This window comes from Chlorocebus sabaeus, chromosome 19, assembly GCF_047675955.1.
Source record: "Chlorocebus sabaeus isolate Y175 chromosome 19, mChlSab1.0.hap1, whole genome shotgun sequence".
In the NCBI taxonomy this organism is placed as follows: Eukaryota; Metazoa; Chordata; class Mammalia; order Primates; family Cercopithecidae; genus Chlorocebus; species Chlorocebus sabaeus.
The window spans coordinates 13,749,376-13,866,183 of NC_132922.1; the positions used below are offsets into that span (position 1 = coordinate 13,749,376).

Here is a 116,808-nt window from a genome sequence, read left to right on the forward strand (position 1 = left end):
CAGTATCAGTCCTCGCGGCTCTCCAGGGCTCCTTACCCTGACCTCCTCCCTGGGTTTTCGGCCCCAGCCTCCTCCTCTCCCCTCCACCTCCACAGGGCAGCCTGAATGTGCTTTCCAAAACCCAAATATGGCCATGCTCCTCCTCGGTTCAAAACCTTGCACGGGCCCCACTGCCCTCAGCCCCATTTCTCAGCCCGGTACTTGCACCTCTGGTGTCGTGTGGGGACAGCCCCTTCTGCGGTCCTCCTACCATCCTCCTGAGCCACTCGGAGCTCCCTCACACCCGCTCTGTTGCATGCGCTATTCCCTGGGCCTGCTGTGCTCTCCCCCTTATCTGGGTGACAAACTTCCCTGACCCCTCAAATGCCGGTTTTGCTTCCCCTGGAGGGAAGCACTGCCTCCCTTAATCTGCCAGAAACTTCTAGCATCAGTGCTGGAGGGAGAAGCTGTCAGGGACCCAGGGTGCCTGGAGAAAGAGGCCCTGTTACTCTTCCCTTGGGATCTCTGAGACCTCAGAGTGCTTGGCTGCTGCATCCTTAATGCTGGGGCCCAAGTATGGGCGCACATGCCCCCACATCTTCCCACAGTGGCTTCACAGACCCACAAGAGAAGCTGCTGGAGAGTAAACCTGGAGTCCGAGGCCCAGGCAGCAGTCCCCTCCTAGTGGTGGGCCCTGATGCTGCCAGGCCTGGGACCTCCCACTCCCCCTCCACCGGAGGGTCTCCTCTGCAGCTCAGGGGCTGGCACACTGGCCTTCAGAAGGGCAGCTTCACAGGGCAGGGCCTCATCATCTTTTCACTGCCCCAGGCACAGTGCCCAGTGCCCCATGGTATACCCCGGATGAATGAATTAATTACCTGGCACCACCTCGTCTGGGCTCCCTGCACATGACAGTCACACAGAGAGGCAGAGTCCCATGCCCATTAGGTCTGGCATGCCCCCTACTGCAAGGGGCTCACCCCCCACCTTGCAGCCCTCCCCCTCTCACACAACTGGCCCCTTCCTTCTCGTGCCCCCCACCACGACCCCTCCACTTATCTTTCCTCTGCCTCAGGCAGATCACATTGCAATGGCCCAGACAACCTTCTATCCCAGCAGGACAGTGACCCAGTCCCAGCTAACTCTGACCTGGCAGCCCCAGCCCTCAAGCACCTGCACTTGTAGGCCCTGCTCACAACTGATTGGGCACCTGACCACACGCCCCCACAGGCTGACCAGCAGCCTATGAGGGGGCTTGGCACCAAGCTCTGTCCAATCAGGTAGCCCCGGCCTGAACTAGCCAATCAGATCATCTCTGTCTCGGGCGTTTGAACTCAGGGAGGGAGGCCCCTGGGTGCAGGTGCTTGTGGACAAGGCTCCCTGGAAAAGGCAGACAAGCGTTGAGCCACTAAGCAGAGGACCTTGGGCTCCCAGTACAAAAATACTTAACTGCCGAGAGGGCTGCCGACCATTTGGTCAGGATTCCTGTTGCCTTTATATCCAAAATAAACTGTTCTTGGGGTTGTCTGAGTCTTGGGTCTGTGCCTTGAAAAGAGCTTAATTATGGGACAGTCTCACCTCCTGCCATAGGGTCCTGAATGTTTCAGACCCCAAGGGGCTCCACACCTTTGCTGTGTGTTCTGTGCCAGCATGGCCTGGGCATCATCTCTTATCATCTGGAAACAACCTTGGAAGCAGGTGCTTTATTCCCCATTTTGCCAATTAGGAAACAGGCCCAGGGAGGTGGAGAAACACAGCTGATGGTTGGTAGCACCAGGATTCAAACTCAGGTACATACTAAACCTCTCTGCAAGTCAGTTTCCTTATCCCCCCAAATGGAAATTGTATTTGCCTGCTCCTCTTTGGGAGGCTCCCACTTCTTGGGAGGGTTATATTTTTTTAAGTCTGAATCATTTGTGATATATGTATGTGTACATCCATATCTTTCAATGGTCTGTGTGTACCATCTTTGTGATTATTTTCTTAATATTTTTTCTTTAAGTCAATTCATTTTTGTTGAAATACATTTATTTAAAGAAGAATCATGTTACTCTGTAAATGAAAAAAAGATTTTCGCTATAAATAAAAGGTAACTGTACAAAATAAGTACAATGCAGCAAAATAGTGTTGATATTCATTGCCTGCGGTAAACCTGTTGTCTCTTAAAGGAGAAATGAGAAACTGTTGGGGAGCTGTTAAAGACATCCCAGGGCCAAATGCAAACTTCCTCCTTGAGAGAAAGGAAAAGGATTATAAAGGGAATATCTTCTTCACTAATAGGAGTCAGGACTGTCTCTCATATTCTGTGTCCAGGTATCAGCTCATACCCCACAAGTCTATACCTGGGGAAGTATTGCACTTGATGACGGATCCCTCTCTCTCTCTCTCTCTCTCCCTCTGTCCCTCCAGATAGATAGATAGATGATAGATAGTGTCCTGATAAAAGTTGGACCAGACCATGGATGGCAATTCCTGGCATTCATAAATCCACACTCATGGCAGACATTGCTAATCAATTGCACCCATGCACGGCAGACATTTCTAATTGACCACAGCCCTCCTCTTGCAGAGCCTGGGGGCAGCTTCAGATTCTGCAATGCTGTGCTATAGGCAGGCCCCAGGTGGTCACAGCTGATAACTGATGACTTCTCTGGACCATATAATTCCTCAGGTTCCTAACACAAAAGGAGCTCTTATGTTTCCCAACTCCGATTTCCCAGGCAGGGAAAACTGAAGCTGAGAGGATGGAGACTGGAAAGCTGAGAGGGAGCTGTGAGAGGCAAGCCCAGGGAGTCCAGGTGTCCCCACCATGTCTGGTGAGAGACTTGAGCTGGCAGAGAGCAGAGTCAGGGTCACCTTATGCCAGGTGCAGATGGAGGGATGGGCCAGCGGTCACTGTGTTTCATGCTCAGTGTGCATCCGAGTGTGGATTTTGGGAGAGGAGACAAAGAGGAAGCAGCTGGTGGCAGGGGTGGTGGTCAGATTGCAGGAGGGGCCTGGGTCAGATTCAAGAGACAGGAGCGGCACCAGCTGGGGACCAGGCAGCCGCTGGGGCCCTGGAGAACCATCAGGTGTGGAGCGGGAAGCAGGAGGCAGCCAGGAGCCAGGGCAGATTTGGTGGGTAAGAGAAAAAGGAGGAGAGGTGGGGGGGGGGGTGCCTTTCAGCCTCTCATGTTTCCTCTTTGTTGAACTAGATTTGTTCCTTTGCTTCCCCCATTCCCCCAATTCCCATCTCTCCTTCGAAGCAACTTCCAGTGCCTGCATTTCCGAAGTAAGTTATGGTGGAAAGTGTAGGCCCAGATCTAGGAAGAATCACCCACCACTGTCCTCCTCATTACTGACAGCTGAAATAAAAAGACCAAGGAGGACAGTAGGAAGGGGCAAGAGAACCAATACTTCCACTCTACACATTGTGCCAGCATGGCCTGGGCGTCGTCTCTCATCATCCCGAAACAACCTTGAGAAGCAGGTACTTTATTCCCCATTTTGCCGATTAGGAAACAGGCCCAGGGAGGTGGAGAAACGGAGCTGATGGTTGGTAGCACCAGGATTCAAACTCAGGTACATCTGACTCCAGAGCTTTCGGCCCTTAGCATCTAGAAGGCTACATAGGGGATAATTATACTGATGGGAAAATACCTACTAAAATTTCATTCTCAGCTTCCTGGCCGTCAACTTAGAGGGGAAAAAGATGTCACGATCCATGACTGTGATTGTGGGAGAAAAAGCAAAGCCCTCTGATAGCTTGGCAGGTCGATGGGGCAGAACAGTGGCCAGGAGAGGAGGCTGAGGGCGATGGTTTTTGGTGAGGCCGAGGTGGTCTTACCCCCTCCTCCTCCTCCGTAACTGGGCCCCTCTTGCTGCCTCCACACTCCAAGCTGGTCCAGTGTCCCTCTGGGCCAGCATTTCACTGGTTGCTCCCACCCCCACCCTGGTGACCCCTGTACCACAGACCTGAAACCATCACTCGTATTCCTGCTCAGCCTCCTCCTCGGTCTCCCTGTCCCCACGGCCGCCTGCCCCTCTGATGCTTCCACCTCTGAGCCCTGCCAGGCTGATCTGGCTAAGGGTCGTATCTGGCCACACCTCATCCTTGCTAAACCTCCACTGTCATTTTCAGGATAATGGCTGAGGCCCTTAATGTGATCCTCCATGACCTGGGGGACTCTGGGGAGGTCCCACCGGCTCTTATGCCTCAGTTGCCCTATCTATGAATTGGGCAGGCAGATTGGATGATTTCTAAGTGCTCTCCTAGCCCTGCCATTCTGTGGTTCCAGGTGCCACGTGGAATATGGCTTGAGGCCTGGACTACATGTATTTCACGTCAGGTGTTGGTGGTGGGGATGAGAGTAGGGACTGCAACTGACTCATTTGCCTGGCACCAGCTGATCCTGAGTTTGAAGTAGCCCTGCCACCCAAACAATCTGCCCTCAGGTTCCTATGCATCCCTCAGAACCCCACTCAAGCATCTCTGCTTCTGGCAGGCCCTCTGATTTGCCCCCAAGTAGAGTAGATTACTTCCTCCTCCTGTCCCCGTCCTGAGCTACCTCTGTTATAACCAGCTGTTGTGCCGTGAGTCAGACCCTGGGCTAGATTCTAGGGATCTAAGGGTGATACTAATAGCTTTGGAAGAACATCAGATAGAGCCCCGTTAGCTCAAGCCTTTAGTCAGAAAAGCCAGGCACAAGAACAGTCTGAAAGGACCTTCTAATTGGGGAAGGATGGTGGAATGTTGGGTTACGCTTTAGCAAGGCGGCTCAGCTGGTACTCAGCTAGTTTGGGATATAGTTGATTGAGGATGGTGTTTGGAAGAGAGAGGAATTGTTCTTGCAGATTAGCAGCCACGATTTAACAATTTGGGCTTTATCAACAGGCAGTGGGGGGTGGACAGCTTTGGGGTCAAGGATCTGTGAGAGCCATTGTGGAATGTTCTCGGTCCTTCAAAGTCTGCAGGTATTGCGTACTTAGATGCGTCAGACTCTGTTCTAAGCACATTGATCCTTCCACTCGCTAGAAGGATCCTTAACTCACTGGATCCTTAACTCACTGGATCCTTAAACAAATGCCATGAGGAAGGTACTATTCTTAGTCCATTTTCTAGCTGAGCCTATGGCTCAGAGTGGTCAAGTGACTTGCCCACGATCACACAGCTAGAATGCAGTGGAGCAAGGAGTTGAACCCAGGCAATATTTAGTACCCACATGGCACAGCTCCTTACAGCTCCAAAGTGTGTGAACCCCTGGTATCTCATACAATCACACAGTGACCTAACAAGACAGGAATGACAGAGGTTCTGAGTCCTGTTCCTCAGTTGAGGCCCGGAGGCCCTGAGGGGATGGTGGTGCCATGTCCCGGGCCACACAGTGCATTCGGTAGTGGGGGAGGGAGTGTTGATTAAATGTGAGCTCACCACCAGCACCTGTGACAGGCCTGGGACATCCCCTAGGCTGACTTGCTTAGAGACATTTTCCACCACCAGGGCTATGACACACTTGAGGCTCCCATCACAGAGCCTGGCAGAAAGTGAGGCAGGAAGCGCTGAGTGGTGAGAGACGCAGGTCGGGTAGTGGAGGGGGAGTGCCCGGTCTATGATTCCAGGAAGCCAGGATGCAGAGGGAGGGAGGAGCGGAGCTGGCAGACGATGTCTCATCTCCCATTCCTCTACGTGCCTGGCCTCATACCGGGTACTGGCCACAGAGAGGAGGCCGGCTACTGCTCGGTCCACAAAGAGTCTCCAGCCTTGTCCCGGAGGGAGTGACTCTGGAGGACACACACGAGTAGACCAGCTGATCACAGCCCTCCCTCGGTGTGGAGGAATTGTGGAATGCTGTGTGGGGCTTTAGCAAGACAGGCTGAGCCAGAGTTCAGCTGGTTTTGGATAGCTGGTTGAGGATCATTCTTAAAAGAGGAAGGAAGTGTTCATTCATTCATTTATTCATTCAACAGACATGTAGGAGGGCCTAGTATGTGCAAGCCATGGTGTTGGAGATCCAGCAGTGAACAAAGCCCCCTTCGTTCTACCCTTTCAGATTTGGTGGCCGCTTTGGGTCAGTGTGGTGTAGTGGTGATAGCCCTAACTCTGGGGCCCCACAGCCTGGGTTAAGTACTGGCCCTGCTGCCTATCAGCTGTGACTTTGGACAAATACCTAAGCTTCTCTGGGCCTCAGTTTTCTCATCTGTAAAAGGGGACAATACCAGGACTGTCGTGAGGATGAAAGAAATAATTGAACATGGCAGGGTGTGGTGGCTCGCACCCGTAATCCGGCACTTAGGGAGGTCCAGGTGGGAGGATCCCTTGAACCCAGGAGTTCAAGACCAGGCTGGCCAACATGGTGAGACCCTGTGTTGACAAAAACCATACACAAAAAATTAGCCAGGCATGGTGGTGCACACCTGTAGTCCCAGCTGCTAGGGAGGCTGAGGTGGGAAGATCCCTTGAGCATGGGAGATTGAGGCTGCAGAGAGCAGTGATTGTGCCACTGTACTCCAGCCTAGGCAACAGAGTGAGACCCTGTTACAAAAAAAGAAGTAAGTGAATGTAAAGTACTTAGGAGAGAAGAGCTAGCCATGGGAGAGACAGACAGGCACAGGGATGTGACCAGGCAGCCCAGGGACCACAGATGTGGAAGCTGCTGACTTGCTGGCTGGCCTTTTGGATACTCTGTTGCTGTGTCGGTGATGGCTGTTTGGGGCAGGGGATGAGCTAGCTGGACACCTGCAGGCTGGGTGTCTCTTGATACCTCCCTGCCCTTTCCAACCTCCTATCCCTGACAACTCATCTCCCTCAAGTACCTGGGTAGATCATGGGGGATGATGGTTTGGGATAAGGCCCAAATCTATGATGACAAGATTCTAGGAGGTATGACAAACACTGAAGGAAACCTATGAGGTCTTCCTACCTCTCAAATCCAGCCATGCTAGCTGCCACCAGCCTAGTTCAGGGCCAAGGACATTGTGTCCCTCCCAATTCTGTACCACTTGGCCCCTTTGAGCCTCAGTCTCTTCATCTAAAACAGGATGAAGTGAAATTTCAAAGGCCGGGTGTGGTAGCTCACTCCTGTAATCCCAGCACTTTGGGAGGCCGAGGCAGGTGGATCACCTGAGGTCAGGGGTTTGAGACCGGCCTGACCAACATGGTGAAACCCTGTCTCTACTAAAAATACAAAAAAATTAGCTGGGTGTGGTGGCCTGCACCTGTAGCCCCATCTACTTGGGAAGCTGAGATAGGAGAATTGCTTGAACCTGGGAAGCAGAGGCTGTAGTGACCTGGGCAACAGAGTGAGACTCTGTCTCAAAAAGAAAAGAAAAAAAAAAAAAAGAAATGAAATTTCAATGTTTGGTAGCCTACCTTGTGCCCAGCAACTACTACTCATTCATTCTAATCTATTTATTGAGCTTCTACTATGTGTACTGTACTGTTCAAATTGGACATTTCAGTCTGAGAGAGCTGGGATTGCTTGGAATGGCTTGATGGGCAATCCCAGTGTTTGGGTGGGTGGCGGGCTGTTCCCGGCCAACGGTTCAGTGATTCTTGTAACAGTGGGTGTAGGAGAGCACCTGTTACAGTGTCAGTCCGAGCAATCAGCCAGGAACAGTACATGTTGGCGAGAGAATTCTATTGCTTGTAATTTATGCAAATATGAAACTAACAATGAAACCTTTGCTGCTGGGATCCCAAACTCAGATGCTGACAGGGGCTGGGGTTTGGGTAGATATTAGCCGCAGTGATGAAATGCTGACAGTGTACACCCAGTAGATGCGGGCCCCGTTCTGAGTTCGTCACACAGATTCTCTCCATCTTCACAACACTTAGGTTTATTGTCTCATTTGCTATATGAGGAAATGAAGGCCCAGTAAAATCAAATACCTTGTAGCTCAAGGGCCTGTGGCTAATAATTGGTGGAGCCAGGACTCAAATCCAGATTCCTGACTCTAGTATCTGTTTTTAACCCATGCAGTGTGATACAATAGGGAGTGGTGGGGTCTGTGTCAAACCAAAATTGCTCCAGGGCAGCCACAGCTGATTGTTGCCATGCTGGGGGTTGGCTAGACTGTCTGCTTTTTTTTTTTTTTTTTTTTTTTTGAGACAGAGTTTCACTCTTGTTGCCCAGGCTGGAGTGCAATGGCGTGATCTCAGCTCACCGCAACCTCCGCCTCCCGGGTTCAAGCGATTCTCCTGTCTCAACCTCCCAAGTAGCTAAAAATACAGGCGCACACCACCAAGCCTGGCTAATTTTGTATTTTCGGTAGAGACGGGGTTTATTCATGTTAGTCAGGCTGGTCTCGAACTCCCAACCTCAGGTGATCCGCCCACCTCCGCCTCCCAAAGTGCTGGGATTACAGGCCTGAGCCACCGCGCCCGGCCTGATCTTCTATATTTTTAAGAGAAGCTGAAAATTCAGTTTTTCCTGCAAAGTGTCCTTATTTTTAAATATTGGCCACTCATCTTTTAAAAACAGAAAATGGACAAGTCAAGCAAAATGTGTCTGCACAGTAGAGAGGGAGGGAGAAAGGAAAACCATCCTGCGGGATTTGTTGTAAAGGTCACTTCTTCCCGACCCCGGCTGTGCTGGCTGCTCCGTGCCCCCATCCCCTTCTCTCTGAGCTCAGCGGCAACTCTCTCCAGGTCACGATCCTCAGTGACCCATCCACTGTTGAATCCCAGCACCTGCCACAGGATGTTTGTTGAATGGATGTGTAGGTTGGTAAATGGGCAAAGGGGAGGAAGGAAAAAGGAAAAGGAGAAAGGAAGGAAGGAAAGGTGGGAGGGGCAGTTACACAGAGGCTCTGACAACCTGGAATGACCGAGGTTCTGAGAAACCAACGCGGAGGGAAGAAGGGACAGAGCTGACAGCTATCAGGAGCTCTCTCGGGCCCACCAAGTCAACAGCTGTCTGATGACACAGATGACCAAGGAGAATAGAGGCACTCGGGGAACGTGAGTGAGTGCTGGGGTCTTCCCATGAAAGGGCAGCAGGAAACAGCCTCCTTGGGGAAGTCTGGGTGCCTATGACTTTGGACAGGGCCCCCCTTCAAGGGCAAGAGCTAGTCCCACAGACTGGACGGTCTTTAGAGGAGGCTCTGCCTGCAACGTTTTGAGCCAAAAAAAAAAAAAAAAAAAAAAAAAAAAATTGAAAATTGCCATTTTGTGTTCTTTGGAAATTTTTGTTAACTCTCTGCCTAAAGTCTTACGTATATGGAAATAAGTAATATTGTTCATTTTAGTTTTTGGAATTCATTTTTGGACAGTATACTGGGAAGAGTACAGGCTGGGAATCAGGTCACCTGGGTTCCAGTCCCAACCCTGCCTCAGCATTATTGTGCAACCTTGGGTAGTCTCCACCCACTCTCTGGGTCTGGCTCCCTAAAATGGTTTGGCTGTGTCCACACCCAAATCTCGTTTCAAATTGTAGCTTCCATCATTCCCACGTGTAGCGGGAAGGACCAGGTGGAAGGTAATTGAATCATGGGGGCAGGTTTTTCCTGTGCTGTTCTCGTGATAGTGAGTAAGTCTCATGAGATCTGATGGTTTTATAAAGGGCAGTTTCCCTGCACACACTCTTGCTTGCCACCATGTAAGATGTGCCTTTATTCCTCCTTTGCCTTCTGCCATGATTGCGAGGCCTCCACAGCCATGTGGAACTGTGAGGCCATTAAACTTCTTTTTCTTTATGAATTACCCAGTCTTGGGTATTTTTTCATAACAGCATGAAAATGAACTAATACAGCCCCCCTGTCTGTTCTGGGAGCCCCACCTACTACAATCCCACAGTGGAGGAGAAGGTCAGGCTGAGTGATGCATGCAGAGTTTCCATTCTGTGTCCCCAAGATGGCTTGAAGCAGCCCCTCCCAAACCCCAAACCCCTTATCAGCATCTGTACCCTGACCGCCCATCTGGGAAAGAAGCAACCGGCCTGCCAGGGCCTGGTGGTGAGTTTGTCCCAGCGGCATCTTCAGACAGAGGCCAGAGACCAGTACCCAGGGCAGAGATAGAGGGTGAGGGCTCAGGAGTGGTGGTGTGGGCAGTGGGGAGGAACACAGAGACAGGAGAAAGTGTCACTGGGAAGGACAACTGGCTCTGAAGCCAGAGGGTCCTGGGCTTGAATCCAGCTCCTAGCACTTCCTGACTGTGTGACCTCGAGCAAATCACTGCTCAGAACCTCCACTTTCTCACCTCTAAAATGGGGTGAAGTGACCATTTTTCTTATTGGAGATCAGGCCTATCCTGGGTCTGGTTAGCTGTATTGTAAGCCATAGAGCATTCTAAGCCTTAAAAGCCCTAAATCCCTGTACAGATGGAGGAAGACAAGCCACGGAGCTGGGGACTCCTGAGAGGTCTCACACCTGTCGGTGACAGGCCATTCTGGTGGATGCTTATTCCTCTAAGCACATAGGAGCATCTCCATGTACTTCTGAGGGTCCTGTCCTCCACCGGGTGCTGTGACATGGGAAACCGGGGACAGGAAGCACCATAGCCAAGTGCCTGCCAAGCGCCTGTCCCACTGGCTGTCTCCCTAGGCTTGGCAGCTTTCTTCAAGGGCAGCAACTGAGATTTGTTCTATTTCTTTTACATCCTTGTTCTTGTTCTTTCTTTTTTCTTTTCTTTTCTTTCTTTTTTTTTTTTTTTTTTTTTTTTTTTTTGGAGATAGAGTCTTGCTCTGTCACCCAGGCTGGAGTGCAGTGGTGGATCTTGGCTCACCACAACCTCTGCCTTCCAGGTTCAAGCGATTCTCCTGCCTCTGCCTCCTGAGTAGCTGGGACTATAGGCGCCACCATGCCTGGCTAATTTTTTTGTATGTTTAGTAGAGATGGAGTTTCACTGTGTTAGCCAAGATGGTCTTGATCTCCTGACCTCATAATCTACCTGCCTCGGCCTCCCAAAGTGCTGGGATTACAGGCATGAGCCACCATGCCTGGTCCCCTTCTCTTTTTATTCTTGTCTGAAATCAAAGTTTTGGCTGGCTCATTCCCTCCCTGAAGGCTCTAGAAAAAAATTCTTCCTTGCTGCTTCCTAAACTCCTCAAATTTTTATTTATTTAGAGACAGGGTCTTGCCCAGGTTGGAGTGCAGTGGCAGGAGCATGGCTCACTGCAGCCTCAACTTCCTAGGCTCAAGTGATCCTCTCCCCTCAGCCTCCCAAGTAGCTGGGACTACAGGTACATGCTGCCACACTTGGCTAATGTTTGTATTTTTGTAGAGACTGGGTCTTCCTCCCACCTTGGCCTCCTAAAGTGCTGGGGTTACAGGCATGAGCCACCTTGCCCAGACTCCTTATCCTTTTTATGTTATTTTTCTTGTTCTCTTTTGTGGCTGTGTTGAGGCTCAACACCAGATCAATGAATGAACAAGGGAATTGCTGTAGGGACACCGTGCATTGGAAACAGATGGGAAAGGTGGCCTCTGGGGACCCTCCCTGGGTGGCCTCAGAAAAGTCTCATCTATTGAGCAGTTCAGGCTTTAGAGGCCTGTGGGAGGTGGAAGGAAGCAGGTCATAATTGTGATTTTGGGGGAGGAGAGTAAGGATGGTGGTAGCTCAGGTGTAGAGAGAGGACACGCTTCAGAAGTGACTTGAGGACTCAGGGTCACGTAGAACCTTTGGGACAGTTGTCCACAGCATTGTCAACAGCCAGTCTACCCCTGCCTGCCTCACCCTGCTTAGTAAGGGCTGGATCGTGTCAGCCCAAAAGATAAATTGAAGGCCTAACCCCTTTACCCATGAGTGTGACCTTATTTGGAAATAGGATCTTTGCAGATGTGAAGAAGATGAGGTCCTTAGGATGGACCCTAATCCAGCATGGCTGGTGTCCTTTTAAGCAGAGGAGAAGAGGCACGGAGACACACACAGGGAGAAAGCCATGAGATGGCAGAGGCAGAGTTTGGAGTGATGCTGTCACAAGCCAAGGCACACCAGGGATCGCCAGCAACCACCAAAGCCAGGAAGATGCAAGAAAGATCCTCCCTTGGAGACTTCAGGGAGGGCATGTGGCCCTGCTGCCGCCTTGAGTTTGGACTGCCTGCCTCCAGAACTGGGAGAGAATAAGTGTCTGGTTTTTGTTGTTGTTGTTGTTGTTGTTGTTGTTGTTGTTTTTGAGATGGAGTCTCACTCTGTCACCCGGGCTGGAGTGCAGTGGCTTGATCTCAGCTCACTGCAACCTCCACCTCCCAGGTTAAAGCGATTCTCCTACCTCAGCCTCCCAAGTAGCTGGGATTACAGGTGCCTGCCACTATGCCCAGCTAATTTTTTGTATTTTTAGTAGAGATGGGGTTTCACCATGTTGGCCAGCCTGGTCTCGAACTCCTGACCTCGTGATTTGCCCGCCTTGGCCTTCCAAAGTGCTGGGATTACAGGCGTGAGCCACCGTGCCCAGCCGTGCGTGTTGTTTTGAGCCACCCTATTGGTGGCAGTTTGTTTTGGCAGCCCTGGGAAGCTCATACCCTACCCTGGAGCCCAGAAACGCCCCATGCTTCCAGCCACCGTCTAGACAGCGTCTGGCTGGGGCACACAGAGCCCGCCCCTCACCTCCTCACCACAGACCTTGGGCCTCCCCTGCGGGTTTCAGAGAGAGGTTCAGCTCAGCAAAGAGTGGAGAAGGTGGTAAGGTATTTCCCACAGAAGCCTCCTTGAGCTCTGAGACGTGGCTAGCCCACAGGACAGGAGGATGAGGAGAGGGTGACCCTCCTACTATCTGATCCCTTCCTCCCACCCAGAATAGTACCGTTAGTTCTTGTACTAGGACTGAACAGTGTCCCCTCAAAATTCATGCCTACACATAACCTGTGAATGTGACCTTATTTGGAAATAGGGTCTTTGCAGATGTAAGCAAGTTAAAATGGGGTCCTGCTGGTTTCGGGTGGGGTGAAAATCCATGATGACTGATGTCTTTGTAAAGTGTGTGCAACTGAACACCGAGACACACACACAAGGAAGAAGCTCGTGTTACGATCGAGGCTGAGATTGGAGCGTTACACCTCCAAGCCAGGAAACACCAAGAATTGCCAGAGGACCAAAAGCTAGGAAGAGACAAGGAAGGATTTTTTTTTTTTTTCCCTAGAGCCTCTGGCGAGGGAATGAGCCTACCAATACTTTGATTTCAGACATCTGGCCTCAGAGCTGTGAAGGAACAAATTCCTGTAGTTTTAAGTCACCCAGTTTGAGGTCATCTGTTAAGGCAGCCCCTGGAAACAGTGACACCCCTCCATCAAAGAGACCAGGCTAGAGTCCATGTTCCACCTCCAGTGGGCTGTGGGACCCGGGGCAGGTCAACTTCTCCTCTCAGATCCTCAGTCTCCTCTTCTGCTAAGTGGAGACGCATATTCCCACTCTGAAGTCTAGCTAGATTTGTGGCATCTGTGATCAACTGTGTGGAGGGCCCAGCTGCCAAAATCCTTATTCTGTTATCATCAAAGGAGTTAACAGTCATTTGTTCACTCAACAAATGTTTATTCCTCCTGTGTGCCAGGCACTGTTCTAGGCTAAGCGTGTTGAGGGAGCGGGACCGACAAGTTGTAGACTGAGAAATCTTCATGGAAGTCACAGTGAAAAGGGGGTGGGGAGAACAGGGAAAGAAACAAGTAGACCCCAAACTGGAAAATTTCGCAGAACAAGTGCTGTGACTCAGCGGTTTGTACATGAGAGCTAGGTTGTTGTGTTCTTGCTTCTAGGGCTTTCTCTGAGTTCAGACAAGGTTACCCCCAAGCCTGCTCTGCTGGAGCGTCCACTCCATGGCTTAAGGCATCACATTGCCTGAAGGCTCCTGATAAAAATACAGATATCTTGGCTCTTCAGTCTCTTCAATTGACAATGAGTGAGTGCCTGCTGTGTGCAGGAGCCTGGGAGGAAGCTGGTCACAGGAACAGGCTTTGCACAGCATTTACCCAGTATCAGTGCAATGGGCATCATATTCGGTGGCTAAGGCTGCCTTCACAAGATACCACACCCGGGGGGCTTGAACAACGGAAATGTTCTGGGGGCTGGAGTCCAAGATCTGGGTGTCGGCAGGCTTGGTTCCTTCTGAAGGTGTGAGGAAGAGTGTTCTGGGCCTCTCTCTTGGTGTCTGGTGTCTTTCTGGCAATCACCGGGGTTCTTTGACATGTAGAAGCATCGCCACGCTCAGCTCTGCCTTTACCTTCACGGCATTCTCTCTGCATGCGTGTGTCTCTGTCTCTAAATTTCCGCTTTGGATAAGGACACCAATCATATGGACAAGGAGCCCACCAAATTTTTTTTTTTTTTTTTTTTTTTTTATCTACAACAGTCCTGCTTTATCACCCACAGTCCATAGGCCATGAGGTGGTAGCTTGGGGACGTCTTATGGATCATCAACAGGTGGAGGGACTGGGACTTCGGCCAGGTCTGCCCACTCTCCAGCACCCAGCTGGATCTTGGTCACCTGAATGTGGTGGGCACACCGAGGCCGGCTCTGCCCTGTCCTGCTGGTGCAGGTCTATGCTCCTCGCCGTCCAGCCCCCACCATGCCCAGCCTCCAAGCCTCCCCTCATCCCCTCACCAGCCCTCCCGGAGGCTTCTCTGTCCTTGGGGATCAAAGAGGTTGAGGCCCAGTGTTAGTTAGGAATGCAGATTCCCAGAGCAACAAGGCTTCCGTGCCATCTGTGTGAACGTGTCTCTTTGCTAAGAGAACAAGAGTGTCCCTTGTTGACAGAGGAAATCCCTGAGTCATTGGCAGGCTGTCCCCCACCTCCACGGCTCTCTGGGACCCTTGTCGGTGCTTTTCTCTTCTCTTCTTTCCTTTCCTTTTCTTTTCTCTTTCTTTTCAAGACAAGGTCTTGTGCTGTCACCCAGGCTGGAGTGCAGCAGCACAGTCATGGCTCACTGCAGGCTCCAACTCCAGGATTCAAGTGATCCTCCCACCTCAGCCTCCCTAGTAGCTGGATCTGCAGGTGTGTACCACCACACCCAGCTAATTAACATTTACGTTTTTTTGTACAGACAGGGTCTCACTATGTTGACTAGGCTGGTCTCAAACTCCTGGGCTGAAGGGATCCTCCCGCCTTGGCGTCACAAAGTACTGGGATTATAGGTGTGGGGGTAAGCCACCGCTTACGTGCTTTCAAACACCTCTCTCAGCATTTTGCTTCTGCCTGCTTAGTGCCAGCCCCTCCCCCCAGGCCATGTCGGATCGATGGCCAGGTGGCCGCCAAGTCTAGAGGACACTGATTGCGCAAGGTCTGCTTTTCAGACTGTCAGGCTAGCAGCCTGCCTGGGCTGGAGGCCTGGGCCTCTTGACCTCCCAAAGGACAGGATGGGGTACAGAGGCTGGGCTCGGGGTGTCTTCACCCCCTATACACACACACTATCCCTGCTCTGTCCCAAGCACCTGTCCCTCGGGAAGTCTGCAAGGTGGGGGCCAGGGCCTGGGAAGAGGGGAGGTTGTGGGGAGGAGGGAGAGTTGCTGGGGCCGGGACGAGGGACAGTGGGCAGGGCTATGGTGTTCGGTCTCAGGGTCAGGGTTAGGCCCATGGGCAGGGGCCAGGGCTCTGGGGAGGATTATGGAGCAGGAGAAGGTGAGGGAAGATGCCCCCTAACCCAGAATCCTAACCAGCCCCACAGTGCTCCCTCCTGCCCTGGCTCAGTCCTGGCCCTGCCTGGAAATGATGCCGTACTGAGCTCATGCCCAGCCCCCAGGGGCACGGGCACGGGCCTTCACACCTCAGGACACATGGGTGCCCCCATGCACATGTCAGGGAGGTCCCTGCCTACTGCCACAGGCCCCCTTAGGGAGCATATGCCAGAGAGCATGGGACATCTATGTGCTCGAGACATGCGTGAGGGGCCACACACGTAGGCACCACACACACGCAACCTGTCTTTGCCTGGACTTCAGTGCACAAGCAGACCTGGCCCTGACACACCAGTGTGTCACCATGAGAAGAGGAGAACCCCTCTCTGGGAGCCCCCCACAGTTCTGGGCCTTTGCACATGTTGTTTCTCATTCATCAAGAAGGGGCGATTTTTTTTCATTCAACAGATGGAAGAACCACAGCTTAGAAGTCAGGGAATCTGCCTAGGTTCCTGCAACTTAAAGGGGGCCAGGTAGGGCTGAAAACCTGCGGTCATGGCAAAACCTGGGCACAGGGCCGTGTGCCACCCCAGCCAATCCATAAGCATCTCACACTTCACACCCGCTGCACATGCCACACACATGCCTCACACTCCACACACATGCCTCACACTCCACACACACCTCACACTCCACACACAATTCACACTCCACACACATGCCTCACGCTCCACACACACCTCACGCTCCACACACATGCCTCACGCTCCACACACGCCTCACACTCCACACACAAATCACACTCCACACACATGCCTCACGCTCCACACACACCTCACACTCCATACATGCCTCACACTCCACACACGCCTCACAGTCCACACATGCCTCACACTCCACACACAATTCACACTCCACACACACCTCACACTCCACACACAATTCACACTCCACACACACCTCACACTCCACACACACCTCACACTCCACACACATGCCTCACACTCCACACACATGCCTCACACTTCACACATATGCCTCACACTCCACACATGCCTCACACTCTGCACACATACCTCACACTCCACACACATGCCTCACACTCCACACACGCCTCACACTCCACACACATGCCTTACACTCCACACATGCCTCACACTCCACACATGCCTCACACTCCACACACGCCTCACACTCCACACACATGCCTCACACTCCACACATGCCTCACACTCCACACACAATTCACACTCCACACACACCTCACACTCCACACACACCTCACGCTCCACACACACCTCACACTCCACACACAACTCACACTCCACACACATGCCTCACGCTCCACACACACCTCACGCTCCACACACATGCCTCACACTTCACACATATGCCTCACACTCCACACACACCTCACACTCCACACACACCTCACACTCCACACACATGCCTCACATTCCACACACAAATCACACTCCACACACACCTCAAACTCCACACACGCCTCACACTCCACACACACCTCACACTCCAAACACATGGCTCACACTCCACACCTCACACTCCACACACATGCCTCACAATCCACACACACCTTATACTCCACACACACCTGACACTACACACACACCTGACACTACACACACACCTCACACTCCACACACACCTTACACTCCACACACACCTCACACTACACACACACCTGACACTCCACACACACCTCAAACTCCACACACACGCCTCACACTAAATACACCACCTCATGCTAAATACATGCCTCACACTCCACACACATGCTTCACACTAAACGCACACCTCACACTCCACACACACACCTCACACTAAACACATGCCTCAGACTCCACACAAACCTCACACTCCACACACACCTCACACTCCACATGTCTTACTCTCCACACACACACCTCACACTCCACACACGTGTCACACTCCACACACACCTCACACTAAACACATGCCTCACACTCCGCACACACCTCACACTCCACACATGCCTTACTCTCCACACACATACCTCACACTCCACACATGTGTCACACTCCACACACACCTCACACTAAACACACGCCTCACACTGCACACACACACCTCACACTCCACACACATGCCTCACACTCCACACACACACCTCATACTCCACACATGCCTCACACTCCACACACATGCCTCACACTCCACACACGCCTCACACTAAACACATACCTCACACTCCACATACACCTCAAACTCCACACACACCTCACACTCCACACACACCTCACACTCCACACATTCCTTACACTCCACACACTTGACACTCCACACACATGCCTCACACTACACACAGACCTCACATTCCACATTCCACACATGCTTCACTTCACACACACCTCACATTCCACATTCCACACATGCTTCACACTCCATACACACTTCATACTCCATAAACCTCACACTCCACAACATGCCTTATACTCCACACACACACTCCTCACACTCCACACACACACCCAACATTCCACATTCCACACATGCTTCATACTCCATACATGTTTCAAGCTACATACATGCTTCACACTCCATACACACTTCACACCCCACACACACTTCACACTCCACACATGCTTCACACTACACACACCACACTTCATACACACCTCACACTATACACACATCTCATACTAAACACATATCCCTCATACTCCACACATGCCTCACACTACACACACACCTCACACAACACATACACACCTCACACTATGCACATACCTCACACTAAACACATGCCTCATACTCCACACACACTGTGAGCATGTACACACACACATACACACACCTGCACACACCTCTCATGCTCCACACACACCTCGCACCATACATACCTCATAGACACACACACCTTACACTGCACATTCCCAGCACCCACACTGCACACACATACACAGTCCACAAACCCCCTACCCCACACCATACACACCTCATAGACACACCCCTCACACAAATCTTATACTCCACTCACAATCCCTACTCTCCACACACACGCGCACACACACACTCATATACACATTCTACACATACAAATTCCAGACTCTCTGTCTCACACACACACTCTGGGACCCATATACCCACAGCACACAGCATCTCAGGTGTGCACCCCGCATTCTGGCCTCAGGATGTACACTCACTGATAGTCAGCCTTGTCTGAGACAGACGCCTGCCAGCCTGCACGCACCCTAGAAAGCCCTGGCTCCCAGCCAGCACTTTGGCACACATATGGCTCAAAGCCATCTCCACAGCAACGCTGTTCCATAGAACAACAATGCAGGTCACACTTGTGAGTTAACCTCTCTAATAGCCACATGCAACAAGGGGTGTGGTGGCCCACGCCTGTAATCCCAGCTACTCGGGAGGCCGAAGCAGGAGGATCATGTGAGCCCAGAAGCTCCAGACCAGCCTGGCAACCCAATAAGACCCTGTCTCTGAAAAAGAAAAACAGTGAAGAGAGGCAGATGAAAATTGATTTTAATAATACATTTTATTTATCCCATGATCGCCAAAGTGTTCTTTCAATATGCAATCAATACAAAAATTGTTACCGTGTTGGTTGACATCCTGTTTGAACTTGGCCTTGGAAACCTCGTGTGCGTCTTCCCCATGCAGCTTTTCTCAGTTCAGACTGGCTCAGGAGCCGCGGGTGACCAGTGGCTACCGTCATGGACAGCACAGGGCTACGGAACCAGGTAGGAATTCATGCTGTGTGTGGTGGTAATCACGCCTGTAATCCTAGCATTTTGGAAGGCTGAGGTGGGTGGGATCACCTGAGGTCATGAGTTCGAGACCAGGCTGGTCAACATGGTGAAACCCCGTCTCTACTAAAAATATAAAATTTAGCCAGGCATGGTGGTGGGCACCTGTAATTCCAGTTACTTGGGAGACTGAGGCAGGAGAATTGCTTGAACCTGGGGAAGTGGAGGTTGCAGTGAGCTGAAATCGTACCACTGCACTCTAGCCTGGTTAACAGAGTGAGACTCTATCCCCCACCCCCGCAAAAAAAAAAAAAAAAAAAAAAAAGAACAAGGTAAGAATTCAAATAAACAGAAAATAGCATCAAACCCCACCCCTGCCTCTCCTTTCTCCTCTCCAGTCCCCAGAGTACATGGGCCCAGCCTCCTTTACTCTCTCTCAGGCCTGTAGCTCCTTTAGTCTCTCCCGTCCAGGTAAGCACCTGGCCTCACCTGTGTGAGCCCCTGCACTCACCTGCACTGGGCTCTGTATAGTCCCCAGTCCTTGACCGCCCCTACCTCATGCTCTTGGGGACCAGGGGCTGTAACCAGGCAGGCATGTCACCAGGCAACAGGCCTCGGGGGAGAGCTCAGATCTCCCGCACCTGCCTGCCAGCCTCTGGGGTGCCCATGGGCGGGGGGATGGGGCAGGCCGGCCCTGCCTTCTCCTGCCTCCTGCCTGTTTACCTGTCCTCAGTCACAGTGCCGTCCTGGGCCCAGCAGGAGGAGCCCCATGGAGCCTGAGGCCACAGGCCACAGGGGACAAGGGCCAGACACCCTGGCCATGGCTCTAGGCCATTGATCCAGGCCGGGCTGGCCCGGTGGGGGTAGGGAGGCCTTGGCCTGGACAAACAAAGGCTCCTGAGGCCTGCGTGCAGGCCCAGCACCTATCCGCCACTCCCAAAGGTAAGCGGGGGCCTCCAGAACAGGGGACCAGGATCTATAAATGACTTACTGACAGTGTCCACCCTAAGAGCTGGGCCTGGCTCCCTGGGGCCTGAGTCACCTACCCTGCTCCAAGGCCAGGCCTGCAGGGCCTCATCGGCCAGAGGGTGATCAGTAAGCAGAAGGTGAGGGGCCCACAGAGCTGGGGAGGGGAGGGACCATGCAGGGTGACACTGGGTGTGTGGACAGGCACAGCATCAGTGCTGGGTGGTTGGTGGCCTGGGATTCAGGTGGCAGGGACAGGAGGAAGGCAGAGGCCACCCTACCCCTGCCTTGCAGGACTGGACGTGCTGCCCCCTCCATACCTGGTACCCCACCTGGGCCTTCTGGTGTAGGAGACAGGCCCAGAGCCCCACATTGCACCTGTGTACTGACTTAAGCACGGGACCCTGGGCTCGAAGGCTCAGAGTTGGCGTGTATGTGGGTGTGTGTTTGTGTGTGTGTGTTTGTGTGTGTGTGTGTAGGAAGGGCGTGCATCTGTGATTTTTTGTGTCATGAATAGATGTACATATATCCCTCGCGTGTCTCCACCTGTGTGCATCTGTGGGTCTGTGAATGTGTTTATATGTGTGGAAGGGAGCCCCGCCCAGTCCCCCACACTCTCAGGTCTCTAGGGCCTAATGACTTCACTGAAAGATGCACCTATGACCCTAGCCCAGAGTCCCCGCTCTGCTCTGCTCTGCCCTGGCGAAGGGACCTCGGGTAAGTCATGTTACTACTCTCTACCTCAGTTTCCCCAGCCATTAAACAGAGTCAGCAAAGCACGCACCCCAGGCTGTTGGAGGCTGCAGTGGAGTTCGCAGCGCCACCCAGCGCAGGGCTGGCACATGGTAGGAGTTCACACGCAGTGGTTGAATACAGATCTGCACTGCCGGGGAGTGGCGGCCCCGCCCCAAGGAGCTCAGCCTCTAGCCGGCAGACTCGAGACCCGCCAATGGCCAGAAGGGCAGGAGGGAGTGAAGAGCAGGTGCCAGGGTGGGGTCCAGCTGCTCAGAGCTGCGGGACTGCTTCAGGCCCCTGTGGCAATTGGAGCACAGTCCCCACTTCCAGGAGGTCAATGTGAGGGGCAGAGAGCGTGCCCATAGGTGAACCGCACATAGAGGCGCAGCTGCTCCTTCTAGGGCACTCTGGGAGAGCTGCAAAGAGGTGAGGTCTGAGTGGAGGTGACAGAGGCTGCATAACAGCTGGCCAGGCTGGGAGGTGGGGGCCCAGGCAGAAGGAAGTGTGGGGATGCCTGGCCGTGAACAAGCACTGACAGGGCTCAAGGTCCAGGAGGGCTCTTGGTGCTGGCTGGCTGCTCTTAATCCGTAAATGTTTGCTACCATCCCATTGTTAAAATTTCTTACCAAGGGAAGGAAGCCCAGTGTCCCCGGGGTGCGACGGGGAGAAGAGAGGGTGAGAAAAAAGGAGGCAGAGAAGGTGGCCAGCCCACATAGGCACACAGCACCTTGGAGTTCCGTGGGGAGGAAGGAGCTGGGACCTTGTCATTCATTTGTTCAACAATTACTGAGTGTCCACTGAGTACCAGACTCGGCTCTCACGCAGCTTACAGACAGGGAGGAGACAGATAAACGACATATTTGCATATCAGGCAATTTAGGCCTCAGTCATTGCTATAAAGAAAAAAGCAGGAGAGACAGGGGAGTGCCCAGGGAAGGCCTCTCTGGAAAGGTGACATCTGACACCTTGGAGCAGATAAAGGAGGGAGCCGTGAGGCAAGCAGAAAGGAAAGCATCCCAGGCTCAGCAAGGAGCAAACTCCCATTGAGCGAAGAGGACGGGAAAACCTAGCCCCTGGGCCTTTTGGGACTGAGTTCTAGTTGGATAGAAGCCGTGGGAGGCTCGTGGACAGGGCACATAGTGACAACACGCAGTGTTTTTTTGTATTTTTAGTAGAGACGGGATTTCACCTTGTTAGCCAGGATGGTCTCGATCTCCTGACCTGGTGATCCGCCCGCCTCGGCCTCCCAAAGCGCTAGGATTACAAGCTTGAGCCACCGCGCCCGGCCTGGGTGGGAAGTTATGATGAGCCTGGGGGAGTTAATTTCCCACTACCACCATTTGGACCATGGCTTGGGTTTTTACAGAGGGTTTCCTGAAAATGAGCCCCTCTGTGCTGCTCAAGTCCTCCCAGATGGATGCGAGGGGTATTGAGAAGGGGGCAAAATCTGCATAGAGGAGGAGGTGTGGGTTGGAGGATGAGAGGGGAGGGGAGGCCCACGAAGCACTTCACCCTGAACTGCCCCTCTTCGGGGCTCCTCTAATGGACCCATGACCTTCTCTGAGCCTCAGTTTCCCTCTCTTTACACTGATTATCTGAGAGGTAGTAGGGCACCAGGGATACTATGAACATTTGAGAAAGTGGGCAGGGCTCTCCCACCCATTGCTGAACATTTACCATTTACCATTCCCTGGCCTTGGCCCCATAAAACCCAGTAGGGCCCATCCCACATGTGGGAATATCCTAGCTTAGGGTATGGAGGGGGGTGCCATGCCCAATGAGGGTCCCCTGCAGTCCCTCCCTTCCTTGTGTCTGATGGGGACCGCTCAACAGAGTCACTGTGGCTGGACACCAAAGACCCTTAGCTGGGAAGGATGCCAAGGGGAGCTGCAGGGAGCTGGGAAGCTGGGAGAAGGGCCAGGACCCTTCATATCCACCTGGGAGGATTTTGAGCATCACTAAAGAGCCGCATTTTTGGAAACCCTCTTTGTAAAACCCCAAGACACAGCCCAAAGGGAGCCCCCGCCTGCATCTGGGGTGCATTTATTTTTTTAATGGTTTTTTTTTTTTTTTTTTTTTAGCAGAGTCTTGCTCTGTCACCCAGGCTGGAGTACAATGGCATGATCTTGGCTCACTGCAACCTCCCTTGCCCAGGTTCAAGTGATTCTCCTGCCTCAGCCTCCTGAGTAGCTGGGATTACAGGTGCCCACCACCACGCCTGGCTAATTTTTGTATTTTTCATAGTGACACGGTTTCACCATATTGGCCAGGCTGATCTGGAACTCCTGACCTCAGGTGATCCACCCACCTCAGCCTCCCAAAGTGTTGGGATTACAGGCGTGAGCCACCGCGCCCGGCCCTGGGGTGCATTTTAAAGCTACTCAGTATTTGTGGATATAGTAAGAGGAGATGAACTTCCCAGTAGTGTGGAGCCCTTGCTCTCCTGGTGGGCGGGTCAAAGGCTTTCTCTGTACTGTCGGGAAACCTGCCTGAAAGGCCACATACATTGGGATATTTGCTTCAAAGCCTCTCAAAATAGAGTTGGAACCCTGGAACATGGAGAGGGGTGACATTCAGTTGCTATTTAATCATGATTTGTTAATCAACAGCTCATTTATGGGAGGCATCTTAGATTAGTGGAAAAAGCAGGGAGTCAGACATCCAGACTCAACCTCCGCTTTCCTGCTGTGTGACCTTGGGCAAGTGGCTTAGCCTCTCTGGGCTTCATGGTTTTTTTAAAATCTGTAAAATGCATCTGGGACTGAATGCCAGGTATTCAAATCACATTGGAAAAATGGGGCTAGGAAAAGCCCTAGACTGCGTTATTGCTAGAACACTCTGGGTCTCAGTTTCCTCATCTGTTCAATGGGTGCAGAACTGGAGGTTTAAGTGAGATAATGCAGGTGGTGTGGGCTTGAAGAAGAAAACATGGGACAATGGTTCCACATCCCTGGGTGACGTGAAGATTAAGTGTGAAATGTCTCATGAGGGCACGAAATGAATATTAGTTTTTGTTCTCTTCCTCTGCTGTGAGAGTTTGAGAGTAGAAAGGTGAGAGAGACAGTACTCTGTGAAGGAAGGCAGGTCCCTGGCCCAGCACAGTGCCAGCTCAGGGGATTCTGGGGCAGGGGCTAAGTGCATGGGCTGTGTGGGCATGGTGGGAAGCTCTGCGAACCAGAACCAGGAGCAAGAAACAGCATTCCTTGTGTGGAAGGGAAATGAGGGCAAAAGGTCCGATGCCTACAGAAGTCTACACCCCATGTACTTCAGTTCTGTCTGTGCGTGCAGCCTCTAGGGAGGTGGGTGTTCAGGCACTGAGACCTCCGTCTGTCCTCCGACCATAGGGAAGCCAGCGGGAAGCAAAGGTGGGGTTCTTGAGCCACACCCAGTCCAGCTCTGGTGCCTGCCCTCTGGGGTGAGCGGCCTTGAGATGCACTTCGCTCCTCTGTGAACTGTCTCGGCACCCACTTCCGGCCACTGCCGCCTGATGTTGTTACTCTTCCACTCCAAAAGGCAGGGAAGTCCTGCTTCTGTACCCCACCAGTGCTCAGCAGAGGCTCCCTTGCAAATGCGAGGCTGATTCCAACTTCGGTCTGTTTCTCTGGCAGGATGCCCGTGGCCAAGGCCCCCCAGGTGGCTGGCGGGCAGGGGGACGGAGGTGATGGCGAGGAAGCGGAGCCAGAGGGGATGTTCAAGGCCCGTGAGGACTCCAAGAGAAAAGCCCGGGGCTACCTCCGCCTGGCGCCCCTGTGGCTGACCCTGGTTGTGCTGACTTCGGTGGGGGTGCTACTCTGGTATTTCCTAGGTAACATCATGGGACCCCCTGGGAGAGGCACCTGGGGAGGACTTAGTAGCAGGCACAGCAGGACAGAACTGGGTTCCAGGCTCAGCCATGCTTAGCATGTTGCTGTGTGACCTTGGGCAAGTCACTTCTCCTCTCTGGGTCTCCCTCCCTGTCCTGTCAGCTGGAGATGCTGTCAGACCCTGGCTCTAGGTCCTATGGCTCAGGCCTGCTTCTCGCTTGGGCAAAGTGCCCCAAGGCTCCCTGCCAGGTGGGGAAAGTGGGCTCTCCTAGCACTCAGTTCTTGTGAACCAACCATCCCCCAGAGCATAAACATTGCCTTCCCTTGCCTACAGTCCTCCTGGGTTGCCCCTGAGGCTTGGAGCCAACCCAGGCCTGAAGAAGGAGGCCCAGAGGCACTCATGGTGCCTGGTACCAATTAGTGCCTCTGCTCACTTGAGCCCAGCCTGGGTTCTCCTCTAGGGTGGGGACCACAGTTCTATCCCCTCTGGGTCTCCAGGGTCCAGCATGAATGGGGGATGGAGCAGGCAGCTGGAGAGCAGCTAGCCTTGGGGGCCTCTCCCATGTCCTTAATTATGGCCGGCCCCTCCCTGATCTCACAGCCCTCAGTCAGTGCCCTGGTGCTTGGGGAGCAAGTGGCCTGTGCTCTGGGCCCATTCATCCAGGCTTCCATTCATTCATTCATTGAATAAATGCTCTTGAGCATCTATTATCTTTCTCTAAGATTGATGGAGTCTATCCTCTTCCTTCTGCCTTTGACAGTGGGAAGTAATGGAGAAACCAAACTAGACTGTGCCTATACACTGTACACTGTAGAAGACCCAGTCATTCATTCATTTATTCAGTGCCAAGCACCTCCTGTGTGCCAGATACTGGGGTCAGCCCCTGTCCTTGTGATTTAGCCAAGGCGTCAGACCTGACACGCTCAAGAACAGCATGTGCTGGGACAGAGAAAGCTGAGGGCTGGGAGGCCACGGCAGGGACAGTCCAGCTGCCTGCGTGATCAGAGGCATCCCATTAAACACCCTGCAAAGGTTAGCTAGTGCTTTTACTGGCCGAATCTCCTGGTGGAATTCCAGGCCTGTTGAAAGCAACCTGGGGACCAACCTTGCAGCAGTGGAGAGAAATCCACGTAGGCCTAGATCCAAGGGGGTCAGGGTTGGTGGTGTCTGGAACCAGCCTCTGGGAGTGACGCTGTTGGGAACCCCAGGTCTGACATGGGCCTGCTTGCAATGACTTACAGTGATTCTACCCAGAGTTGAGCAACGCGGGCAGTAGACGCTGTGTACATTTCACCACCGGCAAGAAGCCAGGGCCCCAGATAGCACAGGGCTGTGGGGGCCTCCTCAGGTATCGGGCTAATGAGTCTTAAGGGTAAACCATGGGGCACTGGGCTGGAGGGGCAGGAACTCACCTGCCAATTATTTCTCTTTGCAGAGGAGTTTAATTCCCCCTGATTATGCTCCTGGGGTAAATCATCCCCACCCCAGGAAAGGTGCTCCATGGGGCTGAGGACCCAAGGGGTGAGTGCTCCCAAGCCTCGGCTGGGAGTAGCCAACTCCCCCACAGAGGGATTAAGGGTTGGAGGAGGCACTTTGGGAGCTGTTTGAAAGACTCCTCCCACCTGGACCAGGCTGTGCTCCTGAGACTGGGTGCTGGGCAAGGAGGTGGATCAGAGACATGCCCTGCCCTGTCTGGAAGAGGAGGTACACAAGTGGCCGGTGACACTGGTGCATAGGCCCCAAGCGAGGAGGGCAGCCTGGCCCGAGGAGAGGGTGGGGCCGGCTTCCCAAGGAGGATGGTAGCAGAGCCCTTAACACTACCAACCATATTTCCTGGGTCCTTTTCCTTTCCTGCTCTCCCAGGCAGGAGTTTTATATGTTCTCAAGCCCCCAGCACCCGCCTGCCCCTGTCTCTTGCTTCAGTGAGAAAACAGAATGGCTCAGAAGAGAAGCCCCACACATGTCAGCCCACCTGCCCTCCCAGGGGCATCACGTGCACTCCTCCGGAGCCCCCGACCCCGCCCCCTCTGCGCACACAATGCCCGGCACCAGCAAGGATGCCCTCTCTCCCCCAGCAGCAGCGTCTGTCAGTGTCCCTTGGGGTGCCTCCCCCATTTCTCTGCTCCTTGAAGGAGCTGTTAGTCCACACACCGAGTCTCTCTGTGCCCTTTCCAACCTGGTTCCCCCTGCCCCCCAACTCCAACGACCATGGTCAAGTTCACCAGGTTGCTAAATCCAATGTCCAGTTCTCGGTCTTCATTGCACTTGACCCGGGGACTCACTCCCACCTCCAGAAGCCCTTTCCTCTCTTGACTTTGGGCCGCCACTGGGTCCTTTCTGCTCAGCGGGTTGCTTTTTCTGTGTCCCTGCTGATGGGGGGCCCCTCCTTTCTCTCTCCACCACTTCTTTCGTGATCTCATCTGCTACCCTTAGCTTCGAGGGTCCTTTATACCCTGATGACACCCACATTTGCATTTCTAGCCTGGGCCTCTCCCTTGAGCTTGACTCTAGAGCTGCCCGTGCTCTTCCTCTCATATGTCTAAGGAGCATCTCAGACCCCAGGCGTTCAGACCGTGAGGTCTCTGCATAATTTCCCCCAGACCTGCACCTCCCACATCCCAGTCCAAGTCCACTTCTTTCTGGCACCTTCCCCTTTCTCCTCTCTTTCTTTTCCACCCCAGCCCCAATTTGCCAGCAAACCTGGCCATCTCTGACTCCAAAATACATCAAAAACGGCTGAAGCCAATCGCTTCCCACCCTCTCCTCTGCCGCAGCCGGGGCCAGGCTCTGTCCCCTTGGACATCTCTGCCCTGGAGCCCTGCAGGTGTGTCCTTGATGCTCTCCCTGCCTCTGCCCTGCCTTCTTAGAGCCTTTTGCAACATAACAGCAGAGGGACCATTTGAAGAAGCAAACCAAATCCTCTAATTTCACTGCTTAAAATCTCACGTGGGGCCAGGCACGTGGCTCACGCCCGTAATCCCAGCACTTTGGGAGGCCGAGGTGGATGGATCACCTGAGGTCGGGAGTTCGAGACCAGCCTGACCAACAGGGAGAAACCCTGTCTCTACTAAAAATGCAAAATTAACAGGGTGTGGTGGCACATGCCTGTAATCCCAGCTACGCGAGAGGCTGAGGCAGGAGAATCGCTTGAACCCGGGAGGCAGAGGTTGTGGTGAGCCAACATCGCACCATTGCACTCCAGCCTGGGCAACAAGAGCAAAACTCCGTCTCAAAAACAAACAAAACAAAACAAAACCAAAACAAAACACCTCCCATTCGTCCCATCTTACCCAGGGTGAAAGCCCGAGTCCTCCCAGGCCTGACAAGCCCTACCCGGCCTCTCCCCTTCCCAATCTCATCCCCTCCTGCTGTCCCCTTCCCAATCTCATCCCCTCCTGCTGTCCCCTTCCCAATCTCATCCCCTCCTGCTGTCCCCTTCCCAATCTCATCCCCTCCTGCTGTCCCCTTCCCAATCTCATCCCCTCCTGCTGTCCCCTTCCCAATCTCATCCCCTCCTGCTGTCCCCTTCCCAATCTCATCCCCTCCTGCTGTCCCCTTCCCAATCTCATCCCCTCCTGCTGTCCCCTTCCCAATCTCAAACCCTCCTGCTGTCCCCTTCCCAATCTCATCCCCTCCTGCTGTCCCCTTCCCAATCTCATCCCCTCCTGCTGTCCCCTTCCCAATCTCATCCCCTCCTGCTGTCCCCTTCCCAATCTCAAACCCTCCTGCTGTCCCCTTCCCAATCTCATACCCTCCTGCTGTCCCCTTCCCAATCTCATACCCTCCTGCTGTCCCCTTCCCAATCTCATACCCTCCTGCTGTCCCGTTGCTCACTCTTTGCTGCTCCTGAACCACACCAGGCCTTTGCACTTGCCCCTGCCTGTGACACTCTTTCCACAGATGTACATCACCTTCTTCCCTGACCTCCATACTGCAGCCTGGCCCATGCCCTGGTTTCCACCGCACTGACCACCTCTAACCTGTTATACGCTATGTGTGGTTTACTGTCTGATTCCTTGCTAGTCTGCAAGCTATTAAGGGCAGTTTTTTCTTGATTGTTCTGTTCGTTGTTTTGCTCATATAGTCCCAAGTGCTTTGGCTCAGTTCCTACACATAGCAGGCTCTCAGGAAGTATTTGTTCAGTGGATAAATAGGGGTGTAAACCAGGGCTATGAGTCTACCCTCTTCACTTCAGCCAAAATAGTCTTTGCAAAACAGAAGTATGATGACATCATTCCTGATTTTAAACCTTTCACAGTTTCCCTTGTTCTTCGGTTAAAGACCCAGTGGGCCCTGCCCTGTGGAGGCCCCAGCTCCTTGCCACCCCTCCCCATCCCTGATTGCTCCAGTCAAACAGGCTTTTAGCCCGGGTCCTCACCATAATCCCTGTGCCACCAGCCCTGCGCCCCATGCTGCTCCCTCTGCTTGAAGGTACTTCTCTTCCTCTTCTCTTACCAATTTACGGTTTCCCCATCCCTACATACCAGCTGGAGGGTCACTCCACTCTGGCCCAGGCTGAGTGTCGTCGTCGTGTCCCCTCAACAGCACCGAGTGGCACTGCTCCCTGATGGCACTGTTCACAGATGGGTGCCGCGTGCTGTGTGTTTGCCAGCGCCACGCCTTTCTTATCCACCACTGTCAGCTTCACCAGCGGAGACACATCTGTCTTGGTTAACTAGCGCACCCCATGTAGTCAGCGCTTAGCATACACCTGTGGGATCCCTGGATGACCTCACGAGTGGAAGGATGCCTAGTGGTGCTGACCCACAGCCTTGGCCTCCTGGGCCTATGTAGATTTCCTGGCCTTCCTGTCGTTGGTGTCCTGGACTGCTCGCTGTGTCACCCTCTCCCTGGGAACCTGTAGGACACCACCCATCTGGGAGCCTCTCACCTCCCTGGCACCGTGCAGCCAGTTTGTCATCCAATAAACTTTGGATGACCATGATGACAATGGCAGTAACAAAGATGATGATGATGACGATGATGGTGCTGTGGAGACCCAAGACACTGAGGCTGAGCGGAGGGTGTGGGTGGCAGGAGAAGGCATGGAAGAGACAGGAACCTTTCCCATCCGCTTCCTCCATTAACCCTGCTGGTTCCTTCCTGGGCAGGGTACAAGGCGGAGGTGACGGTCAGCCAGGTGTACTCAGGCAGCCTGCGTGTGCTCAATCGCCACTTCTCCCAGGATCTTACCCGCCGGGAATCCAGTGCCTTCCGCAGTGAAACCGCCAAAGCCCAGAAGATGGTAGGAAAGGATTTGGGGGATGAGAGGGAGGGAATGTGGGGGTGAAAAGAGAGGGGTGGGGTCTGATCACATGGAGCCAGTTGGTCATCCATCTGGAGCACTCATGGGGACCACAGCCCTGCTCCAGGCACCATGGAAGCAGATGAGGTTGAGGGTGATGGGAAAGTTAGCGGACGCTTGAGTCAATCACACTCGGATTAGATCCTGATCCTGCCTCTTACCAGGGGTGGAGCATGACCTTGGGAAAGCTGCCGCAGTGCAGCTGACACTGTCAAGGGCCCAATCCTGCCCCTCCGTTACTGCCCCTCCGTTACAGGACGGGGCCCGCTCCTGCCCCTCCGTTACTGCCCCTCCGTTACAGGACGGGGCCCGCTCCTGCCCCTCCGTTACAGGATGTGGCCTGCTCCTGTCCCTCCGTTACAGGACGTGGTCCGCTCCTGCCCCTCCGTTACTGCCCCTCCGTTACAGGACGTGGCCCGCTCCTGCCCCTCCGTTACAGGACGGTGGCTCACTGCACAGAGGCTGATCTACTGCCTGCCACTCTCAGGCTGCAGGATCAGTGCCCAGCAAGGCAGGCCAGAAGTGCCAGGGAGTTATTCCCAGGAACACCCCTGAGCCATGAGCGCTGGAGTGGGTGGATCAATACCACAGCTTCTTCGGCCCTGGCTGGGGGAACGGTTCAGAGAGTGTTCCAGGCTGCCTCCCAGAGATGCCCTGCTGGGCTAAGCTCAGATGCTCTCAGCTCTACACTGCACATTCATGGCCCCGTGTTGGTTACCCACTTTCCAGTCTCTCCCTCCCAACTACTGTTTCCCGGAATCACCTCCAAATAAACCACTTGCCCCACCTTGTCAATGGAGGGTCTGCTTCTGAGGGACCCAGCCTGAGGCTGCTGTTTCCTCCTCCGTGAAGTGGGAGTGATAACAACAGGACCCGGCTGCAGATTTGTTGTGGGTTGCAGTGAAGTTGAGATAACACGAACACTATTCCCACGCTGCGCAAATGCTTGAGAGCCTGTAATCCTGCCAGCAGCGCTGTAGTTGGAGATGTACAAAAAATCCAGCCAGCTGTGCTACCCATCAGAGCTGCTGGCTTGTCCCAGGCCATGGGAGGAGGTGCAGAGGGGACCCAGGAGCTGAGTGGGGTTTTTCAGAGTTGAGGAGTGACTTTTGGCAAGGCGCAGAGGGGTCATCGGCAGTGCGGGTGGAGGTGAGAGCCAGGTATAGGGGAAAGGGAAAGAAGGGGACGGGGTGTGAGGTTCATGCATGCCCCGGCCTGGCCACTCAGCACTGTGTGACTGTGATCAAGCCTGTCCACCTTGGAGGCTCCTGCATGGAGCGGGGCTGCCGGGAGGAGCAAAGGGCACCCTGAAGTAGGAAGTGGCCCTCCTTGCAGAGGGTCCCAGGAGCTCCTGTCTTCCCTTCTTACAGCTCAAGGAGCTCATCGCCAGCACCCGCCTGGGAACTTATTACAACTCCAGCTCCGTCTATTCCTTTGGGTGAGTTGTCCTTGCCCCTGACAAGCTCCTGCAAGAAGCTGAGATACAAAGAGTGGGAGGGGACTCCGTAGGCTTCTGATGCAATGCCTTCATGTTTCAAATGGGAAAACTAAGGCACGGAGAGGGAACTCGGCTCCCTTCACTGGGCTCATCTGTAGAATGGAAACGTGGGTGTGATAGGTTTGCACCAGGCAATGACTGTGATGGCTGATCAAGGGCTTGACACCATCAGGCGAGGCCATGTTGGAGGGCGATGGGGTTACGAGCATTGGCTCCAGGGCCTGCCTGCCCTGTTCGCATCTGGTTCTGCTACTTCCCTTGCAACATAGTCTATGAAGCACAAGTTCACCTCTCGTGCCTCAGTTTTCTCATTCGTAAAATACGGATGATGAGAGTGCCTCCTTCAGAGGTTGCTAGGAGGCTTCTGTGTGAAGACGGACAGCAATGGCTGGGGTGCGGAAAGTGCTCAACGTGCATGAGCAGGGGCGGGGCGGGGGCCAGACCTCAGAATCCTTCCCTGGCCCCTCTCATTTCTTCCTGCCTTAGGGAGGGACCGCTCACCTGCTTCTTCTGGTTCATTCTCCAAATCCCCGAGCACCGCCGGCCGATGCTGAGCCCCGAGGTGGTGCAGGCACTGCTGGTAGAGGAGCTGCTGTCCACAGTCAACAGCTCGGCTGCCGTTCCCTACAGGGCCGAGTACGAAGTGGACCCTGAGGGCCTAGTGATCCTAGGTCGGTACTGGGAGCGGAAACGTGGGGTCGGCCTCATGAGGTTGGGAGAAACAAGCTGTGGTGTGGCCTGGGGAGGCTGCCTGCCGGGGCTGGGGTGCCCCTCAGGGTGGGCCCCCCAGGAGGGCCCCCCAGGTGAGGTAGCAGATCCATTGCATTCAAGGAGCCAGGAAGGAAGGGTGGGGTGGGGGTGCTTAGGGTAAATCTCAGACAAGGCTGGCTCCAAGAGTCTCCTCTAATTTTATTTTCATTGTATTTTCTTTTATTTATTTTGTCCTTGTTTATTTGTTTGTTCATTTCCTTTTATCAGAAGCCAGTGTGAAAGACATAGCCGCACTGAATTCCACGCTGGGTACGCTACTTTTTTCCCCTCCCCACTTCCCTTTTGAGTTGGTGTTTGTCTTAACTTTGTTGTATGTCAGGGGGACACATGGCCTCTGTCGTGGGTGCAGGGAGCCCTGGCCCAGAGTCACCCAGGGGATGCCATGGTGGACTCAGTGATGGGTCCCCAGCAAGTCTTGGAGCCTGTAGGGGGAGAAGAGGTGGCTTTGTGCACGCGTGTATTTTGTGTGTCTTGTAGACGGGTGTGCATGCGTTCCTGTGTGGGTGTGAGGATGAGTCAGATTTAGTGGTCCACAAACGTGACTCTCCTTCTCTATCATTGACTTCAACCTGCCCACAAGCCATTTTTCCACTGATGGTAGAAAATCACCTTGCCAATTCACAGTGTGTCAGGTCTTTTGGAGGTAGCGGTGCCATTGCATTCAAAAACACTCCTTCCACCTTTTCCTTTCCTTCCCAGTCAGGCTCGTCAGCCCTCCCTCCCTACCTAGTGCCATATTGCTAGAGTCACCTTGTGTTCCTCCAAGTGGACCCACAATCTTTCAGCTGGCCAGCAGAGTCACCGCGCTGCACAAGGCAGGAGGTGCTGTCCAAGTTGTAGTTTGTGTGAGTTGTGCAGTGCACCAACTGGGCTGCTGGACTGTATGGCCCCTAAATTCTCAGATTCCTCCTACAGTATCTAGCATTGTCACCCAGAGCCAAGGTGGGGGTGAGCGTCTCAACCCCTTCTCAGGGAGGGAGGCAGAGTTTAAATCCTTGTTATACTTTTCCTTAACTTCCCCTCTTCCCATCCTGCTGGTCAAATGTTTGCTTCTTTGTTGGATGGAGGTGATGAGCTCAAAGTACAGTTTTCAAAGAGGTGAAATCATGATTCTCATACAAAGATAGAGTGACCACGTGTCAAATATGTATTCAGCTGATTAACGGGGGAACCAGAGGAATGGTAAAGAATGCAAGAAACTGATCAATCTGTCTATCTATCTATATCTATCTATCTATCTATCTATCTATCTATCTATCTATCTTTCTATCTGTCTATCATCCCTCTCTTGATATCTGTCTGTCTACAGTTGTTCTGTAATTATCTGTGCTCTGTGGGTGTTCATTTCATGAGTGAATGATTTAACAAATGAATGAAAGCATGAATGAGGAGACTGGTTCAGTGCGCGTCCAGAGCAGAGTCTCAGGGAGCAGCGGTAACAACTTAAATCCTTGAAGTGGTCTTTCTGAGCACTTCCTTTATGCCAGGTCCCATTCCTGCTCTGAGGACACCAGGACGACCGTGTCCTCACCCCTGCCCTTGGAGGATCTTCAAGCCCCATGAGGGAGACAGACACATAAACAGATTCTCATAACATCAAGTGCCAGTGTGAAAATAGAGGCCCCAGAGGCAGTGGAGAGAGGGAATTTTTTGTTCCAAAGCAGAGGAGGGGTAAATCAAGAGCCTCACACAGAGTCTCAGATCTACAGGAGAAGGGGTGCTCCTGACTGGGGGATCCTGGAAGACTTCATGGAGGGGGCATCAGATTTGCACATGGGCCGGGTGTGGTGGCACACGCCTGTAATCCCGGCACTTTGGGAGCAGATCACCTGAGGTCAAGAGTTCAAGGCCAGCCTGGCCAACATGACAAAATCCCGTCTCTACTAAAAATACAAAACTAGCTGGGCGTGGTGGCCCATGCCTGTAATCCCAGGTACTTGGGAGGCTGAGGCAGGAGAATGTCTTGAACCCAGGAAGTGTAGGTTGCAGTGAGCTGAGATTACACCATTGCACTCCAGCCTGGGCGACAAGAGCAAACCCCATTAAAAAAAAAAAAAAAAAAATTAGCCGGGCATGGTGGTGTGCACCTGCAGTCCTAGCTACTCGGGGGTGGAGGAGGGGAGGCTAAGGTGGGAGGATCACCCGAGCTCAGGAGGTTGAGGCTGCAGTGAGCTGTTGTGATCGCATCACTGCACTCCAGCCTGGGTGACAGGCTGTCTCAACAATAAAATAAAATAATTTTTAAAAGAAAAAGAAATTCGGGCGTGGGAGTAGGCAGGGACTTGTCAGGGTGAGAAGGAGAAAGGGCTCCCTGGGCAGAGAGAATGGCAGGGGCAAAGGCCAGGGGAGAGCAACACCAAGGCATGTTCAGTTACTTCCTCCCAGCCCCGAGAGGTGCCAGGCTCCCTGAAGGTGCTTCTGATTAACAAGAGGTTAGCACACACCTCTCCACCTAATTCACCTCAAAAAAAAAAAAAAAAAAAAAAAGTAATTATTAAAGTGGCAAGAGCAAAGAATCTGCTTAGAGCAAGATTTAAAGAACACAAAACCCTAGGAAGAGTCAGGCATCTTTCCCCAGCTGCTGGTGGAGGCTCTGTCCCTTCCCTAGGCAGAGACTGTTGGTCTCTCCCTGGGGAGCTCAGCTCCCCACTGCAGTCAGCACGGCCAGGGGTCAGGGAGAAGGGGCTGAGCCACAGGCGGCAGCATCAGAGCAAAGTGTATACACCTTCATTCCTTTCCTGGTCCTCAGCACTGCCCGGAGGAGGTCGTAGGACAGGGATTATTATCACATCCATTTGACAGAACTTGGAATGTCTAAGCCACTGGCCGAGGCTCAGTTAACTACCCAGAGGTAGTGAACATCTACCTCTACAGAGTCCGAGGTTGATAATCTACAATCAATAGTAAGTCAGAGTTATTATTCCTGAGAGCCTCCGGGGGACTTGATCAGACGATGCTTGGGGACAGAGACTGGCTCACTACAGCCTGGACACCGAATCTGGTCCACTGCTGCCTGACCAAGAATGACATCATCACACAGCTGATAAGTGTTGGTGCTAGGTGGGGAGGGTAGTGCCCCTCCCTCCTTCTCTCCAGTTTCCTCCCCCTCCCCCCTCCCCCGGGGGCCCAGCAGATGGCTAGCCTAGGGAGCTGCCCTCAGTCTGACCAAGCTGACAGGGGGAACTTTGCTTGTCGGTGGCCTTCCAAATAAGACGATTTAAAGCAGAGAAAATAGACTGAAAACTCAGGTTTTATAATTTCATGTCACCAGGCTGCCTCCCACATCCAGGTTCATTCCTAAATCCCCACTGGCTCCTGGAAGAACACCAGGATTCTGGTGAGGTTTAAATGAGATACTGGATGCTCCATGGGAGAGAATATATTCACTGCCAGACCCTGGTGCCTAGATGGAACACACAGTAGGTGCACAGTCACTGTTTTGAATGAATGAATGAATGATGCAGGTGGTACTGTTTTGTAAGGTCTAGCCGCGCATCAGAGCTTATGGATTAGATGGAAGAGCAGAGGCTCACTGGTGTGTGGGGTAGGGGTGTAGGGTGTAATGGTGAAGGAGTTGTGAAGCGAGGCAGCCGTGAGACGGGCTAGGTCTGAGCCTCAGGCGGGGCCAGCGGCAGGATGACAAGTCACAGGCCTTTCTTCCCAGCCCTACCTGCTCCGTCTCTGTCACACCCACCTGAGGAACAGGCAAGGTCTTTACTGAGCCCCTACTGTGCAAGGCGCCATGCTGGGCACTCAAACGTGCGTCATGCCACAACCTGCTGGCGACCCTGCAAGGGTGGTGTTATTGTCCCATTCTACAGATGAGGAAACCAAGGCCCAGGAAAGATTTAGGTGATGACTGGCCAAACCCAGATGTGTCTGGCCCAGGTCTGTGCAATGGGCACAATCATTGAAAGTATCTCTTAGAGCTATTGTGGGCATTCAGTGAGACACTGAGGGAAGGCATTCCGCTCGGTTTCTGGCCTGTAGCAAATGCTTGATAAGCACCTGTTTTATTCTGACAACTTCACCATCATTAGCTCAAAGCTCACGTCCTCCCCTCAAGGCAGCCTCCCAGACTCCTCCTTGGGGCAGTCCCTTCTCTCTACCGGAAGTGAAGCCCTCATCCCCTCTCCTCATTGCATGTGGCCTCGCTGTTCTCCACGGTGTTGCTTGCAGCAGCCAGAGGAGTGTGTGGTCCAAGCCAGCCCATGTCCAGCCTTGCTCAACCTTCTGTGGCTCCCTATGGCTGCAGGAGAAAGCAGCGTCGGTCCTGGGAGTGGCCTGGTCCGGGCCTCCCTGCCTTCAGCTTGTCCTCTAGACACATGTGCCCTGTGTGTACTTTTCTCAAAGCTGCCTGGCTCGTCCCAGCCTCTTTGCTCACGCGGGGACCCCCCAAGACGCCCCCAGCCCATAGGCTGGGTTTGGAACCATCACCTCCTGAGCTATTCTTGCCTGTTCTGTATCTGTTTGTCCCCGCTGCCATCCATGTCCCCAGGCAGCGACTGTATCTTTACCTGGGCACTGAGAAAGCATGAAGCTCAGTGGGTGTCCATTCCATGAGTGAATGACTGAACCAATGAACAAATGTGTGAATGAGGATACTGGCAGGGAAAGAGAAGGATCGGGTAGAGCGTGTCTGGCTGTCCCCACCTGGCTCCCCTGCCCAGCCCATCCTGCCTCGGGGAGGACCTTGAGGAACCTGGCTCCCCAGGGTCCCCTCCTTCTGGGTCACAGGAATCAGGGGCTGTGCCCCTCTTCCCGCTCCAGGTTGTTACCGCTACAGCTACGTGGGCCAGGGTCAGGTTCTCCGGCTGAAGGGACCCGACCACCTGGCCTCCAGCTGCCTGTGGCACCTGCAGGGCCCCGAAGACCTCATGCTCAAACTTCGGCTGGAGTGGACGCTGGCTGAGTGCCGGGACCGACTGGCCATGTATGACGTGGCTGGGCCCCTGGAGAAGAGGCTCATCACCTCGTGAGTCCCTGGGAAGGAGGGCGGGAGGGAGGGCTGGAAAGGGAAATGGCTGATGGGGGGTTAAAAGTCACACACAGCATTCTTAGACAAGTGGGGGTAAGACCCTGGGTCTGGGTATCTGGGAGACAGGACGGCTAGCCTAGAGGGGATAGGGGAGAGGAGGCTGGAGATGGTTGTGTACTGGAGGCGCTTGCCCTCCCCGAGCCTCGGTTTTCCCATTTGTAACAAAGCTGTTGTTCTAGATGACCCCTAAAGTCAGCTCTGGGAGGCACTGTGGCTTGTTGGGATGTTTCAGAGTCTGGCTGCAGCCTGGACTTTCAACCTCTGGGCTCATTCCTAAATCCTGACTGCTTCCTGGCAGAACACCCACCCTCCCTGCTTCCCAGGCTGCTGGTGGGGTTTAAATGAGACACTAGATTTTCAATGGGAGGGGATATCTTCACTGCCGGGCCCTGATGCCTAGATCAAACGCACAGTTGGTGTGCAGTATCTGTTTTGAGTGAACCAATGAATGATGTAAGTGGTACTGCTTTGCAAGCTCTAGCAATGCATTAGAGCTCATGGATTAAATGTAAGAGCAGAGAGGTTTACTGGTGTGTGGGGTGGGCGTGTGGGGGTGTGATGGGGAACCCCCTGCCTCCTAGCTGTGTGCCCTAAGTTACTTTGCCTCTCAGAACCTTCTTACCTTGCATCTTGCAGGATCATTGGAGGATTTAAATCAGACTATCTGTACCATGACCCTTACACATAGTGAGTGCCCAGTAAATGCTAGCCATTATTGTTATCATTATATATAGTCTAACGGGGACTAGGCCACAAAAGGCATGGAGTACCAGGAGCCATTTGGACTTTGATAAGTGGGGAGCTATTGAAAGTTCTGAGATCTGCGGCATGTGCGTGAGCTGAGTTCCTGGAGGGCTCTGGGAAGCACAGAAAAGCCAGACACCATCTGACTTCCAGGTCCAAAAAGGGTGGGGACACTTAGGGGCTTCCCCTGGGGCTTCTCCAGGTGCCCCTCAGCTTCGGAGGGGATCTGACTGCCAGGCTCAACTCTGTTCCTACTCACTGCGGCTCCTGGTGGCTCCCTCATCCCAGACCCTTGGAGAAGCTCTAAAATGACAGGTTAGACAACATTTGGGGTTCTCAAGCTCGTACCCCAGAAACCTGCTAGGGAATGGGAGTGAGGGGGCCTTTGGTGGTGACAGGAAGACAGAGCAGGTGGCCCCTTGCCCAGGTTCAACCATGTGCTTTGTTTCTGCGTTCCATGTTTCATTGACAAGGGCTCTGCTGCTAGGTAAATAAAATAAAAAGCAAAAGCCCCCATTAAAGGTGACCTCCAGGTCTCTTCCACCCTGATATCGTATCTCCCACCTCCCAGGGAAGATGAGCCAGTAAGGCCAAAAAGGACATGGCTGTGTGGGAGGGTAGGGGGGGCAGCGGCCTGGCTGGGGAGACTAGAGCACTGCAGGAAGACCAAGCTGGAATGGTAGGAAGAAGGGACGAGGGCCTGGGGGGCAAGAGGGGTGGTGCCTGCTACTGGAGGCCACCTCCCTCCTCTGGCGAGAGGCCAGGGGAACTGCCCCATCTCCGGACTCTGGGCACCAAGACCTTCCCAGGGAGACCCCCTGGGCTTATGCACACCACGCCTTCAACCGGCTGCAGGCTGCTCGGATACCACGTGTAGTGATTTTGAGGCTGTGCTTGGAGGAGCTCAGGTACTCGCTTGCCAAGGTGCCCGAAATCCCTCCAGCGGCACCCCTTCTTCCTGTCAAGGCCCAGGTGCCCACGCACAGTCGGCAGGCAGGGAGGCTATTGGGTTACCCACTCAGGGGCAGACAGGGCTGTTAGTTTCTTATAAATTGGCCCATCAGATGTGCTGGGACTCCAGAGGGTGTTGTCATTGACACTGGGAAGTTTGGTGGAGGTTGGTGAGAGGGTGAAGGGGCGCTGGGGAACCCCTGTCTGAGACAGGAAGACCAGGGGCCTCTGTGTATGTGGGAGGGTACCAGCCATCACAGGCAATGCCTAGCGCAGGCCTGTCTCTGCCATGGACTGCCAGTGAAGCCTCAGTTTCCCCATCTGGGAATCAAGAAGCTGACTTCAACAGTGTCACTAGAGTCTTTTCCGGGCTGACATTCCAGACTTCTAAAAGTCCAGAAGTCTAAGATACGGTTATTTGTTCCGAGTCCCCCAGGCACCAAGCTCTGGGCAGATTTCTGGGGCACCCTGGGGGTCACCAGACCACACCTGCCTTCTCCCTGTCGAATCCTTGAACACGGCCAGGAGTTGCAGTGCAGGCAGCCAGAAGGGGTGCTCCCTGCAGATGCCAGTCTAGTCTTCTTGCCAGGGATGCCAGGGGCCACAGGTGATTCTGTAGCAGGGTGGAGGAGGCTGGGGAGGGAGCATGAGACTTGAGCCAGCCATCATCATTGAACTGTAAGCTCCAGAAGTCTGGGGAACCTCCGGGCCTCTCTCACCCGAGGAGCTGGCCTGGTCCTTGGAGGGCCTTCGGTCTCCTCTGGGGCCAGGGAGACACAGACTCCCCATGGACACACAGCGGTCTCTAGTAGCAGACCTGGGTCCAGAACCCAGATGTCCAGACTCTCATCCACCACCCCAGAGCAGCTGCCTGCCACCCTCCCTGCCACTCCCCTCCCAGACCCCGGTCCAGCCTTGCCGCTTTTCTGTTCTGCCAGGGTGTACGGCTGCAGCCGCCAGGAGCCTGTGGTGGAGGTCCTGGCATCGGGGGCCATCATGGCGGTGGTCTGGAAGAAGGGCCTGCACAGCTACTACGACCCCTTTATGCTCTCCGTGCAGCCGGTGGTCTTCCAGGGTGAGGGGTGAGGGGACTCTGGGGCAGGGGAGGGGTGGTGGTAGAACCCCAGGGCCCTCCACCGGGCTCACTGCTCACCTTTTTGCCCAAATTGGGGACGGGATGGAGAGGGAAGGTTCTGGAAGCTCCTGCTGCTCTCCACTCCCCACCCCGGCCCCACTCTTCCTTCCACCATTTGCACTTCCACCCTGCTCTGCCCCTTGACCCTCCTACCCGTTCGCAGTCTCTGTCTTCCCGGCATCGCTCCCTCACTTCTCTCCTCTTTCCCTCTCCATCCTTCTTCCTCCTTTTCTCTTTTCTGTGCTGACTGCCTCTCCTCCCTCCTCACCCTCCTGGACCTGTGTCCCCTCCCCTCTGCCCCTCCCTGCCCTCTTCCCTCAGCACCCACCAGTGGCTGGGCCTGGAACACCGGTCTGTTTGCAGCAGGACTCAGAACTTCTTGGATTCTGCCCTAGACAGTCCGCTTACGGCCAAGAGGGCACAGGGAGCTTGGGGAGGCGTGATGGCAGCACAGCCAGGCCAGGGCCACCGGTGTGACAGGTCCCCCACTGCCCTCCCAGCCCCCACCCTCCTCCTGCTTCACGACCTCCCTCCTTGCCCCCTTCCTAGGAAGGGCACGTCCCACTCTGCACTGGACAGCTGTCCTGGGCCGGGGCCAGCCGTACCTCTGGGCAGGAAGCTCAAACTTTGCCATTTCTGGAGCTTGGGAGGGGAAGATGGCAGACAGGAGGCCACAGAGTCTTGGCAGCTGCTTCTCCCCCGTCTGCTCCCTCCCACTCAGGGTCCCCGCCCTCTTCTGGGTTTATCCCTAAACTCTCTGGCAGGGACCAGGGTCCCCAGCTGGCCAAGCTGGAGCTCTGAACGGGTAGCAGAGCTGTTCTCTTGGGAGTCTGACACAGGCTCAAGGCAGGAGGGAACGAACGGCTTTGGGGGCCCTGGCCCCATGGAGAGATGGCCGGGGCAGCTGAGCGTGCTCCTGTCCTGACCCCTGGACCCCTCAGCTTCTCGCTGTGTAGCCTCAACCAAGCCACTCCTTTTCTCCAAACCTCATCTTGGAAAAGGGGAACAGCTCTCTCTCTCCCAGCTGCCACCGTGAGGCCTGCGCAGGTGTGAATGCATTTTGTAAACTGGCGAGTGCTGTCCCACGAATGTCAATAACTAACACGGATCGAACACTTACTACATGCCAGGCTGTTTGAATGTTTTATGTCTTTTTAATCTTCTTTACTACCCTATGAGGTGTGTGCTATTATTGTCCCCATTTTACAGATGAGGAAACTGAGACCCAGGTTCACACAGTTACGCTTAACCACAGCACTTTGCTGGCAGAGGTGGTAGGGGTGGTGGGGTTACAAGCTGCGCTCGCCTGCTGGGAGGTGCAGCCAGGGGACCCCGTGTAACGGCTGCTCTCCTGGTCCAGCCTGCGAGGTGAACCTGACGCTGGATGACAGGCTGGACTCCCAGGGCGTCCTCAGCACCCCGTACTTCCCCAGCTACTACTCGCCCCGAACCCACTGCTCCTGGCACCTCACGGTGAGACCCCATCCTGCCTGCCCACCTGTCCTCTACCCCAAGCACAGCACCGGTCCCTGGTAACCCGGGATGAGAGCGGGACACAAGCGCCCACAGGCTGAGCCCTGGGTACCAATCCTGCTAGGGTGGAGAGGGGTATGGGTGAGGTCTCCCTCTGTGGATCACAGCAATGCCTGTTTGTTGAATGACTGACAGACTTTAGCCCCACCTGGGATTCTGTGTCTCCTTCTCTTTGTTGTTAGGGAGGTGGGTTCACCAACCTGGCCACACCCCATGGGCCACCTGATGGCCCGCTCCTCCCTCCCAGGTGCCCTCTCTGGACTACGGCTTGGCCCTCTGGTTTGACGCCTATGCACTGCGGAGGCAGAAGTATGATTTGCCGTGCACCCAGGGCCAGTGGACAATCCAGAACAGGAGGTACTACTTCCTCTCCTCCCTCCAGCTTCCTTTCCTCCCCCAACTCCTCCCCCCCCTACAGGTGATCCCCTCATTGGAAGCCCAAGTCCCCAGCCTCAGAGGGGCAGCAGGGGGAGCCAGCAGAGGCTGGGGCTGGTGTTGGGCCTGTTGTCCTCGTCCCAGCCCCCGCTCTGGCCCCAGCTTCCCCTCTAGCTACCCCAGCAGTCTCAGACACTCTTGGTCATCAGACACCTTGGATGTTGGTTCTAATTACAGCAAAATAGTCTCATCTCCTGGGGTGCTGTAACCCCCTCTGGCACGCTCAATCCTTCAATAAAATCATTCCAGAGCCAAAGGACTCACGGGCACTTCAGTGCCTTCCCCCTAAACCCAAGGTGTACAATCCAAGGGGCCTCTCCCTTATTATGATCCCCTGCTGCACAGCCAGGTCCAATCCCATTGCACAGGGTAACATGGAAATCACAGATGCCCTGGATCCCCCGAATCCCCAACAGGGCACTTGCCCTCTTCCCTGCTCTTGCTCTTGCCCCCTCTGGTAACTAAGTTTCTGACAAAGAAGTGAGTCCTTCCAGGGATGTGAGCAAGAGACAGCAGAGTTAGGCTAAGCGACCACCGTCACCAGGGTCACTATGGCATGAGGCCAATAAGTGCCCCCTGGGCCTGGCCACCAGGAGGCCATGGGTGGTGCCAGCAGCTTCAGAGGCTTGGGGGGCAGGGAGGCAGGGAAAGAGAGACAGGGTATATGGACAGGTTTTCATTTGTCTGGGAAGAAAAGAGAACGAGGCAATTCAAGGAAGGGGCATTTAAGACAGGAGAGGTTCCGTATCTCAAATGTGTGGATCATCCCAGCATCCCCAGAGGGAGAGAGGAAGGCTCAGGTGCAGGTAATATTGTTTAGAGGGTGGAGGGTGGGCAAGAGGAGAGGGAGGCCCTCCCACGGCTCCATTGTTGGGGAGCAGAGGTTTGGGGAGAGAGAAGAGGAATATTGAAGCAGCGATGGCAGAGCCAGGGAGACCCTTCCCCTGGGAATCCAGGGTGAAAACGGTCATCACGTCAGCGTCAGGAAGGAGGAGACTACCCCTCATCACAGACTCTGGGCTCTGCCCTCCCTTCCAACCCCAGAATTCTGGGGGCCTAATGGGTTGAGAGTCTAGTACGCAAGATTCATCATTTCTTGGTTTTACAGAGTTTGAATATCCAAGATGCCAGTCTTGGAAGATGCCAAAATTGGAAGGCTCTGGGGCTCTAGAATTCTTGGATTTCTGGGGTCTGTGTTCCCATTCACCAACACTTGTGATTTGCTTGTTGGCTGATCCTATTCAAAAGGATCATCCAGACAAAAGGTGACAGAGAATGACAAGGTTTGCTTGACTCCCTTTTTGCAATTTATCTGGGACTAGGATTAAAGGAAAGGAGAAGAATTACCCGTGGTATGATTTAGGATTGTGCTGTTGGGGTTGACATGGGGAGTGACTTTGGGCCTGTGCTGCTGGGGGTGACATGGGGTGTGACTTCAGGCCTGTGCTGTTGGGGGTGACATGGTGAAGCAGTGGCTTCAGGGCTTTGCATTTGGTGATGATATGCTGATGGAGTGTGACATCAGGCCTGTGCTGCTGGGGTGACATGTTGGTTCGGTGACATCAGGCTTGTGCTGTCTGGAGAGAAGGCATCTGTAGCATGATGGGGGCACCTCTGGGAATGGCTGCTCTGACCCTCATGGAGCTCCCTTGGGGCTGCCTTGCTGCTCACTTAGGCTGAGGATGGCTGGCCTCACCCCCACTCACAGGAACCCGCAGGGTGACCCTGAGATGGATTCATGATTCACCATTCTGCGAATGATGAGAACATGTTTTCCTGCCTCCCTCCCTACCCCAGAGCTGAACTTTATGTCTCAGGGAGGCTCAGAAAGGAGAAGGAACAGTCTTGGGTCTGACACCCCCATCTCATCCCTCACCCCCATGGCAATTCCATTTGCCAGAGGTGGGGCCCCAGCATTCAGGGGTTGTGGGGAGTTCAGTGGCCTGGAGTTAGGGGCTAAGACAGGTGTTCAGTGCATTGGCCCAACAACCTGTGTGGTCATCGGCACCGTTCCCATTTCCCAGAGAAGAAAATTAAGGCTCAGCAGGATTAGGTGACACGCAGATGGGTCCACAGTTGGGGTCTCTCCCATACCCCACCAGCCACAAACAGCAGGCCAAAGGATGCTCCACCCCATGCTGTCTGGGGGAGGGCCCTCCTCCCTCCCTGATGCAGTCGGGCAAGGGTCTGGGTACTGGGGAGACAGGGACTTTGTGAGCTACCCTTGGGTAATGACAGAGAGAGTGTGGAACACGGATGGGAGAATCTTTTCCCTAATCCAAAGGAATGATGCCTCAGTGGTGAATTTGAGGCACTAGGACAGCTTCCAATGGGGTGGAGGGATCTCCCCAGAGTCTCTGAGCACCATTGAGCTATAGAACGTGTGGGCTGGACTGGTCCTAGCACCCAACCTACGGTACAGGTGGGGAAACTGGGATCAGCGATGGTTAAAAGGACTTGGCCTTTTGTCCCTGTCTTTTCTGCCTTTCAGTGGTGGAGATGGACTTCAGGGTGTAGCTAAGCGGTGGCTGGGTGGTGAAGATGAGGCCTGGCAGCTCCCCGTGCCCCCATAGCTCCCCTCTCTCTGTCCAGGCCTCCCTTGCCACATGGGGCTGGAAGTGCTCAGCGGGATCTGGCGTCAGGGTTTGCATGGATCTCTAGATGCACTCCCTTCCTTGTCTGTGAAACAAGGGGTTCAGGCCAGCCCCAACCTTTGATTACTTACCCATCAGGGAGATGCTGTCTCCCATACAAGTTGCGTTTATGAATTCCTGGCCAAAGGCCATTCCAAGTCAGGCTGGTGAGGTGGAAAGCGCTTTAGTGTCGAAACCAGACAGGCCAGGGCTCAGCACCTGTCTCCTCTGCTTCCTACCTGGGCGAGGACTTAGATCTCCCAGCCTCAGGTAACTCATCTGAAAAAAGGTCGTGAAAGAGACCCCCGCCCTGGGAAGACTAAGTGAGACAGTGCATGGAGAACACTGCACATGCGGGCGTGGGTCAAGTGCAGCGACCCTGCGTTCCTCACTAGCTGTCACTCCGCTCTGGGCAGGCACAAGCTGAGGGATTTACGGTGCTGGCTCTTTCAGCCTCAACAACCCAGCGAGGAATCACGTGCCTGTACAGACTTCATAGACCAGTGAGACACCCAAGACAGAGACACGAAGTAATTTGCACAAAGTCACCCAGCTCGTTGAGCCAGAGCTAAGGCCAGGCAGCCTGATCCGGAGTGCACGTGGGTGCACAGATGCATGTCTGTGTGCGTGCGTCCATGCATGTCTGTGCACGTGTGTGTGCATGTGTGTGTGGTCCATGTGTGCGATTCTTCCCTCTGGGCCTCTAGTGGCCCATGCCAGCTGGTGACTCCCTCAGCCAAGGCATCCTCAGCCAACCCACTGGCATCCGGGTGGGGGCATGGACGGTTTCTGTGGCTGTCCCACCAGCTGCAGAGTGGCCTGGGAAGTCCCAGCCCTTTCTTCTCAGACTTTGATTAAGGGTCCAGGATCCCCAGGGGCAGACTCTTGTCCCCTCCCCACAGACTCCTCCTGTGTGAATGACTGTGGAAGGGAAGGCAGAGGTGGCACCTGTGAACCATCTGCTCTGGGACACCGTGCCCTCTAGTTATGATCATGGGCGATAGTGATCATCCCATGTAGATGCTGAGAAATTCTTAGAATGAGCGATGTTGGAAATCTGGTTGTGTGGGTGGCAAAGACATGAGAGGTCTAGGGAAGAGCAGATTTTCAGACAAGGCACTTTAGGGAGGGGGAGGTACAGTCCTTCGGCCCAGAATGCCCATTGATGGAGAGGGTGTGTCAGGGGAGAGGGTATCTTAACCCTCAAGTGCCAGCGTAGTGATGAGGAAAGGCTGGCCTGGGCCCCCCACGGGCTGAGCATCCTTAGGCACCTCACCTGACTCCTTTGAGCCTGTGGTGCCTCCTTTACCCCGACCTACCTGCTGTCTACCTGGCTTCTCCTGGTGCCCACTTGAGCCCAGCTGAGGCCTCATGCCCTTGAGAGGCCTGAGGGTGGTAGAGGGACTTGGCCTGTGAGATCTGACCACGGCTGCTCCGTTTCGCAGAAGCAACTCTCACGGGCTGCCACCAAAGCACAGGCTTCCCCCTTTCTGGGAACCTGCCTCCCGCCAGCTTCCTCTCCTGTGACATCACTTCTCTTGTGATCCGCCCCACCATTTCCACTCACTCCCAGCCAGTGGGGACAGGCAGAATCATGGGTTCCCTAGGCCAGCTGAAGCCACCCCTGACCCGGCCTGGCCTGGCTATGGGGTGGCCCTTGTGTTCTCTGGAGCCCTGGTGGCCAGTACAGCCGGCAGCCACAGGCGCTCAGTGGGAATTTCAGTGTGGCTGACCTGAGCTGGGCTGGCCATGCAGGAGAGCGCCAGCTGCTTCCTCCATGAGCTCACGACCTGACGTCAGCAGGTGCTTCAAAGAAGTCATTTCCTATGCATGCCTTAAACCATGCCACAAGAGAGATATGATCACCCGTTTTACAAATGTGAAAACTAAAGCTTGCTGAGGGTGACCCAAGGTCACACAGCTTGTTCCTGGGGCAAAGTCAGGCTGTCAATTCAGCTCTGCAGCCCCAGGTCCAGAGCTCCAGCCATGCTGGGCGCTGCTCTCCTCCCCTCTTCAGCATTTGCCTTCTGTGACCCTCCTTCTCCTTTAACCTGTTTGTAGGTAAGGGCATGGTAGTGTGCACTCATCCACCCATGTACCTTTCCTTCCTTCTTCCTTCTTGTGTTCTCCCCACCCTTTCATCCATCCACCCATCCATGCATTTATCCCTCCAGGCAGCACTTCCTGACAGGTCCCTTCCTGAAAGGATACCTCCTGGATGAGGCAAGAAGGAAATATTCCCCATATCCAATGAGGTGAGGAAGCAAGGCAGGCCACACGGTGCAAAAATGTGCCTTCAGACACTCAGTACTTTGTAGCCGAGATGAATTGGCAGGCATCGCAGCAGTCAGGCTTCTGGTGCTTCTTGGAGAGGGCTAGAGGGGAGCACTTGATGGACAGGAGGCACTGGAGAGCCAGAGAATGTGCACCCTCTCCCAGAAAGCTCTGCAGCAGAAACAGAAAACTCAGATGGGCCAAGGGGCCAGGCCAGGGCTAGAGCCTGTGACGGGGGGTATGGTATTCCAGTGGTGTTTTCCAGGCTCTTTTCTTTCTTTCCTTCCTTCTTTCCTTCCTTCCTTCCTTCCTTCCTTCCTTCCTTCCTTCCTTCCTTCCTTCCTTCCTTCCTTCCTTCTTTCTTCTTTCTTTTCTTTCTTTCTTTCTTTCTTTCTTTCTTTCTTTCTTTCTTTCTTTCTTTCTTTCTTTCTTTTTCTTTCTTTCTTTCTTTTCTTTCTTTCTTTCTTTCCTTCTTTCTCTTCTTCTTCTTTCTCTTCTTCTTCCTCCTTCTCCTCCTCCTTCTCCTCCTCCTCCTTCTTCCTCTTTCTTCTTCCTTCTTCTCCCTTCCTCTTCTTCTCTTTCTCCTCCTCCTCCTCTTCTTCTTTTTCTTCTTCCTCTGATTCTCCTTATCCTCCTCCTTCTCCTTTCTTCCTCTTCATCTTTCCTCCTCCTCCTTCTTCTTCCTCTTCTTCTTCCTCCTCTTCCTCTTCCACTTCCTCTTCTCCTTCTCCTTCTCCTTCTAGAGGAGCAAGAATCTGGATTATTATGTGAAATTAGCTTGCGACTCAATGAAGCAATTTCTACACGCTGCATAAACACATTGTCTTGATGCTGAGTGACTCCCCCTGGGCCACTAGATTTCAGCCCCTGCTTTGAATTCCTCTCTGGTGCTTTCTAAGCAGAGGTTCGTCCTAGGGGTCCACCACCTCTACCCCTGCTCCAGGCCTCCAGAGTGAGAACAAAATACCGCCCAGGCAGAGAGTTTCCCGGGTACGCGTTGAAGCTTTGGGGAAAGGTTGCTGCCAGCTACAGGCTGGTTCTAGGACTCTCCCTGGAGGTTAATAGAGAGAACTTCCTGTAGCAGGCACAGGTGCCTTTGCCTTACAGCCCCTGCCCAAGGCTTGGGTGACACTGAAGCCCTCTACGCAGTTGCTTCTAGGGTGAAACGTTCCACTCCCCTCCAACCCCGGCTTGGGTTCCTTCTCTCTCTCTCCACAATCTCCCTGTGACTGTGGGAGGGAGGCCCATGGGATGTGCTTGACTCCTCATTCCCCGGACCAGTCCTTCCCAACCCCTAGCTCCCCTGTCTACTTCCTGAGGTCCTTCTGTGAGGAAAACAATCCATGATAACTTTATAAATAGACATCAAAACCAGGGTTTCCTGGGTTTTACAAGGGCAAGAGGGCCGGGTTTGCTCAGGGGCGCCCCCTGGCGGTGTCTCGTCCCCCACCGGCCCTGCTGGGCTGGGGGAGCCATGGTGGGAGGCGGCGGCTCCCAACCTGCTCTGTCTCAGGACCCAGTTACTCTCTGCAAAATGACTGAGCACCCTAAAGAGCTGTTGCTTATACAGTTTATAGATCTATACCTGCAGCATTAGAAATTGGAACAAAATTTTAAAATGTTTATTAATTCCTTTAATGTAATTGTCAGCCCATTACACATTTGAATATAAATAATATTCTATGCGAATTAGTTGCATTCTCCAAAAGTAAAAACATTTAGTGACAAGAGTCCTGTCCTTTTACATTTTTGTACATTTATTTAACAACTGGCTTCACAGACCACAGGCGGGACCTTCGAATCTGCCTCCGAGTTCCATCAGTCCCGATGTCACGCATCACGTGGTCTCTGGAAAACTCGTCTGTCACCTTATGAGAGAATGAGGGCAAAAAAGGCAAATGACATCTGAGTGTTACTAAAAAAAATGACTTTTGGACCCCAGGGGGTCCCCTGACTGTGCTCTGAGAACTGCTGGTTGGTGTAAGGGTAAGATCGTGATCACTGTGGCCAGATAGACTTATGGGGGTGCCAGAGTCTAGGCCAGGTCTGTGGAGGACATGGGGGATGTAGGGGGCTCAGACTTCAGAGCTACTGTTGCAGTGGGAATCAGGATCCCTCCCGCCAAGCAAGCTAGGTGAGCTCTTCTGGGCCCTGAGGCCAGATTCTGACGACACCTTGGCTCCTGCGCTCATGAGCCTTATCTGTAAAATGGGATGAGAGCAATTCCTCCCTCCCTGGGCAGAGGTACTGCTTGAACCTCAGAATCCCCGTGCAACGAGGCCTTGTGATACCATAGCCGATGAGGCTCAGCCCCAGCCACATACCTTGAGATGTTAAAACAGCCTCAAAGCTCATCTTCAGCTGTTCAGTGGCCAGTGAATTGATTAACCTATTGAACGGTTAAGTGCTTACCACGTTCTAGAAGTTCTGGGGAAGTGCCTGGCCCGTGGGAATCATGGCTGGCTCCGAGGGGTTTGGATTTGCTGTGGGGTATCTCCATCGGCCCTCAGGGGTATTCCTGATGCTCTCTGGATTTCCTTCTGCTTTCTCTGCCAGGGGCATTTTCAGCTCTCCCTGCAGATTTTCAACCTGCGCCCTGGGTGTGTTTTCCCCATCTGCAAAGCGCTCTGATTTGCTCTGTGGAGGGCATTTCTGTGAGCTGATGAGCTGTCCCTGTCTGTTCTGCAAGCGTGTCCCACCTGGGATGGAAAGGAACCCCCCGGCTGCCGTGGAGGGAGGGTTCCACTGTTCTCGGGGAGTGGTTACACCCGCTCTGTGAAGGCACACCGCTGCCCACTTACTCTGGGGGACGAGGTGCGCCGGACTCTCTGCAGGAGGAGCCTCTGGGCCTATGACCTAGAGATGGGAGGGCTCCTACCTGTTCTCTGGTAGGAGAGAAAGACTCAGCCTCTCTGGAGGTTCCCCCACCTGCTCTGTTTAAACAAGTGTATCTTCTCGGTGGCGGCGTGGCAGGGGAGCAGGGGCGGTGTTGTCCAGCAGGGATGTGAGGGTGCTCCCACAGCTGGGGGTGGTCCCACCCCGTGAGGCCATGCACGGAGAAGGTGCTGCCCATCAGCACTAAGTTACTGGTCATGGGAGAAGGACTGGTCCTTCCCTCAAACCCACAGTGTCGCAAGGAGGCAGGAGGGTTGGTGCCTCAATGGGGAGCACTGCTGCCCCCTCGTCCCACACCAACCTCAAGGCGAATGGCCTTGCACATCTGTGGACAGTGGGCCAGTCAAGGGCTTTTGCCTCGACTGACACACTGAAGCCTTTTGTCAGATTCAAGGTCAACAGAAATAATTTTTCCTTCCTTCCTTCCTCCCTCCCTCCCTCTCTCTCTCTCTCTCTCTCTCTCTCCCCTTTCTTTTTTAGATGTAGTTTCGTGCCCTTATTGCCCAGGCTGGAGTGCAATGGTGCAATCTCGGCTCACCGAAACCTCTACCTCCTGGGTTCAAGAGATTTTCCTGCCTCAGCCTCCGGAGTAGCTGGGATTACAGGCATGCGCCACCACACCCGGTTAATTTTGTATTTTTAGTAGCGATGGGGTTTCTCCATGTTGGTCAGGCTGGTCTCGAACTCCTGACCTCAGGTGATCCACCCACCTCGGCCTCTCAAAATGCTGGGATTACAGGTGTGAGCCACTGCTCCTGGTCAATTTTTCTTGTTTTATAAGGGAGGAAAGTGAGGCTCAAAGAAGGACCCTGACTTGCTAGAACCTCACAGTTCACAGGTGACTGTGACTAGAATTGAGTTTTATCTGGCAGGCAATGGGAAGCCATTGAAGAATTTTGAGCAGGGGAGTGACATAGCCAGGCTACTTTCTAGAAGATGACTCTGGGGGTGAACAGTCACCCAAGTGAGAAATCAGGGCAGAGCAGGCGCAGTGGGGGTACAGCTCCCCCTGCCCCTCTGGCTGCCCTGTCCTTGCTCTGTGCATGGGACCCAGGAGACCAGCCAGTGCAGCCCTGAGTTGGGAAATCTCTGATTTCCCCCAGGCTGTGTGGCCTGCGCATCCTGCAGCCTTACGCCGAGAGGATCCCCGTGGTGGCCACGGCTGGCATCACCATCAATTTCACCTCCCAGATCTCCCTCACAGGGCCTGGTGTGCGGGTGCACTACGGCTTGTACAACCAGTCGGACCGTGAGTATGGGCAGCCGGGGGAACCCCCTGCAGTGACTCCCTGCCTCTTGGTCATCCCTGGAACCACCAAGGGGGCTGTAGGCAGCTGCTTATGAGGCTGAACAAAAGAAGAGAGAGAGAGAGAGAGAGAAAGTGTGTGTGTGTTTGTGCTTGCACAATTTATGCAGCTTTGTGTGTGCCCACGTGTGCAAGGCAGCCACATGGGTTTGCAAGAATACACACTCATACATAGCCTGTGCGTGTGTCTGGATATGTATGTCTGCTTGGAATGTGTACACGGGTGCCCAGGAACACATGGTGCCTGTCCGTGTGTGTGAGTGAACAGGTGCATGCGTGTCTTTGTGTGCCTTTGGGGGTATGCATGGCCTAACGGCGCCCTCCTTGCCTCCACGGTCCCCTGTGGTTTCGCAGCCTGCCCTGGAGAGTTCCTCTGCTCTGTGAACGGACTCTGCGTCCCTGCCTGTGATGGGGTCAAGGACTGCCCCAACGGCCTGGATGAGAGAAACTGCGGTGAGCAACCCGCCCGCGCATCCCTCCTCTCCCCGCCAATCCCTCCTCCCTCCTCACCTTCCCTGCTCTGAGCTGAGTGGAGACCCCACTCCTACATGTAGCTTCCATTATCAACACCCAGGAAGTGAGGTTCTCTCACTGTGCGGGGGTGGCAAGATGAGACCACCTCGTGGGACATTGGCAGGGACAAGTGGGGAGCCAGGTCTCCTGACTTCCAGCTCAGGGCTATCACCCCCACCCCTGTCCCAGCCAGCCTTCCAAGAAGGAACAGAATGGGTGAGGGAGATGTCCCCCTTCTCTGCCCTGTCAAAGGTTTAAATATATGGGAAGAGGGAAGCAAGATGTTCATGGCCGGGGGGATGATCCTGCCACGGTGCTGGGGGAGGTGCCTCATATTCGGAAACTGAACATCTGGCTTCAAGTTCTGGCTCAGCCAAGTGACCTTAGACAAATCACCTCATCTGTTTCCACCAATGAAATGGGGTATCTCACAGGGTTGCTGTGAAACTTTGGGTGTAAAGTAGCACAGAAAGAGGCCGGGCGCAATGGCTCACACCTGTAATCCCAGCAGTTTGGGAGGCCGAGTCGAGCGGATCACCTGAGGTCAGGAGTTCAAGATCAGCCTGGTCAACATGGTGAAACCCTGTCTCTACAAAAAGTACAATAATTAGCTGGGTGTGGTGGCAGGAGCCTGTAATCCCAGTTACTTGGGAGTCTGAGGCAGGAGAATCGCTTGAACCTGGGAGGTTGCAGTGAGATCGTGCCATTGCACTCCAGCCTTCATGACAAGAGCGAGATTCCACCTCAAAAAATAATAATAATAAAATTAAATTAAATTAAAATAAAGTAGCAGAGAGAGATTTGTGATCGGTAATGTGCAATACAGCACACCTTCTACAGGCATCGCCAAGCTCCAGCTGGCTCCTCTGGCTTCCTCCCACCTGTCCCCTCTCTGTGTCTCCACACAGTTTGCAGAGCCACATTCCAGTGCCAAGAGGACAGCACGTGCATCTCACTGCTTAAGGTCTGTGACGGGCAGCCTGACTGTCTCAATGGCAGCGATGAAGAGCGGTGCCAGGAAGGTAGGGCAGGGCCTGGCTGAGTGTCTAGAGGGACACCAAAGGCAGTCTAGGCCTGCTACATGCTTCAGCAAAGGTTTCTAGCTTCTCGTCCCAACACCCACCAACCCCTCTGTATTTACACCTATATATCCATCCATCCATCCATCCATCCATCCATCCATCCATCTTCTGGTCTCCAATCACTCTGTCTGTCCATTGATTCATACAGCTACCCATTTATCCATGCATCTACTGATCTTTGCAACCACTGATCTCCCTATCATCAAACTGTCAATCTACCCACTTATTAGTTTGGCTGACTACCTGCCTGTAATGGCCACTGTTCCATCCATCTGTCTGTCCATCCATCCATCCATCCATCCATCCATCCATCCATCCATCATCCATCCATCATCCATTCATCCATCCATCCACCCATCCATCATCCATCCATCCATCCATCCGTCCATCATCCATCCATCATCCATCCATCCACCCATCCATCATCCATCCATCATCCACCCATCCATTCATCCATCAATCTATCCATCATCCATCCATCATCCATCCATCCATCCATCCATCCATCATCCATTCATCCATCCATCCACCCATCCATCATCCATCCATCATCCATCCATCCATTCATCCATCAATCTATCCATCATCCATCCATCATCCATCCATCCATCATCCATCCATCCATCCACCTACCTATCCATCCATCCATCCATCCATCCATCCATCCATCCATCCATCGTCCCTCCATCCATCATCCATCCATCCATCCATCCATCCATCATCCATCCATCCATCCATCTACCTATCCATCCATCCATCCACCCACCCATCCACCTACCCATCCACTGATCTCCCTAGCACCCTGTCTATCCACTGGTCCTTACATCCACGCATTTATCCAACCTTGTAGCTGTCTGTCAGTCTCCCTAATGGACCACCACTCCACCCATTGGCTTTTCTGCTCAATCTTCTGTCTGGGTCTATTTATCCGTCCATCCATCTACCCACCCAACTGACCAACTGACCAACACTTGCAGACTATCCAGCAATAGGCAAGGTGCAGTGAGGAAGTGGGAATAAAACAGCAGAGATGCAGCCCCTGCCTTCCAAGGCTTATCTGTTAGGAGGATAGGATGGGTGACTCTCCTGCCGTGTAGGTAGATTGTGGGGCAGGGAGGAGGTCAGACATGAAAAGCTTCCTGGAGGAGGTAGGCATTTGGCCCTGGTGAGAGCTAAAACTTAAATAGGCAGGAGGAAAGGAGAGAGGCAAAGACCAAATGGTGGAGTGGAAAGTTCTTTACAGTGAAGAGCAGGGAGGAAAAGGTGGCAACCGGGCAGGGCCAGAGCCTGGGAGACTGCCAGGCTAGGTGGGGACTCTGGTCTGAAAGTGGAGGCACAGTTCTGCTTTGAAGTTCCACACCAGAGGGGGAGGCATGATCTTGTGGTCAGGAGCTCCAGTCTGAGAATGGAGACACTGCTTTGCACTCAACAGACCAGTCTCAGTGGAGGGGCTGGGGGTGTGGGGGACATGGCCTGCTTTTAGGAAACCCTAAAGGAGACTCTCCAGTCACCTCCTGGCTCTTCTGGCTCCATTGTTCCTGCACCCCACTTTGGAAGTCTCCTTTGGGGCTCAGAGACCCACCTTCTGTGCCCTGTCCCCATCCCCTCTGTCCCAGGGGTGCCCTGCGGGACATTCACCTTCCAGTGTGAGGACCGGAGCTGCGTGAAGAAGCCCAACCCACAGTGTGATGGGCGGCCCGACTGCAGGGACGGCTCAGACGAGCAGCACTGTGGTGAGCCCTGCCTGGCTGCCCGGGGCCCTGGAGCTTGGGAGGGAGGGGGGGTGCCCACAGCAGGACACTGGAAGGAAATCTCACCCCTGTCCCCTGGTCTCTCTCTATCCCACCCTCTGCCCCCTCACCTGGGTCTTTATGATCTCTCCCCCTCCATTGTTCTCCTGTTCTCTGTCTCTCCATCTCTTTCCTTTGCCCTTCCTCTCTGTTTGTCTGCTTCTCCCCTTCCCCTCCTCCTCTGTCCACCCCACCACCTGCCCCCATCCCCAGACTGTGGCCTCCAGGGCCCCTCCAGTCGCATTGTTGGTGGGGCCGTGTCCTCCGAGGGTGAGTGGCCATGGCAGGCCAGCCTCCAGGTTCGGGGTCGACACATCTGTGGGGGGGCCCTCATCGCTGACCGCTGGGTGATAACAGCTGCCCATTGCTTCCAGGAGGACAGGTAAGCGGGAGGGTGTGGGGGCCTAGGCCATAAGAGGCAAGGGCAGGGAAGGTCGGGTGGGTGGTGCACTGTATCTGAGCTCTTTGCAGATAGAGGGAAGGGTGGTGAACCCCTCAGACAGGCTACTGTGATGTGGGTTCTAGTCCTGGCTCCACCAGGACCTACTGGGTCCCTGGACACGTTGTTCCACCTCTCTGCCATCTACTTTCGGTATCTTGCTTTATGTTGGGCCAGTGATTCATTCACTCATCTCATTCACTCATTCAGCAACACTTGTTGTGCTCCTACTATGTGCCAGGGGCTATGCTAGACGCTGGGGATACAGTAAAGGACAGAACTGCCCTACCTGGTCATAAGCTATGACACTCCCCCAGGTGTGACATGAAGTAGCAGGGAGCCCCCAGGGGACATCTCATCAGGCCTCATGGCCATCTTTCCCATCTGCTTGGTGGGCTGAAACCTCCCCCAGTCCACCCGCAGACAGATCTGAGCTCCAGATCCTGCCCCCAGAACCTGCACAGGGATCCCCTTTTGTATCCTCTCTGGGGCACAGGTTGCTCTGACCACCTAGCTCTCTTTAACCCCATCCCAGGCTCCCCACTGCCCTCAGGTAGAGAGACCCGAAGGCTGCCCACCTGCCACGCAGGCAGCTGACTGCGGCAGTCCAGTTCCTCCACGGTCAACGCCCACCCCCTCCCCACCAGGACCCACCAACCTCGGGGAACTCAGAGCAGCCTGGGTCCGTAAAGTGCTAAGGAAAAAAGAAATCTGTGTGGAGTGCCTGGCCCTGTGCTACATTTTTTAGATACACGGTCTTAATGGATTCTCTCAAGAACAGTCGAGTAGAAAATGCCGCTCCCATTTTGCAGATAAGGTGGCAGAGGTTTAGACAGGCACACACATGTCTAGGGAGGGATGACGCTGGGGCCTGGAACCCAGGCAGGCCGAGGGGGTGAAGGCTGAACGCTGTACCACCAGCTAGGCGGCCTTCAGGGAGGGAAGGGAGGGCTGGGTGTGGAGGGCACTGTCCCAGGCGGCAGCAGGCTATCCTAAGGGTCCCTGGATGGGGAGAGGCAGCTTCCCCCCACCCCACCCCACCCCACCCCACCCCAGCATGGCCTCCCCGGCGCTGTGGACGGTGTTCCTGGGCAAGGTGTGGCAGAACTCGCGCTGGCCTGGAGAGGTGTCCTTCAAGGTGAGCCGCCTGCTCCTGCACCCGTATCACGAAGAGGACAGCCACGACTACGACGTGGCGCTGCTGCAGCTCGACCACCCGGTGGTGCGCTCGGCCGCCGTGCGCCCCGTCTGCCTGCCCGCGCGCTCCCACTTCTTCGAACCTGGCCTGCACTGCTGGATCACGGGCTGGGGCGCCCTGCGCGAAGGCGGTAAGCAGCCGGCACAGGCGACGGGGGGGGGAGGCGGAGGGAGACCCTGCGAATCGGCTTCGCAACACCTGGCCTGGAGAAGGGCGGGGCTGGGGTCCCGGGGATCCACCCCACAGGCCCTCTACTCCTGGGATTCAAATTGGGCTGAATTTTACTGTACAAAACCACCATTTAATGCGGCCCATAGGCCCCCGCCCCTGCCCTCCTAGCTCTTCCCTTCATTCTGGAAGGGCGTTATGTGTGGGGCAAAGGGGCAGGTCTGGGGGGCCACTGCCCACGTGCAAGCTCCACCTGCTGCTCCTTGGGCTGCAAGGGCGGAGGCTCTTAATTATTAGCACTTTCCACATACAGGCTGAATTTTAGAGGAACATGACTTCACGTAATCCATCCAATAGCCCTGGGGCGGATGCTGTGGCCCCATTTTATGGATGGAGAAACCAAGGCTCCACACACAGCCAGAGAGGACTGGAGCAGAGATTAGAACCCAGGACTGGCTACCTCCAGAGCCCCGGCTCTTCCTGCTACTGCTCTCAGAAGCAGGGTCTCTCCCCTTTCTACCTTCACTAACCAGAGCTGGCCGTCCCTGGCGGCCACCGTACAGTTTTGGGGACACAGACCCAGCTGGCAAACCTACAGACATGCCCTGCAGCCTTAGTGTGGGTGGCTTCAAAAATGTGTACGGTGACTTACAATCTGGAGGCAGGCAGGGCTGCAGAGATATTTTAAGGATGGGAAAACTGAGGCTCAGAGGAACAGTGACTTACCCAAGGGGATGGCAGAGGTCATGGCAAAGCAAAGGTTGGTTCATTCACTATTCCTTCACTCATTCAGTCACTCAATGACACTTTCTGAGCACCAGCTATGTACCAGGTATGGGGTTAAGGGAAGGGTACATCAGGATGGAGAGAGAACATTCTCGGGGGAGACAGACAGTGATAAGGGCTGGCATGGATGGGGAGGTGTAGGGACAGTGGAGACACAGAGGAGGTTCCTGCCTAGGTAGGGTCAAGGGAGGCTTCTAGGGGAGGGTTGTTTAAGCTGAGGCCTGGAAGATGAGTTGGCAACATCCAGACAAAGGGAAAAGACATTCAGGTGAAGACACAGGTGCCAAGACAGGAAGACCTGAGAACATCCGCAGCCTGCCAGAGGGGCCAAGGTGGGGGGCAGGTGTGCCTGGGCAAGGAGCAGCCAGAAGGGCAGACAGGGCCTTGCCAGCCAGTGTAAGGATCTTGGGCCAGGAGTTCTCCCTCCTACCTGCACGTTAGAACCATGCGTGGAGCTTCAAGAAAAACCCTTGTATCAAGGCTTCCCAGGGGACTATGATATGCAGCCCTCCTGGAGAAGCACTGGGGTGGACTGCAGAGTTGGGGCTCCGCAGAGTTGTAAGGAAATGGTGAAGGGGTCAGATGTGGGCTTTGGAGACATCCCCAGGTGCTGTAACATAGCAGCGAAGAGCCAGCCAGAGCCCAGAGGTGCCTGAGCAGACAGAGGTGGGGGACAAGATGCTGGAGTAAGACACTCATCCACACGGGCTTTTTTTTTTTTTTTTTTTTTTGAGGAGTTTCGCTCTTGTTGCCCAGGCTGGAGTGCAATGGTATGATCTTGGCTCACTACAACCTCTGCCTCCTGGGTTCAAGCGATTCTCCTGCCTCAACCTCCTGAGTGACTGGGATTACAGGCGTGCATCACCACACACAGCTAATTTTGTATTTTTAGTAGAGACAGGGTTTCTCCACGTTGGTCAGGCTGGTCTTGAACTCTTGACCTCAGGTGATCTGTCCGCCTCGGCCACCCAAAGTGCTGGGATTACAGGCGTGAGCCACTGCGCCTGGCTCTCCACATGGGCTTTGGTCAGGGGCTCTGTCTCCATGAACCCCACAGAGAAAGAGCTAGAATAAAGTGACAGGGAGGCAGAGGGGCAGGTGCAACCCCAGCAGAGGTAAGGGTGGGCAGAGCAGGAGAGAAGCAGACTCCTGAGATGCAAAGGGAATAGCGTTAGGGAGAACAGAGAACAGGGGCTCCAGGTTCCTTAGATCTCACTTCTGCCCTTAACCACGGACAGGCCCCACCAGCAATGCTCTGCAGAAAGTGGACGTGCAGTTGATCCCACAGGACCTGTGCAGCGAGGCCTATCGCTACCAGGTGACGCCACGCATGCTGTGTGCTGGCTACCGCAAGGGCAAGAAGGATGCCTGCCAGGTGAGTCCCCCTGGCGTGGGAGGGAGAGAGCAGAAAGGATGCTGCTCACATCATCAGGGTCTGGCCCTGTGCTCACATCAGCCTGCTGAAGCCTCCCATCCTCCCAGCAAGGTGGCGATGGCCGCCCTCACTTTACAGAAGAGGAGACTGGGGGTTGGAAAGGTTGAGGAGCTTGCCCAAGGTTGCAGAGCCATGGATCAGAAGAGATGCTGTGACGGGCAGGTGTTAGGCTCAAACCCAGTTCTGCTCCTTGCCCATCACAAGGCACTAGGCCCAGGGTCCCACAGTGAGGTGGATGCAAGGAAGAAGAAAGGCGTGTCAGCCACAGAAGGGCGGCGGAGGCAGAGTGGGGGTGTGGGGACACAGCCACAGTTCCAGGAGGGCCCAGGCTGGCTGGAGGACGAGGAGGGCTGGCTTGCGTTCTCTCCATTTAGCAGGCGAGGAAAAAGCAGAGCTTTAAGATTGAACGTGAGTCTCTGGCACCCAGTCAATTCCCAACAGTCAGGACTTAATCCCCATGGCCCCTCGCCTGGAAAGGGGGTGCCCTTACCCTGCTTCAGTCCTTTCTCCTTTCCCCCTTTCAGGGTGACTCGGGTGGTCCGCTGGTATGCAAGGCACTCAGTGGCCGCTGGTTCCTGGCAGGGCTGGTCAGCTGGGGCCTGGGCTGTGGCCGGCCTAACTACTTCGGCGTCTACACCCGCATCACAGGTGTGATCAGCTGGATCCAGCAAGTGGTGACCTGAGGAACTGCCCCCCTGCAGAGCAGGTCCCACCTCCTGGACTCAGAGAGCCCAGGGCAATTGCCAAGCAGGGGGACAAGTATTCTAAGTATTCTGGGGGGGGGGGGGCACGAGCAGGCCCTGTGGTGGCAGGAGGTGGCATCTTGTCTTGTCCCTGATGTCTGCTCCAGTGATGGCAGGATGGAGGAGTGCCAGCAGCTGGGGGTCAAGACATCCCCTGGGGACCCAGGCCCACACCCAGCCCTTCTGCCTCCCGATTCTCTCTCCTCCGTCCCCTTCCTCCACTGCTGCCTATTGCAAGGAAGTGGCTCAGCAGCAAGAATGCTGGCTCTACGTCCCCAGGAGTGTCTGAGGTGTGCCCCACTCTGTACAGAGGCTGCTTGGACAGCCTTGCCTCCAGAGAGCAGATGCCAGCTTTGGAAGCCCCTGGTCTAACTTGGGATCTGGGAATGGAAGTTGCCCCCATAGGAGGGGACCCTCAGAGCCCTGGGGACTGCCAGGTGGGCCAGCTGCCACCGTAAGCCAAAAAAGGTGGGGAAGCCCTGACTCCAGGGTCCTTGCCCCACCCCTGCCTGCCACCTGGCCCCTCACAGCCCAGACCCTCACCAGCAGGTGAGCTCAGCTGCCCTTTGGAATAAAGCTGCCTGATCCAAGCCCCTCTGCTGGAGTTTGAATGGGGACCCGGGCACCAGCCTCATGCCCTTGACTGAAGCAGTCCCTGCTTCCAGCTCAGCCTGTTTGACAAGTGTCCAGAAGGCCAAGGTGGGCTCAGTAGCAGCAGGCGTGGCCACTGAGGGCCACTGAGGGCTGGGGCCTCTGGGGCAGCTGCCCAGGTCCCAGGAGAAATGCTGGGAAGGCAATCGTTTGGGGATCCTCAGGTCACAGGGAGGGATGTGAGAAGCAATGGTCTCCTTTTGGAACCTTAAAGGAAACAGGCTCAGAGAGGTGGTTAAGACATCCTCATGGTGGCACTGGGGGTTAGGAGTGGAGGTGGCAGAGGCTCCTGTCTCCCAGTTCCCCATCTGCCATGGCCCCCTCCAGCGCGACACTCATTCCCTTTGAATTCTTTGAGTCATTGAGTAGGCACTGTGCTGGGGCCACAGGGGTGAAGGACCTGGCTCCTGACCCCAGGAGCAGTGGGGATGATCCAGTGGGAAGGGGACGGAGGGGAGCGTGGACCGGGCAAGTCAAGGCAAGCTGCCTGGAGGCTGTGAGACTTGAGCTGGGGTTCAGGGGTAGTCAAGGTGGGAATATCCGGGAGGGATATTCCAGGCAGGGGAAGAGCATGTGCAAAGGCACAGAGTCCCGGAAGAATGAGACACACTAGGACCCAGCAAGCCGAGTGAGTGTTAGAACAGAGCTTGAGAGGGGAAGGACTGAAGAATTCAGAGGGGCAAACTGAGGCGGGATAGCAGAGCCTGGAGTTGAGCCAAGGATTTGACCCTGCAAGTTCTGCGGAGCCATGGTAGGCTCTATAGCATAGGGGTGACATGAGTGGATTCACATTTTGGAACCAGCCTTGGCACCAGTGTGCAGGGAGTGGCAGGCAGGGAGGCTGGGTAGGAGGCCACTGCAGGATTCCAGGAAGGAGCGGATGGGCCGGGACTGAGCGGCGCCACGGGATGGACTGGAGGATGATTTCGGACCCCCGAGGGCAGTTGTGATGGAGTCGGGGGCCCGCTGGAGGTGAGGGTGGGTGGTCAAGTGTGGTCAACTCTTTCTGGAAGCCTAACTGGGAGCAGAAGGGACAGAGGGCGCTTCAGAGCTTCAGAGGGGCCCTAGACTGAAGAGGGGTTTTTCCAACATGGGCGCTGCTGCCAGGTCTGTGGGTGAATGAGGTAGAAGGGGAACCAGGGACGGGAAGCACCCACCTGGGTCCTGCCAGGAGGAGCCGGGGCAGCTGGGCGAGCAGGGGGCGTCTCCGGAGCAGGTGGGCAGAACATATGCAGAATCCCTTGGGTGATCTGGGATCACCCTGGCCCTACCCCAGTCTTCATCGGAATCCTGGAGGGGTGGGGGGTGTGTCATCCGTTCTCCTAACAAGCCTCCTGGCAACTCTTTTGCAAGGATAGTTGGACCCCAAAAGTGAGGCCAGCTTTGAAGTGGAACGTCCTTAGGGGAAGTGGCGAGGCCCTCCAGGCTTGAGCTGGCAAGAGGGTGCCCCTGCCCCAGCCAATGGAGGGCCTGCGCCCTAGGGGCTCACTGCCCGGCAGGATTTCCTCGAGCAGCGGGGAGACTCGGCAGGACTGGGGAGTTGAAGGAACTGGCCAGGGTGGGTGGAGGTCTGGGGTCTGGGCTGGGTCCAGCAGGCTCACAGAAAGGAGAGGGCGGGGTGTTTATATTTTCTGGGATTTCGGGCAGAGGGGTGGCAGCAATAGGGAGGGATGGAGGTGGCCCAGGTGTCAAAATAGAAGTGGGGGTGGCGGTGTCCTGAGAGGTTTAGGATGTGGCAGAGGCAGCCCAGGGCTCTCCCTAGAGTTCTGTTTTCTGGCTTCTGGCCAGGTAGGGCAGGTGCTTTGGTATCTAGCCCCAGGGCAAAGGATATAGCCAGTTCCCCAAGCCTCCCCCTGCAACACACCCAGGAAAATGACAACAGGGCAGCGTCCCTGGGCTTTCAGGAGAAAGCTGCATTCCTCTGGGCCAGTCTACCACACCTTGAGTTCCCCAAAAGTGGCCCAGAGAAAGAGAGGGTGACAGCCAGGCTGGGCTGTTCCTTCGGGTTTTATTACACGGTGGGGTCCGACACAGCCGAGAAGCAAGGACCCATCCCAGGAATTCAAACACAGGACGGCCGCTGGCTCAGCCGCCACACCCACTCTCCCCGGGCAGTTCCTGAGTCCTCCACCGCCCCTGCCCAGCCCCTTCTGCTGCCTCTCCCCGCCCCCCAGGCCAGGCGCTGGGCCAGCAATGCAAATGGCTGGGGATGGGATCACCAAGGTGAAGGCCAAGCCACCTACCCCTACTCTGACAGGCCAGCTCCCCACAACCTCCATCCCCAGTACCTGAATCTCCATTTGCAAACACAGTGTTACGCCCAGGGGTCGGGCTGGGTCCTTCCCATCCCAGGGCAGCTGAAGGTGGGCGGCCCCTATATACTGCCCGAGGGCCTTCAGGGACCTTGCTCCTCTGTGCACCCTCACAACAACCCTGGGAGGTAGGTGGGGTGGGAGGAGTTACCCCCTGGACTAAGGCTCAAGGAGGCGATGTGACTGGGCCAGGAGGGAGTGCGTCCGCCATGCAGCAGGGGAGCCCGGGAAAGGGGACGCGGGGGCTGGAGAGACACAGCCAGACACTGCCACACGTCCGCCATGAGCAGTCGGCTCTGCCCAGAGATCCTGGGGCCCACCTTGGGCCTTGAGAGGTCCCGGGGGCCCCCGCCCCGCCCCGGCCCTGGAGGCAGGGGTAAGTCACAGCCCCACAGGTGCAGACAGAGGAGGCTTCTTCCTTCTCAGGCCCGGGGCCCACCCCATGGTACAAAAATAAAGGATTTCAGATGGGAACCCCAAGTCCCTGGAGGTGATCTGGGGCCTCACATCCGGGTGCCTCTGGCTTGTAACAGCTAGAAAAAAAAGAGGGGAAGGACAGGAGGATGGGAGGGACGGAGGTGGGGCCGGTAAGGAGGGGGTGATGCAGGGCCAGGGGGTGGAGAGGAGATTGAAGGGGCGGGGAGAGGGAGAGAGAGAGAGGCAGTTGAGTCACAGGCTTCCTTCTGGAGAAGGCGATGGGGCTGAGGCCCAGAGAAGGTGGATTCAGAATTGAGTGGGGGAGGAGCAGGAAGGGCGCCCAACTAACCCATCCAGGAGCCCCAGGCCCTGTCTTGGGCTCCGCGGCAGCCACCTGCAGAGGCCAGATTCTGCCAAGACTCTTAAGGGGGTGATGGGGGTTGGTCAGGCTGGGAAAAGCACTGATGCCCCAGGCGAAAGGAGCCACGGAGAGCAGCTGTTTGTCCCCATTTTAGAGGCAATTGTGGCCCAGAGAGGGACAGTGACTTGCCCAAAGTCACACAGCAGGAAGAAAAGAGTGGGGTGGGGGCTTGTGGGCATGTGGTCAGGTTTTTTTCTGACACTCTGCAATCCTTAAGCCAGCTCTGGCTGACACTTCATAGGCCAAGGGTATCCAAAAGTGGCCTGTCCTCCCCATCCCCACAGAAATAGGGGATGACACAAGGCAGTGACACAGGAGCTCCTGGATGTGCAGGGACTCGGCCAAGGCCTCTGGCTTCAGCGGGTCCCTCCCTCCCCGCAAGCCTGGCTCTGGTGCTGATGGGCTGGTGGGAAAGTTCCCACTCCCTAACTTTCTTCTCTCAGAGCTTCACCCCCAAGGCCAAGGTCGGATGAGAAACTTTGGTGGGTGGAGATAATCAGCCGAAAGCTCGGCTCAAGTCCAAGGATCAAGAGAGAGCACCCTCCTCGCTCCACCCCTCCCTCCAGCACCGCCAAGCTACAAACCAGGGATGGCAGCTCTGGGGGCGGGCGAGGGGCCGAGGAGAAGCCCTCACTGCAAGCTCAGCCTCAGGTCTGAGAGAGTGCGGACGGGAACCTGCAAGGAGGAAACGTGAGGAGGAGGCCGGGAGGAGAGGAGGCGGGGCAGGGCCTGCGGCCGGGGCCCAGCCTCAGTGGTGCCCGGCAGGATTGGTGGGCACAGAGGAGGTGCAGCTGCGCCCCTCCTCCCCGGGCTGGGAGGCAGGAGGTACCAGAAGGGGCGCAGGAGGCGGTAGGCAGGACGCTCTGGGATGCAGGGCCAGGGGGCCTGGGTGGAGGGCACGGGAGGCTGGGACCAGGGCAGACCCGGGATGGAGGCGTGAGCAGGCAGAGAGAAAACCCGGACAGGGGCAGAGAGGGAAGAGGCAGGGTGCAGATGAGATCCAGGAGGAAGAAGAGGTGGATGAAGATGAGGCAGGACCTCCAGCGGGAAGCGGAGGAGGAGGCAGTGGTGGGAGGGAGAAAAGGTTAGCGGGATCCTGAGATGACTGGGCTGCAAAGAGAAAGTGAGAGAAGGGATGGTTATGCGGGTGAGGCGCCAGGCAAGTGGCTGAGCTAACCCTGGTGCCCCCCCAGCAGCCCCGGGGCCCCCGGTTCTGCAGCTGGCTCCAGCAGGGAGTGGGCGGGAGGCTCCGACTTTGCTTAGCAATCATCCTCCTGGGGGTTGGCTGCACCTTTCTCCTGTGCATCTGCCTCCACCTGCACCTGTTCCACCTCCACCTCCTCCACCTCCTCCTCCTGCTGCTGCTGCTCCTCCAGCTGCTCCTCCGTGCTCTGTGAACCAGCCGGCGGACCCAGGGAAGAAAGAGTGGAGACACTAACAGAGGGGCCAGGGCCTGCTGGCTATCCCCAAAGACCCGGTCTCAGGCAAGGTGAAAGGGACCTCAGGAGAGGGAAGGGCTCCAGCCACAGAAGCTGGGGGCATCTTCTCCAGTCCCCTGGGCAGCTTGGGGAGGGCCTGGGGAAAGCAGCTGAGGATGGGGTGCTGTGGTCATGCTCTGGGGTCAGCCTGGCTGCTGTTACATAGAGTGAGGCTACAGCAAGGGCATGAAGCAGAACGGGAGGGTGTGGGACTGGGGTATCCCTGAGGGGTGCCTGGGAAGGCCTCGTTTGGAAAGACTGCTCCTGAGTCGAAATGTGGCCAAGGAAGCTCCAGGGCAGACACCACCCAGATCTGGGATGCCACCAGGTCTCTGACACCCCAGGTCCAGGGGCTTTGGCCCAAAAAGGCAGAAGGAGCAGGCTCGCTCTGCACCCTTGCAGGGCAGCACCAGCCCTGGCAGTGGTGGGGGTGGGTGGGCAGGCAGGGTGCATCACAGCAGGACAGGGAGGCAGACAGACAGACAGACAGGAAGCCAGAAATAAGCCTCCACTGTGCAGGTGTGGGCCCCAGGTGGAGCAGCCTGCCTTCTTCCCAGCCTGGTTCACGCCTGCTCTGTGGCTCTGCCGAAGGCCCTTGGGACTTCCCACCACAGCACTGTGTCCAGGGTGGCAGGACCCCCGCTCGGCCCCCTCCCCACAGTGGTACAGTGGATGCTGCCAGGGCACTCTCAGGAGGCTGTGTCAACAGGCCAGGCAGACACACAGGACTGGCAGCCACCAGGCTGCCCCCATCCTGCAGAGCAGCCAAGGAGGGGGCCTGGGAAAGGGGCAGGAGTTATAGTGGTGGCTTCCCCATCCTGGCTTAGGCCAGCTGGGGACATGCACGCGTCCCTGGGGAATAAACGGCCATGAGGGATCCCAGAAGTTCCAGGCTCCAAGGCACCACAAAGCGTATCTGATCCTCCCCTCTCACTTCAGAGAGCACAGCAAAGGTGCCGGGAGAGGACAAGCCCTGTCCTAAGTCATACAGAGTGCCACGCTGTGCCCTGACCCTTAGTCCATGCCACAGTGCCTGGTGGCCACTACGCGGCCCCCTTCACGCAGCCTCTGAGTCCACTCCGGCCGCACCCTGGGATGCTCTCATCTCACTGCTCCCAGCCTGGGCCTGGGTCACGGCAGGTGGCATGGGATGGATGGCGGTGGCTGTGAGCATGGGGTTGTGCATGGGCAGCAGGGGTAGAGAGGTGGAGGGATGGTGCGGGCGCAGGGGTGGGAGAGGCGGGGAGGGTGGAGGGAGACAGGAACCTTCTCTGGACACAGGCTGAGGCGGGTGGGCTCACCTTGGTTTTGCGGCTGGACTCTGAGCTCAGCCCATTCGGGGAGCTGTGGAGCTCCTTGGACACCACACACAGGAACTCGGCCTGGTCCTCGCTGCCGTAGTTGTAGGAGGAGCCGATGTTCACCAGCTAGAGGGGCGGAGCATGGGGAGAAAGACGCAGGTTGGTGTTGGGGGCCATGGGGCCGGGTAGGGCAGACCTCGGCACTCAAATCAAGATACCAGCCCAGGTTCTGCTCTTGTGGCTTGCCGGGCCCGCTCCTGGGTTTGTAGAGGGCACCTCTGGGCAGGAGGGTGGAGTCTTCCCCCTTGCAACCTGTGCCCGTGGTCTGTGCCCCAGGACCAGCCTCTCCACCTGGCTTGGCTGGTCCGATCCCTGGTGGAGGGTAGCAGCATTACCACTGTCCCCGCCAGCACCCCGAGCCTAGCACCAGAGCCAGGGGGCCCTTTTCTAAATGCAGGCAGAGGCCTCTAAAGGGCGGCTGTCCCCCGTTCTAGATGTGGCTGACACAGCCCCAGGACAAGGTTGCAGGGTGGCATTGACAAGGTAGAGCCCCACAGAATATTCCCTTCACTCCTGGAAGCAGAGGTGGGACAGGTGGTCCACTCCTGAGACCAAACGGCAAATGACCAATGGCCCCTGGCCTGCTTGCTCAGCCTCTGAGAGCCTGTGCAATTGCCAGAGACGCCCAGAGGCTCTCCGAGTGGCCCTGCCTTTGTTCCAGGGTCCCTAGAATAACCACGCCCACAGAGCCCTTCTGGCTAAGAAATAAGAAAGTTCTTCCAGGTGATGAATCTCATTCAGCTCTCAGGGACCCTGGAGGGACTCTCAGGCCTGCTGAAGGCCTCACAGCCAGGAAGGGGTGGAGCAGGGAATGGCATCGGGGGTCCCAAGTCCTTTCTGAGGGTCGCAGACTTCAATATGGATTTCTAATGATTTGCACGACACTAGTGCCAACATAGGGAGTCCTATGGAGGGCTGTAAGCTTTACTGATGGCCCTTCTAATCTTCACAACAGTCCTACAGAGGAGGTACTGTTAACCCACTTCACCGATGAGGAAATGGGCCCGCGGAGGAGATGCAACTTGCCCAACGTGGCAGGCATGTCCGTGGCGAGGCCCAGGGGTGAAGCCAGGCCTCTGGCTCTGCACTGGGCCCATTCTTCCATCCCTCCAGGCCATCCTGGGGGCCCCGACCTTCTGCCTTGCAGTCTCCATGTGCCAGGGAGCGTGTGGGTGGGTGTAGAGAAAGGTTAGCCAAGACCCTCTCCTTCTCTAAAGGCACTTTTGGCCCTGGGCTCACTTTCTGGCTCTGCTCCTCTGGAAACCTGAGAGGCAGGAGGTCAGCTGCGTGACTAGGGATAAAGTGCCTTGGGATAAGGATCTCCCGATGGGTAAACTGCATCTGGACTGGGAGGAACCATCGCTCACCACAAAGACCTCACGGGAAGCCACTGCTTTGGGCTCCCCTGCATGTTGCAATGCTGGCCGCTGGCCATGTCCCCTGCAGAGACCCTGAAAACTGTGCATCAGGAACTGCTGGATCACGTGGTGCTGACTCAGTTCTAAGAGGTGCTGACTCCAGGTGGACTCCACTCACCTATGTGGATCTGGTCTCCTTGTACCTGGGCTGTCACTCGGGGGCCAGAGACTCGCTCATGCCACCAGACAGATCACCACCTGGTTGCTGTGAGGACTCCCACCAACAAGGATGCCCCATGCTGCCCTGTGGCCACTGGGGCTCCTGTCCTCTCTCTCTCGGTCAACCTGCCACAAAGTGTGGTCTCTCCTAACCTTGTTTAGTTTGATTTCAGAGGACCCCTGGGGCAGCGGGGACTGTGGTGGGGAACCCAAGGCTGGGGCTGCAGGAAGGGAGGGGCCTGCTTGGTCAGAGGCCAGGAGGCCCCAGGGTGGTCCTGGTGGCACAGCCCATCCCCAGCGCACCTGCTCAAAGCGCCAGCCATCAGACATGGTGGAGACCATCTGCGTGAGCTCCTCCTCCTGGCACTGCAGCACGCGGTACACGTGTTTAGGCGGGACCTGGGGGCAGAAGGGTCACATAGAGGGCACCTGTGGGAGCACCAGGCACCCCAGGAGGGGCATGAGCACCTCCTGCCACCACCCCCGCAACATACCCAAAGAAGGAGAGAGGAAGAGAAAGAAGAGGTGGCTGCGGGGAGGCAGCCATGCTCTGAGTGCCTGCTCCTCACCAGGCATTCACCAGACGCCATCTCACTTAATCCTTCCAAGAATCCTAGGCATTATGGGACTTTCCATTGAGGCTCAGAGAGGTCCAGTTACTTGCCCAAGGTCACCCAGCTCAAGGGTGGAGACAGAACCAGAACACAGGTAATTCAAGAAAGAACATGGGTAGGGCTTGGGGAACATTCTGGGTCACCCTCAAGGAGTCAGGCCCTCAAGGAGACACGAAGCCTCCCCTCTTCAATCCCGTGGGCCTGGGAGATGGTTCCTCACTACCTGTCCCCCAACCCTTACACATCCCCAAGAGTAGGCAGAAAATCTCCCTCCCTCTTCCTGCAGACTGGCCAGGGAGGCCCAGGCTCCAGGCTCACAAACGCCAGCCCCAACAGCCTGTGCCGAGCCCACCAGGCGACCATCTGATGCCACGAAATGCACAATTTGCTAATCCTGCATTGCCCTCTGCAGGGCACCCTGTACCTCCACACTGACCCCCTTCTGCCTATGAGGAAGGGATGGGTGTGCCATTCCCACCCCTCTCTATCCCATAAGAGGAAATCAAGGTCCAGAGAGGGCGAGCCTGGCCCAACATCACAGAGCAAATGGGGCTGAGACAGGGACTGAACCCCAGTGTCCATCTCCCAGTCTGGGGCTGTGCTGGGCAGCCTGGGAGCCCAACAACCACGCCTCTCCTTACAGGCCAGCCTGGTTTCCCCATGATAAACACTGGTCCTGTCTTTTCCAACCTCCTGTGCCTCCCACTCCGTCTCCCAGCCTCCCTCTCCACACCGGCCCCTGCCCTGGCATGTATGTTGCCCCTGCTCCCGACCTGGGTCACCGTGTAGTCCTTCTCTTCCATCCGGTCTTTGATGATGCGGATCAGTGGGCCGATGTTGTAGAACTCGGCTTCCTCCAGGACCCCTGGCACAGACAGAACAGATCCCAGGTCACTCTTTCTGCCTCCATGCCCCATTCTCCTCTTGTTCCCTCCACCCTGAAACCCACCTCCTGCTCCAATCACCCACCCTGAGGGTGAGCTGAGTGTCTGTGAGTTCAGGGGTCAAGCAAAAGGGAGCATTTCCTTCACTGGATCCCACACTTCTTGTGGAAGGGGCTGAGAGGCTGCCACATAGCTCTGCTGTGCTGAGCGCGGTGACCCAGGGGCACCTGCCAGGCCACAGTCTGGGGCAGCTTTAGGGCCATCAAGAGACAGCAGGGTCATTGGGACTGATCCCCAGAATGTCACCATGAGCAGGGCCCTGCCTAACTCCCGATCATGTGCTCCTATTTATTAAGCACACTGTAAGTGCTAGGTGCATTACATTTTTGAATTCTCAGAACTAGAAGGAGGTACTTTCATCATCCGCACTGAACAACTGGGAAAACTGAGGCTCCCAAAGAGAAGCAGCTTGTCCAAGGTCACACAGCTGGTAAGTGGCAGAGGGAACTCAAGCACCGCAGACTCCAGAGCCCATGTCTTCCCACTGTAAGTACATACCCTTGTGACCACACGTTCCCCCAACTGCCTCACTTTACAGTTTGCAACACCCCACACAAGCTCATCACAAGTCCCAGGGATATGAGGAGAGCCGGCCTTACTGTCCCCATCTGACAGTTAAGTTAATCTGGGAGATGAAGATGTCAGCCTACCAGTGAAGCGATGAGCCTCCAGCTGTTTAGACTCCCCTAGGCTCCCAGAAGGCAGGGACCTTCGGGCCCTTTCCTTGACTGGCCTCTGGGCTCCCTGGGGACAGGGCTCATTATCAGCTGGATGTGTGTGTTCCCCAAAAATCCACCTGCTGAAAACCGTGATGGGATTAGAAGGGGAGGTAATGAGATCAGGGGATACAGTCCCCAGGGTGGGATCAGTCTTCCTATAAGAAAGGCTGATTGGATGTGAGGGTGATCTGGCTGTGACATCTGTCACCCCACTGAATCGCCAGGGTTGATTTAGTGGATCTGGCTGGCTAGGTGCATGTCCCCTTCCTCCCTCACCACTCCAGGTATGTCCCTCCCAAAGCTGCCAGCTCCGTCGAAGAGGGCGACCACCCCCGATAGAGGACCAGTCTTTGGTCAAGGGTGTGTGAGTAGCTGCGCTGCCCTGCTAGAACCTCCAAACAAGCTCTCGAGAAGGGGCGGGTGGGGGCTAGCTGCCTCTCTTTCTGCCATGTGAGGACAACCAGAGGTCAGCAGTCTGCAGCCCAGAAGAAAGTCCTCACCAGAAGCTGCCACCGTGCCCCGATCTCGGGTTTCTAGCCTCTAGGACCGAGAGAAAGAAATTTCTGATTTTCACAAGCCACCCAATCTATGGTACTTCATGATTGCCGCCTGAAATGGCTAAGATGGGGCTCACATTTCTGATCTGCCCTCTGTCCCCGGGGCCCACACAGGACCGAACACAGAGCAGGAGGTCAGGGAGTGCTGCTATCTGATTGCGAGAATTGTCCCCAGTGCCTTGGGCAGAGCCCTGCAGGTGACAGACAGCTAGCACCGCACCCCACATCCATCGGCCAGGCACTGAACTCCATGATGCATTGCTATTAACTCCTTTTATCTTCATGACAGCTCGGTGAGGTGGGTGCTATGATCCCCCATTTCACAGATGGGGGCATGGAGGCACAGAGGGATTAGGTCACTTTCTCAATGTCACACAGCTAGTAAGTCTCATCTTAGATCCCCTATCCCCTGGATGAGTCCTAGCCCTGTGTGATCCCCTAGTCCCCAGACAGGCCTGCGTGATCCCCTAGCCCCCGGACAGGACTGCGTGATCCCCTAGCCCCCGGACAGCCCTGTCTGATCCTCTAGCCCCCGGACAGCCCTGTCTGATCCTCTAGCCCCCGGACAGCCCTGTCTGATCCTCTAGCCCCCGGACAGCCCTGTCTGATCCTCTAGTCCCCGGACAGCCCTGTCTGCAGGTGTGGGAATAGCAGGGCTTTGAGAACGCAGGGCGTGTAAACAGGTGCTGGCTGTGACGCAGCTTGGGTGTTTACTTCCTTCCCAGCGGGGCCTGCTCCTGAGCCTAGGCCACTCCCATGGTATCTGTGCTCCCGCAGGGATTAACAGGGAAGCTGTGGGGTTCTGCAGGGCCAGGTACCCACAGTGGACTCTGGTGTTGCGGCCCTGACCTGCTAGAGAGTTGCTGGGCCTCCAGACCACTGTGTCCCATAGGGCTCAGGGAGGGCAGACCATGGCCCAGAGCAGGAAGGCACGCACAGATGCAGGTGCTGTCTGTGCACAGGATTCATGACATCTCCCTCCAGGAGGCAGATCACCGCTCCCATTTAACAGATACCAGTGGAGATGCAGCGAGAAGAAGTGACATGTTCAAGCTGGTCTGGCTGGATCAGCTGACCCAGAGCCACACCCTGTGTCCCAAAGAAGAGTTAACTTGGCATTGACTATAGTCCTTGCCCCTGGCTGGGGCTCTGCTAACAGGTCGTTCTTCCAGACACGGCTTCCCCACTGTTTGTTAGGCCCAGATATGGGCATATCCAGGGCCTCTGCCACCTAGGCCTGGGGATAACCAAAGCCCCACTGGGAAGCAGACTCCCCCCTCCCCTGCCTCCACCCACAACCAGCACTGTGCCGCACAGGCTGCCAGACTTAGTGAACAGTCACCCGCTCCACCCACTTACAAGCCCTCACCAGGCAGAATTGGAGATACTGGATCAGCCAGAGAAAGAGAGAGAGTGCTCTCCCCATGCCTGTCAACACCAAATTCCTGTCACCCCAGCCTCCGGATGTGACGGTCCACATCTGGCTTCCTAGGAGGCCAGAGAGAAAGGGCATCACAGCCCACCGCAGAGGCTACAGGGCATTGCTGACTTCCTCTATCCCCTGCGCGTGTGTCTTTGTCACCTCCCTGCCAGTACCCTGGGAAAGCTTGAGCCCGTCCGCTTGGCAGAGCCCCAGGCTGGGCACAGGCAGATGCTTGGGAATCAGACTCGTCCGGATGGGAAGAGGCAGGAAACAACGAAGCAGGCAGATGGCCATCCTGGTTGTCCAAATGGCTTGGGACCTCCACAGAGGGCCCTGGCAGGCTGCAGAGGGCCGGGCTAGGATGTGGGCCCCAGGCCAGTCCCCTGAACCAACTCACCCTCCTCAGCCATGTCCTTGTCCAGCACCAGCTTGCCATGCCGGAGGAAGTTCAGGATGGGCCCGAAGTAGGTGGGGTCACGGTCAATGAGGTAGGCCCCGGTCTCATCCTATGAAGGTGAGGGATGCTCGGTGAGTGAAGAGTGAGGCCTCTCCCAGGCCAACCCCACACATGCACAGGGAGGGAAGGCGAGTCCAGGGAGAGCTCTTCCCTGGATGGAGCAGGCACAAAGGAGCAAAAAGGCACTGGGGTCAGGTGGACCTGAGTTCAAACCCTGCTTCTGACTTTTCCCGAATGTGTGACCTTAGGCTAATGATTTGGCCTCTTTGAGCCTCACTCCCCTCCCCGTCATCAGGGGTTGCTGTGAGCATCTGGTAACACGAGGTCTGAGTGGCAACTGGGCCAGCACAGGGCTCGGCGAATGTCCCTCTTAGAAGCTGTCCCGATTCCAGCCCCACTGTCGCCCCCAGGTCCCTAGGCTTTCAGGGGATATTTACAAGTTTCCAAAGAAGCCACTATCTCACTGGACACTCAGGCGGGCAGGGAGCCAGAGTGGGCTTCCATGCGACTCCACAGAGAGATGGGAGGCATTGAGAGGCGAGGCGACTTGCCAAAGGCCACAGCATCGGAAGGTCACGGATGGGGGACAGGAGACCTTAGAGGTCATCTTCAGACCAGCCCTTCGTGTTACAGATGAGCAAGGAGGCTGAGCGCAGTGCAGGGAAGGGTCCGACCCAAGGTCGCAGCAGGCAGTGTGCAGCAGAGTCGGGGTGGGTGCTCAGAAACAGTGCCCGCTGGGCCAATGCTCCTTCTAGATTCAGCCCGCTCACAAGGCGCCCCACGGCTCCTCCATCCAGCTAGCTCCCTGCACCCCTCCGCCACCCACATCCCAAAGGGCAGGAGAAGTAGCCTCGTCGACTCCTTCCCCAGAGCAGGAGTCCCCTTTGGGAGGGAGGAAAGGCCCCAGGTCTCTCCCTGTCCACTGCCCCAAAGGAGAAGGAGAGGCCCCGATCCAGGGCGGCTGGAGAGCTTCTAATGGCCGCGACCTGCGTTGTCCCGTTGCCACGGCAATGGGCACATCCCTCACTACCAGACCCACCTCCCCCTTCCCTCCTTCTGCCGCTTCTTCCCGCCTCCAGTTCCTCGGAAATGAACGCAGCCGGGTTCCCAGCCTGGCGGGCGAGCCAGGCCCGACAGCCCTGCGTCGGGCCAGCAGAGGACCCACCGCCCGCTCGCCGCCCACCCCGGGGGCCTCACCCGGTCCGACTGCAGCTCTTCCCCCTGGCACAGGCGGCTGAGGAAGGACTTCTGCTCGCGGCACAGCGTCTGCCGGGTGGTCAGGAACACCGTGCCCCCCACGTTGAGCCGCACCCACTTGCCCCAGCCGCCTGCGGCGCGGCCGCCCGCCCCCGCCGGCGGCGCTGCCTCCCCGGCCTCCATCCTCATCGCCGGCCGCGGCGTCTGCATCCTCCTCCCGGGCGCGGGGGGCGGGAGGGGACCACGCGCGGGGCAGGCCGGGAGCTGTAGTCCGCGCCTCCTGGCTCCGCGTGGGCCGCGGGGAGGGTCCCGCCCCGCGCTGCTCCCGCCCCGCGCTGCTCCCGCCCCGCGCTGCTCCCTCCTCGCGCAGCGCCCGCCCCCGGTCCCGCCCCGCTTCGCCCTTCCCTGCAGGCCCGCAGTCTGGGCTAGTGAAGCCAAATCACTGTGTATGGGGAAGGTCGAACTCCCGATCTCTGGGAAAAGAATGAGTGCTTCCCCAAATCGCAGTCCTCCCATTGGTCCGAGCGTTCTTGTTTTTCCTTTGTGCCATCTGCATCATCCAACTGCTGATAAGGGAAGAAACTTCCCCGACGAGGAATCCCCGTAGCATTGACCCGCATGTGTTTCGTCGTATTTTTTCATTTGCCCTTTGTGTGTATCGGGGTGGGGGCGGGGTGGGTGGGAGTGGGTTCTTTCCTTCATCTAAGTTCTTGGAGAACGACATAGCTGGACCTGAGGTTGGCTGAGCACCTGTATGCCAGACACTTTGCGTAAGTGTGTTATTCATTTAAGCTCTCAGCAGCCCTGTGAGTCTGGTATTTTGGGCTATACCCACCCATTTTACAGATGAAGCCACAGAAGCGAAGTGACCGCTCTACTCACATAGCTGGTGAGTGAGTACCCGCCAAGGCCTCTTTCCTGCTCCCCGACCATGGAATGTCAGGGATCCTTGGGAAGGACTTCTAAGGAGGAAGAGTAGAGCAGGCCCTGGATCCCAGTCAGGAGAACTGAGTTTCCATTCTGGCTTTTGGCTGTTCTCAGTTTTTCCAAGTCCTCCCCAAGGAGGAGGAGGGATTGGTTCTGCGGGTGGCTTTCTGAGTTATTTCCCAGTTAACTTGGAGGGGGACTGTCATTCTGTGGACCTCAGGATGGGGAAAGGGACCCCACCATGTGGTCTGGGACCAGGGAGGGACAGGGGCTGACAAGGAAGCTGTTTCCTTAGCTTCCTCTCCTTACTGGTTTCAGTCCTGGTCCTGGCCTATGTGGGAGAGGCTCCCCTCACTGATCCAATGTCACACACAGCTAGCCCGAACACTGGGCATCCTGGCCCTGTACTGGGAGAAGTTTCCCTGTTACCACCCAATGCCCTGGTTTCTGCATAAAGCTTTTCTCCTTGGCAGGGAGTGGATCAAAGGTGTACTGGAATCCTGCTACTTAAAATTCACCAGGTGTGTCCTGAGCAACTTCCTGGACTCTGAGCTTTGGCTTTCTGCCTTGCCAAATGGGACTTACAATAGTTGTGACCCCAGAGCATTGTTGCGAAGATTAAGTTATGAAATGTCTGTAAATACCTAGCATAGGCTGGGTGCGGCGGCTCACACCTGTAATCCCAGCACTTTGGGAGGCCAAGGCTCAGTTGAGCCCGGGAGTTCAAGACCAGCCTGGACAGCATAGTGAGACCCCTGTCTCTCTCTCTCTCTCTTTTTTTTTTTTTGACATAGAGTCTCACTTTCTCACCCAGACTGGAGTGCCGTGGTGCCATCTCGGCTTACTGCGACCTCTGCCTTCTGGGTTCAAGCAATTCTCATGCCTCAGCCTCCTGAGTAGCTGGGATGACAGGCATGCACCACCACGCCTGGCTAATTTTTGTATTTTTAGTAGAGATAGAGTTTCACCACGTTGGCCAGGCTGGTCTCGAACTCTTGAGCTCAAGTGATCCTCCCGCTTTCGCCTCCCAAAGTGCTGGGATTACAGGTGTGAGCCACCGCGCCTGCCCCCCCATCTCTATTTTTTAAAAATAAAATGATAGAAAACAAGAAAAACAGTGGGGCGTGGTGGCTCATGCCTGTAATCCTAGCACTTTGGGAGGCCAAGGCAGGCGGATCACAAGGTCAGGAGTTCGAGACCAGCCTGACCAACATGGTGAGACCCCTTCTCTATTAAAAATACAAAAATTAGCTGGGCACGGTGGCACACACCTGTAATCCTAGCTACTTGGGAGGCTGAGGCAGGAGAATCACTTGGACCCGGGATGTGGAGGTTGCAGTGAGCTGAGATCATGCCATTGCACTCCAACCTAGGTGACAGAGTGAGACTCCGTCTCAAAAAAAAAAAAAAAAAAAAAAGAAGAAGAAGAAGAAAGAAAACAAACAAAAAAACACCTAGCAGAGTCCCTGGCATTTATTATGTTTGAATGCATGAATGGGTGAATGAGATGGGATGTGAAGTGGCCTTGAAAGATTGGCAGGACTGCTGGCACTTAGTGAGGCCTTGACCATTGTCAGCTAAAGCAAAACTAGAGCAGGAGATACTTCATCCACACAAGGGTGGCAGGCAGGAGAGTGACATGGTCAGATTTGCAACATGGATCAACCTTAGGTTGCAGGGAGGGTGGTTTGAAGCACAGAGAGACCAGTTAGGAGACCACCTGCATCTGGTTCAAGAGTAGGGGGAGCCCAGGCCGGGCGTGGTGACTCACACCTGGAATCCCAGCACTTTGGGAAGCCAAGGAGGGTGGATCACCTGAGGTCAGGAGTTTGAGAGCAGCCTGGCCAATATGATGAAACCCTGTCTTTACTAAAAATATAAAAAATTAGCCAGGCGTGGTGGTGCACGCCTGTAATCCCAGCCAACAAAATGTCAGAGAAAAGGGTCCAGGGAGGGTCTCGGGAGGTGGGGAGAGGGGAGGGTGGACGGAGTGGGGAAAGAGAAAAGAACAAAGCTGGATGGGGAGGAATAAGGGCATTCCCGAGGCCAGGTGTGGGCCAGTTGGGATGAAACAAGTTGACCTGAGGAGAAGTTGGGAAGGTGTCAGATGCAGTGGCTCACGCCTGTAATCCCACCACTTTGGAAGGCCAAGGTGGGAGGATCTCTTGAGTCTAGGAGTTCAAGACCACCCTGGACAACACAGCAAGACCGCCATCTCTACAGAAAATTAAAAAAAAATTAGCCAGGCTTGGTGGCATGTGCCTGTAGTCCTAGCTACTGGGGAGACTGGGGTGAAAGGATACCTTGAGCCCAGGAGATCGAGGCTGCAGTGAGCCAGGATCACACCACTGCACTTCAACCCGCGTGACAGAGTGAAACCCTGTTTCAAAAAAACCAAAGTCAGGAAGGTGAGTTAGAGCCCCCACGTTTCCTGGGCCAGCCCCTGCCCACCTAGGGCTGCCTCTCTCTACTGAGGCATGTGGATGCTGCGACAGAACTTGGATAGCACCGAGTCTTTCAGCAAAGGAGGAGCGTCGTCAGTGTGGCATTTGGGGAATCTTAACCTGGCGTTGGTGCCAAGATAGATAGTTGGGGTGGGGGAAAGTCCAGAATCAGGGAGGGAGAAAGGAGGAGGGAAGGGTAAGAGCCAACATTTACATTGTCGGGGACCTACCCAGAGACCACCCCCACTTCCAGTAGCACCATTTTCTGGTCTGTTTCCCTCACTCTACAGTGTGAGCTCCCTGAGGACAGGCCCTGTCCCCACTCTGCCATATTGCAGGTGTCAAAGATGTCAAACACTGGGCCTGACTCGGGAGGGGAATAAATGGGACAAGAACCCAAATACACTGGGAATGTCTTTAGGGCAGAGATGGAGTCTTCTTCCTTCATGCTGTATTTCCATGTTATTTTATTTTTTTTTCTATTTATTTATTTATTTAGAGACCAAGTCTCACTCTGTCGCCCAGGCTGGAGTGCAGTGGTGCGATCTCAGCTCACTGCAACCTCTGCCTCCTGGGTTCAAGCGATTCTCCTGCCTCAGCCTCACGAGTAGCTGGGATTACAGACATGCACCACCACACCCAGCTAATTTTTTTTGTGTGTGTATTTTTAGTAGAGACGGGGTTTCACCATGTTGGCCAGTCTGGTCTCGAACTCCTGGCCTCAGGTGATCCATTTGCCTCGGCTTCCCAAAGTGCTGGGATTACAAGCGTGAGCCACTGCACTTGGCCTGCTTTTTTCTTGACACAGAGTCTTGCTCCGTCGCCTATGGTTCAAACAATTCTCCTGCCTCAGCCTCCTGAGCAGCTGAGACTATAGGCATCCACCACCATGCCTGGCTAATTCATATATTTATATTTTTTAGTAGAGATTGGGTTTCACCATATTGGCCAGGCTGGTCTGTAACTACTCACCTCAAGTGATCCATCCACCTCGGCCTTCCAAAGTACTGGGATTACAGATGTGAGAACCTGGCCCCATGTTATTTTATTTCACTGCTTCATGCTTCCCATGTGCCAGACACTGTCCTAAGTGCAACACCATACGTACCATGTGTATCCAATGAAGACAAGTTTACCATCTGCTAGGTACCATGGACCGTGTTCCAGGCATCCTATAACAGCAGAAGGAGCAGCTGTCATTTATTGAGGGTTTAGTTCTGGACCAAGTAGTGCCCATGTGTTTTTCCTGTTAATCCTCACAGCAAGCTCATGAGATCCATCTTGTTCCCACCCCCATCTTACAGAGGGTGAGGCCATGGCTCAGAGACCAGGGGTCCTTACTGGGTCATGCTGGACATGGCTACTGAGAACCGCGCTGGCCTCAAAGCCTGGTCTCGCTGGCTCTGAAGCTACAGCTGATAACCATTCTGCTCTCCGGCCTCCCATGGAACCCCACAGCACCCTTGCGGCAGGTGCTCTTGACGCCATGTTACAGATGAGGAAACTGCAGTCGCAGGGCTGGTCCAACACAGGCCTGTCTGAGCCAGGGGCAGGGCTGGTCTCTGCTGTCCCATAGGCGCTGCCTATGGGATACAGTCCTGGAGGAGCCAGGCAGGGACTTGGCCAGCATCTTTGGTCCCAAAGTGGAGGGAAAGGCTTTGTCTGGGCCAGTCTCACTCCCCCTCCTTTCCACAGAGACCCCAACCTATCCCTGGACACAGCGCTCTGCTCAACAAGCTTCTAAAATGCTCCCATCTGAACTCACAACCTCACCGGTGAGGGCCACAGCCAAGAGCCAGGTGGCAAGACCCGGGATGCTTACATAGAGCCGACAGATGCCACCACATTCCTGCCCGTGCCTGGGCTTTGTCTGGATGAAGCCATGTTTGGGTTGGGAAAGGGTGCACCCACCTCTGAAAAGAACGCTTGGCCCCTCCCCACAACCAACCCAGCATTCAGGCCACGGCTGGACTTGCTGAGCACCCACTATATATGCCAGACATTGAAACGCAGAGATGAAGATGCCAGAGGTGGCCTCTGCCCTAGGGAAGGCTTTGGTTTGGGGTAGGTGGGCTTGGGAGGCTTGGACAAAACGTGGAATCCCAGAGAGTCCTATTAGCAGTCATGGACTGTCACTCTGCATAGATTTTTGCACGTCTTCCCCATTCGGAGGATAATGATAAAAATCCAAACATTCCTTAGCTGCTTTTCAGGGAGATGGTTAAACTGGAGGAGGGCCAGATTTCAAATGCCTGCTGGTTACACTGCCCCCTGATGTCTTCTTCTGGGAAGAGCAGCCTCAACTACTTTTTTTTTTTTTCTCTCCTTTCCTTCTTCCCCGGACCCCGACCCCTGCGCCCTGCCCCAACCACAAGACCACTAGGGATCAGGTGCTTTGGTGCTTTTTATTTTTATTGTCATTTTTTAAAGATGGGGTCTCGCTATGTTGGCCAGATTGGCCTTGAACTCCTGACCTCAAGCGATCATCCCACCTCAGCCTCCCAAAGTGCAGGGATTACAGGCATGAGCCACCGTGCATGTCCCATTCAGTGCTTTTTAATATGGCTCTGGACTGCACTTGAAAGTGAAATAGAACAGAGAGATGGTTAAGGGGTACAGGCCCCCAGACAAGGATGCTAGCCGAGGCTTCGTGGTTTATCAGCTGGGTAACTTTTGGAAAGTCACTTAACCTCTCTGAACCTCAGTTTCCCCATCTCTAAATTGAAAACAATAATAGTGCTTACCTCAGCTGTTGTGAGGATTTAAAGAGGTAGCAGGTGGAGGCCACTCGCCAGGCCACCTGTGTGAAGACCAGGGAACACTGGCTTTGATGAAGCCAGTCCTGCCACCCTGTCTATCATTGCCTGGACGCAAGATCAGTGCCTGATGCAAAAGCTGCCCCTTAACATCCATTTCTCTTTGGTCAGGGAAGAACCAAGCCCACCAACTCCCCATTCCTGGGGTTGGAGGGAAAGGCAGGGAGAAAGGCCACCCTAGATGTCCCCAGCTCCAGAACAGGCTGGCTGTCATTTCCTCATGCCACCCCGCCCCGCCCGTGACCTAGAATGGCCCAGGAGTTTTTTTTTTTTTTTCTGCTCCAGATAGAGCTGAAAGAACACAAGATACCTCCTGAAGTTCTCACCTGAGCACATCACTGAGTCCTGTTTTGAACTTCTCAGCTTAGCAGCAGTCTCTGCCTCACTTCTGAGCAGCTTGTTTCACAGCTGCTGTCAGTTCCATGACTAAGACGTCACTCATCCCTGCTGGGTTTTTTGGTTTCAGTTCTCCTTGTCCCCAGATTCAGCATGTCAGAACGTTCTGATCAGCCATGTTCTGTTCTTTATGTCAAATCCAATCCTATCACGGCCTGGGGCCAATTCTGCTACTTATCCTTGGTGCAGGGCTGTTTGGTTTTGAGCCTGCACCTTTTCAGGTCATTTGAGGAGAGAAACAGGCATATCCAAGCAGAGAGAGTGTTTCCTGACCAGCCAGAGCTATGGGTGCATGAGATCAGGCTTCCAGAGGCCCACGGCCTGGGATTTGAATCTCTGCTCCCAGTTGGGATCCTGACTCATGACACCTTGTTAGTTAGTGATGCAACCTCTTCAAACCGTTTGCAGTATTTACATCATCATGTAATTCCTGCTTATTAGTGCTATTGCACACAGTGACTATTAGCCATTATCATTGAGCATTTACTATGTGCTAAGTCCTGGGCTGGAAGCGTCATTCTCAGAGAGGCTAGATATGGGTTCATAGACTTGAATATTTGACAGCTCTTTCATGATATGATGGTGACCCTGGAGTCTGCAGACATTACAGGCCCTCCGAGTGAGCTCTTCCAGGGGAGGGTCTGTATCTCCTTTGTTTCTGAAAGTCTAAAGCTCAGCACTTGTGACAGGCTTGGGAGTGTCTGGTCGTAGCCTCTCCTCCAGCTCCTTCTACCCTCCGCCAGGCCTCTGTTTCCTCCCTGGTGGGAATGGGGATTCGGGTAGAAGGAAGGGCAGGAATGTCTGGAGGAAAGGGTGCCTTCTCTAATATGCCCAAAGGTGCAGTGGGGGCAGCAGTGATGCTGGCCCCTCGGGCCCCTGCTGGACCACCTGGGCCCCTGGCTCGGCTCCCTTCAGCCAGCAGGGTGGGGCTCAGCGGGCTCCCAGCCTGACCTGACTGGGCGGGAGAGTGGCTGGAGACTCCTCTTCACCAGCAGGGGGTGCGCCCGCCGCCCAGGTCCTTGGGGAGTGTCTTGGACAGCAGCCCGAGGGCACCTGCCTGCCTATGTGTCTGCTACGGCTGATTCCTTTTGCAGAAGCTCAGCTCTCAGGACTGAGGCCATGGCAGCTGGCCTAACTCTCAGCGGCCTCCCCTCCCCAGGACTCCCCTCTCCTGCCTCAACGTCTCCTTGGCTCCAACGCATGTAATTCTACAGCTCGATCACACAGAACAGGGATCTACCGTCTGTCCCCTTGGGCCCCGTGAACTCTGCCCTTGCTGCCAGAGGGACGTTTATGGGCACTTCCATGTGCCGGGCACTGCCCAAGCACTTTTGTGGATGATCTCTTTTAATCCTAACCCAACAGGGAGATGTGGCCGTGATCTCACATTACAGAGGAAGAGCCCAAGGAGTGTTCTGTGCTGCTCTGGCCCCAGCCTTTCCTCCAGCTCCTTCTACCCTCTGGTGCCCCTCTGTTTCCTCCCTGGCGGGAGTGGGGATGTGGGTAGAAGGAAAGGCAGGAAAGGTTTTCCTTGCCTGGCGTCCTTTGTTCTCTGGTGTGGTTTTGCTGTGGCTGGAGCAGATGTTTCAAGCTGGCTCCTTGTTTTCTGGCAGGTTGCTTTGGGGGTTATTTGGTACCCCCATTGCTGGGAGTGGCTCCTACTACAGGTCTCTTCCTGGGCAGTGTCTTCTCTGGTTCACCCCTTGGGATACTACACAAGGATCAGCTTACTGGGTTCCACTGTCCACCCACTCTCCAACCCCCCTTCCGGCCTCTGTGCCCTCATGCACCAAGTCCTCCTCTGGACAGCTCCAAGCCATCTCCTTTAAGCCAGCTCTCAGCTGGGCCCAGAAAAGCCTGCAGGCAGGCCCCACCCTGACAAGACTCAGAGCACATGCGCCTCCTGAGCCCAGCAAGGAGCAGCTGGCCAGGATGCAGGCTTTTCCAGGCAAGGGCCCGCCCAGCCTCCAAGACCCCAGAATCCAGGACACATGGGTGAAGCTCCACAGATGGCCTCCTTGAAGCCCTCTCCGCGTATGGAGAGGGGAGGCACCCCATGCACCTCCTCCATGGGACAGCACCACCTGCCGGTAGAGAAAGCATCCTCTACCTTCCTGCTGCTCCTGGTGGCAGCTCTCCTATCTCTGCTGGGGGCAGGAGAGGTGTGGGTCGGGGGTGGTCCTAGGGTTCTACAGCTAGCTCGTAACCACTTCAGTAGCAAGAAATCCTTTCGAGAGTCCATCACTTCACCTTGTTTTAGAATGTGGAGTCGGCCAGGTGCAGTGGCTCATGCCTGTAATCCCAGCACTATGGGAGGCCGAGGTGGGTGGATCACTTGAGGTCAGGAGTTCAAGACCAGCCTGGCCAACATGGTGAGACCCTGTCTCTACTAAAAATACAAAAAGTAGCTAGGCGTGGTGGCGGGCACCTGGAATCCCATCATGAGAATCGCTTTAACCCCAGAGATGGAGTTTGCAGTGACTGAGATCGCACCTCTGCACTCCAGCCTGGGCAACAGAGAGAGACTCCATCTCAAAAAAAAAAAAAGAAAAAAAGAAAGTGAGGTCAGCAAGCAGCCCTAGCTGAAACTAAATCAGATAAAAAACCTGCATTAAAATAACAACAAAACATTTCGCTTTGAAAATAATTTTAGACTTAGAGAAAAGTTGCAAACATTACGGTAAAAAATTCCATAGAGCCTTTACCCAGATTCACCAAGTGTTCACACAATCCTTCCTTTGTTGTTCTCTCCCCACCTTCTTTGTTGTTTTTCTGAACTGTTTTTGAAAGTAAACTGCAGGTTGGGCATGGTGGCTCATGCCTGTAATCCCAGCACTTTGGGAGGTTGAGGTTGGCAGATCACTTGAGGTCAGGACTTTGAGACCAGTCTGGCCCATATGGTAAAAACCCATTTCTACTAAACATACAAAAATTAGCCGAGCGTGGTGGCACTTGCCTTAATCCCAGCTACTCAGGAGGCTGAGGCAGGAGAATCGCTTGAACCCAGGAGGTGGAGGTTGTAGTGAGCCAAGATCGTGTCACTGCACTCCAGCCTGGGCGACAGAACGAGACTCCGTCTCAAAAAAATAAAAATTAAAAATAAATAAATACGAAAGTAAACTGCAAAATTAATGACTTTTCTTTTCTTTCTTTTTTTTTTTTTTTGAGACGGAGTCTTGCTCTGTCGCCCAGGCTGGAGTGCAGTGGCCAGATCTCAGCTCACTGCAAGCTCCGCCTCCCGGGTTCACGCCATTCTCCTGCCTCAGCCTCCCGAGTAGCTGGGACTACAGGCACCCGCCACCTCGCCCGGCTAGTTTTTTGTAATATTTAGTAGAGACGGGGTTTCACCGTGTTAGCCAGGATGGTCTCGATCTCCTGACCTCGTGATCCACCCGTCTTCGCCTCCCAAAGTGCTGGGATTACAGGCTTGAGCCACCGCGCCCGGCCGACTTTTCACTCCTAAACTCTTCAACGTGATTTCTGAAAAACAAGGACATTCTCTCCATAACCACAGGACAATGGTCAAAGTCAGAAAATTAACATTGATACATACCATAGCTTATTTACAGATTTCTTCCAATCTCCATTTGTCCCACTAATGTCCTCTATAGCAAAAGAAAGGAAAAAAAATGCTAAAAGCCTTTGGGAGCCCATCTAGGACAATTGCATTCCCTTGTCATTTCTCTTTCGTTCTCCTTTGATCTGGGACAGTTTCTCTCTCTTTCATTTTTGAAGAGTATAGGTGATTTTTTTTTTTTTTTGGTAGAATTACCCTCTGTGTGGATTTGTCTGATATTTCCTCATGATTCAATTCAGCATATGCAATTTTGGCAGGACTCCCATAGAAATGATGTTGTGTTGCTGGGCACCATGGCCCACACACCTGTAATCCCAGAACTTTGGGAGGCTGAGGCAGGCGGATCACCTGAGGTCAGAAGTTTCAGACCAGACCGACCAACATGGAGAAACCCTGTCTCTACTAAAAATACAAAAAAATTAGCCGGGCATGGTGGTGCACGCCTGTAATCCCAGATACTCGGGAGGCTGAGGCAGGAGAATCGCTTGAACCTGGGTGGCAGAGGTTACGGTGAGCCGAGATGGAGCCATTGCATTCTAGCCTGGGATACAAGATCGAAACTCTGTCTCATAAAAAAAAAAAAAAAAAAAAAGGAAAAGAAAAGAAAAGAAGCTGTGTTCTTGCCAGTGTATCAGGTCTAAAGGACCCTGATGTCCATTGTCCCATTACTGGTGAGATCACGGCTGGTTATTTTGTGAAGTTGGTGTCTGCCAGGTTTCTGAGCTGTACAGTTACTTCTTTCCCCTTTGAATTTTCTTTTTTTTTCTTTTTTTTTTTTTTGAGATGGTGTCTTTCTGTGTTGCCCAGGCTGGAGTGCAGCGGTGTGATCTCGGCTCACCACAACCTCCGCCTCCCGGGTTCAAGCGATTCTCCTGCCTCAGCCTCCCGAGTAGCTGGGACTACAGGCACTCACCACCATGCCCAGCTAATTTTTGTATTTTTAGTAGAGACAGGGTTTCACTATGTTGGCCACGCTGGTCTCAAACTCCTGACCTTGTGATCCACCCACCTTGGCCTCCCAAAGTGCTGGGATTACAGGCGTGAGCCACCACACCAGGCCCCTGTGTCGTTTTTTAAAAACAGGTTCTTAAACACTGAATCTTTTTAAACATTGTAGCAAAATGCACATAAAAGTTATCATTTTAACCATTTTTAAGTGTCCAGTTTAGTAACATTACATACATTCACATTGTTGTGACTCTATCACCACCATTCATCCACAGAACTCTTTTCATCTTGCAAAACTGAGACTCTGTACCCGTTAAACAGTGGGTCTCCATTCTCCTCTCCTAACTGGCTCTTGTATCCTTCTGACTCATCCCCATTATCATTTGAGCACTTCCTTCCTTTGTGGCCCAGCAAAACAGTCTGGGCTCATATTATACTTTCCCTGCCCCGGCAGCTCCAGTTCCTTTTGATGGCTAATGGTATTTAAAACCAACACCAGGCTGGGTGCGGTGGCTCACGCCTATAATCCCAGCACTTTGGCAGGCCAAGGCAGGCGGATCACTTGAGGTCAGGAGTTCGACACCAGTATGGTGAAACCCTGTCTTTATTAAAAATACAAAAATTAGCTGGGCGTGGCATCAGCCACCTGTAATCCCAGCTACTCTGGAGGCTGAGACAGGAGAATCGCTTGAACCTGAGAATCGGAGGTTGCAGTGAGCCGAGATCACGCCATTACACTTCAGCCTGGGCAACAGAGCAAGACTTCGTCTCAAAAAAAAAAAAAAAAGGATAAAACCAAAACCAACACCTGAGCATTTGGTGGGCTCATTGCACTAGGATGTCATTGCTTTCAGGAAATCTCAAGGAACAGAGCTAGAGCTGGGAAACACGTGCACACATATACACACACACACACACACACACACACAGTTTCTGCACCTGTCTATAGTAGAAATCCTGAGTTCACACTGATATCTCCAACATTCAAGTCTTCTCCCTTTCCATATTTGTTTGTCTTCTTTCCAATAGGGAAAAAGTTCGTTCCCAGTATATTTAATATATTTACTTATTTGGCCAGTCCTAGTTTTATAACTGGTAGCCTATAACATTGTGAAAAACAAACCTATTAACGAGAATTCAATATTTGTTATGGGATTTTTTTTGTTTATTTTATATTTTGCCTGAGTATGTATAGTCTAAGCAGCCAAAATATCACATTCAAGAGTTACTTGGAGCTGAGCGTGGTGGCATGCACCTGTAGTTCCAGCTACTTGGGTGGCTGAGGCAGGAGGGTTGCCTGAGCCCAGGAGTTCGAGGCTGCAGTGAGCCATGATCACACCACTGCACTCCAGCCTGCATGACAGAGCGAGATTCTGTCTCTTAAACAAAAGAGAAGTCCATCTTTGCCCCAGTGGTTTGAGATGCCTTCATCATACACTAAGTTTCCTTGAGTATTTGAGCTTATTTCTGGACTCACTATTCTAGTCCATTGGTCTGTCTATTCATGCACAAGCCACACACTGTTTTAATTACAGAGTCTTTAGAGTATTCTTGTAGTGTCAGACCTTTTGTAGCTTTTTCTCTTCAAAGTTTTCCTGTTATTCTTGCATGTTTGATTTTCCACGTGGACTTGGGTCAGCATTTTTAGCCCAATAAAGAAGCGTGTTGATATTTTTACTGTGGTTGGGTCAAATGTTTAAATTATCTTAGGGAGAACTGACATTTTTATGACGTTGCGTTGTCCTATTCAAGGACGAGCAATGTCTTCCATTTGTTCAAACCTACTTTTGAGTCTTTTAGGAGGTTATTTTAAAGCTATCCTAAATAGGCTTTGCACATTTCTTGTTAAGTTGCTTTTTTTGTCCTTTTGATTTTGTTGCTATTGTAACTGAGCATTTTCTCTACCATTGGAGTCTCTCTCTCTCTCTCTCTTTCTTTCTCTTTTTTAAAAAAAGTAGAGACAGAGTCCCTTTTTTACTCTGTTGCCCAGGCTGGTCTTGAACTCGTAGGCTCAAGCCATCCTCTCATGTTCCATCCACCTCGGCCCTCCAAAGTGTTGGAATAATTACAAGTGTGAACCTCTGCACCCGGCCTACCATTATATCCTCTGACTGGCTATTGTTTGAGTATATGAAGGCTACTGATTTCCATATGTCAGTTTTTCCTTTTTCTTTTTTTTTTTTTTTTTTTTTTTTTTTGAGACAGAGTCTGAGTCCGTCACCCAGGCTTCAGTACAGTGGCATGATCTCGGCTCACTGCAACCTCCACTTCCCGGGTTCAAGAGATTCCTGTGCCTCAGCTTCCTGAGTAGCTGGGACTACAGGTGCATGCCACCACACCTGACTAATTTTTATAGTTTTAGTAGAGATGGGGTTTCGCCATGTTGGCCAGGCTGGTCTTAAACTCCTGACCTCAAGTGATCCACCCACCTTGGCCTCCCAAAATGCTGGGATTACAGGCGTGAGCCACTGTGTCCAGCCTGATTTTCCATATGTTAATTGTATACCTCACTGATTTTTTTTAAATTGTTTGAGTAACTTTTATTATTAATTCTGTGGGGTTTTTCAGGCATACTATCATATTATCTGAAAACAAAATGCTATGGACAAAAAAGAGAGAGGCAATATGTACAATATATACACATATATATGTGCTTTATTTTAGATGCACAAATCATCTCTGATGATACACAAGAACTGACATAGTGTTTGCCTGGGAGAAAGGAATTGACTCACTGGGGCTGCTCTGGGAGAGAGGCTCCCGTGAATCCTTTGGTACCTTTTAAGATTTATTCAGAGTACAGGTGTTGTCTCCTCAAACAATAATACATATTGTGAGATGGAGTCTAGCTCTGACGCCCAGGCTGGAGTGCAGTGGCACGATCTCAGCTCACTGCAACCTCTGCCTCCCGGGTTCAAGTGATTCTCCTGCCTCAGCCTCCCAAGTAGCTGGGATTACAGGCGCATGCCACCATGCCCAGCTAATTTTTGTATTTTTAGTAGAGGGGGGTTTCACTGTGTTGGCCAGGCTGGTCTCGAACTCCCAACCTCATGATCCGCCCACCTCGGGCTCCGAAAGTGCTGGGATTACAAGTGTGAGCCATCACACCCGGCCACTAATTTATTTTTTAAAAACCAGTTATTTAGAAATCATGAATTCACAACTTTCTCTAATTGCCTATTCTGCCATTTTATTTTTGGGTCTTTAATAAACATTTCTTATGGCCAATTTTTTTTTAAAGGCAGCAGAATCAGTTGGAACATAAATGATTCAGTGGGATGATAATTCAGAGCCCAGTTCCTGCAACTCCTGTTTGGACTCTGCTGTCCTCGAATGGCAAGCAGGTGACTTAGTTTAATGATACTCAGCCTCACTTTCTATTGCGATCCGTTGCCCCAACGCTGAATCTGCCAGCCAGCCTAACACATTCGCACCTTCTGCACAATGGCCAGGCCAGGCGAGTCGCAGCCTCTGGGGCTTGCCCCCTCCTCCCTTGGCTCTTGGCAGCTTCCCACCCCACCCCTGCTCCTGTCTCTGTCTCCTGTTCTCCTTCCTGCTTCCACCCTCCAGGGCTGCATTGGAAAGACCTCAGTTCCAAAATCTCTTTCTGTTCACCTCAGATTGACCATCCTGCCCTATTTCTGACCCCAGGGGCCCAAGCCCCATGCCAGCACCTCAGCTGACCACTGGCAGAACACTGGCGAAGCCTCCATGCAGGGTCTTGGGGTCCTCCCTTCACAGTCACACGCGTCCCCTCCCCGCCTGGTTTCTCTTTTTCCCCACTGCCTGCTTCAGCCTGGCTCTTGGCATGGCCCACATAATAGATAAGGAGGAAGAGGATAGCCTGGGAGGGTTTGGGAGGTTGATGTGCAAATTCAGGTGGGAGCTGGCATGGCCAGAGCAGACACTTCAATGGGGCATGCCAAGGGTCATTGAGTCAAGATGGCAGAGGCTGGACACGAGTACAGGGCCGAGGAAGGGCAACCAGGTAGCCAGAAACGTCTCAGAGCCAGGGGCATGGTGAACAAGCAGGTAACATGACGGTGGGCACACCGAAGGATCCACACCACCCTCAGCAGCTCTGATCTGCTCTTAGAGATGCTCTTCCTGGCCTGGGGCTCCCAACCAGCCCACAGCAGCTCTTGTCTCTAGTAGTTTCTGCCTGTCCCTGCCCATCATGCATCTCTCCTACCTAGAATCATGCTCAGCTCCTTATTCCCACTTGAGATGGTGCATGTGTAGCTCCAGCCGTCGGAAAAGCAAGTATAGCCTGGTACTGAATTTCTCCCGATTCGCTTTCCGCAGTTTAGAGGAGGGGCATTTACCGCCACTTTGCAGAAGGTGAGAAAGGTACCTCAAGAAAAGGAATAAGCCGAAGTGAATACAATTCATATTCACATGCTTTCTTGTTTTTATTTTCTTTTTATTTATTATTTTTTAGAGACAGGGTCTTGCTGTGTTGCCCAGGCTGGAGTGCAGTGATGCAGTCATGGCTCATAGCAGCTTTGAACTTCTCCTGGGCTCAAGTGATCCTCCCGCTTCAGCCTCCTGAGTACCTTGGACTACAGGTGTGCACCACCATGCCCAGCTAATTTATATTTTTGAAGAGATAGGGTCTTCACTTGTTGCCCAGGCTGATTTCAAATTCCTGGCCTCAAATGATCCTCCTGCCTGGGACTCCCAAAGTTCTGTGATTGAAAGCATGAGACACCATGCCTGTCCTTGCTTTTACTTTGAAGTCAATCAGACAGCATTAAAAAAAGTCCAGGAGAGGCCGGGCACGGTTGCTCACGCCTGTAATCCCAGCACTTTGGGAGGTTGAGGTGAGTAGATCACAAGGTCCAGAGATCGAGACCATCCTGGCCCACATGGTGAAACCCCGTCTCTACTGAAAATATAAAAATTATTTGGGCATGGTGGCGCGCACCTCTAGTCCCAGCTACTCGGCAGGCTGAGGCAGGAGAATCGCTTGAACCTGGGAGGCGGAGGTTGCAGTGAGCCGAGATTGCACCACTGTACTCCAGCCTGGTGAGAGAGCGAGACTTTGTCTCAAAAAAAAAAAAAAAAAAAAAGTCTTGGAGAAACACATCAAAGAGCACACAGCTAGCCAGACAAGTAAATCAGCCTTTGGTTACCCTGTTCCTCACCTGTGTACAAAGGTGTGAACGTGCATGTGTTTGTGTGCATGTGCATACATGCCTATGTGTTTTAGGGGGCTTATGACACCTCCCCACCCAGACAGAAGCCTGCTCCCTCTTCTGTGATCCCCTCCCCAATTCTGTCTTGTAGTGGACAAAAGTCCTGTGGTCATTCTGTCCAGGATTCAGAGCCCAGTCCCAGATCTAACCTCTCCTGTCATCTTGGGCAAGTCACCTGAATTTTTTTTTTTTTTTTTTTTTTTGAGACAGTTTCGCTCTTGTTGCCCAGCCTGGAGTGCAATGGTGCGATCTCGGCTCACTGCAACCTCCGCCTCTGGGGTTCAAGTGATTCTCCTGCCTCCGCCTCCCAAGTAGCTGGGATTACAGGCGCCTGCCACCATGTCCAGCTAATTTTTTGTATTCTTCGTAGAGACGGGGTTTCACCATGTTGGCCAGGCTGATCGCGAACTCCCAACCTTAATCACCTGACTTATCTATGCCCCTCACCTGTAAAATGCAGAATAATAACACCCGTTTCTCCGAGTTGTTGGAGTAAATGGAGGCAAAGCACTTAGCATCCTCTCTGGCATATGGAGACAGTAAACAGGAAGGATTATGAAGGTGTCTCAGCCCTGAAGGTGTATTTATGTATATGTTAAACATTCATGGGCCCCTGCAGAGACAAAGGGAAAGCTTCCCTTTCTCCTCGTGAAGGCTCACTGAAAATCGACAGACAAAAGGAAGATTAATTGGAGAAAAGGCAAAATGTATTTCAACGTGCAGAGCATGAGAGAATCACAGAATGGTTACCCAATAACCCAGTGGGGTACAGGTACATACGCCCTTCTTCATGGGGGAAGGAGAGATGGGGGACACGTGGCGATTTGAAGGACAGAATCAATGGTTTTTAGGGGGAAATGAATGAGTCCAATGTCTAGATGATAATTAATAATTTCTTTGGACCTTGAATGGGAAAGAGAGCAGATAATGGTTTGGGATGAAGTTTGGGCTCTAGGTGTGGTGTTTAATGTTCAGTCTCATATCCTCTGGGATATGAGTTTTAACCTCTGGCTAATGATATTCCAGAAAAGGTAATTGTGTTCCCCTTTGGCAGGTCCAGTTTCTAGGTAGATAAAGAAACTTCAGAGAACAGCGTCATCCTGCACTTTGAGAGAGACAGAGAATTCAGAGAAGGAGGCAGAGAGGTCAGATAGACCTTGAGGCTGCTTCGTGTCAGAGCACCATATTTTAGGGCAATGCTTTCTGAGCCCCAACACCCCCGTCCATGTCAGTTGTTGTGCTGGTGCCAGGACAGGAAATATGAATAAGATACGTTACCCCTCAACGGTTTACAGCCCAGCCAAGGGAGGCAGGCGGGGCAGGTGCAGGGCAGGAGAGCAGTAACTGTAACAATACAACACCGTGGTCAGGCACAGTGGCTCAGGCCTGTAATCCCAGCACTTTGAGAGGCCAAGGCAGGTGGATTATTTGAGGTCAGGAGTTCGAGACCAGCCTGGCCAACATGGTGAAACCCCGTCTCTACTAAAAATACAAAAATCAACCAGGTGTGGTGGTGCGTACCTGTAATCCCAGCTACTCCGGAGGCAGAGGCAGGAGAATTGCTTGAAACTGGGAGGCGGAGGTGGCAGTGAGCCGAGATCACACCATTGCACTTTAGCCTGGGTGACAGAGTGAGACTGCATCTCAAAACAAACAACAAACCAATCAACCCGTGGATTTGGTGCTTATCGGGTCAGTTTCTGCTCTCAGTGCTATGTATGAATCAAATCTTTTCATCCTCACAGCAATCCTGTAAAGTGGATTATTGCCACGTCACAGATGAGGAAATCCAGGCCGCTCTGCCCACACTCACGGCCAGGGAGTTGGAGGTCAGGGTGCTCCGGAGGCTGCCCTTTGAACCGTCCCCTGCTGCAGCTCTCCCTGGAGCAAGGGGGCACAGTCCAGGGAATTCATAAAAGGGACTATGTGCAGGTGTGGAGGTGCCTCTCAGACCCAGAACCAGCCCCCGCAACCCATGGTGGTTCTCTTTGTTTCCACTTCTCAGACACTCCTCGCCACGTTGTTGCCAGGGTCCATGTCTATCCCGCCCCATGAGGCGAATGCCCCCTCTTGGGGCTGTTCTTTATCCTCCATGCCCCCAGATCCTGCCACAGGGCCTGTCCCTAGGAAGTGCCCTGGAATGAATGGAGGAGACAGGCTGAGTGTTGGATGTGGGCTGGGTGTGGGACCTGGACAAAGGCAATGGGAGTAGAGGTGGAGGTCTGATCGGCTGTAGTTAAGTGGGACAGAGTCTCAGGTCGCTTGCTGCCAGGTCTGGGCCTGGGTGACCCACAGGTGGTGACCGTGCACGCTGAGACAGGGGACACACGTGGAGGAGCAGGGTTGGGGCCTGGCAGGCCACGACTCAGGGGTCTGAGTTCAGGAGGAATCCAGTTGTGGGAGGCCCCAATTCCAGAGTCACTGGCTCAGCACAGTCATTGAAACCATCCGAATGGTGGCATTATCTAGAGAGCAGGCCCGCCTTGAAGTAGGCCAAGGCAGACTCCAGAGAACAGGGACAGGAAACCAGAAGGGCAATCAGCTAGGATTCAGTATCGAGGACCTGAGGACCCCAAAGTCCTAACAGTTTAAGGGCAAGGAGCTCCTGCAGGTATCACTGTGCAATCAAGGGATCAAAGCCTCCGGAAGTTCAGGCAAGATCAGCCTACCACATTCCACCCCTACCAGGTTAATAGGCGAAAAATGTAGGTGCTTAAAATAACACTTTCTGTTAACCTGAACATTTCAACATTTCATCTTCCCCCAAATGATTCATCCTTCATAAGTTAAGGATAATAAAGCTCCACTGTGCTTATATAGCTGAGGTTATTTCAGTAGGTATGACAGCTGACTTCATTTTGAGCCTTACCTGATGTGACTTCACACCCACACTGGGCATGGCAGAACTGAGTTTGCTCCCATTTTTCAGATGAGAAGACTGAGGCCCCAACAGGAAGGCTCTGGAACGCAGACCTTCTGGGGCCTGGTGCAAAGCTGATTCCACAGCACCAGGACCAGATCACTGCATAGATCCATATTCAGCCCACTGTGTGGATGGGGGCTTTGATCCCTGGAGGCAATGACCCAGGAAGTGGAAAACATTCCAGCGCAGCTGGTTAGGCAAGGTTGGGAAACGCATTTCCAGCTGTTCCTGACACAGAGGGGGCGCCAAGCAAATATTTGCCAAGTGGATACAAATTTCATCATTCTTGTTGCTCAGTGTTGCAAGCTCCTGCCTCGAACACACAGGGTGGGTGGGGCAGGCCCTGGCAAAGGCCAGGATCCTGCAGTGAGTGGTTAATTATTCTAGGAGTTCAGGCTTGCAGGAGACCGGACAGAGCTGGGGGGCGGGTGTGTGTCTAGTTCATTCCTAACAAACTCCTGCAAAGTTAAGCTGAAGTTCTGTGAGTCCTAGAAAGGTACAGCTAGACCTCCCACCTCTGGGCAGGTCACCTCCGAGCCTGTCCATACCCAACGAGGACCTTCCCAGGAGAAAAAAAGCGCAGGGCTGGGATCAGCCTTGGTTTCCTTGCTGGAGGTTGGACTAGGATAGGGGAAGGGCACCTAACCCAAACCCGTGGATTGAATTCCACTGCTCAAGGTTTCCCTGTGGAGCTGAGAAACAGGTGGCCGTCTTCCCTGAGCTTCTCACGTGTTTCTGTTCTTACCTCGATCCTGGAATCTGGAAAACCATGGCAGGCAAGATCCACTGGAGAAACTCCTTCCCTGGAGAATTCTAACTCCAGTTAGGTTCCTCTAGCAAACTAGCTGTGTGCCCTAAGGTGAAGCACTGAACCTCTCTGAGCTTGTTTTCTCACCTGTAAAATTAGTCTGTTGTGAAATAGATCATTTCACAGCACCCCCTTCTCTCTGGAAATGTACTCTAAAAGACTAGTTTCTCCTCCCTAGTTTGAAAGTTTTGAGAGGGCTGGGACACAATTCTATTTGTCACTCTCTCTCCTCCAGGGCCAGAAGTGCAGAAGGCACTTATCAGGCTGAATAAATAAAACTCCTTTAAAACTAACGGAAAGAAACACTTGATGTTTACTCTGCACCAAGCGAAACAGTTTCTATGGATTATCTCATGTAATCCTCATACTGCTCAAAAAGGTATTCTTTTTTTTTTTTTTTTCTTTTTTAAGATATGCTCTCCCTCTCTCTCCCAGGCTGGAGTGCAGTGGTGTGTATTCACAGTTCACTGCAGCCTTGACCTCCTGGACTCAAGCGATCTTCCCACCTTAGCCTCCCAAGTAGCTGTGACTACAGGCATATGCCACTCTCCCTGGCTCATCTTTTTTCTTATTTTTTTTGCATACAGATGAAGTCTCACTATGTTGTCCAGGCTCATCTTGAACTCCTGAGTTCAAGTGATCTTCCCACCTACGCCTCCCAAAGTGTTGAGGTTACAGGCATGAGTCACCATGCTGGCCAGGAAGGTACTATTGCGCCCGTTTTAAAGGTGAAGAAACAGGTCTGGGCACTATGGCTCATGCCTATAATCCCGATGCTTTGGGAGGCAGAGGTGGGCGGATCATGAGGTTCAGGAGTTTGAGACCAGCCTGGCCAACATGGTGAAACCCTGTCTCTACTAAAAATACAATAATTAGCTGGGCATGGTGGTGAATGCCTGTCATCCCAGCTACTCGGGAGGTTGAGGTAGGAGAATAGCTTGAACCTGGGAGGCAGAGGTTTCAAGGAGCTGAGATCGTGCCATTGCACTCCAGCCTGGGCAACATAGCAAGACTCTGTCTTGGGGGGCGGGGGGGGGGGGGAAGAAATAGAAGCCTGCAGAGGCTGGGCAGCATGTCTGAGGTCAGGCAGCCTTGTGTGGAGTGGCTGGGACTAGAAGCCGGATCAGAACCTCACATGTTTGCAGACAAACTTGTCTCCTCCAAGGGGCAGATCCATTCCAGGAAGAAAAAAATAAAGCTTGTCTAAGACCGGCCAGCGAGAGGGGAGTGTCCAAACTGCTTCACTTCTACTTCTGGGAGAAGGTGCTCCCCCCACCTCCACGTTGGGGTTCCCTGTCTACACTGTTCCTGACTGCAGTGGCCAATGGTGTTATTTGCCCCTAGAGCAGTGGTTCTTAACTGGGGGTGATTTTTGCCCCCCAGGAGACAGCTGGCCACATCTGGAGACTCTCGGTTGCCATAACTGGGCAGCGTTACCAGCATCTAGTGCAGAGGCCAGAAACGCCCTCTCTGGTCTTGTTTCCAAAGGAAGGGCCAATAAGATATCTCCCCAGTGCTGCCTGGCAGGACACTGCCCCTGCGCTGCTGAGACGGTGCCTGGGGGCTGGAAAGGCGGGGAGGGGTAATCCAGGTCATGATGGGCAGGGGGGAATTTGGGGCCTTCTCAGACACCTACATCCACCTCTGCACAAAGGATAAATCCAGGGCAAGGAGCATGGAGCCCCTATCCTTGGGAAATGGGGAGAGATGTTCTCCTTGAGCACAAATAATCAAACTCCCTGGGTCCACCCACTCCGGGAATTCCAGAGACCAGCCTCCAAGTGTGCGCTTTCAGAGTTTAGAGCCAGGTTCTCCTCTAATTCAGCCCAGTCAGCCCTTCCCTAGAATATCCCAGCTGGGCTGGAACATTCCTCCTTGGCATGGCACAGGCTCCTGCTAAGCTCTGGACCCATCTCCTTCCGGAAGTGAGATGTACTATTTACCTGCTAGAAGGGCAGGTGGTGGGAGAGTAGCTTTGGGTGGGATCACAGACATGTCACAGCAAAATTCACCTTAAATAGCCCAGATGCCAGAAGGGAGAACGCCCAGGATTATGGGCTAAGGGAGGGCTTGCTAGGTGCTAGCCCAGTCACGGGAGCGGAGAGCTCTGGGGCCCCAGCACTGCTCGGAAGGTAGAGACAGGATGTCCAAGACCCTCAGGCTCCCCAGAGTGACCTTTGCTGGGCATGACAGAACCCCTGGCTCCTTAGGAAAACTGAGGCAGCCCCAGAGCTACAAAGATTTAGCACTTGGTGGTTTTATTTCTTCAAAAATAAAACAGAAAGGAGGCGGGGCCCCAGCTCAGCACCATGTGGGCAGCTCAGAGTTGCGGCCTCCCTCCTCCAGGGCTCGCCTCTGCCTTTCCTCCCGCCCCCACGGGCAGCCAACAAGTCAACGGGATTCCTGGCCTTTGAGATGTCACCCCAAAAGTCACCTGAGTTGAATGAAGAAACACTCTCTCGGTTAAAGCAGAGCCAGAGCTACCAGACCAGGCATTGCTGGTGGCCAGCATCACTCGAGCTTGCCTGCGTCCTGCCCAGCCTCAGTGGCTCTTCCCCTGACCCTCGGAGATGATATCTTCGGGCCGGGCACGCATGTACCACTCCACCCAGGAGCCATCATAGATGGGCACATCGGGCTTGCCGCAGAGGTACGCCCCTAGTGCCACGTGGCAGGCCGTGACGCCAGAGCCACACGTGGCCACCAGTGGCTTGGACAGGTCTACTTTCTTCTCCTGGAACAGATGGCGGATCTCCTCAGGGCTCTTCTCCAGCCCCTCCTGGGTCAGGAAGTCTGTGAAGGGGATGTTCACAGTACCCGGGATGTGGCCAGGTTCAATGCCTACAGCAGGGGAGCAGGGAGGAGGCGACAAATAGAAGGGTGCTATGAATGGTGCCTTGTATTTGTGGTGCCCGAGATATTGAGATCATGCTGTGCAAGCATGGTGCTAAATCCTTTCTATCCACCATCTCATTTAATTTTCACAACCATAAAACTCGAGCACTGTTTAGAGGAGTCCCCATTTTATACACGGTGATACTGACGTTAAGTACCACCTAAGGCTAATGCATCTGCCAAATTGCTGACTGAACTTTGAACCTAAGAATTGGCCCTCAAGGTTTCCTGACTATGCACCCTAGGGACAGCAAAGCAATAAACAAGACCCCTGCCTAGCTAGAACGTGCAGCACCTGCAGGCAAGGAGTTTTAATCTGGCAGGGCAGACAGGCAACTGAATACTTACAAGCATAACGGGTGTTCCAAAAATGCCCTACTGGGTGGCCTGGGGCATGTCAAAAAAAATAACGCCAGTAATAGCAATAGCTGATATTATTATTACTGAGACAGGGTCTCATTCTGTTGTCCAGGCTGAAGTGCAGTGGCATAATCATGGCTCACTGCAGCCTCAACCTCCTGGGCTCAAGCAATCCTCCTGCCTCAGCTTCCCCCGGAGGGGCTGGGACTACTACAGGCACATGCCACCATGCTCAGCTAATTTGTTTCTTTTCTTTTCTTTTTTTTTTTTTTTTTTTGAGATGGAGTTTTGCTCTTGTCGCCCAGGGTGGAGTGCAGTAGCACGATCTTGGCTCACTGCAGCCTCCACCTCCTGGGTTCAAGTGATTCTCTTGCCTCAGCCTCCCAAGTAGCTGGGATTACAGGCTAATTTTGTATTTTTGGTAGAGATGGGGTTTTACCATGTTGACCAGGGTGGTCTCGAACTCCTGACTTCAGGTGATCCACCTGCCTTGGCCTCCCAAAGTGCTGGGATTACAGGCGTGAACCACCACGCCTGGCCTAATTTGGTTTTTATAGACATGGGTTCTCACTATGTTGCTCAGGATGGTCGTGAATTCCTGGCCTCAAGCAATCCTTCTGCCTCGGCCTCCCAAAGTTCTGGGACTATAGGAGTAAGCCACCTTGCCCGGCCAATAGCTGATGTTACTGAATGCTTGCTTTGTGCCACGCACTGTTTGGAGACGGTCAGCTATTGTTTCTCCTTTAATACACCCCAAAATTCTCCGGGAAAGAAATGATTATCCTCTTTTGTACAGATGAAGAGAATGAAGTACAAAGACTAGCTTGTGCAAGCTAGCAGAGGGCAGGGAGGAGTAAACCCAGGCAAGTCTATGCCTCCCACCATCACGCCACACTGGCTGGGGGCTCAGCGGGTGGAGGAAGTTTCTCTGAGAATGCCCCGAAGGATGAGCAGGATTCAGTCACATAAAGGGGTCTGGGTGGATGGAGGCCTAGAGCATCCCGGGCAAAGGGAATCTGAGAGGCGAGGTAACTACCTGTTGCTCGGAGGGGTTTTAGGTCATTATAGAGAAAGCCCAGACAGTGAGGAGGCAGAGGCCCAAAGGGGAAGCCAAAGGGGATGGAAACGCCTTAGCAGGCCTGGAGTAAGACTTGAGGGCTTTGACCTGACTGCAGGGGGAACTCAGGTTTCTATGTTTACTTTTTTACTGTTACTTTTTCTTTCTTTCTTTCTTTTTTTATTGAGAAGGGGCTTGCCATCATGTCCAGGATGGTCTTGAACTTCTGGGCTCAAGGGATCCTCCCACTTCAGCCTTCCAAAGTGTGAGAATTATAGGTAGGAGTTACCTTGCCCAACCTAGATTTCCATTTTTAAAAGATCATTTTGATTGTAGCAGAAAGAATGAGATGGGATGCCTGGCGCGGTGGCTCACGCCTGTAATCCCAGCACTTTGGGAGGCCGAGACGGGAGGATCATGAGGTCAGGAGATCGAGACCATCCTGGCTAACACGGTGCAACTCTGTCTCTACTAAAAATAAAAAAAAAATTAGCTGGGCATGGTGGTGGGCGCCTGTAGTCCCAGCTACTCGGGAGGATGAGGCAGGAGAATGGCGTGAACCCCAGAGGCGGAGCTTGCAGTGAGCCGAGGTTGCGCCACTGCACTCCAGCCTGGGCGACAGAGCAAGACTCCGTCTCAAAAACAAGAATGGGATGGGAAAGGCCCGTGCCTCTGCAGACTCCCAGGGTGTTTTTTGTTTTCACTGCCCCACCTCGAGGCAGGGGTTACTAACATTCCCATTTTCATGCAGGACTGGGATTTGCAACAGAATAAACCTTCACAACTAATGCTTGGGCCAGGCACGTGGCTCATGCCTGTAATCCCAGCACTCTGGGAGGCCGAGGGGGGCAGACTACCTGAGGCTGGGAGTTTGAGACTAGCCTGACCAACATGCAGAAACCCCTTCTCTACTAATAATACAAACATTAGCCGGGCGTGATGGCACATGCCTGTAATCCCAGCTACTCGGGAGGCTAAGGCAGGAGAATCGCTTGAACCCGAGAGGCGGAGGTTGTGGTGAGCCGAGATTGTGCCACTGCGCTCCAGCTGGGCAACAAAAGCGAAACTCCGTCTCAAAACAACAACAAAAACAACAACAACAAAAAACCCAAACAAACAACCCCCCCCAAAAAAAAAAAACTAATGATTCAAATCTGAGCCATTCAGACTCTTGTCCAGCTTCTGCCTTGGTTTCCCTCGGCACTGGAGTGACAGCCCCACGGGAGCTGCTGGCCCATGTATCGGTATCTATTCTCAGACCCTGGCATAGAGACGGCACTCCCGAGTCCACGGAGAGGCTGGAACGGGTTACGCATCCCACTTAACAGACACAGAAACTGGGCTTGGTCAGACATCACATAGAGACCAGCTCAGAGCAAGGAAGCAAACAAACCCTCAACCCAGGGTGGTGACTGTAAAGGGAGGGCTGTCCCTACACCGTGAACCCCCACCAAGCAAAGCATGCTCCTCCTGCCTGCGGGACTGGTGTGGCACATCACAAGGGTCACTCGGCCAGGCCTCAGGATGTGGAGCGGGAATGATGATGACAGTGATATTCATCACTGATCCAGCTGCATTGAGCTTAGTTTGTTTTGACAACAAGCCCGCTAGGCGTGGATCACCTCCCACTCTATAGATGAGCCAGTACGACTGAGATGTGTTAGGCACCTTCTTGTGTGCAGCGCACTTGTGCATGAAAACCCGGAGCTGAGAGCTTTACACACTTGCTGTCCTTGCCCCTACCATATCTTTATGCTCTGGGTTACTGCTCCCAGTCTACACAGGCAAAAGCTGCGGTTCAGAGATGAGATGACCGGTCGTGTGTCACAAAGCCCACGTAAATGTGGCACCACCCGCTAGCTCCCCTGTGCTGCTCAACCTCCTGGGGCTGAGATGGAGAACCCAACAGGATCAAGGTGGTGCTCTCATTAGGCGGAACCACACAAAACTGACACCTGTGTAGGTTCAAAAATGGTTGCATATCAGCTGTTTCCTATGGTTCTGATAACATCAACATTGCTTTGCAGGATTCCATGTGACAGGGACCTTCTGAATTCACCAGACCTCTCTGGCACATGGACTCTGTGCCAGGTACTGAGCTAATCTTCAGGATGCATTAAGTGCAGGGACAGTCCTTGCCCTCAGGCCATCCAAAACAATGCTGGTGAGTCCCAGTGGCTCCAAACCCAATCTGTAGGCCTGGTAATGCTATTCAGAGAGCTCCCTAGGGGCCGTGGTCAGTTTCTTGCACTCTTGAAGGCACAAGAGAAAGGGCTGGGGAGTTCCTGGTTGCTCACGGCTGTGAAGTGCGCAGGCTCCCGAGTCTGAATCCTGACTGGGTTGTTTCTTGAGATGCTGAGCAAGGCTCCCTTTCCTCCTCTGTACAATGACAGTATATACTTACACGGGATGTTTGAAAGACTCACACCAGTGTGACCACTGACCAGTCTGCTTTGTGGGGACCCCTCCCCGCATTATACAGAACTTACCCACAGGCTTCTTGCCTGAGGAAATCCAGCCCACAGGCAGAAGGGTCTGCCCTACCCACTTCTGTTTAATCCCCCTTCCGCCCTCGGCTCTCCAAGCTTTGGCCCCTGGGAGAGACTTCCTCTTATGCAGCCCCCGAGGCTGCCCTCATTCCACCATCCTCAGGGGCATGGGTAGCCCTGATCAGGACCATCCCTCTGGGGTTTTCTCTCACACTGGGGCCTGCTCCCCAACATTCCACACTGCCCCCCCACACCTCACTGACAGTTCAAGGGAAAGCTGTTTGGGCAACCAGCGTTCCCAAGGAGCTAGGGAGAGCCACTGGCCAAAGCCCAGGAGGGGTGTGGCCAGTATTACTGCTCTGCTTAACAAACGAAGTCACCGAGGCAAGTGGAAGTCAAATCTCCTTCCCCAGCTCATGCAGTGGCCTTTAAAGGCGAGGTCAGGCTGAGGGGGAGGGTCACCTGAGCCCAGGAGGTTGGGGTTGCAGTGAGCCACGATTGTGCCACTGCACTCCAGCCTGGGGGATAGAGCCAGACCCTGTGGAAAGAAGGAAAGGGAAGGGAAAAGGGGAAACGAGGGAAGGGAAAAGGGGAAACGAGGGAAGGGAAAGAAAAACGAAATGAAGGGAAGATAAATTAAAAAAATAAAAGAAAGGTCAAGTCCAGGAAAATGCTCAGGACACAGGCCATGCCCCCAACTACCTCCCGTCCCCTTCTCCCGCGTTACCGTCTCGGGGCTCGGGCTCTTTGCCGCGGAATCTGCCGGCGGCTCGGGAGTCCACCACCTGGAAGCGCCGGGATTCCAGGTTCTCCCTGATCTCCTCATAGGTCTTGATGAAGGCGGGGTCGAGCTGTGCGCGGAACTCGGCGGGAGCAGGGTAGCTCTTGCCGGAGCTGAGAGGGAAGTTCTGGCGCAGCCAGTGGCGGAGGCCGCCGTCAAGCAGTGACACCGTGCGGTGGCCGAAGGCGCGGAACATCCACCAGACGCGCGGGGCGGAGTAGAGGCCCTGGTCACTGGCGTCGTAGATCACGACATGGGTGGCCGCGCCCACGCCCAGGCGGCCCGCGTAGTCTGCGAAATGCTGGGCGCTGGGCAGCATGTGGTCGTAGGGCGAGGTGCGGTCGCTGCACTGGTCGATGTCGAAGAAGGCGGCGCCCGGGATGTGGCGCTCCTCGAACTCGCGTCGCGCATCGCGCCCCAGCTTCGGCAGATACCAGGAGGCGTCCAGCAGCTGCAGGGGCTGCCCAGCGCGCGGGGTCCGCAGCGCCTCCACCACCCACTGCGCCGACACCAGCGCGCGGAAGAGCTGTGGCGGAGCCATGGTGGCAACACTCGGACTACGGGCCTGGGCGACAGGGAGGATGTCAGGAGGGAAGCAAGGAGAGGCTGCCGATGGGGCTGGGGCTGGGGCTGGAGCATAGGCGAGGGCCAGCGGGGGAGGTGGGGCCCGTGCAGGGCAGAGTCCAGAGAACGCAGACACCAGCGGTGGTGAACTCGGGCACAGAGGTGGGTAGCCAGGGGCCTCCCTCTGCCAGGCTTCATATAAACACAAGCTCCGAGTGACCCAATGACCATGACCTCATGGAGAGCCCCAGGATGCGCCCCTCACCTCCACCTGCTGGGCAGGAGGGTGGGTGGAGGTATCCTAAGGCAAGGCTCTGCTGGCTTCAAGGCACAAGCAGGGGCAAAGTCTCCACCCTTCCCTAAGATGCAGCTCGGCTTTATTTGCAACCAAGTCCCAAATGGAAGTCATTAATTCACTTATCAAGCATTTCTATTGGCCACCTAATAGGAACAGTAGCTGGAATTTACTGAGTTCTTGCTGGGCACCACTAAATCCTAACAATATCCTAGAACAATGCCTGACACAGTAGACTCTCCAGTATGTGTTGAATGAGGGATCTTAAGAAGCTTGGTATATTATTGTCACTGTTTCAAGGAGGACACTCAGGCTCACCGAAGTGCACTAACCTGGCCTCATGCAGTGGCTCACGCCTGTAATCCCAGCACTTTGGGATGCCGAGGCAGGTGGATCACCTGAGATCAGGAGTTTGAGACCAGCCTGGCCAACATGGTGAAACCCCGTTTCTACTAAAAATACAAAAAATTGGCCGGGCACGGTGGCTCAAGCCTGTAATCCCAGCACTTTGGGAGGCCGAGGCGGGCAGATCATGAGGTCAGGAGATCGAGACCATCCTGGCTAACACGGTGAAACCCCGTCTCTACTAAAAACTACAAAAAAAAAAAAAAAAAAAAAAAATACTAGCCGGGCGAGGTGGCGGGCGCCTGTAGTCCCAGCTATTCGGGAGGCTGAGGCAGGAGAATGGTGTAAACCCAGGAGGCAGAGCTTGCAGTGAGCTGAGATCCGGCCACTGCACTCCAGCCTGCGCAACACAGCGAGACTCCATCTCAAAAAAAAAAAAAAAAAAAATTAGCCGGGTTTAGTGGTGGGCATCTGTAATCCCAGCTACTCAGGAGGCTGAGAAAGGAGAACTGCTTGAACCCAGGAGGCAGAGGTTGCAGTGAGCTGAGATCGCGCCATTGCAATCCAGCCTGGGGGACAAGAGCGAAACACTGTCTCAAAAACAAAAAAGAAAAAGTGCACTAACCTGACCCGGTGGTGCCAGGCTTCTCAGTAGGCAGTCAGTCCGGCACCAGAATCCGGGCTTCTCAGCCGCACACTCTGTGCAGGCTCCGGGAGTGTGGTGAGGCCAGGTTTTGTCTGTCCAGCCTGGGCTCTCTCTGGCCCTTAGAGCAGCAGCAACAGTGATTTCGCACCTCCCTCCCTCTCCTCTCCATCTTTCCTGCATGCCACAGGCTGACAGTGTACCAGCTCGCCAGGCTGCTATGCCAGGCCAGCCCACAGCCTTCCTGGGTGTAGACTCCCCAAACACTTTAAGCCCTTTGTGCCGGGAAGCCACCACTGCGCAGGTGAGAGGAAAGGGCCCCTTCTGCCAGGCAGAGGCTGAGCCCCCACCAGGGCACATGACTGGGTGTGTGGAGTAAGGGCTGCAGGTCAGCCCCCACTTATCCCCTGTGTGAAGTCCAACCTGGACACCCATTGCAGGCAGTCCTGCCGGTGAAATGAAGGCGGCAGGTAGAGAACATCTGTGGACTGAGTGCCTCTGTGGGCCAGGTCACATGTTAGGCACCGCAGCCTTGGGCAGGCATTAGGATGCCTGCTTTATGAATGAGGCCACTGGCAATGAGAAGAATAAGTGCCTTGCCCGTGGTCACAGAAGGCAGCCTCAGGATTGGCAGTCAGAGTCTGACCCCCTCAGGCTGGATTTCCCCTGCCCCAGGTGCCACGATGACTAGGGCCGAATAAGTTCTAGGGTGACACCCTGTGCCCACCCCCACAGTCTCGCGGCAGCTGGCTTTTAGGAATCCACTTCACCCACGCAGTCAGGCCCTGTGCGGGACACTGAGCCCTCTTGCCTTTGCCAAGCCCTGGGGGTAAAAATCAGGCTGCTGGTAAGAGACAGTGAAATTGAGGACAGTTTAGAATTCAGTGTTGAGCACAGAGGGCCCCTGTGTTAGCCTGGGGTGGCAGCAGAAGAGGTGGGAAGGCTTCCTGGAGTAGGAGGAAGTCCAGACGAATCTGACTTTTCCAGGGGCCCAGGAAGGCTCAGCATGGTCTTTAGAGTAGGGAGGCTGCCAAGGGATCTTTGGCTAAGGGGCAATCCCCATTATTTGCGTTACATCTCAGCTAGGGGGCGCTGTGCTGGCAGCTGCTGCAGGTTCCTTCCTGAGGAACCCTATTGTGGGAACCACAGCAGCCCTGGTGCACCCCCCAACACTGTCCCCCATTCTTGAGGATCCTTGTTTCCCTCACCCAATCATCCATTTAGAGTAGAAAGAGCCCTGGTTTGGGAGCCAGAGAGCCCCCAAAATCAATGTAAACCTCACTCCACTGCTTAACTGGCTGTGTGACAGTGGCTGTGTAGGGTCTCTGGGTAGTTTCTGTTCCTTATAATGGAGCTTCCCACCCCACCTCTTAGAGCCAAGATTAAACAATAAAGGTAGAGGGGCAACCGTCATGCATTACATCTGGCTGGTTTTAATAATCATTAAAAACGGTTTAGGCCGGGCGTGGTGGCTCACACCTGCAATCCCAGCACTTTGGGAGGCCAAGGCGGGCAGATAATGTCAGGAGTTCGAGACCAGCCTGACCAACATTCTCTACTAAAAATACAAAAATTAGCTCTGCATGGTGGCATGAGCCTGTAGTCCCAGCTACCCGGAAGGCTGAGGCAGGAGAATCGCTTGAACCTGGGAGGCAGAGGTTGCAGTGAGCCGAGATCGCGCCACTGCACTTCAGCCCGGGTGACAGACTGAGACTCCATCTCAAAATAATAATAATAGTATTGCATTATTTCTTCCATTACTCTCATTGGTGGCCCTGGAACTGACAGCAGCAAATCTCAAATCTTAGAATTTCAGGGCTTAGTGGGACTTCAGAGATCTGAGGTCAACCTGCCCCAGTCTCCCTGCTTGATTGGCACTTCTCACAAAGGACTGTGGGTCATAAAGGAGGGTGTGAGGGTAGGCTGTGGGTGTCAGGGAGGGTTGGAAACCAGGTGCCTGTGTGATTCAGGAGCCAGGATCACCGTAGGTGGGGGTGCCCTGGGAGTGGAGGACCCCAGGACATAACCGCCCCAGGCTCATGTCAGGAGGGTACACAGCTGCACTGAGGCAAGCGTGACTAGCAGGCTGGATCCAGGGTACCCATTGAGGAGCAGAGCTTGGGCACTCCTCTAGGACCTCCCTACCTGGTCCCTCCTGCCCACCCCCTCCCCCAACCACCAGACACTAGGCTTTGAGGATTGCTGTGAGCATTTTAGAACAAAACCTTTTTTAAAAAAGGGGGATGAGGCCAGGGACGGTAGCTCATGCCTGTTAACTCAGCACTTTGGGAGGCTGAGATGGGCAGATCGCTTGAGCCCAGGAGTTCAAGACCAGCCTGGACAACATGGCGAAACTCCATCTCTACCAAAAATTTAAAAATTAGCCAGGCATGGCGGCACATGCCTGTGGTCCCACCTACTTGGGAGGCTAAGGTGGGAGGATCGCTTGAGCCTGGGAGGTGGAGGTTGCAGTGAGCTAAGATGGCGCCACTGCACTCCAGTCTGGGCCACAGAACCACAGCCTGTCTCAAAAAAACAAAACAAAACAAAAGGTCGGAGTTGGGGGAACAGGGAAAGCGTTCCAGGCTAGCCTCTGCAAAAGCTAGGGAGGAGCAATGGAGTCCCCCACAGTGAGCTTTCCAGGAATTTTGCCAACTAGTTGTTAAACACAGCTATTATTAAAAATTGAATTACATCAACTTATGATTACATGGTCTAAGTTAAAAACAAGTAATTTTTTTAAAAGCACGAGGCTTCAGGGAAGAGCCAGGTAAGCAAAGGCAACCGGTACTACGTGGGCTTCAGACCAGGATCAGACCCGGCCCGGCCTCAACTCTGGGTGTGTCCTCCAGCAACTCGCTCTGCCGCTCTCTCCTGTCTTAGTAAGTTTCTGGCCTACTCCTCAGTTATTGTGGGAACTAAGTCACACCACGGGAGTACCCAGCAAAGTGCCACACCAAGCAGGCCTTGACAACGTTAGTTCCTTTCACTCACTAACAAGCTATTGGCTAATGGCTCTTTCTGGGGCCTCTGGGTCACTGGGGTCTCGTCTCCCTGTCCTCCTCTCTCTCTCCCACCCTCTCTGGTGGCACCAGGCCACCCCACCTCCACCCAAGGCTCCCCACCCGTCACTCGCCACGACCCCACCCGGCAGGCCGCCCCAAGCGGACAGTCACCCTTAGTGCCAACGTAGCGGCGCGACTTCTCTCCTATACTGCGCCCCCTCTTCCGCCCAGGTCCCGCGCGGGAGTCCAGTGCCGCGCACCCGCAAAGAGCTACTCCCTCCCCCTCCGGAAAGGCAAACCGCCACGCCGCAGCAGTTACCAGGATCTCGGACTCCTGGCTTCCCGGCTCCGCCATGGCCCCTGCAGCGCGGCGACCCCTCCCCGCTCCCGCAGCTGTCCCCTCCTCCAGCCACCAACCTGCAGCTGGCCAAAGGGAGGAGACTCCGGCACAGCCCACTGCCGCAGCCACTCGGAGCCGCTGCTGCCCGCGCCTTCCACCGGCCGGGCCGTGGGGGGACGCCCGCTCCGCCTAGCCCGGGCCCGCGCCACCCCCCCGCCACCCGGCGTCCCCCTCAGACCCCCGCGGGTCCCGAAGGCTCTGCATGCGAGGTTGGCGGGTGCGGGCGCTGAGGGGAGGCGCGGGGGCGGCAAGGGGTGGCGGCGGGCGGCACAGGGTCCCCCCTTGGGCGGCGGCGCGGTGGTGCGCGCCGCCGGGGGAGCTGCGGCCGGGGGTTTGAACCCGCCAACTTCTCCGAGCGGCCAGGGCGAGCGCCGGCGCGGCGTCTGGGGCGAGTGAGTGCGGGGCGGGGGCGGCGGCCGGGCGCCTGGGCTGCCGGCCGGGCCACCTGCTGCCCGGGGAAGGATAGCGTTGCGAGAGTGGGACGGGGTGCCCCGGGAACCTCTGAACCACCTAGGGCAGAGGGCAGTGAGCCGCGGGCCGGACTTGGGCACTCTGGAGGCGGGCGAGCTCGGGCTGCCTGGGGAGGCCGCAGGCGATGGCGTGTGCGCGGCCCGCGGAGCTTCCTCGCCGTGCGCCCACCTCCTCTGCCTTGGAAGGAAAGGGGATTATAAGCCCAAGATGCCATCGCCCCCCATACCGGGCATGTTTTCACTGCTCTTTCCTGGCGGGATCGAGTACTGTAGCTTCTAGGCGCCAGACCCCTCTCCCAGGAAGCACCCCTATCTGGAGTCCTCGGAAACTCTTGCCCCACCTGCTTCTGCGCTGGGCCCCTGGGCCCGCTGGGAGGGGCGGGGCCGGCTTTCCAGAGGGAATCTGCAAACTTATCCCGCTGCACGCCACAGCCCCGCTGGCTTGCTGTAAACAAGGAACCCGGGGGAGTGCGGAGGGAGAAAGAGCTTCTCCCAGGCCTCACCCTACTGCACACACCGACTTCCTCACGCCTGTCTCTCTTTCCTGGTTCCCACCCGTGCCAGGTGACACGCAGAGCTGAAGCCATGGTTCATCAGGTGCTCTACCGGGCGCTGGTCTCTACCAAGTGGCTGGCGGAGTCCATCAGGACTGGCAAGCTGGGGCCCGGCCTGAGGGTGCTGGACGCGTCCTGGTACTCACCAGGCACCCGAGAGGCCCGCAAGGAGTACCTCGAGCGCCACGTACCCGGCGCCTCTTTCTTTGACATAGAGGAGTGCCGGGACACGGCGTCGCCTTACGAGATGATGCTGCCCAGCGAGGCTGGCTTCGCCGACTATGTGGGCCGCTTGGGCATCAGCAACCACACGCACGTGGTGGTGTATGATGGCGACCACCTGGGCAGCTTCTATGCTCCCCGGGTCTGGTGGATGTTCCGTGTGTTTGGCCACCGCACCGTATCAGTGCTCAATGGTGGCCTCCGGAACTGGCTGAAGGAGGGCCACCCGGTGACATCCGAGCCCTCACGCCCAGAACCGGCCGTTTTCAAAGCCACACTGGACCGCTCCCTGCTCAAGAACTACGAGCAGGTGCTGGAGAACCTTGAATCTAAGAGGTTCCAGCTGGTGGATTCACGGTCTCAAGGGCGGTTCCTGGGCACCGAGCCGGAGCCGGATGCAGTAGGTAGGTGTCCCAGTGCTGGGTGGTCCCTGGGGAATATTGCCCCGTGGAAGGATAGGGAGTAAGGGTGACTGGGACCCTCTCCAGGGTCCGTCCCATGGCTTCAATCCTCCCATGTAGGCCTCCCATGTAGTCTTTCCATCGATAAAACCAGAAGGTGGAGACAAACCTAAGGCTTTTTCAGCTTGGGTGCACAAGGACCCAAGAATGTGTCTCCATAGCCATGTGCTAAGAAGCCATCTAGCATCTGTGTGGAGTGACATCAGCAGAAGTCACTGGTGACATGTCCACCACCTCCACTCCCAGGCACCAGCTGCCCCACACGTGCTAGGATATACCTAAGGGTGTCATGCCCCTGAGCCAGCATTTGCATTGCTGTACAGAAACCTCCAGCTTCTCCAGGCCTCTCTTGTCCCACAGAAACCCTTACAGACATCAACAGTGTCCCTCCCGCAGGATCCCCCTCTCCCCAGATCTAGCTTTCCTGGGGCCCCTGACTGGTGTTTGCAAAGGCCGTGTTCCCTAACCTTTCCAGGCAGCTGCAGCCTGTCTGCAGAGCTGTAACAGCAGCTGCCATTTCATGCCAGACACTTGGTACCGCATTATCTCAGCGAACAAAGCTCAGTGCCCCTGTTTGGGCGGCAGGGGGTTGGGGAGACTGATGCCAGGACATTAAGTTACTTGCTCAGTTAAGTGGTGGAAGCCAGGATTCGAACCCAATGCTGCCTTGTTTCAAACCAGGGCTATAAACCCGAATGTGCCCCATGCTGCCCTACCCCTACTTCCCAGGGCTAGGAGGGTGTCCCCTCTGCTAGTTGCCCCAGGAAGGCGACTCAGAAGTTCCCCTCCTGTGGAAGGGAAGTCCAGGTGGATTGGATACCGCTTGAGGGCTGGGGGGAGCCTCAGGAGAGGAAATGCTGAGTTCTAGAACCTCCTAACCAGAGAGAACCTCGGAGGTCTTCCCTTTTCTAGATACAGGACTGGAGTCTCGCTGCCATCACTCCTGCTGAGTGCCCTCTAGCCCCTGCCTGGCCATCTCCAGGAGCAGGGTCCTCTCTTGTCCTCTGGGCACCTCCTTGGTGGGTCTTTCCTCAATCAGGGCTCCTCTACAGAATCTAACTCATGTGCAACATTTTGCCTGACTTGTTGAAAAACATCTCTTTCTGTCTGTACCTCCCACAGAGAGAATTCTGGGAAAACTGTTTTGCACACTCTTAGAGCTGGAGGGCCTGAAAGGTGACCTCATCTGACAGAGGGGAGACTGAGGTGCACAGAGGCAGGGGCCAAGGCCGTGTAGCTAGTGACAGAGCCAGGACAGCAAGGTCTCTGCCCTTTCCAGTGCAGCTTTTCCAGGCCCCATATTTTTCTTGCCTGCTTGCTCTCTGAAGGTCTGGAGTTGAAGATTCAAGTTCATTTGGCACCTCCCAGAGAATCCCAGCTGGGAACGCCTGCAGCCCTCTCCTGGCCTTGGTTCAAGATACCTCTTCTCCTTGGGATTTAAGCTGTCACTGGGGGAGGATCAGTGGAATTGGTTCTCTTGCTGCTTCCCAGCCTGCCCTGAAGCAACTTAGGAAATAAATGGAAGGGACAGGTTGGAGGTACCAGGCCCAATGTCCTCATCCATTTTACAGATAAGGAAACTGAGGCTCAGAGGAAGGGAATGACCTGCAGTGGGTAATGCCTCCTGAAGGCCCAGGATGCTGAAGTTCCTCCTCTGTGATCCTGTTCCCACCTCCTCCAGTTTCCCTCAGGAGCACCAGGGAACATAGATTCTCATTTCAGTTCAGCCACTCCTCCTTGGGGTGACCTCAGTCCAGTTACTTGGCCTCTCTGGGTTTCCTTATCATAAAATGAGAAGAGTCACGGCAGCCCTAACCACATGAGTATGCATTTGTTTAAATGTAGCAGTGGCGGCCGGGCGTGGTGGCTCACCCCTGTAATCCCAGCACTTTGGGGGACCGAGATGGGCGGATCACAAGGTCAGGAGTTTGACACCAGCCTGACCATGGTGAAACCCCATCTTTACTAAAAATAAAAAAAAAAATTAGCCAGGCGTGGTGGTGCACACCTGTAATCCCAGCTACTTGGGAGGCTGAGGCAGGAGAATGCTTGAACCCGGGAGGTGGAGGTTGCAGTGAGCCGAGATCGCGCCCTGCACTCCAGCCTGGGCAACAGAGCAAGACTCCATCTCAAAACAAACAAACAAAAAAAAAAAAATAAAGAAAAAAAAAGTAACAGTGGCTGGAAAGGGATTTCGAGAAGGGTAAGGAACAATACAAAACCTGGCGGGTGTGGCATTTCCCCCCCAACCCCCTCCTCCAAGAGGCTTTGCTGACCTGCCATACAGGATATTTTGGGGACACAAAGGCACGTGAGGCTTTGCCAAGTTTATGATTCCCAGCTTGATGTGGGATCGGGGAGGTACCCTATGGCTTCAGCGGTCCAGGTGTAACACACTGGGGCATGGGGGTGGCAGGCCTGTGGGATCAGGCCTTGGGCCTGATCATCTCTGGAAGAAATGGCCCCAAATGGAGTGGGAAGCAGAGCCTAGACACCTGGCGGCCACTGCCTGCCCACCTTAGGCAAGCACCTTCCTCTTTGACTGTAGTTTTGTGCCTCTTCCTGGAGTCAGCCAGATGTGAGGTTCCATCCAGCTGTGATACTGGTGCGTAGCCTCAGGCTAGTGCCTTCACCGCTGACTGTTCTTCGTGAAAGGAGCGCTGCTCACCTGAGAGGAGGGCTGGAGGAAGCGAGAGAGGCAGAGTAGGAGTTTATCCAGCCCAGTTTCTTTATCAAGTTAATTTTTTTTGCCTCCCTTCTTGGAGGGAGTGAGGGTGAAGAAGGGAGAAGGGTATCGACCCCCTAATGAGCACTTTTATTTACAGAACCCTTTTTACATAGTCTCTTCTGGATACCTGCAGCAGCCCTGCAAGGGGAGGCAGGCAGGGGTAGGGTAGGCTTGGTCTCACTTTGTGGGTGGGGACAGGGAAAGGGCTTCTCTGTTAAGGCAAAGTGGCTGAGACTTGACCCCAAGTTGCCAGGCTTCAAGGTAGGGCTGTTTCCCAAGGCTACTGCTGTGGGTGGGGTGAGCTGTAAGCAAACCCAGAGGCTGAGGGAAAGGTCACAGCTCCACAGTGTGGCTTCCAGGCTGCTGTATGGGACTGAAAATCCACTCTGCCTGTCTCTCCCTCCCAGGGCTGGGAGCTGGGCTGAGGGAGCGGGAGGGTGCGGGGCTGCCTCCTCCTGGCCAGAGTTAAGGTGTTGCCTTCTGGGGCTGCCTGCTCTGGATTCCTTAGTGAAAGCAGAAAGGGCCAGACACCTTTTCCTGGCCTTAAAAATCCACACCTACCAGTGGCCTGAGGAATGTGAACTCCAGTAGTTGAGCATAAGAGGTCATCTCATCCATTCCCCGCCTCAGTCTCCTTTTCCAGGGAGGCTCAGGGTGGTCAAAGAACACAGGCGTTGGGGGCCGACCAATCAGACTTCACTTACCTTTGCTGTGTGTCCTGGGGCAAGTGACCTTACCTCTCTGAGCCTGGGCTCCCCAGCAATGCTGAGAGAATAATCTCCCCTGCTTTGTGGGGGTTGAGGAGGATAATGTTCTTGAGAGCACCTGCCGTCAAGTGCCTGGCGCCACAGGTTATGGGAATAGGGGGATGCCTGCTGGGGGCAGGGAGAGCCAGAAGCCTTCAGCTAGACTTGGGAAGAGAAGCATGGGAGCCTCTGCTTTCTGGCCCAACCTGCCTTTCCACCAACTGGCTGTTCTTGAAAGTTCTCTGGCCCAGGTTCATCTCAGCCCTTCCCACAGTTCATTTAAATGCCCCAGACAGGCCCTAAGCTCCCCTCGCTTCACCCCATCCAGCTGGCCCAGTGTGGGAGGCCCGCTCTACAGAAACTCCCTGACTTCATCTTTACTCAGAAGAGGTGCCCTTTATGTAATCAGAGGAACACAGTGGGGCTGTGTCATCAGGGATGGGGGCAACAAAACAAAACAGGATTCAACCCTTTGTGCTTTCAAATGCGCTTCAATCCGGCCCACTGCCTGGATGTGGAAACATTTTAAAGCTGGGTTTCTTGGAAAAGAATGCCCTCGATGCCAGCTGATCCGTTGTTCCTCATTGGAAGGGTGGGCGCACATCTTAGATTCAAGTTTCCAGGCAAAACAGATGAAACACAACAGGAAGAAAAACTCTAATTTTATACATTGCATTCAATCAAACTTTCTTTTTTAATTCATTATTATTTTATTTTTGAGACAGAGTCTTGCTCTATCACCCAGGCTGGAGTGGCATGATCACAGCTCACTGCAGCCTCCTGGGCTCAAGTGATCCTCCTACCTCAGCCTCTCAAGTAGCTGGGACTACAGGTGCATGCCACCACGCCTGGCTCATTTTTATTTCTTTATTTTTTTCTATAGAGATACGGTCTTGCTATGTTACCCAACTCCTGGGCTCAAGCAATCCTTCCGTCTGGGCCTCCCAAAGTGCTGGGATTACAGATGTGAGCCACCATGCCTGGCTTTTCTTCTTTATTTTCAGGCTATTCAAATGAAGCAGTGGGAGTGGAGAAGGAAGAAAGAAATCTGTAACTGGTGATCAGTTGATTGTAAACACCATTGCCAATCAAACTCGACTTGTACTAATAGATTTTGGAATCCACTTTGGCCCCAGGATGAAAGGAGCAGGACATAACTGGAATGATGACATACCGAATCATGTGCCTGCCAGGGTCACTGGGTTCTTTTAGCTGCAGTAGTTACACTTCCCCACACACCTGTGAAGTAGGTGGGGTTTACTTTTTTTTTTTTTTTTGAGACGGAGTCTCGCTCTTGCTATCTAGGCTGGAATAAAATGGGACGATCTTGGCTCACTGCAACCTCCGCCTCCCAGATTCAAGCGTTTCTCCTCCCTCAGCCTCCCAAGTAGCTGGGATTACAGGTGTCTGCCACCATCCCCGGCTGTTTTTTTATATCTTTAGTAGAGATGGGGTTTCACCATGTTGACCAGGCTGGTCTTGAACTGATGTCGACCTCCCAAAGTGCTGGGACTATAGGCGTGAGCCACCGCACCCTGCCTAGGTGGGGTTTTCTCCCCGTTCTGCAGGAGGGAGACTGAGGCTCGGAGGTTCAGGGCCTGCTTGGCTGTACACAGCCCCAGTGTGTGCCTTGGCCACATTAGTCAGATCCTTCCCCTCCCACTCCTGCCACCCTGCTCCTGCCCTGTCCCATAATCCAGGTTGAATGGGGTGGGGATCTGGGGAGCAAGGAGGGCTCAAAGAGATGGAGATAGGCCTGTGTCAGGCCAAAGTGCAGATTGGGCACTGGGAGTGGGGCCAACCACGGAGCCGCCACCCCCGCCAGGGTGTGGGCTGCTTGAGGAAGAGAGGAGTGGCCTGGGGCATGTGTGGGATTGGCCTGTGGCCTCACCTTGTTGGTGGCACCAGCTCTGGCCGTGGCCTGTTCCCCTTTGTCCCAATTCCTGGCTCTTTTGAAGCCAAATTTGGCTGAGGGCCCTCACTGGGTACTGAGACAGTTCCAGAAAGGACCCTAGAGCCAGCCTAGTCCCTCCACTCTGCTTCCATCCAAGTTCTTGGAGGGGACCAAAAAGGCTCACACTGTCCCTGTTCTCCCCCTACACCCTCCGTAGGTGGTGAAGTGGCCGGGGGTGCAGCATGGCAGTGTGGGTGGGCCAACCTCCAAAGCCAGCACTTTCCTTGTGCCATCCGCTCCATACAGCAGCCTGTACCCAGTGGGTACTCTCATTTCCATTTTTCCTATGGAGAAACTGAGGCTCAGAGAGCTGACATAACTTGCTCAAGGTGGGATTTGACCTTACGTCTGACACCAGGTCACTTGCTCTTTCTGCAACTGTGTGCTTCACAGAAAACCAGAGGCCCGGATGTGATCCTGGGTCTGCCTTCATCTTTCTGTGTGGCCTTAGGTGAGCCATATTGTTTTGCCAAGCCTCAGGGGATTCATCTGTAAAATGAGGTGACATATCTGATTGGTTATGTGGTTATCTATTTAGCATCTTTCTTGTTAGACTGGAATCTCCCAGAGGGCCTGGCTGTGTCTCTCCCTTTCACCGCTGTGTTCTCAGCACATAGCATTTGCAATAAGTCGTCCCATTTGCTCTTCTCAACATCGCTGTGAGATAGGTATGTACCACTGAGCCCATTTTACAGATGAGAAAACTGAGGTTCAGAGAAGTGAAATGATTTGCCCAAGGTAAAGGTTAGTGGAGCTGAGACTCATGCCGCTGTCCTCTCAAGCAGGTGTGCTTTTGGGCATCTCTACTTTAAGACAGGTGTTAGGGGAGGAGGTGCAGGCATCTTAAGTCATGAGAAGTGATAGTAGGTGGGGCTGGGAATAAATTGAGCTCCAAGCAGAGCGAAGATGTGATTTTTATTTGCAAAGCTATCTATCCTTCCAGCTACAGCTGATTGAATCCTCCAGGCTCCATTAGTCCCCACCCCTCATACATTCCCTAACCTGTGTCCTCTGCCCTGCCCAGGACTGGACTCGGGCCATATCCGTGGCTCTGTCAACATGCCTTTCATGGACTTCCTGACTGAGGATGGCTTCGAGAAGAGCCCAGAAGAGCTCCGTGCTCTGTTCCAGACCAAGAAGGTGGATCTCTCGCAGCCTCTCATTGCCACGTGCCGCAAGGGAGTCACCGCCTGCCATGTGGCCCTGGCTGCCTACCTCTGCGGCAAGCCTGATGTGGCCGTGTACGATGGCTCCTGGTCCGAGTGGTTTCGCCGGGCCCCCCCAGAGAGCCGTGTGTCCCAGGGAAAGTCTGAGAAGGCCTGAGCCGTGACGTCTCCTGCTTACTGTATAACTGTGGCTGGTTTAGTAACCCCATGACTTGCAGCCGGTTCATACCTCTTAGGTGAAGGAGATTGACATGTTTTTAGAATTGCTGTGCAAGGCTCACCCTCTCTCTGTCAACACTGGAATAAACTTTGCCTTTTCTGAGTAGTTTGCCTGCCTCTCCTTGGGTTCCATCCTTGCCCCCAAACTTCCATCTCTTTCAAACTCTGGAGACTCCACCAAGGACAGAGACCACCATAGCCCCTCCGGCGGTGGAAGCCATACCGAGGACACCGCTTTCACTCAGTTTTGGCAGAAACAGCCTCCTGCTGTCCTATATCAGGTGAACTCTGTCCCAGAGCACGCTGGGTCCTACCAGGAAGACAGGTGGAAGGGGAACCAGAAAGCCAGAGAGCTGAAGCCCCAGCTGCTGTAGCCCCAGCCTCCTGGGGAGGGGTGGGGGGACAGGTGGCTTTGCCAGTATGTCCATAGAGGTGTCACATGGCCCCAGGGCCTCTCAGGCCATGCTCAGGAGCAGGTGAAAGGATGGTGGCTTCTGTCTGGAGCACCCTTCCTGGCCCAGAGTAAGGCCCCCTGGGGAGCGGTGGAGGGAGGAGCTGGAGAAAGCTTTGGCCCTGGGACAAGGTCCAGGCTCTGGCAGGTGAGTCAGGAAGTCACAGTAGAAGAAAGCAACCTGGTAGCTTGGCCCCATTTGGCTGGATTTCGAGTTTCCCAGAAAGAGTCTCTCTTGGCCCTCCTTTGGGATTGCAAGAAGAATTCTGGGCCCCACCTACGGAGGACTCCCGGCTCCCCACTATCCAGCCTTCCCAGTGAAGACAGGATCCTGGAGGGCCGGAGACCAAGTCTGTCCTTGGCTTGGCACTGGGGCAAACAGGTGCTCAGGAGATGCTGAGGAGGTTGGCTTTGGGGCTGGCGGGTTGGGTGATGGGGATAAATGCTGAGGCTGGTGGGATCTGTAGTGGAGGGACTGGTAGTCTGGAGGGTTGACCCCTCTCACTTCCATGCCACTAACAAAACAGTCCTCTTCCCATCTCACATATGGCTCAGACCCTACTGTGGAAAGAAGAAGCAAATATACATAGTATGTCAGATGGCAATAAAGTCCAATGGTAGAAAAGGTCGGAAAAGAGCAGTAGGGACTGTGGGGTGGGCTGGGATGCTTTTTAAGAAAAGGTGGTCTGGGAAGGTGAGCAGAGTCTTGAAGGAGGTGAAGAGGCAAGCCATGTAGACACATGGGGGAAGGAAGTTGCAGGAGAGGAGAGGGAACAGCCAGTGCAAAGGCCCGGAGGAGGGACTGTGCTTGGTGTGCCCCCCAAACAGCAGAGCCTGGCATGGCAGGGACTCAGGGAGCACTTGGGAAAGTGGGAGGAGCAGAGGTCAGAGAAGAAGGTTGGACACGTTGGGTAGGGCCTTGTAGACAGAAGGGAGGAGGTCAGCTTTTACTGTGGTTGAGCTACCGGAAGGTTTTGATTAGGGGGTGACATATGATCTAACACATAGGTCTTAACAGGATTGCGGGGCTGTTGAGTGAGAAAAGACTGTCAGAGAATATGGTGAACTCCAGGGTGGTCCCCATATTATCTGCCCCCTCATGTTCATGCCCTGTGTGGCCCTCTCCCTGTCACTGTGGGTGGGACCCGTGACTTGCTTTTAACCAACAGCCTATGGCAAAGGTGACAGATGCCACTTCTGTGATTATGGTACAGAATATTGTAATATCCCATCTTACAAGAGAACCCTCTCTTTGCTGGCTTTGATGAAGTCAGTGTCATGCTGGGGGGCCCAGATAGCAAAGAACTGAGGATGGCCTCTGGCTGACACTCAGTGAAAGCCTGAGACCCTCAGTCTAACAGACTGCAAGGAACTGATCCTCCCACGGCCACATACGCTTGGAAGCATATTCTTCCCCA

At 54.3% G+C, this 116,808-nt stretch overlaps 5 protein-coding genes across 10 annotated transcripts in view; 3 read left to right on the forward strand and 2 right to left on the reverse strand.

The window, feature by feature from the left end:
• IL2RB (interleukin 2 receptor subunit beta) overlaps positions 1 to 2,321 on the forward strand; it is a 24,447-nt gene extending 22,126 nt beyond the window's left edge. The window contains exon 10 of the mRNA XM_007975689.3: positions 1 to 2,321. This exon is cut by the window's left edge and continues 1,073 nt beyond it. The gene's annotated coding sequence lies outside the window, so the exon portion shown is untranslated.
• Positions 2,322 to 19,925: 17,604 nt separating this feature from the next.
• Positions 19,926 to 60,010, forward strand: TMPRSS6 (transmembrane serine protease 6). The gene is made up of 18 exons (XM_007975686.3): positions 19,926 to 20,185; positions 24,553 to 24,749; positions 29,860 to 29,993; positions 31,424 to 31,491; positions 32,038 to 32,222; positions 32,530 to 32,571; positions 37,093 to 37,297; positions 39,994 to 40,130; positions 41,551 to 41,663; positions 41,971 to 42,080; positions 51,064 to 51,209; positions 51,621 to 51,719; positions 52,688 to 52,801; positions 54,478 to 54,594; positions 54,865 to 55,033; positions 56,147 to 56,418; positions 58,481 to 58,617; positions 59,202 to 60,010. Exons 2-18 carry the CDS (start codon positions 24,554 to 24,556, stop codon positions 59,358 to 59,360), a joined length of 2,403 nt encoding a protein of 800 aa, XP_007973877.3. The 5' UTR covers positions 19,926 to 20,185; position 24,553; the 3' UTR covers positions 59,361 to 60,010.
• A 2,050-nt stretch (positions 60,011 to 62,060) lies between these two features.
• On the reverse strand, positions 62,061 to 73,795 carry KCTD17 (potassium channel tetramerization domain containing 17). Of its 5 annotated transcripts, XM_007975680.3 has the most exons (9): positions 73,549 to 73,795; positions 72,292 to 72,400; positions 69,025 to 69,116; positions 67,941 to 68,036; positions 66,001 to 66,126; positions 64,513 to 64,612; positions 64,260 to 64,331; positions 63,806 to 63,896; positions 62,061 to 62,916 (listed from the first exon to the last, which is right to left on the reverse strand). In XM_007975680.3, the coding sequence occupies exons 1-9, from the start codon at positions 73,756 to 73,758 to the stop codon at positions 62,847 to 62,849; spliced, it is 966 nt and encodes a 321-aa protein (XP_007973871.2). In that variant the 5' UTR covers positions 73,759 to 73,795; the 3' UTR covers positions 62,061 to 62,846. The 5 variants fall into 5 exon arrangements, 4 of the variants coding, with proteins under 4 accessions (XP_007973871.2, XP_007973872.2, XP_007973875.2 ...); XM_007975681.3 differs by lacking the exon at positions 64,260 to 64,331 and having other exon boundaries at positions 73,549 to 73,792; XR_012089462.1 differs by having other exon boundaries at positions 62,889 to 62,916; positions 63,806 to 64,331; positions 73,549 to 73,794.
• Positions 73,796 to 95,818: 22,023 nt separating this feature from the next.
• On the reverse strand, positions 95,819 to 106,536 carry MPST (mercaptopyruvate sulfurtransferase). 2 transcript variants are annotated; one of them, XM_007975677.3, is made up of 3 exons: positions 106,437 to 106,536; positions 101,114 to 101,732; positions 95,819 to 96,426 (listed from the first exon to the last, which is right to left on the reverse strand). In XM_007975677.3, exons 2-3 carry the CDS (start codon positions 101,706 to 101,708, stop codon positions 96,128 to 96,130), a joined length of 894 nt encoding a protein of 297 aa, XP_007973868.1. In that variant the 5' UTR covers positions 101,709 to 101,732; positions 106,437 to 106,536; the 3' UTR covers positions 95,819 to 96,127. The 2 variants fall into 2 exon arrangements, with proteins under 2 accessions (XP_007973868.1, XP_007973867.1); XM_007975676.3 differs by having other exon boundaries at positions 106,339 to 106,469.
• A 187-nt stretch (positions 106,537 to 106,723) lies between these two features.
• On the forward strand, positions 106,724 to 115,045 carry TST (thiosulfate sulfurtransferase). The gene is made up of 3 exons (XM_007975674.3): positions 106,724 to 106,811; positions 107,454 to 108,069; positions 114,579 to 115,045. The coding sequence occupies exons 2-3, from the start codon at positions 107,475 to 107,477 to the stop codon at positions 114,875 to 114,877; spliced, it is 894 nt and encodes a 297-aa protein (XP_007973865.1). The 5' UTR covers positions 106,724 to 106,811; positions 107,454 to 107,474; the 3' UTR covers positions 114,878 to 115,045.
• The last annotated feature ends 1,763 nt before the right edge of the window (positions 115,046 to 116,808 follow it).

Coding starts and splice junctions, on each gene's coding strand:
- TMPRSS6 (XM_007975686.3), top strand. CDS start 24,554: ATGCCCGTGGCCAAGGCCCCCCAGGTGGCTGGCGGGCAGGGGGACGGA. Junction 54,595..54,864: donor CTCAGACGAGCAGCACTGTG/GTGAGCCCTGCC, acceptor CCCCATCCCCAG/ACTGTGGCCTCCAGGGCCCC. Junction 55,034..56,146: donor CATTGCTTCCAGGAGGACAG/GTAAGCGGGAGG, acceptor ACCCCACCCCAG/CATGGCCTCCCCGGCGCTGT.
- KCTD17 (XM_007975680.3), bottom strand. CDS start 73,758: ATGCAGACGCCGCGGCCGGCGATGAGGATGGAGGCCGGGGAGGCAGCG. Junction 69,117..72,291: donor CAAGGACATGGCTGAGGAGG/GTGAGTTGGTTC, acceptor TGTCTGTGCCAG/GGGTCCTGGAGGAAGCCGAG. Junction 64,613..66,000: donor AGTCCAGCCGCAAAACCAAG/GTGAGCCCACCC, acceptor GCTGGTTCACAG/AGCACGGAGGAGCAGCTGGA.
- MPST (XM_007975676.3), bottom strand. CDS start 106,374: ATGGCGGAGCCGGGAAGCCAGGAGTCCGAGATCCTG. Junction 101,733..106,338: donor GCCAGGAGTCCGAGATCCTG/GTAACTGCTGCG, acceptor CCTGTCGCCCAG/GCCCGTAGTCCGAGTGTTGC. Junction 96,427..101,113: donor AGAGCCCGAGCCCCGAGACG/GTAACGCGGGAG, acceptor CCCCTGCTGTAG/GCATTGAACCTGGCCACATC.
- TST (XM_007975674.3), top strand. CDS start 107,475: ATGGTTCATCAGGTGCTCTACCGGGCGCTGGTCTCTACCAAGTGGCTG. Junction 108,070..114,578: donor GCCGGAGCCGGATGCAGTAG/GTAGGTGTCCCA, acceptor TGCCCTGCCCAG/GACTGGACTCGGGCCATATC.